At 44.9% G+C, this 144,179-nt stretch overlaps 1 protein-coding gene and 2 long non-coding RNA genes across 13 annotated transcripts in view; 2 read left to right on the top strand and 1 right to left on the bottom strand.

Annotated features, from left to right (window-relative positions):
* Positions 1–2,245, top strand: part of LOC137853138 (uncharacterized) — a 2,431-nt gene extending 186 nt beyond the window's left edge. Inside the window, exons 1-2 of the long non-coding RNA XR_011094274.1 lie at positions 1–1,486; positions 1,575–2,245. The exon at positions 1–1,486 is cut by the window's left edge and continues 186 nt beyond it. This is a non-coding gene — a long non-coding RNA (uncharacterized lncRNA). The remainder of the gene's footprint in view (positions 1,487–1,574) is intronic.
* Positions 2,246–44,282: 42,037 nt separating this feature from the next.
* Positions 44,283–58,935, top strand: LOC137853134 (uncharacterized). The gene is made up of 4 exons (XR_011094268.1): positions 44,283–44,621; positions 44,776–44,909; positions 47,630–51,302; positions 54,042–58,935. It is a non-coding gene; the product is annotated as an uncharacterized lncRNA (long non-coding RNA).
* On the bottom strand, positions 58,664–136,338 carry TSC22D1 (TSC22 domain family member 1). Of its 11 annotated transcripts, XR_011094241.1 has the most exons (5): positions 135,745–136,336; positions 132,395–135,225; positions 104,520–104,615; positions 101,961–102,152; positions 100,150–100,993 (listed from the first exon to the last, which is right to left on the bottom strand). XR_011094241.1 is itself a non-coding variant. In XM_068675119.1 (4 exons), exons 2-4 carry the CDS (start codon positions 135,190–135,192, stop codon positions 59,859–59,861), a joined length of 3,123 nt encoding a protein of 1,040 aa, XP_068531220.1. In that variant the 5' UTR covers positions 135,193–135,225; positions 135,745–136,196; the 3' UTR covers positions 58,664–59,858. The 11 variants fall into 11 exon arrangements, 7 of the variants coding, with proteins under 7 accessions (XP_068531220.1, XP_068531217.1, XP_068531234.1 ...); XM_068675119.1 differs by lacking the exons at positions 100,150–100,993; positions 101,961–102,152; positions 104,520–104,615 and adding exons at positions 58,664–60,131; positions 60,931–60,982 and having other exon boundaries at positions 135,745–136,196; XR_011094230.1 differs by lacking the exon at positions 104,520–104,615 and having other exon boundaries at positions 101,961–102,221; positions 135,745–136,338.
* Between the last annotated feature and the right edge of the window lie 7,841 nt (positions 136,339–144,179).

Here is a 144,179-nt window from a genome sequence, read left to right as displayed (position 1 = left end):
GATCTCTCTTGCTCAACCCTCACCTTGAGCCTTTTTCTGCTAATCCCTATCACTGCTTTTCATATGTTATCTGAAACCAACGGCTAAAGCCTCAATAAGTTTTCAAGAACATCTGTTTGTTAATTCTCTGGGTTTTGACCTTACATGGAAAACGCTAAGCTGCCTTTCAGCCATTGTTGTTTCTGCCCAACAGTACTGTCCCTCTTTAAAACTTGCTAATTACATTAGCTGCCTCTCAGCTGTTACATGGGCAGCAGCCAGGAAAGGGATAGTGACAGAAGTGATTACCAAGAAGCAAGACTCTCTAAACGCACTGTCATACATAATCCTGCCACGCCAATGGGAACAGACTGAGCAGCCTTGGGGGTCCTTTTCTTCCCTTTTGTAACCCTGGGCATACCCTGTCAGCCAGCTAACAGAGATTACAGCAGGTTTACTGCTACAAATTCAGGACATAAGCTCAAACAAATGCCTCCTCACTGAGCTGTCTGTATGCCAGAGGCAGGACCTGCACGTGTCGGGCAGGAGGGGAGGTGCACGGCTCAGCATATGCATCTCATGGGGTACCCAGAGCATCCTTCTCCTTTGCACCACTTCAGAAACATCTCCCACAAGCCCAGGTTGCCCAAAGCCTCATCCAGCCTGGCCTTAAGCACCTCCAGGGATGGGGCAGCCACAGCTTCTCTGGGCAGCCTGTGCCAGGGCCTCACCACCCTCACAGTGAAGAATCTCCTCCTAACAGCTGATCTAAATCTCCCCTCTTGTACTTTAAAACCATTCCCCCCTGTCCTACCATTATCTGCCAGAGTAAAAAGCTGCTCTCCATTTTTTTTCACGAGCCCTTTTTTTCCACGCAGCACTCCAGGTGGGGCCTCATGAGGGCAGAGCAGAGGGGCACAATCCCCTCCCTGCCCTGCTGCCCACCCCTCTGGGGGTGCAGCCCAGGACGCAGTTGGCCTGCTGGGCTACAGGCACACACAGGCTACAGGCTGGCTGCTGCCCGGCTTTTTGGCCACCACAACCCCAAATCCCTCTCCTCAGGGCTGCTCTCAGTGAGCTCTTCTCCCAGTCTGTGCTCATGGCTGGGATTGCCCCAGCCCAGGTGCAGCACCTTGCACTTGGCTTTGTTGAACCTCATTAAGTTCACATGGGTCCACTATTTCTAGCTTTTTAGCTCTCTTTCCACCTTACCTGCTTGAATTTTCTGGTGACTTTATTACCAGGAGCAGAATTGCAAAGAGATGCCACTGCTGTTATTTCAAAGCCTGCCTGCTGACACAGGATGCAGTGTGCACCCTTGGGGTCCAGCTGAGCAGTGCTTCTTCTGGACCGACAGGTAGCCCAGCCCTTCACAACACCCGTGTGAGCCAGCTCGGTTTCCCTGGCACGCTTTGAACCCACACTTGCTGCTACCCACCCTGTGCAGCCCCGAGGAGCCCTGGCTGAAGCCAGAAGGCTTTGGCTGCCCTGCCAGCACAACCTTACGGTAAGGTTACATAGCAGAAATGTTACCAATCAGATCCACGGCACGAGATCTGACCAGTTCTTGTTGCAATGTCCTTATCTTGTTGCAGGTGTCCTTATCTTTTCAGGTCAACAACACTTGAACCGTGCATGTCCCACCCACAGTTCATTGTGGGCTCTTTCAGCAGCCCAGGCTCTGCACAGGGAGCTCACCAACAGACACAAGCTCCTTCTGCCACTGCCCTGAGCACAAGCCACATCCAGTCCAGCAGTCTTATCACCTCGTTAGCATGCTGGCACCGTGCCCGGGCGAGTAACATCTGCTGGAGCTAACGAGCTCTGCACACCTCTCCGCCCAGCCACACCTGAGCTGGGTTCGGGGTGCCCTTAGGTGACACGGCAGGGTGGTGAGGAATGAGAATCTGGGTCAAAAAGCCTGGCTCCCGAAGTGTGCTGAGCTGTCCAGTGGATTTTGTCTTCCATATCCCAGACCTGTAAAAGGAGAGGACTTGCAGGCATAAATGAAGATGTCCTTGGCTCAATTCAGCTGTAGGCCCAGGTGTTCCTTGGCTCTGGTCTCATCAACCAGCCCTCTTGGAAACTCAGAAACATCTTAGATGGCACTAAATGCTCATATTTGTGCAACTGAGTGAAGCCACAGATCCCTGTTAGCTACAACAGGAGCTCAGATACCTGGCTGGCATGTGGACACATTTTTCCATTTAAAATGAAAAGATAAAGGCAGAGAAATCGGGACAATACCTCCCTCACCCAGTGGTTATTATTGCTTTCCAGAGAAGCCACACCTTATCAATCCAGCGTGTAAACCATCCTGTCAGGAACACAATAACTGGGTTGTGCTCTGAGTCATCAACAGGGCATGGTTATCCCAGGAAAGGCACAGACCTGAGGAACCCTTGGCCACGGGGCTGTTTGGGTGAAGGCCAGGATGCTATTATTTCATGAGCAAAGGTTCTCCAAATTTCCTGCAGATTCTTAGAGAGTTAAAACAAGACAGAAACAATAATAACAACCTCTGAACAAAAAAAAACTGGGTTTATGGAAAGGAAAAAATGGAATACATATAATTAGAACTGTTAAAAATGTTCAAGCGAAGTGAACCCCATGTCCACAAAATGAGGAGGTTACCAAATGTTTGCTGATGCATTGGAAAAGTTCCCGTTTCAAGTGAGAAATTTTGCACTCTAAATAGTTTTCCAGATATTTGTTCTTCAGAGCCAAGTGACAAAAGCAGGAAAAGAAAGGATGAAGAAGAAATAACAGAGGTAAGAAATGGTTTGCGTTTTCAAACACACAGATTAATCTACAGTCAAAACCAACCAATTCGTTTTTAAACCCAGAAGACTTTCATAGCAAAAGATACATGTAAGAAATGTTCCGCCTTACTGTAGCCAGAAGAACTACGGAGAATAAAAGAGGTTCTGTCGGGTGTCAGAGTTTATAGGCCCACAGGAAGAAGATAATATGGAAAACTTTATCAGAATATCAGCTGGGCAGTTATGCAGCTCTGTTTCACTGGTGGCCATAAACTGATAATATAGATCAGTTCTGATATAAACAAGGGAAGTTAGCCTCAATATATTCCTTGTACTTAAAATGTGCATTGACCTGCTGAAGGAATAATGGTCAAATCAACTCTCTACAATTTGCATCACGACTGGAATAAAACAGTGTGCAGCTGAAGTGGAAGAGTGGGATTCTGTATAGGTTTGTTTGCACCAACAGAGCAACTGTGTCCTAAATGTATGGGGAAAATAATGTAGAACTATCTACAGGCAAAAAATGGGAGGGAAATGCAAAAGCATACAAATCAGGGGAAGGCTAGTCTGGAAAAAGAGAAAGGAAAGTTTGCTTATTAGCTCCTCTCAGGTACTTATACAAATAGGTAAGGTCCCCTCTGAGCTTCCTCTTCTCCAGGCTGAGCAGCCCCAGCTCTCAGTCTCTCCTCAGAAATCCTCAGATGCTCCAGACCCTCATCTCTGTGGCTGGGCTCATGCCAATATCCCCCCCCCAGAAGCTCTGATCTGGGTTCCTGCCCCCACCAGACCAAGTGCTGGGAAGGCTGGGGCCCAGGCTTCTCCCTCTACCACCCTGAGCAGGTCTTGGGCTTCTCTGGAGCCCTGGGATAGGCCTTGGAAGGAAACAGGAGAACATGAGGAGAAGCTTGTTAGGGGTGGGTATTTTTCTATACCCCTATCTGCTCGAAAGAGCCTGCAAAATCCCCACAGAAAACACAGACTCTGGAGTCTCGGCTCAACGCTGTGGCATGGAGAAATGTAGTGGTGCAAATTGCTGCACTAATTGAAAATGTCTCTTGGGGAATATAGGTCAACAGAACATAATCTGTCTCGCAGTTTGGCCAGCACACAGAAGTTCATACCTCCAGCAAACACTGCCATATGAGGTGCAGGGACTGTGCATGGTTAAAACCGAGGATTATATTGCATCCAAAAAGGGCAGGAGCAGTGCAAACAGTCAGAGTTAATCGTCGGAGCCAGCCTCTCGCCCACCTCCTGTGCTTTCTCCCCAGAAAACAGGATGCCTTTCTTGTCTGCCAGTCGCTGTTCCCGGCACGAGCTGATGAGGCGTCTCTTTCTCCCCTAGTCGGTAAAAAATGGGCGGCTGTCTTCCAGGAAAGGCACAAATCTTCTTTGACAAGCAGCGATATTAACAGGGATTAGGGAATGCAAGAGCTACTGCAATAACTGTCCGAAGGATGCAGCCTGGGCTGCCCAGCCCTGGAAGCATTTGAATCACAGTGAGAGGCTAGACTGAGGAAGGGGCTGCATTTTCAACCCACCTCACTTTTAAAAGAGCATCAGGGAGATTTGCCAGCAATTTGTTTGCAGGATGAGAAGTGATAGATTGTTAACTCTTTGGTAGCAGCTGCTGCTTGAGCATCACGATCGCATCACTTAATGTGAAAGTTTCTGTCTCTTGAAGTCATGTCTGCGTTGGCATAGTTACAAGATCTTACTAAAAGAGCTGGGAAAATAAAAGTGTTTAGCTTTTGTGAGCAGCACAGTCATTTCTCTGGCTGCCACGTAATGTAGATCAGCTCTTGAAAACTGGCAGCTTAGGTGCCACTTTGGCCCTGGCATCACGGGTCTCAGCACAGGGTGAAAAAAACCTGCACGTGTGATGGTGATCCTCTGGGTCTTTCAACGTGCCACCCATCGATGTGACATGCTGAGCTACGGAAACAGCAACACACGGAGCTACACGCTGGCTCTCGGCGGTGTTTGAAGCTGGTTACACCCAGCCATTGATTTCAGGCAATTTCAAGTGAAGGATTTCTTCCTCGTCCATCGTCAAATAAAAAGGAGGACAGGGAGAGGACACTTGGACAGGAAAAGGGATGATTCAAAGCGCCCATCAACCTCAGTTGGCTCTGATTACTAGGTGTCTGCTATCCTGTATCAACAGCGTGTGGACAGCCATTAAGTGCATGTGTAAATAATCACAGCCACTGAGCCCCTCATGGATTCTAGCGAGAAAAAATGCCTGTGCAAAACTGCCACAGGATGTGCCTTATTCTCTGGTCTGTATTCATTATTCCCTTGTTTAAAATTTTCATTTACGTAATCAGAAACAATGCCGGGAGATCTCGGCCAGCAGCCGCACACCCTAACTAACCAGGAAGAAAAGCCAAAGCAAATATTCCTGGGTTCTGCAGCACACAGTACACACTGGGTAATTACCCACCCAAAATATTCAGAGAATAACAAGTACAGTATTAAAAAAAAAAAAGAGAGAGAGAGAGAGAGAATCAGGATTGGCCCATGAGCAATCCAGCGGCCAAATCTGGAAATAACAAATTATGATTTTGAATGAACCGTGCACATGGAGGGGTGATGGGTGCCAGAGCAGAACACCCTTTCCGCTGGCGCTTGGTGAGTGCCATGCCCCATTCAGCACAGCCTGCAATTCAGGGAACTTCAAAAACCCAGTGCTGGGGATGGCAGCTGCCCTTAAAACCCCGAGCCGTCACCCTGAGAACAGCTTCTGGGCCTGTGCCAGCCAAGCTGTGCTGGACCCGCTCCCGTATGTGTGCGGACTCACTTCCTTCGCTGCAGTACATCTGGTCCCTCCTTGGTGTGCTAATATAAATAAGGTCACTTGCACAAGCACGCCCTGTTTATCTTCCTCGCTGCAACCAGCTCTCACCCTCCCCAAATATGATCGCTATGTCCTCGCTCGCATGCCCTGCTCTGATGTCCCCGCTCCGGTTGTCACCCTCCTCCTGGCCGGAGCAACGTCGAGGCTGCCTCGCAATCAACACGAGTCCCCAGAAGTGGTCCTGCAGTCGGTGACAAATAAGATGTCATGATGGCTTGAAGGCTTAAGAGAGAGCAAGGGTCAAATGGATTATTCTCCTCATATAGCTCGCAGGTTTTCTGTTAAGAAAATCCCCTTCCAGTTATCAGCAAAGCAGGTCACAGAGATCACAGAGGCGGATTCTTCTCCAGCCAGCACTTCCCAGCTCCTCCCTCTGCCTCTGCCCCCCACCAGACCCCACCAGGAAAAAATCCTGTGAGTTTGTGTAGCTTACTCCAAAGCAGGTTACCCTTTATAATACTGATATCATTTAAATAAAGGATGTTAAATGTGTTCTTCCATGGTCTCAGGGCACAAGTTCTAAATAATGTGGCCTGAACAACTCTCTCATGTGAGCAGATGTACGTGTCTCTGATTTACCTCTGAGAAAAGAGAGGTGCAGAGAGATCACCTGCTTTCCAGGGCCCTGTGCTTTAACTAACATAGTAGCCTACTAATGGAAAAACTGATCTTAAAAATAGATAAATAGACAGATAGACAGGCAGACAGGTAGGTAGAATCACCTATATCCTATTATTTCAATGCATCTCAGCACTGAGATCTCAACATTCACATACAGAATGTTCCTTGCTTATTCTTCCATTTTCAAATGGTCTTCTCTGCACTGTAATTACTTTACATTACTGTTGCTCCGGAAGAAAATGTTTTACCTACAGTAAAAAAGTGGAAAAGACTTAAAACTGAAATGACTTTTTAGCATTTCTTTATTAAATTTAATTAAATTTATTAAATCCCAGATACCTGTGCCAAAGCCAGTGCTGTTGACACAAGTGGAAGTTCCCAGCAGACAGACTTGCTTAGTCCATATAGCACTTGGTCTGCCCAGGGTAGAGAGGCATATCTAACAGAGAGCACTGTGTTAATTTGCATTTAACACTCAAGACTATCCGATCAGGCATCCTGTAGAAAAGAAGAAGGAGAATAAAAACTAACATGACAGGAGATCATTTTTCCTGAGGCAGGCATGAATCTAATATCACACATCAATCAGAGGCTACTAACTGGCCAGATCTGCACTCATAATATTTACATTGATATAATTGAAGAAATCTTTCAGCTTGGCTTAAGACTTTTAACAGTCCTGTGAGGTGCAGACTTTGTTTTACCTACAAAGCATCTGGTGAGGAAAATGTCGGAAAGAGATTTTGCTCTTCTGTTTTGCTTTTACAGTGCTCCATTGGTCCCTGCTTCACTCTAATATACCGAGAAAAACACGTTGCTCTCTGGCATAACTGTTTCTCAATTTTTCTCTTCCATTAGCGGCTTTGAACTCAAGACATCCATGGTTATTCCTGATTTTATCATCTTGCACAGGGCCATGACTTGACCCTAGTCACTGAGGGAAACACATCCTTTGAAACAAGAGTGTGGAAATATAAATACTGGTTCCAGACATGTTTAACATCTTCATTAGCAATCTGGACACAGACAACGTGAAATGGGGGGAGTGGATGACTCACCAAGGAGGCTGTGCTGACATCCAGAGGGACTTTGATATGCTGGAAAGGTGGGCTGCCAAGAACATCCCGAAGGTCAACACGGAGAAGTGCAGAGCCCTGCGCCTGGGGAGGAAAAACCCCAGGCACCAGGACAGGCTGGGGGCACCCAGCTGGGAAGCAGCTCTACAGCAAAGGACCTGGGGGTCCTGGTGGACACCAAGCTCAACGTGAGCCAGCAACGAACCCTTTCTGCTAAGAAGGCTGATGGTATTCTAGCCCAGATGACTTCTAGAGGTCCCTGTCAACAGGGACCCTTCTTTGATTCTGTGAAACTCCTGAAATGGGTGGAATTGACCATGTTCAAAATGTGAATAGGAAATGACAGATCACGGTTCTGCAACTTACAGTAAAAGAAAACAACAGAAAAGTTGTTTTCTTAAAAAGAAAACAACAGAAAAGTTTCTGTTTTTTTTTTTTCAAAGGTGTCCTCCTTAATCTCTTTTGATATGTGCTCCCTTGTCTCAGTCCAGAAGGCGTGCTTCATGTGCATGTGTGTGGCAGGAGGGGAATGCCCAGCATTTGTATTTTTATTGTCTAGGAGACTTAGTCTCTAGATTGAGTTTAGTCCAAGACACATTTAACCATCCACCCTATGTGCCTATGAGATCATTTTTCTACACATAAAATTTGTAAGTGAAGATTTTCTTATGCTTACACAGCTTATTTCTATGATTATTTGCTAAACATTGAGAACTTCATTGGCACAAAACAGGACCCAGAATGAAGACATATCAAACCCTGAAGCCATTCTTCATGTGAAATATACCCCAAATGGCTATTCTGGCTGAAAACACAGAGTTAGGAGTTTCAAAACCACTTCCCTTCCTTGGAGTTCTAAGCATATTCATGACATTTCTGGCAAAAGAGCTTAAACAACCATTCACAGAAATTTGTGCTGCATTCATCTCAAAAGCTTTCCTTTTAGCCCATGCAAAACCAGTTTTTCAGTGCAAAATATACGTTTCAGCAAGATTAAGATTGTTTATACAAGATTTTTAAATGCAAATTCAGGAGAAATAGTAACGAAAAAACATCACTTTTTTAAGTTGATAGTTACAATGTTGATTCTTCATGAAGCAACCCACTTCTTCCCACACAACATCCTTGTCTCTAAATTGGAGAGACATGGATTTGATGGATGGACCACCTGGTGGGTAAGGAATTGTCTGGAAGGTTGCACTCAAAGAGTTGCGGTCAATGGCTCAATAACCAGGTGGAGATCAGTGACAAGTGGTGTTCCTCAGGGGCCAGTATTGGGATCGGTGTTGTTTAATATCTTCGCTGGCGACATGGACAGTGGGATCGAGTGCACCCTCAGTGAGTTTGCTGATGGCACCAAGCTGAGTGGTGCGGTTGACACACTGGAGGGAAGGCATACCATCCAGAGGGACATGGGCAGGCTGGAGAAGTGGGCCCACGTGAATCCAATGAGGTTCAACAAGGCCAAGTGCAAGGTGCTGCACCTCGGCTTGGAACAATCCCAAGCATAAACACAGGCTGGGCAGAGAATGGATTGAGAGTAGCCCTGAGAAGGAGCTGAGGGTGTTGGTTGATGAGAAGCTCACCATGAGCCTGCAATGCGTGCTTGCAGCCCAGAAACCAGACGTATCCTGGGCTGCATCAAGGGAAGTGTGGCCAGCAGGGTGAGGGAGGTGATTGTCCCCCTCTGCTCTGCTCTCATGAGACCCCACCTGGGGCACTGCGTTCAGCTCTGGGGCCTCCAGCACAAGAAGGACAGGGACATATTAGAGCAAGTCCAGAGGAGGACCGTGAGGATTATCAGAGAGCTGGAGCCTCTCTCAACCTCTCCTATGAAGACGGGCTGAGGGAGCTGGGAGTTGTTCATCCTGGAGAAGAGGAGTGGTGGTTTTACTCAGGTGGACAGCCGAGTTCCACCATGGTTGCTCTCTCATTCCCCTTCCTCTTTGAGGAAGGAGAGAAAATATGACACAAAGGGCTCAAGGGTTGAGATAAGGATGGGGAGATCACTCAATTGTCATAATGGGCAAAACAGACTCAGAGTAGGGAGATAGTAAGATTTTTTTTGTCTATTACTAATAAGATTGAGAAGTGAGAAGCAAAGGAAAGAAACCAAAAATGCTTTCCCCCAATCTGCCCTCTTCCATTTCCTCCCCCCAAGCAGCGCAGGGGAATGGGGCTGTGGTCAGTCCCTGACATTCCGTCTCTGCCACTCCTTCATGGTCCCTCCCTGCCCCTGCTCCCTGTGGGGTCCCTCCCACAGGATTCTGGCACCCCCAGCCCCCTGCTCCTGCGTGGGCTCCTCTCCACGGGCTGCAGCTCCGGCCCGGGGCCTGCTCCTGCGGGGGCTCTCCATGGGCCGCAGCCTCCTCCAGGCCACATCCACCTGCTCCACCGGGGGCTCCTCCACCCATGGGGGGGCTGCAGCGTGGAGATCTGCTCCATGTGGGACCCATGGGCTGCAGGGGGACAGCCTGCTCCACCAGGGGCCTCTCCACGGGCTGCAGGGGAACTGCTGCTGCCTGCCTGCAGCACCTCCTGCCCTCCTGCTGCACTGGCCTGGGGGCTGCAGGGCTGCTTCTCACTCCTCTCTCTCTCCAAGCTGCTGTGTAGTAGCAATGTTTTTTCCCCCTTTCTTAAATCTGCTCTCACAGAGGTGCAAACAACATCGCGTATTGTCTTGGCTCTGGTCAGCAGCAGGGTGGTCTTTAAGGTCCCTTCCAACCAAACCATTATATGATTCTATAATAACTAATGAAACTTTACAACTAATTTTGGTATTAAATGGTATTTAGTATATACCACAGTATATACTAATACCACAGTGGCAATGGAGCCACTCCCTGTCATTCTGCTTCCTTGTCTCTCCCAAACCAAGGGTGGATGGAGACTGGATGCTGTCTCAGGTTCAGAGGATGCTATGCTTTCATTCTCTCACACTCCTTGTACAAAGGAGGATTTGTATCGCTGTCCTTCATGCATCTAAAAGATGTCGGTATCTGTGTTATATGTCTGCTCCCCTCAGAATCAGAAGGAGGAAACTGGCACGTGTGAAAAGTAATTCATCTCATCCTAGGTAGGTTTGTGCCCAAAATAGGTCAGATGAATCATGCCTTCAAAGTGCCATGCGCTTCTGACCACAGAAAGAGCCTGGATGACTAAATGTTTAATGTTAGCTGAGATGGATCCTGTCCTCAGCATCTTTCTGTTATACCATTGCCTTGCCTAGTCCCCTGTTGCTCACAGCACATTATCCTCCTGAATGATCTTTCATCTCACTTCCCTTCTCATACAAGTGGCAAGGTCCAGAGAAATGGTATCTTTCTCCCAGCAACTCAGAAGCAATTTCCCAGCCTGCACCTTCTTCTGAGATATCTCACTGGCGTGGTATTTCATGAAGCATCTACCAGAAATCATTTGTGAAAGCTCTGGCTTATATTTCACATCTCTCCTCCAAACTCACCTCTAGCAGGATGCATGCACTGTAGCTTTCCTCCTGCTAATAGCTAAGTGGGTGGTCTGTTGGGAATCATTAAAATTCTTGCTCTTCTGCATTAACTACCCCCCCTTAAAAAATAAAAATAAAAATTCTAGGAGTGAAACCTGCTATTATCCTAGCACCAATATACCAGTGCTGACAGAACCATGGACTGGAGCCCCTCAAGACTGCAGCGTGGGTTAACAGAACGGTTTACAATAGCTTTCTGACACTTAGTGAATGGCAGCATAAATTACAGTGCAGAAATAGATCAACAAGCTAAAGTGGCTTTACTTCTTTGAACAGCTCTTACAGGCACCAATGCTCCCCTACGGATTTAAAAGAGTCTTTTCTTCTTACTCCTCCACCTTCCTCATTTTAAGCAGGCAGCAGTGAATGGAAAAGCACATTGTGAAACACCATTGCCTCTTTATCAGGTTACAGCACTAGAGAAAAGAAAAGATGAAAATCCAAGTGAAAATCACTCCTGTTTCCAGTCTCACCCTGCCCTGGAGTCCCCCTAATAGCTGAAAGGGATTAGGATCTTAAATGACTTGCTGACAAAACCACTGTACAATAGGACCAGTTGGCAACATTGGAAGGAGATGTTCAGCTTTGTTTTCCTTCAGCTTCATAGAGGGTCTGACTAAAATACAACTATTCTGTTAGCCCATAAATAAATGCAAAGCCTGATCAAGTTGCAGAAGTCCCCAGCATAAAGTTGAGGCTTTTAAGGGGATGGTTTTTGGAAGCAGCTCTTCCCATGTGGGAACAGTGTGGGGATGCAAATACCTGCTTTGGCAGGAGGACGTGAGACAATTAGGGCTTGTTAATCTGAGGTGCTGAGTGCCCACAGATCTCTTGGAAATCCATGGGAGCTGGGAAAAATCTTTGCCTCTTGGAGGAAGAAACGTGCTCCTGCAAGAGTCTGAGAACTTACAGAGAAGTGACTATATAAAAGAATTAAAAAATAAATAAAAATTTTAAAAAATAAATAAAGCTCCAGTATTATGAATGTCATCATATTGCTGCAGCACCTAGGCATGCTGGCTGGCTTCGGGGCATGGCTGAAGCAGCTGGTAGGACTCCCACATAAAAATGAGCTTCCAGGGACAAGTGTGAAGCTGAAATACTGACGAAAGCAGTAGGAAGAAAGGCAAGACAACCAGAGCATGAAAAGCTGCACCACTATCCTCGTATTCTGGCACTGACTTTGCTCAGGATGAGGAGAGAACATGTTCAAAGAGAAGGAAGCCAACTCCATTTAGTATGTCAGAGGAGGAATGAAGAAAGTACAGGAGAGGGCTGAAACTGTCTGTCTATCAGTCTTCAAGAGTAAAAAATGTGAGGAAGTTCCCCAGAATATCCATGAACGTCAGCAGTTTTTGCTCAGCACAGCCTGGATCAAAGCACTAAAAAGAAGGCTTTGCTCCTGCTGCCAGTTGCACTTCTGCTGCAAATTGGAAAGCTAAGGCCAGCTCCATGGGAGGAATAATCTGTACAAGCCAAGGATCAACATCCATTTGTAGATTTCCTTGCCACATGGATGGTAAAAACCATCTGGACTCACATTTGCTACATCCGTAGGACAGGCATCCAGGTCAAAGCAAGTTGTTTCCAGGATATTTTTCTAATTGAGAAAGGGAGGGAGATGCCTCCGGGGAAAAGCCATCACATCCTAAGATATATTTGTAAGCTCAGCCAAATGAACCTTGCTCTTCATGGATGACAAGGGGAATCTGACTTTGCCACCTGAAGAGTGGTGTGATGAATCTCAGTTATAGTGCCTTCAACACCTTCTTGCCACCACTGCTGAACCTATTAATTGTAGTTGTTGTTATTCCTGTGTTTTGGAAATCACAACCCAAACAGATGAGATTCCCAACATCAGCAGCTTCCCTGCAGAACCAGACACCTGCTGCTATGCTCAGATCCATCCAGGACCAAAACCTTAAATTTCTGCCTTACCTCTGGCAACCTGGCACTTCTTTTCGTGGTTAACCTGGTGCATGTGCTGTCCTAGATGAGGAGGCCCAACCCCAGCATTAAAGAAGAAAGGTGTTTACATGTGATGCTGCCTCAGCTTGCCCCTTCCTCTCCTGGAGAGAGTGGCAATAAGGATTGTTTTTCAGGTTTCACTGGCAGAGTAAATGCGTGCCTTCAACTCTTATCCACAGCTCAGAAGGGGGCCTTAAATATGTATTGCAAACACACACACATCACCCGAGACTTCAAGCTGCTCTGGTTTGTGTCTCATTAAGCTACGAGGTGATAACAACTGTGAAATCCACAGCAACCTGACACAGCTGGAGTCAGTGGGTACTTGAGAGATGCTGTTGCCTGTGGCCTTATGTTACCTGCACAGAAACATTAGGTTAAAATAAACAGAAGAGGACGAAAGCATCGTTACCAGGCAGGCGCTGAGCAGAGAGTGCCTTTTCCCTGTGATAATTTGCTCTGCAGTTTTCAGGTTTGTTACTCAGTTTGAGGTCATGTTATTTCAGTGTCTTTTCCCTCAGAATAAATATGGTATGAAAATTCTCCTAATGGACCCCCGTAGACAGAAATTCACTCCAGGATGTGGAAGCAGCTGGTAAACACTGACAAGCTATAATATCCACATGACAAGCCTCGATACCCGCTCACGCCCCATTAGCAACACCGCCAGGCTCGCTCCAAGCTTTGACAGCAGGGGAGAAGGATCCTGGGGAGCCAACGTCATGAGAAGAAGACCCTGCCATGTGCCTGGGTACACCCACTGGTGTGGATCAGGGCTGGGGGAGACCTGCTGGGTCTTCCCAGCACCATTCAGAAGCTAACCCAGCACTGGGCATTCAGAGAGAGCAAAGGAGAAGAGAGAAGCAGTACCTGAGACTGATGCTGGTGTGGTAAACTGCAAGAATAGGTCAAGCTGTCAGCTGTTATTAACTCTGGCAAAAAAACATATCTTCCAGTTCAACCTCAATTAATTCATATAGCATTTGTTTGAGGGCCCTCGTGTTACACTGTGGAATTACTGGGCCCGGCTTCAGCCTCGCTAACCCGCCTGCCTCTCCTCCTGCATGGTTTAAATGTCAGTTATATTTTTGTGGTTGACTGCTTGCTGAAAGGATGAAGGAATAAGTGTTTGTGCTAACTGATCTACATGAAGATGCCTCATTAAGCAGAAATGGACATGGGACGATACAATTTTGATGCTGTCTTGGCTTACTTTTGGAAACGTATTTTCTGTTAAAGTGGTGAGAAACATGAAACCCTAAGTTTGCTCCATTTGTCCCCATTTTGCCACCTTTGCTTTAGATCTCCCTTCGCCTGGGATCCTACAGCACCGATGTGAGGAGGCCCAAGCTCAGTTGTTGGTGCTGTCAGGGAAGAGGCTTGATGTGGCTTTGAGGTACCCAGCAGTTATTACACAGCTTTGTGCTGTCGTTGGGGAGAATTGCTTCAGACCTCTCTTGTTGGAGCCATTTGATTTCATATATATGATTAAACATTAATTGGAAGACTGATTGGCTAATCTTATATTTAGGAAAACTGGGGTGAGAAACAGAGGGCTGGGCTGGGATGAGAAACTGGGGGAACATGGATCCAGCCGTACACTTGGGCACAACTCATTTCTATAAAGAGCAAATTTCTAGCAATAACCCTCACTTTTCCCTGCCAACCAGGGAAGGAAAACCCAGGTCTGTAGGTCCTCATCACAGACTTCGGCCAGAATCCTGCTGATAACAAATGGATAACGAGACTTTGGATGGACAGTTGTCTAGATCCACAGGTCAGCACTATGCTGAGGTCTGTAATTCCTGTTTGAAACCACACAGGAAGGAGACCTCAACCTGGGTCAACCAATACCAACAGAACTGCTGAGGTATCCAGCTTGTCTGGACATACAGATGGATATAATAACGCCTTGACATGTGTGGATGATGAAGACCTGCACCCATTGTTCCTAATATACAATCAGCAACACAAGTGAGGCTCAAGAGTGAACGTCTCAGAAAGAATGGTTTCAGCAGGACCTCTGTGCCAGTAAGCACTGACAGGATCCCTTCCTATTCTCATTTTCATGGGGTATGTGCCTCCAGTCTCCTCTGAAAATGGGCATACGCACACGTCTTTCACAGCCCACACAAATGACCACATTTCAGTTCTTCCAGGCCAAGAAATGGAGAAAGTTCAAGGGGTCTAGAGCCTTCCCTGAGAAGGAAAATAAGATATCTTCAGCACTTCTGATATATGTATATATATACCCTCCCTCATCCAGGCAAAGCACACATTGACTTGCAAGAGAAGGAAAGGGAAAAGCCTCCAGGAAATAGAAAATGGTTTCCAAGTCTTTCCCTTGTTCATTTTTACAGACTCTGGCTTCCTTCTGGGGAAAAGAATGTCCTTTTTAAATGTGCCTGACCTTGGGCTCCCTTCCTACAAACATTTATTCAGGGAGGTACTTTGTTGTTATTTATTCTCAACTAACAACTGGAGAAGGAGTATCCCAGAAGCCTGGTGGCCACAGGCATTGCTGCTCCCTGCCGTATTTCTCCTGTCCCTGGCTAACAGCAAATTGCCACAAAACCTCTATTTTGGGTTAGCTAGAGTAAAAGCAGAAAAAAAAATGTGCAACTCACAAATATTTTATTTTGGCCCACTCTGAAGGCATTACCAGTGTATGTCTCTGGCTGCATCTCCTCCTCATAGACTGAACAAGACCATTTATGTTGCCTGACACCAAAGCCATCCTGTACAGAAGAGCCCATGGCATCCTCTAAAATTTTCATGCTGCCCTGTCTAGGCATTGTCCAGAAAGCCTGCATAATTCATGCCCCATTCCCTGGACCAGTCCAACAGCATAGACTGTCATGCTCCAATATCCGGAGCAGTCCATGGCTTTGTTTAATTTCCCATCCTGTCCCAGCTTGCAAGATCCAAGGCACAACCTGCTCCTAACTGAAGGGAATCCAAAGCTCCATACAGCTGAAGGAGCCAGGAAGATTTTCCTCAAGGGACTGTGGCCATGCTCTTCAGCTGGAAATGGGGGTCCTCGGCGCTTTGGATGCTCGGGCTCAGAGCAGAGCCTTACAGCTGATGCACTTTTCACACTTGGAGCTCAACATGTGGCTGCACATGTTTGTGGCTAAGAATGTGCTTTTTCTGAAATGAAACTGGAATCAATAACCAATCAAGCCAGTGTGTGCTTCTGTGGAACAGCTTAAAATAGCATTTTTCTTTTTCTTTCTTAGCAACTGCTCGCAATAAGCTCAACATTTCATTTCTTCCACAGCCCTGAAAAGAGCTCTGAGATCACATCACCGCAGTCACAAATATTCCACATCATATAAAGCCAGAGAAGTACGGGGAACTGAAAGGCAGCAGACCACACTATGCAATAGGAAAAAAAAAAAAAAAAAAAAGAAAAAAAAGGAAAAAAACACACTTGTACCCATAGTGCAGCAGTACCCGAGCACTTCAAAACCAAGGAATATGTAAATTAAGGTTGTTTGTAGAATATCACTTCACCTTCCTCTGCACATATGCATCCTGAAAGAGCTTTTAATTATAAGAATTGCATGCTAATTTTTACCACCATACCTCTCTCCCCGCTCCCAATCCTTGAGTAACGAACAGCTATTCAATATCTTTTTTTTTTTTTTTCTCCAGCACATGGTCTCATGCTTCATTTTTATTGCTTGCTGCTCAAACCCTGACCTGGAGTCAGAAGTCTCCATGGATCATGTAGGGATGGATTTTTTTATAGATGTTAGTCGCCTGGCCAAATTTGGGTAGGTTTTCCAAAGGAGGCGAAGAGGTCGGGTGCGTGACACTAGCTCACTGACCCTAGTTCCCTGCTCCAGAGTGCAAAGGAGTCCTCAAGGAAAGGCAGCAGCCGCTTTCCCTGAGGACAACAAAACTCATTTTTCTTCTGAGACAAGTGCAAGATAAGCCCAACGGCGGGTCCTGGGAAGGTCCAGCCCTGATGGGTCAGGTAGATCCGGATCTGAGCGTGTACCCTGTGGCTTCTTACCCACCATGGCCAACTGTGCATTCAGCTGGTAAGACCATGTAAAATTCTGTTTTGATGAAGTGGTGCTGGTGTGCTTATGGCTGTTCTTGGAAAATTGCCTCTCAGTACTGCCTGCACATGCAGGCTCTAACACTCGCATTGGGGTAGGCTGCAAGGTTTGAAAGAGCAGGAAAAATGTGCACTGAAACACAAATTTATTTAACAGCACTGGCTGTTTTTGAAACTGTATGAAAATAAATTGCTTTCATTTTGCTCAGGAGCAAGAGCCTGGTTTTAAGTAGTTGCCCTCATTAACCCTTTGCTTTATAACATGTGACTGCATCAACATTCAATAACCTTCCTTTGGGAAGGGGAAAAAAAAAAGAAGAAGAAAAGAAACCCAGTCACACTGGTTGGATGGACCATCAAATAGATATTTGATGGATGAAGCGCAGAAATGGAAATGCCATCTGCATTTCCAGCATTCCCCAAATGATCGGCCCACTGGGAAATTGCAAGGGAGGAGAATTTGATATTCTCTGTGTGTCTGCTATTCACCGTTACGCACCAAATTTTGCAGGAGATCAATACTCTTTTAACAATTCTGCCACAGATGCCAGAGCTCATTAGTGGGAGGTGAATAACCATGGAGGTCAGAAATCCTATTTTACTTGTCTGTCTGAAGGATTTTGGTCTCTTATCGCCTTAGCTGAGGATTTCATGACCAGATTTTGCAGTCCACATTGAGCTCTTACTCAGGTAAAATTTCCTTATCTAAATGAGAGTCTTCCCTGATTTGACTCAGTAGAAGCCTCAGAGTCCTTTCATCATGAGTTATTACAATTTTGTGTTGAATAAAATGTACAGGACCGCAAACCAACCAGATCATAGCTACAGATGTCACTATTTTGATGTGAGACCTGCTTATTCTGATCATCCAGAATTCCTCTTATCCTTAAATGTCCTCTCCCCCTTGAAACAACATCAAGAACAACGAAACATACAGTCACATTAAAAAATGAAAATAAAAATTGAGTGAAACTGAATTCTACGCATGCATTCTTCCCTTGGAATTCAAACTATTTTCCTGTGGTTATACAGATTTCTCCCCTCTGCCCCTTGCAAATGCAGATTTCACAAAACTCATGTCATTTTGGCTTGCATCTTTGGTCCAGCTCTCAAGAGAAAATATGTTTCAGAAGCCAGTGTGGTCCCAGAAGGGCTATGAATAGGATTTTTCTCAAAAGCTGGTAGTAAAATACGATACTCCCCCCTTCACTTCAGTGCTCACGTGCCCTTTAGCTCTTGGGTTTTAGGTGAGCTTTGAGAGAAGTTCATGGGACATTAAAGCCAATAACCGTTACACTAATTAGTCAACCCCAATCTGTTTGCTTGAGACAGCCGGGCTGCTTGGGTGCAATCCTGCCAGATGCTGAGTTCACTGCGATGTAACCAAAGCCATTGAGGTGACTGGGCTCCAAAAGGTCCAAAATTCTTCATTCCAAGCAGAAATACTCAACGCTGCATGAAGCAAAGCTCATGAGACCTCTCCTGCAGCAGGTGCCACCGCTTTTCCCATGCAGAGGTGGGTAAAGCAAAACACTGCTTTCACCAATTCAGCCAAGGCACCCGCACAGGGCTGTGTCTATTCCTTAGTTAATCTGTTTGAAACTGTCGTTTAATCCCACCATAGGGTTCCCGAATGCGACAGCTTGCAACAGAGGTGACAGGAGGATATTACTGCAACATGTCGACGTTTTGCAATGGCTGGGAGCATTCCCTCCTCCTGGTCCTGGAGGAATGGCTTTTTCCCATGGATGCATTTTTTGGATTTATTTTTAAATTTATTAAACACAATAAAATTATAATTTGTATTTATGGAGTTTTGTACAATGGAGTGGGTTTCGTTTTCCAAATTTACAATGCTTTTCTGTCGCTGTAAACAATCAGGCTTCCCAGACTTCCCTAAAAAACAGAAAATGGAAGCTTTTGAGGAACCTGGCTGCAAAATTACCCATCATTAGTTTCTCCAGAAGTTCACACTGGCCATATGCACATGTTTTGGGTCTGTAAACACAACATGTGAATGCTGGGATTGCGTGACAAAAATCTCTTCAAGAGACAATCAGACTGATCTAGTTTCATAATTATTAGTAAGATGCTTAAATAAAATAAAATAGTGTTGTGATTTCATGGGGAATCCTCTGAGAAAGCCATCTGTACATGTAAACAGAATGATCCAAAACATTCATTTTAGACAGTAAGCCATGCAAAACCTTCCCTCTAACACACACATTTGCTTTATGTGAGTGGCATGTTTTACTCACAGAGGCCAGCAAACAATCAGAAAATACAACTGCTTGGTATTTTTGCTGCTTTTAATTAAAGGGAATGAGAAAGGGTAGAAAGTAAGGGACAGATTTTCAAGGGTGCGTGTGGCAAAATGGCTCTGTGACATTATTTATGATTTTGGGCATTTCCATCCAGATGCATTTTAAAATACTTTTGAATCCTGGGGTACAGTTTGCAAGTCCTATGACTTAAAGTTCTCTCCAGAAACCAAATTTCGCTTTCCGAGTTTCATAAATTTAATACTTCTTTTTAATTTAGATAGGGAGTTTTCAAATGCTTCTGGAGGATTTAAGAGGACAGGTTCCAGGGAAAACTGGGAGGCTGTGTTAACCTAAAAATCTTACATTTTGAAAAGCTCCCTCCCAGCTAAACAATTCTACATACTAAGGGCTTTTTTTTCCGGACCACTACAAATCTCTTCTTGGGCTTCAAAACCTTCCAGAGGGTTTTACTTGATAACAGACTTTTCAAATATCAGAAGCTTCTCTAAAGTCTTGAAGACGTGTGTTTTCACAAGACCTGCATATGACAGAGTGTTTTGGTAGAGTGTTTTTGCTGAGGCTGGGATTCATTTAATTTAATTTTAGCCATCTAGAAGCCGGGTCACCTGGTGTGCTGATCACCAGGGCTCCCTTGTCTGGCTTCACTGGAGAAAGAAATAAGCAGCTATGGTGTTGCCCCACCTCCTGCGGATGTGTAGCTCGGGATGGGACCTATTCCTTTCAGCTATCCTTACCTACCTCTTTTTCTCACTTCACCGTAGGGAGAACCCAACTGATCTGGTGGGATGCTTGGCTCTCAGATGCCTGCTGTTGGCACTGATGGAGTTCATCCTGAGAATACCTGAGCTGTGTGATTTGGAAGGCATTAAACATGATGCTGTGAGTTTGTGTCACCGAGCTTCCCAAAGGAGTGGGCAGTTCCCAGAAGTGTACCCCATAAACAAAACATTAAATCTGTGCCCACAGCCTGATTTTGTTGTTTTCTGTGCAGAAGTGGTTTCACGACCTTCTATTCAAGAGCACTGTGCTCATAGCTATCAACTCACGAAGACCATTTGTCCACCATATAACCTGGCGTAGGAAGAAACTTGCTTGAGTCAAAATCTGAAGCTCCACATAGTATCCACAGCGAGGCAAAGCTCCGATAATGAGCTTCTGGAACAATTTGCTCCATCCACAACTGTGCTCGCTCAAATACAAGGCACACGTACGAAAGCCTGAGAAACAGGCAGGTTCTGCATTGGCAGGTGGGTACTTAAGTGTCTGACACATTTAGTCTGATTCATCCAGGAGTGAATTTGTCATTGTTGGGGCAAGACCAAATCGACTGTAGGAGTTTTATCATATGCTCACAACATCTTTTATTTTCATCAGTTGCAGCTTGGCGTGCCACAAATTAATGTGCTCATGCGTTAGGTCAGGGTTTTTTCTCTGCAGGCTATTTTAACATCACCCAAAAATGGTGCATTTTAGGAAACAGAAATCAGTATAAAAACTCCATTTATATTTGCGTCAGTGCAGCACATTCACATCTTTCGGAAAAGTCTTTGGTTGCCAAAACTTTGAGGAAAGGACTGTGACCTTCTGCTGTTTCCCATGCTTGTTGTCTAAATTAAACTTGTTGTGAATCATGTTTACAACACCCAACTTGCTTGCCTCGGACCTCTAACAGACAAAGGCTTTCAGCCCCTAATGTGCGTTTCCAGATTCACCAGAGCTCACTGCCACTGTTTTCGTCACTTCCTGTACATGGAAAATGCAAAGGCCAAATTTAGAAATGGATCACAAGTCTCCGGTCAGTTTGTTTCCAAGAAGGCTGATGAAATCTGCTTTGTTATTTAGCTTAAACCTGTCTTCCCAAGCATTATCTTCCTGGAGACTCTCAGACCCGTTTCCAGCCCCTAAGCTGTTAACTCCTGCAGCGTTAGGACAAAAAGAAAAAGCAAACTTTTCCTGGGGGCCGAGGGGCAGATGCGAGGTTGTAGATGTCATTTGACAGCACAAGCCCTATGTATGTGAAACCAAACAGGGCTCTTCTGTGTATTTAAATCTAGAAGAAAAAAAAAAAAAATGCAAAGCAAGATATACTTATTAGCATGATAAGATAAAGAGTCTGAAAGAGTCACTGCCCTGCACATTGTGCATTAATTTATGCATCCTCCTTGCTTACTATTGCAACCTTAAAATTACTGACACCATTATTGGATCAAAGAGGTTTCATTTCTTTAATATTTGGTCAAAAGCCCACTCAGCTGCTTTTGAGTTGGCAAATATGAAATCAACACATGCTTCAGATTACAAGGGCAACCACTCGTTTAAAACAGGTTTAACACCAGTGTGCGTGTAGAAAACAAATGGGGCAAAAGGGAAAAGGAACAGTCTGATAATGTCAGGTTTTCTGGAGAAGTAGGAGCTGTGGTTATATACTTAGGTATTGCTGTGGTTAGCAAAGCCCTGGAGATGCTCTTTCAATCAGGAAATACAAGGTACAAACAGCCGCTGTCCTGGAGGGCATCAGTCTGTGCATCAAGAAAAGAAGAAATAAAAAGTTTGGGGAGGCACAAGGAAGGTTTCATAAATCCTATTATTTAAATCGTGTTTTTAAGCCTTATTTTAAATTTTTATTCTACTGGAGATTTAATTAATATTATTATTCTTTTTTTATTATTATTATTATTGTTTCTAAATCTTATTTTCAACTCCATGCTCTGCCTTGCTCTGAGGAAGGTCTGGCATCCCCTACGGCCAGGCACACACACTGACCCATTCCCAACCAAGCCCGGGTGCTTGGCAGTGCTTAAATGAGGGCAAGGAGAAGGATGGGCAGGGAGCACACTGCAGAGGATCCTGCTCAGCGCCAGGAAGAGCTGTGTCCTGAAGGAAAGGCGTCCCCTGGGCACCTCCAGCACAGCATCCTCCTGGTCGCTGTGAGATAACCTCGCTTCCCCAGCCCTTCATGTCAGGCTGTGCCTCCTATTTTTGAACTGACGTTACCCGGGCTTAATCCACTTAGCCTGTGAGCACCTTCATCTGCTTCCCGCAAGCAGCGCGCGAGGCTGCGAGATCCTCCCGGCTGCACTCCCCCTCTGCCCCGCTCGGAGCCTGTATTTATAAAGAGGTGGATTAGGAACATTACAAGGCAGGTCACTGGGTGTCAAGCTGCTCTTTCAGGGCTTAAAGTCCGAGGCTCGCTGAAGCTGGAGAGCTCTCCATCCTTGTGATAACAGTCCGGATGACTCTCGCATTGTGCTTGCAATTTGTAAATGGGGCAGCATTAGAGGGAGCATTAGAGACACTGCTGCTGTAAACAAAGCAATGGGAGGCTGTCGAAGTGCTTTACCTTAATTTCACACAGGGGAAAAAATAAAAAAAGGAGTATTTTTAAGTGCAACTCATAGCTGTTGCAAATCCACTTTGCTCCACTGCTGTCATTGAACATCAGATGATCTACACCCACCACAGTCCCCAGCCTGTAATCCCCTCTGAGCCGGCCAGCCCCAAGAGCAATTATTTTGGCTGTCTTCTGATTGGTGGAGAGAAATGATATGCTCACCGTGTGGTCACCTCACAGGAAGCATGGCCAAATGCCTACTGCCCCTATAGTGCCTCTGGGTCCCACTTGGTGATGTCTCAATGCTTGAGACCATGCATGATACATGGGGCAAGGTCAAAAGAAATTCGGACCAAGCGCTGGCTGCAGACCGTGAGGTGTGTTTGGGTTGGGCCCGTGTCTTTTAGGAGGTGCTCCACCTCAAAGCAGGGCTTTGTAAAGGCTTGTAAATCAGGAGCATGCGTTCCCCACTGGTGTGCTGCAGGGATCGGCGAGAGGGCAAATCCCGAGTGCTTCGTCATCGTGCTGAGCTCTAATCCCATCAGCATCTCCGGCCACTCCATCAATCCGATTAAAACATAGCTGAAAGTCATAACACAGCTGGCTTGCCCACGGGGAGCGAGCCCTGGTCATTCAGGCCCAGCACCAGGCTGCTTGCAAGCAGCCCCCAGGCTTTTTTTTGGGGGTGGGGGAAGCGGTCAGAGGTGCAGACAGGGAAGCCCACATTCAGCATCACCGTGGAGATGGAGATGTAGGGGCTGTGCTTTTATCCCCCTCCCATCCTTTCACAGCCCCTGTGCTTTTAATGGATGAGGTAATTGTAGCAGTGCTGTCAGGGCACTTCATGTTCACACCAAAACAGTTCCAGGGCCACACACAGGCTTCACCAGCATATCTCAGATGAGGTGGACTGGATTTGGCCCTCAGGACAACTCCAAGTGGCCTACTGCCATTTGGTGGCTAAGTAGGTGTTGACCTCCATGGTGTTCACAAGGGAAGGCCCCTGCTTTTGCACAAAAGCACGTAAAGACAAAGCCAGGTGAGCCAAAAAACACCTCTGCATGACTCCATGAGGTTACCTGCACACTCTATATAAAAGCACAGTGTTTTGGCAATAGGAATGGTTATTTTTTTTATTTTTTGTGTTGGTTTATTTTTTGTATTTTCTAGGTCTGTCCAAAGCCTTACTGTCCTTTCCACTGCGCTTGTCTCCAGAAATCAGTCTACACTTCCCAGTCATTTATATTTTTTCTTATATTTACTTTCCCAACAAGTAACAGCTCCTAAAAAAACATAGGAAATAAAGCTGGGAGCCTTCTCAAGATGTCATCTACACCACAGCTTCCTCCAAAAATGGCCAGACTCTACAGTTATCCACGTGCACTCGTCACCCCCTCATGAAGATAGCAGCAGTCTAGTGCTTTGAGGACAGGGCTGCCTCTGCAGTATGTACGGTGACACCCACACCAGTTTGGGAAAATTACTCACGTCCCTCTTTTCCTATTTTATTTATGGAGAAATACAGCACTAAAGAGCATAACTGAAAGGAGAGTTTTCCACAGGCCTGTGAACAAGCCTGGAGAAGTCACTTGCAGGGATAAAATCTCTCTGTGAATATATTCCATGGGTGGATTCAAAAGTTATATTAAAGAGATGCTCAATGTGTGATAGAGAAGATGAATCATTCCATCCAGATTCCAGATGTAATATTCACTGTAATTTCTCATTTATCTGAACTTTCCTCGTGCCTTCCTTTTTCTCACCTTCTCCTTTAGTTTAAGAGACTTTTCACTGTGTAAAATACTCTTTTACAGCTCTGCCCCATGCGTGGAGCAGGTGATCCAAGCGCATAGCGGCGGGCGTGCAGCTGAGGTTAGCCCCCGTGCAGACCCACACCCATGTCTTGTGTATTGGGAAAAACAGCACAAATGTGTTTGATTTGTAACTTTACAAGGACTTTCTTGTTGAGGTTTAAGTTCCTTTTATTAGCAGACTTAAGAGGAAGGCACCATTAACACATAACAAAGGAGGCAGCATTAAACTATTGCCATAACAGCAATGTTTTAAAAAACCCACTACTTAGAGGTTTACAAGGTTCCTTTGACAGATTATTGCAGAAGCCACAAAATGGAAACAGAGGAGGGAACTTCTCAGCCACATTGTGCCTTTCCACATGCTTTCAGCCCTATTCGGAGGGACATTCCTGGTCTAAACACAACTGTAACCTCGCTTAAACAATTTCCTTGGCTTGAGGCCACACAGGGGTTTCCCTGCAGCAGGAGAATCCCCTGGCCAGATTTAAGACCCCACTGTGCTATCGGAGCAACTCAGGAGAGCCTTCGCAGTAAAACTGAAGGAATTATTCAACAGCTGAAGCAAGCACTTTTCCTCTCCCAGGTAGCCTTGTGTCAGACAAGACTCTCTGTTCAGCCTGCTTTCTGCAGTTTTCTTTTATTTTTTCCATGTTGTATTTTTTTTTCTAGGTATTTTGAATGAAGGGTACCCTGGCCCTGAACATCCTCCAAGGAAAACATCACAGTATTTCAACACAAGATGTCTAAATAAAATGCTATATCTTTCCGAACACTTTCATATTTGCTCTTTTTTTGTCAAAACTATAAAAGAAATTGAATTTCAAATTCTTCCCCCAGAGCTACCTTTAAACGAATTCTCCGTCAGAGAGTTTTCCTAGATCTGCTTATCCGATTCAATCTATGCACGCTCCTAGACCACCATATGATAAGGACATTAGTAAAAGCTTTAAGTATGTATTATTTCAAGACATTTGCTTATAAAGTGGCGACAGTCTGTATTAGCAGCCTTTCTTCTCTGTGAACTCTGTCTGAGCTGCAGAGGAAGGAAAGGGATGGCTGGTCCCAGAGAAGGGACACAGCTGAGCATCCTTTGGTGGTTCCCCTCCTCTGGTTCCTGCCATGCACCAACATGGGTCCCCAACCCTGCACCTGGTGAGGGACCTGTCCTCACTGGGCTTTCCTTGCCCTTGTCCACCAGCTGAAAAATCCAGCATCCTCCTTGAGCAATGCCTGAGGGTCCCCTCCCTGCTTGTCCAGTGCTGGAGATGGGGGGGAAGCCACGGAGTGGAGGAGATGGGCAAGCATTCATCAGGCAAAAAATCATTGCTCTGAGCCAGAGTCTCTGTGGGCAAGCCAGCTTTCAGGTCTATTAAACTGATTTCTTCCTTCACCACCTGTGTTTTCCCATTTTTTAGGAGCCGCCTTAGCCTTCATGCAGCATGACTACATACGGTGCTTTTGATGCTCTCATAGATTCCACTCCTCAAACCTCGCTCCATGATCTCACCTCTCCGCTGTCTCCTCTTCGCCTGATCTCTGTCTGACACAGAAAGCATCTCTTTCCCAGCCCTCAGCCGTGCTTGCCTTTCCATACATATCCTTACCAGCCTCTTCATACTTTCCAAACCCACCCTCAGTTGCCCAGCGAGACCCCCGTGTGGGCAGGTCACCACCCTCAAGGGCACCGGGTGCAACAAGACAATTTGGGTGGCCACTTGTCATCTCATGCTACTTTTGAAGGTGTTCCGTGATGGTGCTGCATGGTCCCACCACCCCATACCCCCAAAGAAAACCCAAGTAGGACTCCCAATCTACCCAACTGGTAGAAATCCCAAGGCACACGTGTTCCTCCCAGAAGCAGGGTATTACCGGCCCCGGCCCCGTGCACAGGAAAGGACTGCAACGCACCACTTCTCACCGGAGGGAAGGCTGCCTGGAACATGAGCTCATGTTTTCCTAAAATAACCAGGACCCATGTGCTTAAACTTAACACCTGAGGCAAAGCAAGAGTCACCGTTAACACTGTGCAGCCTTCAAAACAGCCCTCGCGCGCGGCACGGCGCGAGCCAGAAGCGCCGAGCGGCCAGCAGCTGCCCGGGGGTGACTAATGCCCCGCTGCTAAAAACAACTTCAAGGGGTTTTCCATGAGCAAACCTCATTACAGGTAGAGCATTGACTTTTCACCTGCTAAACACAAGAACTCCACTGTAATGCCCACACTGCCGGAATTTTTTTTACCGACGCATGCCACAGCTGGTAAAGGAAACCTAGCTCTTTCATAAACAATGGCAGCATCTGATCCTTGTTAACACCATTCCCAAATGCCAAAAAAAATCACCCCTCCAGTAGATTATGCGGGAGTGTGGAAATGAGGGTTAAGGATGTGTTGTAGACATGGCAGAGAAGACTGGAACGTGAAGTAAGATGCGTGCGTGGACATGAATGCCTAAATTCCAGAGAAAAGGTGTAGAAAATAGGGTGCTGATACGGCTGCTCCAAGAAGCATGGTGTTACATCAGAATATCCTGTCAAAAACACACAGCACTCTCCAGCTTCACAGAAACCCAGCAAAATTCCCCAGAGCATCATTTCAGCAAGAAACCAGTAAGAACAGCCACTGGTTCTCTTGGATTTAGCAGAGCATTTGTCCCTTTGGATTCACAGGACCTTGCTGCTCCTCTTCTCGGGCTCCCAGGCCTCCATTTCATTGCTTCTTCTTCAGCGACTAAAAGCCACATCTCCAGGAAACGGAAAGAACACGCAGCTCAGGTCATAGAGGGGAGAAATGTACAGTGTAAATTTCTGAACTTGTTCAATTAATGTCTTGTATAATCAGGCTCCAGATCTCCGTTTTCTTACATATTTGTGGTCTGCAGTTAAGCTAAGCAGTTGAACTCTGTAATCCACCATCTGAGACATGACATATTGGTTGCCAGCCCTCACTGTCCCTGGAAGGTTGATTCATCTTGTAAATCATTTGGGCTTCCAGATGACATATACACTGATTTCATTTTACTTACTTTATTTTAAGACCAAGCAACCCACAGATGGGTGTGTCATAGTGCCTTCCCAATCGTGCTCCTAGGAACAATACTATCCTTGCACAAGTGTTAATGAAAAGTAAAGAGAGAGATTTGCAATTGAAATGAGACTACCTTGAGGAGTTGCCAAAATATCTATGAATAAATTCCCCCATTAGCAATGTTATACTGGCAGCTGAATTTTGTGGGAAACATATACATGCCTCTTTCTGTTTTAGGAGATCCACCTTTCCATATCAGTATTTCCTATCATAACTTCTGTTACAATATCCAAATGCTGTCCTGTGCAGCCACTATCATGAGGACTCTACCATGGATCTCCTCCAAGGAGGCTTTGCTCAAGTCAAGCTGCTGTGCAGGCTATGAGCAAATGGTAGAAGATGAGGGACTGGCAGTGCAAGAGGAATGAATTGGTACAGGGCAGCTCACGGTGACCCTTGTCCTTGAGAAGACAGCCAAGCTTTGAAGACACTCCATATCTCTGTCCTGAGGACTCTGCAGCTGTTGAATGGGAAATGGATTGTCTGAAAAAAAAAAAAGGAACATAAGGCTTCTAAAATGTTTTTTATTTCAGAGAAGGGTCAAAAAGTCCAGCATGGCAAAGAGGCAGGATTTCAACACCTTGAAACAATTAATTCTAGTGTTCCCAAGAGATGAGAGACTGCCTTCCACTTATTTCTAATTAATTTACAAATTAGCCCACTGGCCCATAAAGCGCATCATGCACTAATTGAGCCCAGCTGCTTTATGGGAAAAGTCACAATGAAATCTGTAGATCACAGGTACCAAAAGGAAACGTCCTACCAGGACGTTATTCAACTCCTGACTCAGTGCTCATTGGCCCTGGATGTTGTTAAAGCAAAGAACACGCTCAGTCACAAAGAATTAAGCATTTACATCAGATCCTGAGGATATCCAAAGTTATAATCAATAGGAAAAAGAGGCAGTGCCATTAGTGCCAGTGGTTACCTGGGATTTGCATCTCATGTTGATGGAGAGCCACAGTCGAGGCTTTTCCCACAGCTGGAGCACTCGTAAGATCCTCTCCCATGTGGTTTCTAAGGTGTAAGCTCGCCCTGAGCTGGCACGATTACCCGTCTCTCCTCACTGAGGAACAGCTTATATTCATGAAACCTGTAGGCTATTTGTGAGACCTCCTCTCCTCTGCTTCAGGTGGCAGAGATCAGAGGCGTTCAGGAGGTGCTGGAGGCAGGAGAGTGGACAGAGAGGGAGGGAGGCAGAGATTTGCACAGCCGAGAAGTGCACTGGTTGCATAAGCCTTGTATCCATGGGAAATCACACTGAAACCTTGTTGGAAGAAATATAAACACATAGCTTTTTAGGACTAAAGTCGTTTATGCAGAAATTTCCCCCATGGTCAGGCTATTTCATAATTATCCACGCTGGGATGTCTTGCATTTTCCTTTGAAGCATCTGGTTCTGGGCATGTCACCATTAGTCTGATCTAGCAGTTCCTATCCTTATATAATAACAAGCCGTTTCATGACTATTTCACACAAAATGTCTCTCTTTTTTTTTTTTTTGCCCACTAAATGACCTGGAACTAGAACACAAACATTCTGTTTGCACAGTTTTACATAACATTTGCCATAGTTTTCACACAACGCTATTAAAGACTAATTTGTTTCTGTTCCCAGGCTGATGGAAAGCAGTTCTTTTGGTAGCTCTATTGCGTCAGTGTTCTTTGAAAATGTAAATAAAGATACTGAGATAAGACCCGTCCAACTACACGGCCCTTTTTCTCTTTATGTTTACCAGATACTTCAAGCTAAATAAAGCTATTCTTTGCACTTGATCTGCCCCAGAACATGCTCGACTAATTGATAATCAAATTTCCTTTGATATCATGATCCCTCGCCAACATATTATTGCCACAAGCAGCATCTAAGAGGATCCACAGCAACATTTTTCAAGAAGGCATTCTGAAAAATGACTTATTCTCCCAAGTACCACTTTGAAAAGCAACTTAGCTCCTTAGGGATGGGATTTTCAGGGAGATTTAGATTCTTGATCATTTAAAGGCCAGCTTGGAAAAAAAATGAGTTTCTACTTAGCAGACCTTTCAATAGCACTGCATTGGCTGCTCCTATTGATCTTGATGGAAGTGAATCACCTGTTGAAATCTGGCAATCTCACCAAGCACTCATCTTCACCTTTAGGGGTATAAAACAGCTTTGCAATCTGATTTAAGGATGATTTTCTCAACAGGCTTCACATCTTTCTCACTGGGTAAAATATAGGAGTGTTTTCTCCACTTGGTTCCCTTTGGGTTGGTGACTTGGAGGTCATTTTGCACGACAAGGATTCCTCAGTTTCCTGAATTTTCAATAGACAGTTGTACTAAAAATGACTATTTTGCAAAACTGCCCTTTGTCTCTTTGGAAAAGATGGAGATATACCCCACTTAACATGCATACTAACCTCTGCGTGTGCCCGATTTTGAAACGGTAGGGAAATTAGTCAACCAAGCACCTCTGATGCTGCAGGTACAGGATGGATCCAACCCCGTATTGGGCTGGACACCTTGGCTACACTGACGTGTATCCCCAAAGTATTTAAATAAGCCTAGCAGTACGGATTCCTGAACTCAACTCATCAAATGACAGAGCCATGAAGCAGGCATGGTGGCAGAAATTGCCTACGGATAAATGGAAAAAGGCATTGGCAATTTCTGTCTTCGCCTTTGTCTCTGCCTGCTTTGCTAGCTTCTTCCCTCCTGGGCTTTATTTCACCAGATGTTACATAAGGATCTTCCAGTCTCTGAAGATGGGAAATCCCTCCCTATTAGACATAAACGATGCTGTTGCTGTTTAAACAACTGCTATAGTTCTTGAAGATTTGTACGTAAAATCCCAAGTAAACAGTGCCAAGAAACGCTAAGTGTGAAAATATGTGAGGATAAATGCAAGAAATGCAGGGGAAATGGTTAAGAATCGTGTCAGATTTTTATGAAGGCAGATCACAAGGCATACAACACAAAGTTACGTGGGTAAAGTAGCCTTCAGAAGGCCACGTGAGCTATCTGCTGTTTATAGCACAATGTGAAACAGCAAAGCCACATTTCAAAGGGAACGCTGTATAAAGCAAATTGACTACTTGCCCAGTCAATCTTTCTTCTGACATTTCTTGTTTCCCTCTGCCCTCTTCCCCTCACCCCATGAATTTTGATAAGCCTAAAGAAATGACAATTTGGCATAGCTACCTCACGCCGGACCCCAGAATTCCTACCAAAAACACAAAGACCAGCCAGATAAGAAAAAGAGAATATCAGTCACCGGTACAAGAACAAGGCCTCCTTCAAGGTGAGAGGGTATTTCAGGAGCCACAGAAATGCCCCATAAACAGCTTTGCATCGTACCCACCGTGGCGACAGGTTTCTGGAGGCAGAGAAGCCCAGAGGGGCTTTTTGATGCAAACCTCCCCTTGAAATTGTGGAGTGTTTGGACCTCATGAGGAGCTCAGCAGTGCCAAGGTTATCTGAGAGCTGCTCTGTCCAGCTCCAGCACAGGTATGCCGAGTGGGAAAGGGAAAGCCCCTCCGTAGAGCCAAGGACTTGTCAAGGGGATTGACTATTCTCTTCCCACCGTGTCCCCACCTGGAGTGGGTAAAAATCCTGCCAAGGGTCTGGCAGCAGAATTCGCTCCTTGCCTTGGGAAGCTGAGGCAGGGAACCCCCCACTGCTCCCTTCCTCTGTTATTTGGAAGCTCAGGAGGATGAGGGCAGGGGTCTCAGCCACCCCTTCCCAAAAATCACCAGGCTCCCCAGGGAGGAAAGCATCTCCCACCAGCGCGGTAACCCGGCCAGCGATCATCCTCACCCAGCTTTATCGGGACATTTAATAAACAGCCCAACAGCCGCTTGATGGTATCAGCTGGGACAAAAGTACTGGACATTTTGAGTGGGATTTAACAACGTCTGTGGCCTCCAACAATTCGTTATTTCTTTAGCACATGCGGAGCCTGACCCCGCGCACATTCTTCAAATCCCTTTGCTCTCTTCCCCTTCTTTTCCTGCTCCCAGAAAGGCCACAGGATGGAAAAAAAAAATTATATCCAAGGGGAACTAGTATTAAATTATAAGTAGCAACAACCAGGCACTTCATCAGCATGAACACAGTATTCATAAATCTTTATCACCAGCAATTTTTTTACATATCTGGAATCCACTATGCTGCAAATTAGTCCCATTTGTCCACTCAGTGCTAATGCCATTAAATTCAACCTCATTTGCCAAGCACGTGAGGCCAGAAATCCCTGGACTTGTTAATTTTTTCAGATGAAAAAAAATAAATAAAGAAAAATCATCTTGGTTCCTAAGCTAAATTTTTATGGAAAGAGATTGTATTGTAGCTAGAAACTACACCCTTGTAACTCAAAGGAAAATTAAGACCAGACCACCCTTTGTTTGGGTTGGCGCTGGTGGGCACTTTAACACCTGTGTTATTTTCTTATGCTCCGAGAACAGCCGCTCATTCCTTTCCACTCCAACCCAATATTTTTCACCTCTGCCTCTGCCTGTGTTTGCCACAGAAATTTCAGCGTGGCCGGGGTGACTGAATATACAATTTCTCTCAGTTTCCCAGAGACTGCTCTGAAAAGAGGGGGTCCTTTTCTTTTCCCTAGAAAGGTAACTTTGAGCACAGGCGAAATGTTCTGAAAGCTTGGCAATGCTGGCAAGAAAAAAAAACAGTTTTCCTGAAGCTCATTATTTTCTTTCCCTATTTCTACCAGTCCTGGCACCACTTAATGGTTTGCAATTAATGGTTCCCCAATGAAATGTGACTTCTAATTTTAATTTTCCATTTTTGAAATTACTTCAGAAAAAATCTATCTTAGTTGACTGTGGCTGTTAAAAAGTTCAGGTCTTCACCAAAGGGTCACTGCAGGAAAAGATGAATATGAAATGGTTACAGAGCTGGTTAGAGCATAAGCAGTGGTGTGCATATCTGAGATGGGAAATACAAGATGAAACTACATGCTGAAACTGCACAGAAGACAAGAAAAAGATAAAAGAAAAAGTGCACTCTCTCCCTTCTATTCTGCATCCTGTTTGGTGAGGAAACCTCTGTAGGGTCAAGCAGGATGCCTTAAAATGGATATTGGTCACAGATGCTGTGCAGCCAGGAGGCTGAGCCTTGGTAACGAAGCATTTCCCAGCCTCCTGTTGTGTTTAAAAGGGAAGGCAGCCGTCACAGGTGACCGAGGATGCCATCAGGTCGGTGAGATGTGTAACACAGGCAAGAAATCTCCTCTTGAAAAGCAAACGTTCTTCCCTAGGGGTTTGGCCAGCTCCAGCAACCAGAGTTGAGACACCCTGCTGCCCACTGCCAGCCTTGGCTTGTTCCCAGCTCTTGGGCACCTCTCAAACACAATGCAGGTTCATGCCATACCCAGCAAAGCCCCTCCCTGTGCCCCTCCCCAGGTGAGGCCAAGCATTGCCCATCCTTCTCCAGGATCATTTTTTTATCAGGTAATTCATGCAAAGTACAACCCATGGGGAGGATCATCCTGAGATTTGGGGCATTTAGTGGAAAACCTCAGCGTGCGCACCACGTAGCCCGTAACTTCTTCCCACAACAACCCAAACCCATCCATCCGCCAGCTCCCTGTGCCCCAGGGATGCTGGTCCCCAACACCAGCACCAGCAGGGCTGGGTGACCCTGGTAGAGCACAGACAGCCCAGCCTGGCTGCTGCTCACACCACCCCGGGGCCCTCTGCTTTGCGGCACATTTCCCTGCTGACACCAGGGCTGCGCTCCAAGGGCCGTGTCTTTGGTAAGTATTTTTGCAGCAATAAAGCAGCATTTTCACTGGGCAAAGCTGCACTTTAATAGTAAGTGGAGAGGACTGTTAAAAGCTGCAGCAGGCCCCGTTTGGCGCCAGACATTTCTTTTTTTCTTTTTCTTTTTCTTTTTTTTTTTCTTTCCTCCTCCATGTGTACCACATATGCAAGTACAGCTGAGAAGCTGACATAGAAATTTAAAGAAAAAAGAAATGGAGAGAGAGAGAAACCTCTGAAGCTGTCCTGAGAAGGATGTTCTGGGCTTTTTAACTCTGCTTTTGCAAGAGCTGCAGAGACCCCAGAGATCCCTCATGTCTGCACTTTTGTATTCCCTCCTTGCAGGTCATTAATAATACAGGCAACTGCGATGGGGGTGTAGGGGTGAGAGCTTCCTCTCCTTGTGGCCTCCTTCTCCGCAGCCCAGATGCTGTTTGGTGTTTTGGTCCTCTGCCTCCATGGCAGACAGCACATGGGCAGGTGGATCCCAAAAACGCCAGCCACTCTTTGCATGGGTTTGCATCACCATGGTGGGTTTGGGACAGCAGAGTTGGTCTCCAATGGGTCTCTCATCCCAGCACCTCCTACAGCCCCTCCACTTCCATAAGCCCAGGGACACCACCTGCTCTTACCCTCAAGAGTTCCTCCTAGCAGAGAGCAGGGCAGGAGGTGGCCCAGGGCCCAAACCCACCTCCAGGCTGGATTTTATGACCCAGGTACAGCCACAGACGTGACAGGGAAGTCACTCTCATGAGCTCCTTGAATCTCAGCTGAAGAATTTATCGCCCTTGGGTTCACGGGTGGCATTTGGATGGGCTTGCCTGTGTCCTTTGCTCCCTGCTGCTTATGGGCAATACTAAATAGCTTTTCTTCATACAGCCGTGTGAAATCTGACATGAAATAATCTCTACACAAGCACAAACATTCCTCAGACTCCTTCCTTTTAGGACCTGAAGCCCCCTATATCCTCACCACTTTGTTTTGTAACCAAAAATAAGTTATTTAACCAGAAAATATGAGGAATACATAGATCCAGGAGGAATAAAAGTGTATTTATACATGTAGTTCTTTATTTTAGTTCTCTTGTCACCCTGGAGAACTCTTTGAGATTAGGTGAGATCCTTGCAGGTATCCAAAATCCTCCTTTTGAAACCTCTGGCTTCCTCATCAAGTCTCCATGTGCCTGCCCTAACTCACTTTGCACTAATGATCATGCAGCTAATGATTTTCACTCTTGTTTGCTGTGCCCTCCAGCTTTACAACTCCTCTAGCGTGGCCTTGCAAGTATTTGGTTCCAGTGTTCAGCACTATCACACGGCCAGACACTAACTTGGAAAATCAGACAAAGCAAGGGCAGCTTTAATATTTCCACCTCCATTTGACAGCTAAGCCCAGAGAAATCATGGGGAGACCTTAGCATGCCACTTGAAAGGACACAAACCATAGCATGAAAAGCCTTTTGTAAAAAAAAAAAAAAAAAAAGCCACCAAGGATGCCTCCTTCCCCTGTGGAAACCCTGATCTCCCATTTCCAAACGAGGAGCAGGTGAGAAAAGGAGATTCACGGCAAGGAGTAGATCTGAGGAGTGATGGATTTAGGCAGTGAGCTGTGACAGGGAAAAGTATTTTTCACAGGTTAACCTATTACCTACTGAAAAACATCATTTTTCATCCTTTTTGACCTTTGCTTACATTTCAGCAGAACAATGATGCAGGAGATGATTCTCCTGCAGAGAATGAGTTTTCTTCATACAAATGCCGTGCCATAATAAACTCTCCGCTTTATGGCATTTAAGTTATTTTTTTCTATGGGGAAAGTTAGGCAAAATATTAAAAAACCTACAACAGTGAATCTCATTTTCATAGCTTTTAGGAGTCTTCCTTGAGCAGAATTCACTATAGCATCTTATAGGGTAGACGAAGGTAAAAAAAGATTGTTTTGCTATTGAATCCTTTAGGACATCTTCTGCCAAACCTCTTGAACACGATTAGACTTTAGGAGACCCAAATGTGGCCAGGTTTAGGTGTGCTGCCCAAAACGATGCCCTAGGATCACTCCAGGGCTGTTACCGTGTGTCTGCCAGACAATGGAGCTGATGTGAATTCACCGTTAATTGGAGAGCGGGGCTTGGCGTGCGCCAGACTAAGTGATTTACTCCCAAAGTGCTGTTATTATGGCTGCAGCCTGCGTCTGGTTGCCAGGAGACCGTCCTTATCGATGATTCGAGTTTTCTCCTGATAGCAGGGTAAGTGGAGAGCACCTTTATTTTTCTCTCAGCAGTTGTCAGGAGAGACTAGTTTATAAGAACCGCTGCAAAGGGAAGAAGCGTCGCTCCACGGCCAGGCACTGGTTGAGCTGGCACGTTGGGTTAGGCAGGAGGGGTACGTTATCCCAAAGGACCAAAAACTATTTTAGAAAATGGTATTTCAGCCCCATTGTTCTGCCAGGGGAAGAGGGGGAAAAAAACTTTCCCATCGAGCGGGAAGGCGTATCTGACAACGAGCATATCTAACAAGCAACAAATGCTAAGGAGAAGGTCTCTGTAATGTTTCATTAAAACCACAGACACATTACCGATGTGGACTTCGGGCTGCAACTCATTAGTAAATGAATTCTATCTGTGACAGCCTTGTCAAACCCGAGCTTTACTGATTACATTTGGCTTTTAGGCAGTAATCCCCGGGGAAAGTGATTTATTTCAGCACTTGATGAGTTACTCCATAGATGGTAGCGATAATGACATTATCTTGACATAGGTTAGCATTTATAGGCCTCTTGGAAGGAGCGAGTGTTCAAGGGGGATTTAAACGAGGACAGGAGGCAAGCCAGGTACATTGGTGCAAGAATATTTAGAAATGCTTGGGGAGCACGGCCCACCTGTAGTAGCAAAGTGTTTTACAAAGCTGGGCTCTGCTTTACACCTTTATGGGCCAAAGCAGAGGTGGACAGATTGGAGATGCCATCACCAGAACAACCCAGAAGTCCCAGCAGAAGAAGCCAGAATAACTCCTTGAAGTCCAGATATGAATCCTGCTGAAGGAATTCATGCTTCAGCCTCACACACCTGCTGGGATAATTCAGACGTGGTGGCCCAGACGCTGAATGCCCTTCTCACCCAGCACGACATGGGATGGGAAGACCCCAGGTTCTTCCAGTTTGAGCTATGAAGGTGCTCTCTGTGGTGCAGGGGACAAAGTTTGAGCCTAGGCTGTTTGGAAACCCTTCCATTTGAGAAGTCTTTAACCAGAAAAATTGAACTTGGATCCACAGATGCTTGACAACCCCTTAGCAGATCCCAAGTGTGCCTATGAAGGTTTCTGTCATCATCCACCTGGCCTAGCAAGGCTCCTTCTGCTCAAGGAAAAACAGAGTGAGCCACCTTGGGTCTGCCACGGCCATAAAACTGAAGCATTAGTGCATGTGAGGACTGATGCACTCACAATCCCTAAGACAACATCACGCTCTCGATTCATCCTTGCAGAAAACAGAGCAAAAACTCACTCTGCGGCAGCAGCATCTGCAGGCCCTTGTGCAAATTCAGGTGATAGTTTTATGTCTGCTGAAATTGTTCTGTCAATTTTCACCTGAGAATATGTCTCTCAAAGGGCAGTGAACATGCACCGTGTCATACTGATCCAGCGTTGCCCGAGCTGGAGCAGTGAAAGAGAGAACAGCTTATCTTTTTCAGTAATTAACTCTAATCTGAGAAGACGTAGGTGAGTAATTGCAAAAATCAAGGCTATTACACTCCCAAGTAGTAAAATGTAATTTGCTTTTTTTTCAGTTCCAGTGTTCGGTTGGACCACTAAGTTGCTTCTGTTGCAAATCAGAAGTGTAACATGATTAAATATCAAATATGCTGTTACTGTTTTTAAGGTAATTGCGCCTTTTAATATCCCAAGCAACATCACACCAAGCGGGTTTGAGATAGAACACGAGAAATTCAATTACAATTTTTAGGGAGGCACCTAAACCCCAGGCAGCAAACGACTGGATTTCAGAAAATCGCATTTTGTTGTTTAGGGAAAGAGGAGTAGGATAATACATGTCCCGAGAGACAGCACACGAGCAAGGCCCTGCTGGGCACCAGCTCCTGCGCTCCCAGGAAGGCGGTCTAGAGAGCAGCTCAGCCTGCGAAGTAGTCGAAAGTGCCCTGTGTGAATTAAAATGAAAACTATAAGGCTAAATGAAGTGAATTGTTTAGCTATAAGGCCAAATTAATGAATAGTGCAGAGAATAATACTTTTCACCATGTAGCCGTATTAATATTAATTTCCGCACACACTGGCGAGACTCGAAAACAACGCAGGCCGGAGCCACTGGCAATACGTGTCTGCTGTGCTATTCCCAGCCCGCCTGTGCTGAGGACAATGCAAAATACGATTTTATTAAGCTTTCCTTCTAATTTCATGGCACTCAGCGGTGTTTGTGACTGCGCACAATGGGAGGCACCAGGCCAGAGCCTGCGCTGGCACAAGCGGGGCTTGTTCCATTGACCCCAGCAGAGCCGCGCTGATTTACACCAGCTGAAATCCGACCCCTAACTTCTGCCTCGGAAGGATTAAGCCATAATTACTTCTTTATGGTTGACCCACGGCATGGGGATATCCCAGCATCGCCAACCGCAGGGTACCCATCTCTCGGCTGCAGTAAACGTCCCCCATCATGCCAACCCCACCACAGCGGCTTGGCAAAAAGTGCAAGTTGTGCACCAGGCTGATGGGCAGTCTGGTTTAGCCAAAAAAAGGTTATATGGCAGGAATTTGGGAGCTGCAGCGTGCTCCTGGAGCTTCCCAATGCACACCCTGGTGGGGGACAGCTTTCATGCCCAGCTCCACCAGACAGTGGCCCCCAAAACCCAGCTGGGAACATGCCCCGTAGGGAAGAGGGGTTTGACCCCTCTGAGGGGTTGTGATCCTCCTGCTCAAGGGGTCGTCCCTTGTGCTGGCTGTGCTGGAGGAGGGCCCTTGCCTGCCTAGCAGCTCCATGAGCATGTTTTGTTCATCATTCCCTAAATTTTTCCAAAGCTATGAGCAAGAGGGAGGCAGGGAGCACTTTCCAGGGGACGCTTTAACCCCCACGTCCTGCTGCGCAGAGATTGCTGCCCTATGGTTAGAGAGACTTGATGCAGGCCCTCTGAGGACATCAGAAAGCAAATCATTTGGGGCTTTAGAGGTTAAAGCACAGACACCTCGGATTGCTTCCGTCTGCCAGCATCGAGCAGCGGCCTGCCCAGTTCCCAGCATGATCCATTGCCCATGGGAAGCGCTGCTGAATGAGGACACGTCGCCACGCTGTCCTGCACTCACTGCAGCTTGACAAATGCTTATAAGCAGCATCTTACATAGAGCCCATTGTAGGGATCGTGCCTCAAGGCTGTGTCCTTTCTTTCCGAGCAGAAGAGGCTGAAAGCATGCATGGAAACTATTTCTCGCTGGGCACATTGGTGCAGAGAAATCCTACAGCCAGAGAAATCCTACAGCCCCGTGCTTTTCAGCCTGGACACCTTCACTTACACTTCTCTCACCCTTCTGGCTTTTGAGACTATTAAAACAGTTTAGAGCACCTACTGGTGAGCAATTTGCAGTAGAGGGTATTTTTCTGGCCCCCGGTTAAACAGACCCCTGGTGAAGTTGCTGTAGAGCAGGACTCGAGGACACACAACACAAAATGCACAGCATTTCCCCCTGCACAATCCACAACAAGGCAGCGTGCTTGGGAAATCCCACTTCTGGCAAAGTGAATGGCCAACTTGCTTCAACAGCGTTAAGATTTTGTCTTGATATTTCTTTTTCTATAAATAAATAGCAGTCTGTGATGTGAAGAAGAGTGGTGGCCGGGCTTGTTTAGCAGAGCACAGCTGGCTACGCCACGATGCCTGCCTTCCACGTAGGCACAAAGCAATGGCTTGGGTGTCATTATTTTAAAGTCTCCTGTTGCTTAGCTGTACCTACACGGAGCTGTTTCCACCATGGCCCTTCACTTGAAGACTTGCTGAAACGCAGCTGTTACCCCCAAGGTATATATCCTTACATCTCTGAAGAGAATACGCCGGTTCATTAATTTTGTCATTTCATCTGGGAAGGATCAAATCTGGAAACTTTTTTTTTTCCGTGTTCTCCTTAACTCAGTAATTACACTGCCTGTGAGAAAACAGAACAGAAAGGAAATTGCTTCTAAAGGACACGGTAATAAACGTGTCCTGTATATATCACTTTTGGTGGGTTGTGTTTATTATTAACCTGGAGAAGCCTCGAGCCCAGACGTGGGAGCACGGCAGGCGGGTTTCCCTGGGAGCACAGCCCCAGACAGCACTTTATTGCCCCGTGTCTGTGCCACACGAACCAGCCCCTGTGGCAGACCTCATTAGCCCAGCCAGGGAGCTGGGAAGCCTACTGCTGCCCACATTTCTCTGCAAGGAGCTCCCTGACGTTTTCCCCTTTGCTAATTTCCACTAATGGATGATCCGACTAATTTTAATTAAACCGCTATATACTGGGAATAACTCCTCCGGCTTCACGTTAATGCCAGCTAATAGAGAAAATCTGCCTTGCAGAGCCTCATCCTTGGAAGTTGTCGGCTTCGGTTGTTCAGCTGAACTCCAGCACCTGGGGAGATCAACCTTAGGACGTTGGCTTGACGTTGAGTCTCGTGCCAGGACCGGTGCCAGTGGGTCTGATGCCAGTGGGTGCGAAATTCTTAGGAAAAGTCTCATCAATTTCCGTGTAATCAAGATTTCACCTTTATCTCTAATGCCTGTCTGCATTCAGGCCAGATTTGCTTTCCTGCTTTTGATCACTCCCAAGGTGTGAATAAAATTAAATCTGTTAAACAAGTAGCTGCTTAACCTGGGTTTACTGCTGCTTTGCATAAGTGGAGTGCCTAAAAGCAGCTAGCAGGTAGGATATGTAGTTAAACATGGAAAAAGCTTGCCCAGACTTTTCTAAAGAAGTGGCTTGGGCACTCAGCCGTGTGTTGGGGTTTCTTTGTTTTTAACAAAACCTGCAGTAGCACTGCTTAGAGGTGTGAAAGTGGGGCGGCTGCACCTGAGACCCCCTGGATTTGGAAGTGAGGGGGAAACAACCTCTCCATCATGTGTGCTGGGACCCCATGCCATTCCCTGGAGCCATCCCAGGACATGGGAACACCACTGATGTAGGTAGGATGCTGAGATCACCTGGTTTGAAGTCCACTGGGTGAAGAAAATGATGTTCTGGTGGTGGCCAGTTTAGTTTTCCGTGGCCAGTCCTGGGACGAACCAAAGCAAGCACACACATAATTCACAGCTCCTTCCCTGTGCCATGAGGCACACTTCTAAGGGCACATCTTTTGAAAGAAGCACTTTGACCCTTGTATTTTCAGGAAATTAAAAAGGTGGAATCCTCCCCCCCCCCAGAAAAAAAAAATGTTTTTTGCTTAATTTAAGATAACAAGCCCCATCAAGATAGCAGTTGTTCTCCTGTTTGAGTACTGCCTCTGCTCATTATGTGTGTGTATATTATCGTTATCAGTAATCTCCTCGGAGCTTTACAATGGCTCAAAATTATGACATTCCCTGCTCCCAGAGCTTGCTATATCAAACACAAACAAGTTATCAGGAAGAGCTGTAACTACAGAGCCGCTGATCCGAGCCAACCTTTGATCTGTGGCTGGAGATGGGATGAAACAAAAGGTGGCTTGTCAGGTTGTCAGGACCCTGAGTTTAATACGATTCATCAGACAAACCGGGTATTTCGGCTGGGGCACAATCAATGCATATTCTTTCGAGGATGCTAGGAGTTTTTCCTTGGTTTGGGATTTTTTTCCCCACACATGGCATTGGTTTGAAAGCATTTAAGTGGTGATTATCCCTTATTTTCCTACTTTATTGGCAACGGTGAAATGTGGGGATAAACAGAATATATGCAACGGTGCAAAAAGAATAAAAACACATTTCTGAGTTAAGAAAATGAGCTGTGGAGCAAAGACCACAGTGTGATTACACAAGCTTATTCACTGATGGAAATAAGTGCTGTGGCAGGCAATTATTTCCAGATCTTACCATGCAAGAAAGGCAAACTGTTTGCTGGATAGCATTCATGAGGGTCAGATGATGGAGGGAAAGGCCAGGAAGACAAGAAGGAAAGCTTTCACATCCCTTTTTGCAAGCTGTCACATGAAAGAAATGCCTGCAGTAACACTCACTGAATGTGAACAGGGGGATGTTTGCAAACTGCCAGAACGTCCCTCACAGGGGCAGAGGGAGAAGAAAATGATCATTAAGCGAAACAATAAGAGAATTGTTGCCATTTCATGTTATTTTCGTCGTCCGGAGCTGAGCGAAGAGAAACAAGCCGTGCTTGTCCGGTCCGTGCTCTGCCAAGAGGAGCCTGATGCCATTAGAGGGGCTGCATGGACTTCTCGTGCTGAGGCCATAAAGGTCTGGGCCCCATCCCCACCACAACATCACCTGGGCTCCTTCAGAAGCCACGCTGGTCCCAGCAGCACCTGTGTGTGTACGTGTGCCTGTAGACTCCTGCCAAGCCACGATTTCAGCCATTTGCTATTTAGCCCTGTCAGCAGCTCGGTGGCCTTAGGACCCCTCGGTAGATGAAGGGTGAAGATCGGCCCAGAGGTGCCCCTCTCTCCCTTTGACTCCATGGAGGACCTACAGCTCGTGTTCTCCCACCAAAGACCCGTGAGGGAGGTGTTCAAAGCCATGTGGGGTGGCTCTGGGCCTGCAGACGTGTCTACAGCTGTCTCAAGGCTCGGCCTGTGGGCCTAGCAGCTCCTGAGCTGCTCAGGATGAGGTGACCCTGCAGAGATCTCCTCAGGATCATGGCCATCCAGGCATAAATAAGAAAGTGTGCAGTGCCCTCGGCTGCTCCGCAGCTTCATAAATGGCCTGGGGAAAGGGTGAGGGGTGAGGAGGCAGAACCTGCTGCTGATAAGAGATTATCTGAGGGCAAGGACACGCTGTGGGAACTGCAGGAGGCCAAGTGGTCAGTGAAAGGGCTGACATGCAACAGATAACTGCAAAATTGGGGTTTGGGTGGGTGGGGAGTCCTAGTTCACGTGGGCTCTATGCAGGCCGATGCTGGTCAAGAAGCAGGTCCTGTGTTTGGTGTCCACCAAAGCATGAGCTCAGGGCTCAGCAGCAGCCACAGAAGCAAAGTCAGATGCTAGGAGCCTACAGGAAAGGAGCCCAGAGGCTGGCAGATTGGTTTTTAAAGCCCTTAGCAATAGGTTTATTGCCTGCTCGTGGGGCCCTGGAATAAGCAGTGCCCATCAGAGGGTGGTAACATGTGCCACGAGATGGGCGAGATGAAATAAAATAGCATATAACATAGCATAACGTAACGTAACAGAACATAGCATAACATAAATAGCCAGGGATATTATAATAAAAATAAATACCCCAGCCCCTGGGGGACACCTCCAGGCGTGCTCCCCTGTGGCAGGAGCAGGCAGGGTGTCTCAGCTGGATACCTCCTCCCTGGCACCTGCTTTGAAAGGGAGGGAAAAAACTGTTTGTTCTCTGCAAAGTGTGCATCTGCCCCAGCGAAACCTGCAGAGGAAGTGTCAGACCCCACCCTGGGAAAAAAAAAAAAAAAAAAAAAAAGAAAAGCGTATGAGTGTGTCTGTCTTTCTGTATATTTACATTTACACACACCCCTACATCTGTTTTTCTCCCGCTGGTCATTGAGGCAGTGGGCAAGGCGGAGGAGCTCACAAGGACAAGCATCTGGGTGCTGTCCCCTGGGGACTACTCGAGCAAAGCCCCCCAGCAGCAGGGTTTTCCCCCAGAAACCTTTGGCCACCATCTAGCTTCCCTGTTGCATCGCCCTCACGGCTCCGGGGATGACCTGAAATGCTCCTCTAAAAGGAAATACACTGCGGCTCTTGATGTTTTCCAGCCCGTGGCGTTTGTTTTCCTTCCACAAAATGCAAGTCAAAAAATCCAGATGCTGTAAGCCCATTTAAAATGCAGTGTTTCTGCATCCCACCGCCGTCCTGATAACACAAACGGAGGGTGCTTTTGTTCTTTTGTTTTTCCTTTTCTTTTTACATTGACTTTAAATGGAGTGAATCTGTTTTTCTCCTTTGCTCCTGCCTCTTGCCGATGTGCAAAGCAGCGTTTCTGCTCCGAGCGCCTGGGACTAATAGCGGGAGTCATCCCCAGCGCCACAAAGGTTTCCTTTTGTCACCTTTGTGTCTCCTCTCCCTGATGCCCCGTTGGGTCAAAGGGGGCTGCTGAATGTCACCCCCATGCCGTGGTCCAGGGATGCAGCGGGGACCTGCCCCGGGACCCCCATCCCTGGGGGGGAAAGGGGGGGAGACGAAGTGGGGGCTGTCAGAAGGAGCTAGCATCACCCTAAGGAAAAATGGAAAAAAAGGGGAAAAAAGGGAAGCCAGACTAGGGATTCTGCCACTCTTTAGACACAGGGGGAAAGGAGGCAGCCTCTTACATAGCCTTTAAGTCCAACGGGTATCAGTTTATGAAAGCCGCTAGCTCAGTCCTGGCAACATCTGCATTTAGAGAACGTTTGTGATTTGTTTTTATTTCTGTGGAGTTTTAACTGTTATACTAATTAGATTAATTCATCATTTATATTATTCCTTAATTAATATTAATTCGTAATTAATAATAATTCTTAATATTTAATAAAGCATTGCAAACTTTAAATATATACTTAACAATACCAGAAAGAATTAGTAGTTAATTCTTCCTTATTGTTTTTGTTCTTCAACCTGCTCTGTGAGTACCGTGCTGGTGGTACACATGAAAATGAAACTCGGCAGTCCGAAATGGCCGTAAATTTCTGAAACTTCTCCTTTCTGCCTTCCTCCCCAGCTTCAGCACCCTGCCTTGCCCTGCTTCGTGGTGCGGACTTGAAATAAACTGAATAGAGGTTGCAACATCTTAGCGAATTCCACATGAATATATTCCTGGCGCAGGCTGAAGAAAGAATAAAATTAATGGGATGTGAGGGAGGGAGGGAGGGAGGAGGGTTTAACAATTTCGCTGTTTGCTGGAAGTAGGAGTCGGCAGGAGGTGCCTGTATCAATAGTGAGTGAGGCAGCTCAGCAAGAGGAAAAAAAATGAAAATAAAAAAAAATAGAAACCTCCTGGGAGAGAAACTCTATTGAACCATTGAAGCTTTCAGATCTCGGAGCATCCCCTATTGTATTTACAGCTCCTCTGTGACTAAACACTATTTTCCAATTACTATATTGTTGGTTTTTTGCTTTTTTTTTTCAGTTGGGCTCCTTATCCTTTCTTTGAAGCAACGTGACCGCATAGTAAACTGTTTTTGAGGAGTGTTTGCTGCTTGAGGTTAGAAGTTGAAACCACAGAGTTCCTTATCTTGTCTTTCTGCCTCTGTTTTTAAATGAGCTAGCAGGGCAGAAGAGCGCTAACAACCGAAATGTTCTTTTTGCCCTCTCCCCACCCATATTTTCAAGGCCACAGGAGGAGAAGTCCCCGGCAGGACCCAGCTGCTGGTTTTGCTGCCCGCAGACCAGGTACGTGCTTCTGAGGGGTGGGCAGGGAGGGGAGAGCAACCACCAGCCTAACATAGCTCCCCCGAAACCTGCGCTGGTTGCTTAGCAAAAAGCTCCAGAAAACAAACAAAACAAAACAACAAAAAAGCTAATTTTGGTACCTTTCCATCCCAAGCTTCAACCATGTGGAAGCTTTAACTGCAGTGGGCCTCTGCTCCTGGGCTGCTGCAGGAGGGTCTCTGCCACTGCCTCCATCTGAGACAGCTCTTGGAGCCCCCACAGAAGTCCAAGACCTTTGGATGGATGCAGGTGACAAAAATTTGCTCCTGTGGTTTGATTTTAGTTTGCATGCTTCCTGGCACGTTTGGGAGAAGATGCTTCTAACTGGGGTGAGCTTGGCCAGCTTTCCAGGCTGCACCATGTTGGTACCTACAGACCTTCCCAACTAGCTCAGGCTTTCAAAATCACATTTTGCAGCACATTTTGAAGACGTTTGTCTCCCATGCAGACCTGTAGTGGTGCTGGATACATCCCAACATCATGGTTTTATAGCAGGACAAGTGTGCTGGCATAAATCCTTTTGCAAGGATGTCCCCTTTCTACCTCCCAGAGTTGCATGGGCTCAACAAAGCTGGGTTCTGTGCTTAGTCCCGATTTTTAACAACAGCTGTACTTGGCCTTCTGTGGGTTTTTCGTCTTTTTTGACTCTTTTTAGAAAGAAATCACTGGCACACAGACACATAGGTAGCCTCGTTTCCTAGAACTCATAGCTAGGTTTTGGGGAGGGAACTGACACAGTTTTTCCAGCTGTGAGCGATGCCTCCAGTGGATTGATTTCTGCACAAAAACACTTGTGGTATTGAACCCCGAGTGGTGTTTGCCATTTGCACTCAGCTGTCGGCGAGTTACATGGGAATTTCACATGGGAAACAGAATTACTTTCATTATCTCGAGGCCCATCTCGAAAACACAGCACTGATAATTACCTCTGTTTAGTTCTGGCTCTCAGAAAATCAGACTTCGCTCTCGAGCAAAACAGCCGGGGGGGCTGTGTTTAGGCAAACGCTTCCTGCCTGTGGAAAACCTTTCCGAAGCAGTGCCGGCCAGCTTCACCTGGGGCCCTTGCCCTCACAAATGGCCATGCTGTGGGGTCTGCAGCCACCTTGGGACCCCAGCCACCTTCACCAGCACGTCCTGGGTCTGTGTGCGGGGATGAGGGGCACGAAGGTCATGGTCTGGGTGGTGAAGCCTCCTGAGATGACACTGGCTGACCCCGGTGTTTTGCAGGACAAGTCAGCACCTAGTTCTTGTAAACTTCTTGACTTCTGTGGGTGACTTCTCACAACCACCTGGCCTGCCAAAAGCTTTAAGCCTGAGTCTAACCTGATTGATTTTTCCCCTGCAGTTTCAGGGCATTGCTCCTCATCTGGAGCAATTCCCTCCCTTCGTTTCTGTCAGCACCTGTCATTACCTCTCCCATCCTCCCCCCCGCTCACTTATTCCCATGAAGAGCCCTTTGTGACCCCAGAAGCTACACGTGTCAGCCTTCTGTGTGTTTGAGCTAGTTTCTGTATGCCTCTCCTGAATACCAAAGGTCAAAAACACAAGCTGTGTTGCTCTACAACCTCATTAACCCCACAGATTTCGCTAGCAAACTGTCTCTGCATGTTTGCAAGCAATCATCTTGTTTCCCTCAGGTTTTCTCTGCGGGGCATCCTGGCGTGCAGCATCCCTGCTTAAGCTCTCGGGCACTTTTTTTGGGTCCATGCAATCCAGATCTGGGCAGAGATGTCTCCTCTCTGCTGGACATCAAGGAGATTTCGGGAGGATGACTGGCTCAGCTGTAGCTAATTGATAAATATCTGCAGCTAAAGCCCATACACCCCACTCAGGGTTAAAATGGGGCAGGTTGGGGAATCCAGTGGCTTCCCTCCTTCCTTTATTTATTCATTTATTATTAATTTGCTAATCCAGCTATCACACGAAGGGAGGGATCGACAGCTCTTACAGCATGTCCTGAGCCACGGGCTGGGGAACATCTTTCCCCCAGATGCTCACGGAGGGCACAGCACACGCGGGGACTGCCGGAGCCAGACCCGCTCCTCTCTCAGCTTGCCTCGGGTTTGCCTGACGCCTGGCTGGAGGCTGGGAGCACCCCTGGATGTGTCCTTCTCCCCGTGACCCTTCTCGCCTCCTTCACAGACCCTTTTTTTTGTTTCCTGTGATGAATTCTCCTTGCTCTGCCTGCGGAAAGTAGCTGGAACGGTTTCGTTCCTGTGGTGCTTTTCTCCCTCTTCATCCCTCTCAGCAGGCTCGGAGCTATTCAAATCCCCTCTATTTTCTTCCTTTCCAGCGTAGCTTCCTCCAGTCTCAGCTTTTTGGCTGATGCTGGGCTTGAAATCTGCCTTTCCTCCTCCCAGCGCTTCCTCCTGCGGTAACCCTCTGTGAGCCACGGGCTCGCTTTCTGTGACCCCCTCCTTGCTCCATGGCAAAGCCACGTGTGAGGAGTCCCACGACGAAGAGATTTCAGGGCACCCTGCAGGCTGTGAGGGCTCCATCCAGCAGATCAATGAGGTGGACAGGCTCCCAGCATCCTGGCATGCAGCAGGATGGCAGGATCAGGCCCCGAGGGACAGCATCAACCCCCTGTGGCATCGACCCCTCCTGATGGAGCCACCATGGGCTTTGGCACCCTTGGTTTTGAGGGCATAAATGCCATCTCCTCCTCTTGGGGACCGTCCCAGCCTGACCTGGGATTGGCAGCAACTCAACTTCTGTATCAGCAGAGAGGGTTGTATATTCATAATTAAAATAAGGTGAGAAAATTTATCAAAGAGGGATGGGATGGGGCTCTTACCAGCCTGCCCAGCTGCAACAGGAAAGTTCATTTTCCCTCTTGCATCAACTTCAACCACAGCAGTTGGCTGGCCTGGCAGCCCTTTTGGTTTTCCTTTTTGCCCAGGAAATGTATTAACCAAAAATACATTCTTGCTCATGTAGATGACTTTTTTTTTTTAATGTTAAACAAGCCAGCTGCAAGAGTCACCCTTGTTGGACCTCCAATCTCTTCCTAAAAAAAAAACAAAAAAAAAAACAAGTGGCTCCCAGCCCTGCTCCAGGAGCAGCCCATGGAGATCCCATCCTCCACGGCACACCTTCAGAAAAACACCCCAACCCGTTTCAAAGGTGAGGAGCAGCATTTCCCAACGCCTACCATTAAGTTCTCCTGAATCCCCTTCCAGATGCCCTGTGTGAGGACCTGCTCACGGGGCAACAACCCAGAGAAAAGCGCCCTCCAGAAATGCTCTTTCCTACCTTCACCTCACTTTTTACCTGCCTTATATTCCTTCTGTGGCGTTTCATTAGTACCGTACATTACATAAGAATATTGTGCCGGTTTGTTTTCTTATCCTGTTTCATTTTAAAACTATTAAAACCATCTGCCACTTGGTAAACACTAACATGTTTTCTGTTCCAGATCAAAGTGTCTCCTGTCTGTGTTGTAGTGGAAGTTTGACATTATTTTTTTATTTTTTTTTACAAGACGGGCAGGAGACTCTTTGATCGGGTGCCAAACTGTTTCCCTACAACAAACAGGCAACACTCTGAGCTAGAAACGATAAGATGTTATTATGCACTGTGATGATTTCATGACATGTCAGCAGTGATGTTTTTTTTTTAAAAAAAAAAAAATCCCTAAATAACATTTAAAATATCATCGTGAAAATCCAGACTTTTTTTTAATGAAAAATTTATGAATTGAAAGCGTGCCTTTTATATTTTCCCTCTACGTGACTGTGACTTCTTGTTAGCATTTTGACCATTTTGTCGTAATCCTTTTCAACAAATCGGTTTCTTCTGTCAAGAACGCTGCATTGAAAAAATTCTGACGGAGCCGACTTAAAAAGCTTTTTCCTGAAAGCCTTTTTACACACGCAAGATTATTGTCCCTGTCAGAGAACAAAAGGATCACCTGCTGGCTTTTTTGTCACGGCTAAATAAATTAATTGCTCCAGGATTATTCCCTCAGAGTTCCCCAAACACGGCGCTTCCCACCAGCCCTCGTACACATGTTCTCCTTTGATGCCACGACGTGTTCCCTCCGCAGAGAGCCCACAGCTTCGCAGTAACACAAGCACTGAGCTGTGTTCTCAAGCTGCACGCTGAGAAAAGAGACATGCACGTTGTCGTTTCTGTCTTAATTTGCATGCTGACAAGGAAAAGGGCTCTCCCGTAGCCTGGTGCATCTCTTCTGGCCCTCTGAGCAGCACCCGTCTTCAAACCTGCGAACTTTCTCACCCTAAAAGAGGTGGCAAGGAACAGACACTTCACATCCAGGTCTCCTTTCCTCCCCTGATGGGAGGTCGCCGTCCCCAGAAGGACTCTCAGCACCCACACGGCACAGGCTGCTCAAGAAACACTGAGCCCGAGCTCGTTTTCTCCCTCTTTAAGCAGGCTGTGTGGAAACAAAAGCCACAGTATTGTACACTTCGCCGTTTCAACTCAATGGCAGTATTTTAATACACAATAAATCATTATTGAGGGGAAAAAGTCAGAACTGCAGACCGGGAGGCTAGACGTGTGGGTTGGGTGTTGCAAACCAACCTAAATGAATTCACGTCGGATGTCTCATTCCCTGGGGCCCCCCCAGAATTCACCACTTCCACGCTTTTCTTCCCCAAAGACCGCGTTCAGAAGTGCACTAGGCAAAGTTCACTTATTTTGGAGAGCTGAGAATTCAGCATTTTGTCCCCTCTGAAAAGAGGACCTGCTTTCCACAGGTTGGTTGTTGTTACTGCTTGTCTTCAGCACCTCTTCCCCTTCCTCTCCCTCTCCAGGCAAAACTCAGAGCACTTCCTACTGCCTGTGATGCATAAATACCCCACAGGGTTATTAATTAGCTCCTGCCCTTTCCCCAAACCCCTGCGTGCAGGATGACCCAGGAGACCACACAGCCCGATGTGCCCAAGGGCTTCCCTCTTCACCAAGAGAGGGAAATGGCTGGGAAGAGAGATTCACAAGTCCCGAAGAACCCGTCTCTTCCCCAATGAAAATATTTTGAAGCTGTGGCCTAAAGAGAACAGCACGTCAGAAGTGCCTACCAACAGACCTTGCTCTGGTACAGAGAGAGTGGATCAGGTCAGAACAAGACATGGAGCTGCTAGAGCAGGTCCAGAGGAAGGCCGCGAAGATGATGGAGGGGCTGGAGCTCCTCTCCTGTGGAGAGAGGCGGAGGGAGTTGGGGTCTTCTGGGAGACCTTATAGAGGCCTTCCAATATATAAACATGGGCTTGTGAGGAAGATGAAGAAAGACCAGTAACCAGGACTTGTAATGACAGGGCAAGGGGCAATGGTTTTAAATGAAAGAGGGTAGATTCAGATTGTATATAAGGGAGAAATTCTTCACTGTGAGGGTGGTGAGGCCCTGGCACAGGCTGCCCAGAGAAGCTGTGGCTGCCCCATCCCTGGAGGTGCTCAAGGCCAGGCTGGATGGGGCTTTGGGCAACCTGGGCTGGTGGGAGGTGTCCCTGCCCATGGCAGGGGGGTGGGACTGGGTGGGCTTTGAGGTCCCTTCCAACCCAGGCCACTCTATCAGCAGAGTTCATGTGCCATTTGGAGAAGTACAATTTAGCCTTCAGTAGCACCAAGGCCACCCCACGTTCCTCAGCTCCCATCTAGGAGCTCCTAACCCTGACTGGCTTCCAAAACCAGGGAGGATCAGGCATGGTCAAGGTGTTACAGCCATGGCAGAAATAATACAGGCAAAATACAGCACCAGGAGGCCAGCAGGTCTCTGCCCTGCACTCTTCCAAGGTGGCCAACAGTGTCTGCTCTGAGACACAGCAGGGATCACCTGAATCCAGCCCCGTCCAGGCATCTTACAGGCTTCATAAACCCCCCAGCTGGCTAGGTAGCCGTGATCCTTAATAGCAGCATTTAACAGTGTTCCTGTTACCATGCTGAAGTACACCACACAGCAATAGCCTGGGTCCCGAATGTGCCATTTGCCACATCTATTCTAAGAACAGCTTTCCAGACGATGTTCAAGCCTTTCCAGGAACCAAAGGCATCTCCACGAGGACCGGGCTATTATCCCACTGCTCCTCTTTGAAGTGCCTTGCCTCCATTAAGCAAACAGTGGAGGAAAAGCTTCCTATTTACCTGCTCCAGCACAGCCCTTTGTTTTAGCCCGGCCGGGCTGCATCTGTCAGAGCAGCAACGTGCAGCATATTCTTCCTCTCTATTTGCATGGTTTGAAGAAGCAGGCTGCCTACACAGGCATTTTCCAGATGGAGCAGTCCCATGTGGGTACAGACCTTTACTAGCAGTTGCCAGACTTACCACGGTACATGAGAAATGCCTACGTGTAATTACAGGGTTGGGTTGTTTTGCTTAATCATCCTGCTGATGGTAGAATACAGCTGCCCGAGGGATTGTCCTCTTGGAAACCTCCCTCAGCACACATTTTGGGACACTCAGGAGGAACCATATCTCCCGGCAGGCTCACGACAGGTAGCAGCTTTATGGGGGAGGAAAAGGTCTATTTCTTCAACTAATAGCTCTTGTTTTATTCAACACGCTCCCGTGGAGTTCTGCAAAGGCCACAGCACACGGAGGGGACTGGGGATGGGATTGTTCCTGGAGCCGGTTATTGCTGTTGGAAATGGCTGCTGCCGTTTTTCCATCTCCTTGATTTAGCCGGTGGGTTTCCAAAGAACAAAAAAATAAATAAAAATCAGTGCATTCTCTTGACCCATTGCTGCAAAACTCAACCTGAGATATAGAAAAACCTGTGGTCAGCAGGCTCTCACTCCGATCTACCCTCGCCCTTGGTGGCACAGTAGGAAGTCACCAAGGATTGTATGGTCACCATCCTGCTGGGCACAGAGGGACACCAGCCTGAGCATGGCCTGAGAGAGCCCCCTCTCTAACGAAGCCATCTGATATAGAGCAGTTGATGCTGTTCAATGCCCACACTGCAGACGCTAAAATAAAAGCAGTCCAGAGAGCCTTTGGGGGTGAATGAACTGATGCCATTGCTTCAGAAACAAAAGCAGAGTCTAACCTTGTGAGGTTGGGTACAATTGTGACACACCAGGTTGAAGTTGTTCCTCCCTACCTGTTTGCACAGCTAAAAGCAAGCAGATAATTTTATTTTCCAATTTTCTGGGGAAAAAGTTACAACCTTTATTCCTTCCTTAAGGAAGAGATTGAATTTCTTTTTATGATCCTGAGCAATGCGATCATTTACTCATTTACTGAGTCTACAAAAGCAATTCGTGTTTCAGCTCGATTATTTGCATATAATGAGTCACGGGACAAAACACCGTGGGTACAAAAATGTTCCTTAATAGAGAAATTGGTAAAACACGGTGAAGATTAAGGACCTGACATAACCTTAAACATCGCAAAACTGTCGCACATCAAGAAAAAAAAGCCTTCGGCCCCATTTTGTGAAGAGGGAAGGCCAGTCCTGGATTTCTGTTTAATCTTAATTAACTCTCCGCAGGATCAGGGGACACAACAGCACTGGCAGCTTGTGCTACTGTCAGAGCACGGGGGCAGAAACTTTGTTCCAACACAGTTTCAGTGCTCTCAAAGCATCCAGAAACTACGTAAATCAGGCCTTGATGTGTCGTTTCATCTTAAGAAATAATTTGGAATTTTTTTCTTTTATTTCTTTTTGGGTTTCTGGCTCCGTGCATTGCAGCTCATTGATATTTTCGGCTCTTTTCCTCGGAAACCAAAGGCTGGAAGCTGACTCATTGTTAATAGAAGGTAAAAGCCTCTTGGAGGCAACACAATTTCAGGAGCTGAGACCTTAATGGGAACACCAAATGCATCTGGCATTATGATAAGGTCATCAAAAATTAGCAACACCGAAGGTGCGTCCTGGGTGCCCTAACATAGATCAAAGCTGATATATATAAAACTGCATTTTGTGACGGTTCAGACCAAAAGTAAGGGTTATTTTCTTATTCACTCCTTTTAGGCAGAAACCGATGTCTGTGAGGGTCCCACGCAATGTCTCCAAAGGGTGGGCAGCTTTCATTTGAGCCTTGCCTTGGCTGGCTCTGCCTCCCAGCCCTGCCAGGATTGCACTCTCATCAGAGAGAGAGAAGGTAAAGCTGTGCACAGAAATGAAAGTGACCCATTTAATGATCTCTCCTCTAATGACTTGCCCACAAAAGCAAATAAAATAAATGCTAATAAGGGATGCCAGTGCCCAAAGCCCTCTCCAGATCAGGAAGAGGGAGATCACTTCTTTTATGTAATGGAATGAGCTGGAGACAGCGGTGAAGCAGGGGAGAGGAGATCTGTGGAGGACACCACGTTAGCCACGAGAGTCTACCCAGAATGTCAAGGGTGGGGAGCAAGGGACAGACAATACACACCAGAGAGGAAAAGCAACACCTGAGGCAACACACGTGGGCTGTCAGCACTGATCACCACCACTGCTGGGCTCCAGGGGTACCGCTACACTAAGGAGTGAACTCTCTCTTCCTCCCAAACTGGACTGGGGTAAAATTTTCATGACCAAAGCCACCAAAAATCACCATCTACAGAAGTGCCCTCTCCTTCTGCAGGGTGTTCTTTGTTTATTTTGGTTTGGTGGTTTGGGTTTTTTGTGTTTGTTTTGCATTGCTCTATCTCCCCAGTTAATTCAGATGCTTGCCTTAAATTTATTTTGAGAAAAAGAGAAGGATGCAACCATCCTGCAGACAACTTCATTTAGCACCCTGCTAATTTCCACCTCCATCGTGGAAGCACCAGTGCTGTTCCCACCACCTCCAAGGCTGGGCATAGCACCTCAAGCAAGAGGATGGACGAGAGCAGCACCAAGGCCAGCCAAAAATGTGGACAAAGCCACTTTCCCTGGGCTACCCAAAAACTCCCTCAGACCACCAAGGCCACCAACAGCCTGTAGAAATCCAGAGCTGGAGTAAACACACCGCTCGCCCATGGCTTTTCCAACGAGGGTATTGGCATCCAACAGGTCACATCAGAATATGGTCACTCCCACAGTCTTCCAGCATCCTTGATCTACCTGAGCAGCCCCAGCCCTGACTTCTGTGTAACCCATCCTAGGGTGGAGTTGCCTCTGTTCCCTACGTGCCCTGGCAATACAGCTACTGCTCTTCCTCGGAAATCCGGAGTGCCTTCATTTATGGCACTTAAGGAGTAAACAGGAGTCATTGCCTCCTGAGAAGAGGCTGTCTTGGCTCGATCCTTCACACAAACCCATAAAAAAGGGGAGCTGGTGTTCATTAAGAACACGACTGAACCTGATTCACCACCGTTCCTAACAGGATTTGAAGCCTGTGGAGATGGGGAGAAGGGCTAGGTGACATTTTCCTACACCACCTATCAGTATCTACATTTCTCTCCTCATCTCAGTACTTTTGTATTGCCCTGATCCCCATTTCTTTTTTCTCCCAGGCAAGTGTTCAACCTCCTTCCCCACCAACCAAAGAAAGACCAAAGAAAGCCGCCCCCCAGGGCAGCAAAGCCTGCAGCGAGCTGCGAGAGCTCCTGCTGCCCACCTCTGCTTTTCGCTTCTCTTCTGGTTTGGGGTTTTTTGTCAGCAGCACCTTTTCTAAAAAGGAGCCCACACAAACCTCCCTCCTGACTGCTTTCACTTGCGAGCCTTAGAAACAGCCCTTAGAAACACTCTGAAGGAGGCCATGAAAGCTCTCCTCAGCCTCCTTTAGGGCTTTTGTCAACAAGGCCGTGATGTGGGCCTGGGGACCGGCCTGACACAGCTCGGGGGACACATTTATCTCCAGGGCACGACTCCGAACAGCCCCCCATGAGACACAGGAACTCGCTGCAAGCCTCTGTAGGCCACCACCACGGGGTCAGTGCCCCAGGAGCAGGGACAAGGCCACGGATGAGGGAGACGAGGGGACGAGGCCATGGACAAGGCCTGTGGACGAGGCAGGGAGCAGAGCCCCCACAGGCTGTGGCCAGTTTCACGGAGCTCACTCACGAGTTTAAGCTCATATCTAATTGAATTGCAGATGGCTTTTCTGATGGCTATCTGGGAGCAAAGCTTTGATTAAAGCGGCAGCGGAGAGGCAGAACAGGCTTGTTGTTCCCAGTAATAAAACTAATGGAAGGAGGAACGACCACTTACTGCAGGCTCCACGGGGAGCATAAAGCAGGCAGATACTTTAAACACGATTTTATTTTTATTATGACTTTTTTTTTCTTTTGATTTTTGAGATTCGACAGCTCAGCACAAACCCCCAGCTTCCAGCTCCTAGAGATACAGAACACACGGAGGGCTGGAAAGCAGCTGACCGTCACTGAAAGGCTCCACGAACAAACTCACCCCCGTCCCTTCCCGTACTCCTTGATGAACAACAGATCCACTTTCTGTTCCGAAGGCCAGATACGCTCGTTGCTCTTTATTTTGTTTTTAGAGGCTGGCAATTTCTCTGCTCCATCCTTTTGTCGCTTCCAAGAATCAGGTGGCTCGGCCCTGAGGTTGCACACGCTAGATCTCAGCCTCTTGAGATCTTCTGGTGCCTTCAGAGCTCTGAAGAGGGAGAAGTTCAGAAGAGCTCCCAGCCCACCCAAACTAGAAAACTAAACTGAAGCGTTATGGGTTGCTGTTTTTGTTGTTTTTTCTTTTCCCCCTCATGACGACTTGAACCACATCCAATGCACATTACCACATACGCATCGCTGAAAAACCACCCCCACCCAACGCAGCTGAAGAATCAAAGCTGAACTTCGAGCTGACCTACAAACCTGGCTCAGCTCAGGAACACGGTGTCAGAGGACTGCACTCCCCTTCCACAGCTGGCTGTGCACAAACCGAAGCCACACTAGGTCCTGGGGGCCTCTCGGCCACGTCCTGCTTCAACTTTCTCTCTCGCCTCTTGGCCTTGCACAACTCTCCCGGGGGCACCTCGAACAACAACAACAACAACCTGGGGCTGAGTTTCAAGGAAAGTCCTTGGAGGTTTGCTGGTTTTCCCTTTTGAACTGCTGCCCTTTTCCGATGTATTTACAATGTAAGGAAGTCAGTTTATTCACGGTTTGGCTTTTAACTTCATTGTTGAGCTTGGCCTTGCTCCTGTTGGAAATTGGACCCTGATTCAGGAGGGCAGCTGCCAGTGTCTGCTGGAAACTCCTTGCCACGGGAGTTTCAAACATGTTGCTTGTTGGCCCAGCTCAGCACAAAGTAAATGCAGGAGGAAGAGCCCTGCTTACTCATCGCAGGAAAAGAGGCAAGCGTTTTGCAGAGTAGCCTCAAACACACATCGCAAACTCCTGAGCTTGTTCCAGGCTTCCCAGGAGCTCCCTCCAGCAGCCGGCCAGGGCTCAGTTTCGCACATCTGAAGTTACACTGTCCAGCGGGGACGGATTTGGGCCAACTGCCAGCCCCCAGCCTCGGCCTTGCGATTTGTTTCAGGTCCACCCCAGCAGAAACCTCTCCAGAAAGTTAAAACGCGTCATCCCAAAGAGAAAAGCAAGAAATATTTCAACATCTCAGATGCCAACTGCTACTACTCACGAGGCTCCGTTAAGCCAAGCGAGCTCGAGTACTGCTATTCTACCCCACAAAGAATAAAGATATATATATATTTTGTCTTAAACTCAATATACGCACCGTGGAGCTACAGAATTCAAGGGTGGCGATTCCCAAACAGCCTCGCTGGGCTCCTTCTCCAGCTGAAAGAGGGGAAGCCGCCTTCCAGGCACTGATTTATTCCATTAGGATTGGGGAGAGGCATCTCTGAGACCCCACACTTACTGCGCTGATGCTGGGAGGTTTCGTCTGGATGCTCTTGGGATGGTTTTCAGACACATAATGGAAGCCTATTTCTCTTCCCCAGCTATTTACAAAGCCCTCATTTTGGACAACCTGCACTTGCCTTAGAATTATTTGCCAATCTCTTTCTTTTTTTTTTTTTAAAGCAATTAGGGAAAAATAGCAAGTTGTGCTCGGCGATAATTCGCTTACCTCAGTTCATCATGTTGCTGTTAAAAATAAAGCAAGCGTGCGGCTAAATGTCAAGAAGGTAAATGACAAACAGTTTGAATATAGCCTGAAGAGCTACTGAGCGGCAGATAGGCAGAGATTAGGAAGCCTGACAGATTACATTTAATTTGATTCTCGCTGTGGATGAAAGCCCGAGCATTTCAGAATTCTTACCAAAAAATAAATATATATTAAAAAAAAAAAAAAACAATTATCTAGTGGGAAGAGAAAAAGGGTACTCTTGGCTATTGGAGCCATTTGATTTAAAGTGCTCTGAAAAATGATTTGTTATAGAACAAAAGCAAAAATCAAAACAATTCATTCCACAAGCATTACAGCACAACAGGCTGAGAAGCCCTCCCTTTGTTTTGGGCTCAAGTGAAATTTTGGTCAATTTTGGGCTGTTTCACAGAGGGAGCCTTCAGTTTTGACAGAGGGGTTGCTAAAATAACCTCGGCAACCAAGTTTCTCTGCCTAACTTTAGCAGTTTCATAAACAGCTCCAAAAGCTGGCTCCATGGTTTTAAAGCGATTAAAACAGCGCTTCACCAAGGAATAGATGACAAGATTTGCCAACGCTGAAGCGCAGCGTGCTAAAATTATCGACGTATTACCTAACCCAAAGCCTTCAAACTCCCAGACGCTGCCTTAAAGAACAGTTTGGAAAACAATCCTGGATTTAGGACATGCTCGGGCTGTTCTCTAAACAAAGAAGAAGAAATCAATCCAGAGGTCAATCTCGTTTTTAAACATAAAACAATGCTCGGCAAATTCGGGTGAGCGAAGTGGGTGAAAAAGCTTATCTGCATGTTAACATTGGCTTTTTAGACACTCAACATTACGGCCTGGAAGTGCTAAAGAGACATTCAGAATATAAAGGCAACTGGAGACAATTAAGCCACTTACAAAGCACCAAAATTAGCATTCCTTTTGTCAGGCCCAGATAATTCAAGTGCTGTTCTGCCACAAAGGCTATCATCAATTTCTAATTTTAGCTTAATCCATTAAAAAAAAAAAAAAAAAAAAAAAGCATCTAGCTTTTCTCTCAGTTGTTTCCTCATTAAGGATACTTTTAAATTATATACTGAAACCTCGAGAATGCAAACTACAAATTACAGTTCACATTCCCACAGGGACATAGGCACTTGCTTTGATATACTAATCCCAGCAAGGGTATCTGACGCAGCTCCCTGTGCCCTAACACAGCCCAGCAGAGCCTGAACCGCTGCGTGATCTGAGCCCAAAAGCAAGATTTAGTTCTCAATCACAGAAAGAAAGTCTCTCCTGCCTTTGAGCCCACAGCCTTTTTGTTTCCTCTGCTACACATTTATCCACAGTAATGTTGTTCCCAAGGAAATGTACATCTCCTGGTACTCACCAGTATTCACTACATGCTACCCTGCAAAAGACTCCGTACCAACTTTGCAATTACCCTTCACATTTCAAGCCAAATTCCTGCACTCAGTTTTTAGGATGGTGCTTTCCATGACAAAATACTGTCCTACCAGTCTGTAAAGGACTAATAATTTCGTACTTCAGCAAATGCCCAGGATCCACTGTAAAGCTGCAAAGCCCTTTGCTACCCCAGTTGCAGGCTGCAGTCTTGCTGTTACCTACAAGCCTTCGCCAGTAGCTTTGTAGGTTTTGGTTCACTTCTATTTTAATCATGATTACTGAAGAGGAAATAAGCATTTTTTCCAAGCTGAAAGTGCTTTTTATCTCCATGAAGAACTTGGAAATTCTCCTCCACAATCCCACAAGGCACAATTAACACCAAGTTTGCACAATTTCAACTTGCAGAAAAACAATCGAGGTAAGAGCTGTGGGTGTGAAAGCGAGGTATTCGTGGCCATCCAACGTTTCACCCCGGTCTAAGCACCAAAAGCTTCAGAGAGCATCTTGCTGCGGCTCGCTGCTGGGTTCATGCTCCTGCTCTTCAAGGTACAAAAAGCACCCGGTGGTGCTCCTGGCACTTCCACACCACTTCCTCATCTCTCCGCTCAGGCAGAGCCCAGTTGCAACATGCTGAAGTGACCGCAGCTGACATGATTACAATATGCAAACAGTGATTTATCAACATTGTATGCTTTATTGAAAGTTGACAAGTGCAACAGTTAAATACATTGACGTGTTACAACTGTTTAGAGAACATGCACAAAAACATATGCATACTACTATACAGATCATATGCAAAAATCCATACTGGGAAATCCAATTTTTTTTTTCTTTTTTTTAAATTCTTTGCTAGCAGGGTTTGATAATTTTTGGAGTGGTTTTTCCTGTCTTAAACCAAACTACAATGAACAAAGATTTACTTCAAGATAATCAGCAGCCAGGGAACTTCAGAAGTTACACAAACAGCATAAACCTGCCAAATTCTGAACAGTTGCGTAGGTGCATTCTTATTTATGTAGCATTAAAAAAAAAAAAAAAGACTTTCCAAACTTTTTCAGATCAGCCAATGAAACAACTAAACTTCAATCTGTACAACCTAAATAGTTACAGTTTTTCTATTTTACAAAGTAATTACACTAAATACACAAATGTACAGTAGGCAAATAACCTTCATTGTAATTATCCTATGACCCAACTGTGTGTCACCTACCTGCCTTCTATATATAATACAGCTTTATGCACCTGTCCACTGCTGCAGAAAACGGTGCAAGTATTTGCACTTAAGGTTTCAGGTGACAATTAAGTGTTAAACACTGAGTTTACCTTTCTCCCTCTTCCTCTCAGATCCTATGCACCAGTCCTCACTTTGGAACCCCGGTGCTCTCTGGGGATCGAGCCATCGCCTTTCGTTTTTTAAACTCCAGTCTATTTCTTCACACGTTCCAAGCTTGAAAAGCACTTGTATCGGTAGCATCACTGGATGAGTGGAAGATTTAAAAACAAACCAAAAAAAAAACAAAACAAAAAATATTCAGGCGTGCAGCTTCGTTCTTCAGCCATCTGCAGAAGCTGCTCCAGTCCCCAGTGTACTTGTGCTAATTCTCTGGAAGAAGTTTATTTTATTAAACCAACCTAAGAACAAAGACTCCTTCAAGCCAAAGGGGGAAGGGAGGGAAGAGAGGGAGAGATGAGCGCGTAACATGGCGGTGGGCGGGCGGGAAGCCTCTCGTAGTGATGCGTGCAGGGCACCGAGTCCTCAGTCCGGGCTGCGACGCGTGCCGAAATGGATGTCGGGCGGATTCCCGCTACAGTCCTCCTCGCTCCGGGCAGTCCAAGGGCCGGCGGTCACGACGGCGACGCCACTGGCGGCTACGCTGAAGGCCCCGATCCCTGTGAGGCCGGCTGGGCGGGCTGCTGCTGCTGCTGCTGCGTCGTCGTCCCTTGGGACTGCGAGGAGGACGGCGGGGACCCCGTCTGCAGCTGCGCCTGGAACTGGGCGAGCTGCTCGGGGCTGGCCAGCGTCTTCAGCAGCGTGTTCTCCTGCTCCAGCTGCGAGTTCTTCTCGATCAGCTCCTTGATCTGCTCCTTCAGCACCTCCACCTCCTCGCGCACGGCGTACATCAGGTGGCTCTTCACCAGGTCCTGAGGGGCGACACCGGGGGGGGGGGAGGAAAGGGGGGACATCAGGGCACGGCCAAACACGTGCGCCGGGTGGCGCGCCGCAAGCCACGCCCCCTCCCCCTAAGCCACGCCCCCTCCCGTGAGGCCACGCCCCCCGCCGCGCCGGCTGCAGCCAGTTCTGGGCGCAGGTTGCCGCATTTCCCTCCCCTGCCGCCGGCCGGCCGCGGCCGCGGGTGACGTCAGGGCGCGGCGCGGCCAATGAGCGGCCGAGTTATTTATAGCCGGTTGTTAAAGGCTCGCACTTTGCCTAGCAACAGCCGGCCGGCAGAGCCCTCCCGGGAGAGCCGCGGCTCCGGCTCCGGCACCGCTCCGCCAACAAAGGGAGCGGGCGGCGGGCACCGGGCACGGCACGGCACGGGACGGGACCCCCACGCCGGGAACTGCCGGGCCCCAGCCCCCCCGGGCTGCCCCGGCCGCCTACGAGGGGCTGTGCCTGTTTGTAGGGCGCGGGATGCGCCGAGGAAAGCAACGAAATCGATTAAAAAATGAATTAGAAAGCAGGGGGAAAAATGGGAATAGGGCAAAATGCTGCGTGCTGCCCCAATGCACCGGCACCCAGCCGTCATGAGCTGTGCTGAGAAGCAGCCCCGTGGTGAACCCTGATGGGCAAAGCCCCCAGCCCCAGACCCCGGACACGAGACCCCAAAACACGAAACCCCAAAACCATGAAACCCCAAAACACAAAACCCTAAAAACACAAAACCCCAAAAGCTAAGGGGTCCCCTGCCCGGCCCCGCAAGCCTCCCGGCGCCGTACGTACCATCGCTTGCTCGATCTTGTTGTCGATCGCTACCACGCTTGCACCAGAGGAGCTGCGAGAAAAAGGAGGAAAAAAAAAGAGAAAAAAAAACCACCATAAAAATCAAAATAAGGACCGGAGGGCTTAGGGGCGGCCGGATCCCTCCCGAGCCCCGGCGGGATGCTGGGGCTGCAGCGCTGCGAGCGGGGCGGCCGCCCCCGGGCTGCCCCCCCCGGGCACGGCGGGGGGACGGCGCTGGGCTGGGGGCGGCGGCCCCGCTCCCCGCTCCCCGCTCCCTGTCCCGGTCCTAATCCCAATCCCGATCCAGGTCCTGATCCCGATCCTAATCCCGATCCCGACAGGGGCAGGCGGGCAGCGGTGCGGCTGTGCGCGGACAAAGGATGCGGCTCCAGGGGTCGTGCCGCCCCCCTTTTACCCCTCACCCCAAATAAAATCCCCCCTGCGTGTCTCTTTACCTACTGTCGAGCCTCAGGGAGGAGCTGTCGGTGCCCAGCAGGGACGAGAGGAAGGAGATGGAGAAATGCCGCAGCTGATAGACCCCGAGATCCATCGCCACCGCTCTACAACATCGGGCGCTCATGCGAGCGCGGCCGGGAGCGCTCCCCGCGACAGAGCCCACGGGGATGATGAAGGGGACGCGGGGGGGACGCGAAGGGGCGAGGAGCTGGGGGTTACCGGGGGGGGGGGGCCGGGGTTGGCCGGCGCCGGGCGAGCCGCGGGGCGAGCTGCGGGGCCGCGCCGCACAAAACCCGGCCATCCCGGCCCCCCCCAGCTTTTATGCGCCGCCGCCGCCGCTGATTGGCTGCGCCGCCGCCAGGCCACGCCCCCTCCTGCATCTCATTAAGGGAGCCCCCCCTCCCTCCCTCTCCCCCCAGCCCCCCCCCCTCCCCTCCCTGCTCTGAGCACCCCCCCCCCCCCCCCCGCACACCCCAAATTGGTGGGCACAGGGAGGGGGGGGGGGTACGGACCCCGCATCCCCCCCATCGCTTTAAAATGAGATCTAAAGGGGTGTGTGGGGGGGGTCTTGGGACCACCCCCCCTCAATCAAAGCTGCCCCCTCCCTATTAAAAAATTTCGGTAGGAAATGGTGCAATTCAGCAAAAGCAACTTAAAAACGCGGGGAAGCGGCTGGCGGGCAGGAGCCCGGCCCCGTTGCCTCGCCGACACCGCCACCTGCCGGCCCCCTGGCTGTGTGCGTGTGTGTATAGGGGGGGGACCCCAAATCCATCCCAAATCCGCCCCAAATCCACCCTAAATCCGCCCCAAAACGCAGCCCCTAAAGCACGGAACCCGCCCGGCCCCACACGTGGCCGGGGCAGGGGGGAAGCCCTTTAGGGCTAAGGAGAGCGGCCGCATCCCTCTCAGCTCCCTGCTTCACCCGAAAAGGCACCAGCAGGGAAACCACCTCACGCCCCCTGTACCCCACACACCCGGCATTAATAAATACCCACGAATAACAGACAGGATCCCAAGTCCGATCCCCGCTCGGGTCCTTAACCCTATTCCCCCTATTCCCCCACCAACTTCAGCGTGGGCTTTCGGCGAATTCCTCCGCTTGTTTTTAGCCACCCACGAGCCCAACAGAAAGCTGTAGGGCTGCGTGTTGTGCACGCTCTGCTCTGCCCACCCTATAACATAAATCTCCAGGAGGGGCTCAGTAGGGTGACTGCGGTGTCACCGAGCGGGGTGCTATAGGGCCAAGCAAGCAGCGTGCAGAGATACAGGAGATGCTTACACCAAAATGCACACCAGAGCCGGCAAGTTTTGTGCGAGCTTCGGCTTTGGTGGTGTTGGAGATCTGAAACGCCGCTTCTCCCATTAAATAATTTCCTCTTGTCTCAATTTAATCCCGCTAAGCACTCCTCTTTGAAGTGCTTCTCAGCTTAAGCACATAATGAGGTAAGCTGCAGCACAGAATCCTTTTGTCTCCACGCGAGCCTGCTTCTGTGTGCTTGTTAAAAAAAAAATACCTCTTTATCTATCAAGCACCTCGCCAAGGTGGGTTTCCTTCAGGTGCCAGCCCGGGATGCCCCGCACAAGCATCTCCCGGAGCTGAAATCAATCTCATCTTTGGGCCGGGCCCCCAACTCAAAGCTAGAGGTATCCTAGAGGTATCCTATAGGTACCGACGGCTATTTTCCCAGCATCAAACTTCTGTGAAACTGCTCAGATCCTAACAAGCTGAAGAAACAACTCCGGCTGCAGCTGAAACCAAGGGCTGAAGGGTTATTGATTTCAAAAGACAGAAGTGTAAGTTAAAAACACAATCTCCAGCCTTAAACCTGTAGTTCTGGTCTTTAAGGACACCAATTTTTAATGCTGACAACAGATGAGGTCTGCATCGAGTACCTGGATATTAGGACGCACAGAGAGGATCGCCTCTTACCAGTCAGCAAGCTCTCCACAGGGAAATCCGAGCCATCTTTAACCAGTTGTGATGTTTGGGACATTTCTTTCCTCAGATCATCCCTAGCTGACTACCCAGTGATGCTGTCGGGATGAAGGCCCCTGCTCCGCACACATCTGTGGGGTTGGGTTTCCGAGTCCCCTCTGGGAGTCGAGCAAGGTTGATCATAGCTCAAAGCCCGAAATGGCATCCAGATGCTGCACCACCTAAATTTAAGGACTTGCACGTTTGCAAGTCCGGGAACCAGAGGCTTCCCAGATTGCATAATCCAAGCTTAAAATGACAAAGCGTAAAATATTGGCCTTAATTAAAAAAATCCTCCTCGTACGGTGTCCCGTAAACTGCTCTTAACCAAAGACTGAGCAGGAAGAGATCCCCCAAATGTGTCAGTGCCCTCAAAGTTTTAAATGAGACCCGGGAATTGGTTTGTATTTCACACACACACCCCCAAAAAATTGCACACAACCTTGCTTTGTGCGCTGTTGCTATCCCCGGGATGGCAGGGGAGAAAAACATTTAGTGCCATAAAACAGCCTACGTGGAAAAGCGACAAAATGTCACCGTTTTAGGTCTCACCACCCCAAGCACGGAGCCAAAATCCATTTTTCCTTTCTGTGAAATCACTTAAATCATCCTAGATTTAACTCATAAAAAGAGCATTCAGCTCCCTGCTCTTACGTGCAGCTTTCATGTGCCGTGCTCTTCTCAAAGCCGAGGAGAACACCTCAGAGTAAAAGCCACTTACGTTAAAATTTAATCCCACTCGTTCTCCTGACTGCACGAGAGGGGATTTTTCAAGCATCTACTCCAAAATTAAACAAAGAAGGGAAGAATGAGAGTCACTGGAGCATCTCGAGTCACACCTAGCATCACAAAAGAAACACAGCGAGGACGGGACGCGGTTTGGCACGCCGACACGGCAAGCATTTGGGACGCCCGAGCACCCCTGCCCCATAGGGCTGACGCCAGAACGGTGGCACACACACACACCCCACCTCACACAGCACAGCGCTGGGATTTCATCATCAAATTAAAAAAAATGGCTGAGTTAATAATTTAACCACACGAGAAATTATTCAGCATAGCAGCAGGCGCGTACTTCTCACCAACTAGTGCTTCTCCTCTCTTTTTCCTTTTCAATTCGATGCCTGAAAAACAAGCCTGTATTTCAGACAGACGCCTATCACAGCAGGAGGCCCAGCTCGCAGGTGTGTGCCTTACACCTTCTCGGGGCCAGAGCTGGTTTTAGGGGCACTTACAGCTTCTCCTGCAACGTGACCCGATTCAGCAGGGTTACTGCACGCCGCAGGGCATCCCAAAGCCTCCCTGCCTTACCAACCACCACGCAAGGCACCCCTCAGAGCACTTCCATGGGAAATGCATTGAAACTTGCCTTGCTCAGGGAAGAAATCATAATAAAGCCACGCAGATGTGATGCTTGGTGTAAAGACTACGAACGGAGGTGTTCTTGAAAACAGCTGAAGAGGTATTTCGATCCGATCTGACGTTGCCTCAAGGCTCTGGAAGATGCGCTACCTACTTGAGCACAGCTTTTATTTCCCGTAGCCCTGCCACACTGCACACCAGAGAGCAGCCAGCGCAGACGTGCAAGCTCAGCACATTTTGAGCACATCCCCCGAGCACCTTCCAGGCCAGAGCCTGCAAGTGGCTGGCAGAGCTCCACGTCATTTAAAGAAAGAAAAAAAAAAGAAGCCAAAAGACCTTGTTCTCCTTGGAGCAGGGTCCAGCCCTCCCCAGCACCCTGCTACCACTCCAAAGGAGCTTTAGGGTTCCTGTAGGGCTTTCTGTGAAGCCCTACATTTAGCCACCCTTGAGCCAGCTGCTGCCAGCAGAAGATGTCCCCTTACCTTAATCTTCTCACGCGGGGATTACAGCACGGTATTTCAGAGCTGCTCCACACAAGGGTAATCACCTTGATGGGGAGCTCGCCGAGTTTATGAATGGTGCCCTGGTTACGAAGCGGGCCAGCCCATTCCCTCAGACTGATGGTGGTTTCCTGGTGGATACCTGCCTAAAATACGTTTCATGAGCTGTTCCGAGAGCCTTCTGTACAGAGCAAGACCTGAAGTCACTTACGGGCTGCACCAGGAACACGACACTTCTTGAGAACTCTTACCTAATCCTCCAGAAACCGCTGTCACCAAGTTGACACCTGGAGCCTCTACAGCTGAAGACAAAAACCCCACAAACCCCAACCCCGAGCGATTCCAGCAGCAGCACGTGAGATGAGTAACCCGTTTAGGAACGCACGGGAGCCCCAAACAGCTCCCAGGGACATTTCCTCATTCCCAGGTGAGGTGTTAGCCCAGGTGCCCAGCAGCAGCTGCACCGAGCTTCCACCCCACAACCCATTTGGGAAGGAAAAAGGGTCTCTGCGGCCACCCTGGGCTTGAAGTCCCTCCTCGGGGAAGCCAGGGAAGCAGGGTAGCAGTGGCCCAGCAGGCAAGGGACAGGTGACCTCTTGCAGAAACACCCACGGGCAGCCTGCCATCACGCAGTCATCGCCTGCCCTAACCCGGTACAGAGCAGGGGAATTCCTCCGGCTCTTTTCGGCTGCTAGAGGCCCTGGGCAGGAGGAGGTGCCATCAGTCAGTTTAATCATTATAACCAAAAACAGCGGTATGTGAAGGTTTGAGTCACAGGTGGTGCTGCTGAGCCGGGCCCCTGCCTTCACTCAGGTTGCCCAACGCTGTTCCTCAGCCCGGTTTCTGTAGCGCTGAGCATTATCAAGCTGGCTGCTGATAAACCCAAGCGGGCAGAAAACCACCACTGAATCGGCTGAGATATCAGAGGAATTTACTTGTACTGATGGACTGAGGTGTTACTGTACCCGAAGCAACCCTTGAAAGGACTGGGACCTGTTTAAGTGGAGGAGCAGTTACCTCTAAAGGAGAAAATGCTGGGTGCTGTCAATTTTTTTATTTCACTTATCAGAGCACATCTGTTTAGTATGTTAATAATGAATTAAAGCCTACCTTTTAAAAATAGCAGGGAGTCTAGCCCACAAATACAGGATGGGCTTTCTAGCCCTTGGTATCATCAGATGGCCCAGCACCAGAGTGACCCAAATGCCCTTCATTAAGCTCCACTTTAACCAAGCTGAAAGTATCTGAGTCCAGATCTTCTGACTTTTTGTTTTCCTTCCCCTTTCCCATACCCAGGTCATCTCCATTTCCAACCACGTTTCAAGAAGAAGTAGAGGACACCCCAGCACTGTTCTTTCAGTACCAGGATGGAGAGGCGTTGACATGCTCCAGATCCCGAGTGGACACAACTGCCTGCCTGCAGCCTTGACTACGAAGGAAGCAGGAGCTCACACACACCCATATTGTCCCTATTTCCAGCTGCCCAGGAGCATGTAGGAATTTGGGGTCACTTTTCCAAAGCACTGTGGAAGAGCTCAAGTGCCTAGAAACTAAATGTTGGACTTCATTTGTTTAATCACAAATGGTTTGGGTTGGAAGGGGCCTTAAAGACCACCCAGTTCCCTCCCCCCTGCCATGGGCAGGGACACCTCCCACTACATCAGGTTGCTGAAAGCCCCATCCAGCCCTGGTGGGGATTTCTGGCGGCTAAGCTTACAATGAAAAAGTGTAAAATATTTAACTCTATTCAAAGTAAAAACCCTTCTCAGCCCCCTGTAAACTGCCATTCACCAAGGACTGCATGTGAGAGGGGATGAACACCAACTGTGTGGTAGCATCCTGAGAGTCTGAAATGAGACATCTGACCTGGGATTCATCCTTCTTTCCTACAGAAGGCTGCACGCAGCTTCACTCGCCCTCTAAAGACACCGTGTCTTCTTTGGACTTGGCCTATGTGTTCAGTAGGGTCAGCTTGGGAAGGGAAATATAACCATATGCACTATAGGCTGCAAAAGTAGTTCAGTTTCTCCTTCACTTGTAACCCCTGGTGACGCGACGGTCATTCAATCTTAATTTAGAGAAGAGCAGCCAGAGCAAAACCAGCATCTCTGCAAGAGACACCGAAGGAAACACAAACAAACGAGAAGCAAACAGGAAGCAGCCTGCCGAAAACGCGCAGCAGAGAGCACCCGAACTCTCAGAATAAAGCTAACATGCAAATCGTGTCTCTGAGCAGAGCTGCCGCATCACGCTGCCGTGTGTAGCAGTACAGTGAGTGACAGCAAAACACCGTGACAACGCCAGAAGCTGACAGAGGAACATCACACACCTCGGCTCCATTGCACATTTTCACTACTATGCTGTGTAGTTTTTGTTTTTAAGGGTGTGGTGTAACAAAAGCACCCATTCAGAGACTCGAAGCTATGAGGAACATGCCCCGTGTTTCCTCCCACAGCAGCCTATTTGTCTCCTGTGCACAGAGCGATAACTAAGCAGCATCCAAAGTAGGGCATTTTCCCCCCTCTATCGCATATTTTAAATCAGCTCGGTAAAATAACTCTTCCCATTCACCAAATTACAGGGTATTTCTTCTACACACTAGGGGAAACAGATCAAAGTGAAGCGTGCATTGCACATTTCCCTGTTTGTGTGGGAAATTAGGTTAATAAATGCAGCTTGCAGAAGACCTAGTTGTATTTCATCCCCTTTCCAAGCATTCAGCAAGGCTGAACAACTGCACTTTGAGTGTGTCGAGGTGGGAGATGCTACATCCTAGTTCTGAAACACACCTGAACACACACAATGTTGTCTGATAACATGATTCAAACCATGTCCAAATACTCATTTTGGGTTTAGCAGTACCTCACCTAAGTTTCCGAATGACTGCAGTGATGTGTTTTTGAGGAAAAAAAACATGAATGGAAAATGTTTTATAATAGGGATTGCTTTAAATATTGCAGTGAAGACTTTTCAAGACACGTAGACTTTTGGTGAATGAGTAAACCACTCTGCGTGACACAGTGCTCTCAACTGGAATTATACTCGTAGCTTGAAACAGCCTGAAATGGTTTTAACAAGTGCCAAGTACTTGGGTTTAGGAGAAGCATTTAAGCACTTGCTCAAACAAAATAGTTTAAGAAATCCTTATAACAACAACACAGAGAGACAAGTGAAGCAAGCATCGAAAGATTTCAACTTTTTAAATACCTCTTCTTTAGGTGCTGCTCCAGTTCCAAGAAGAACACTTTCATGGTCACTCCGTCAGAGCCCCGCTTCTGGAGAAACGTCACTTTCATTGATGTATCTGTGTAGTACCTGCTGACCAGTTCCCCCAGATAGAGCCTGAAGAAATACCTGTCAATCCCTGGCAGCCCCGAGCTCCGCAGCACTTTCAGGAACCACAAAGCACTGCCTGTTAAAGATTATCCCTCGCTCCCATTCAAAGTTTGTGGAGTTTAGTGGTGGTTGGTGGCGATCAACAAAAACAAGAAGGGCAAATGGTGACGACACCGCGGATCTCGGGATCACGTGGCTTTGTGTTACATAAAGCTTCAAGAGAGATTACCATCTTCACGATTAGGTTTTCACATCTCAAGCAAACGCATCTGCTTTCGGCAGTGCCGGCTCCTCTAATTCGGACTGCCCCCGCTTTTTGTGAAGCAGGGGATCGCTGCTAACAGGTAGCTAATTGTGCTCACGGCCAGCCAAGCTGTACTACTCCAATCAGTCCCAGCACTTAATGACAGCTGTAATTAGACACAGAACCAATGGGTTAGCCCCCCAGAATTTACACAGGCAAATCCTGCCCCTGCCTGCTATCATCACAAGGACTGGCGGCGAGTTACAGATGTGATTGATTCGTTTGAGCCTTCCCCTTCAGGCCAGGTTAAGACAACTCATCCGTCCTCCCGAGCCCTGTATCAATTCAAAGTTCCCCTGAATGCTGTCTATTCCTCTATTCCTCCTCACAAACACAAAAACTATATCAGAAAGAAAAGCAGGGAAGGCACAGGGCAGCAGAAAACCAACCCCAACTGTCTGAGCTGACAAGTCGAGCATCACATGAGGGGAGTATTTTGGCTAGGAGTCAGAAAGGAAGCAGGCAGACAAAAATAACACAATTTTGGGCAGGGGGGGAATAGCTGCCCACTCCCAGAGCCAAGAGGGAGTTCAGATAATTTAGGCTTGTATCCTGCTGGTATCACCACCTTATCACTTGTCCTACAGCCCCCTTGGCATCCTGTACACTCCACAGCTGACCGTAGGATTGCCAGCAGTGGTGGTTGGGCTTGGCTGAGCCAACACCCAATGGCTTCAGATTTTAAGCTGTCCTTCCCACAAACCTCTTTAACACCCTTTTTGCCATCTGTGCTGCCTGTGCTCCCCTCTCTAAAGCTGCACCACTGACATCAGCATGGAGACAGCCTTCCTCCTTAGCTGCTGTGCATGCAGCCATCACAGATGTCCTGCAGGGTGCTTGAACCAACAAATACACGAGCCTGTTGGCATGGGAAAGGACAAAAGCTGATGTTAACCTTTTACTTGGACAGTCTCTGCTTCCTCCCTTCCTATTCCACGATGATCCCTGTACAGGAGCTCCATCGAGGCAGCTGACAACGAGGTCCAGTAAGCGTGCACATCTCGCCTACAGCAGCACAGCTCCAGCACTGCTCTGACTCAAATCTGGGATTCCTTTGTAGTCAGAAGGATGATTAAATGATAGATTATGTGGGGGAAAAAATAAATCAATTTTCCAGAGACCAATCTTTAAGCACTAAATATAATTTCTGAAAGATAAATAACCATATGTACTATCAACTCATGCCCACACACAAATTAAAAGATACTGTAAAAAAAAAAGTTTTCCATCCTCCTCCTCACAAGCTTATGCCAAAATCCTTGTAATTTGCTCTGATTATTAAAGAAGCCATGACAAAGCCAGTCTGACAAAGAAAGGTGAATATATTTATATATATGCACGTATGATGCAGGGCTACTGGATACATTCAGCTGCTCTGTCTGGCAGAGAAGCAAGTCTGCTGCTGGACGCACAAGGAGAAGCTCCCATCTCCAGTAACACTGCGCCTTTCCTCATGCCTCAGCCCCAGTTCTGGCAGCAAATTCACAGTAAAAGCAGGCTTTAACACTCGCAGGCTTTATTTAAAACTAATTCTCCAGCTATTATACGTAGAGCTGTTTCCATACCACTGACCCAAAAGTGCGTATTCATAGCTGCGATGCATCACCTTGTTATTTGGGGTGTTTGTGCCCCAGAGGAGTTTTTATCAGTTCAATTTGCCACCTTCAAGAAAAACAGCGAAGGATTTGCTGTGTCAGTTACTAGGCTGAGACCAAATTAAATTTTAAAACACAACCACTTCAGGGCCAGGTATGCCGATAACCGCGCGATTTTTCTCGCAAGCGTGCCCACAAATGCGCCTGTTCTGGTTACAAGGCGTCCAAGTAATTAAAAATATTGCTCAGTTATGTGTAGGTCAACAACTTGCAGGTAATAGAAACCACAGTGAAATTGTAAGTCAGCTGGATGAACCAAGTGATGGAACATTTTTACTGCTTTGAAAAATAGCCTCTAGCTGCAACTGAAAAAAAAAAAAAGAAAAAAGCCTGAAGTACAAGGATCTGCTTTCTGCTGCTGTCACATTCGAGAACTCAGCACCGAGCTCTGCTTTCCTTCCTTTGTCCTGAACCATTCTGGCTGTTATGTAAAGTGACAGATTGCGCACAGATGAATTATCACCGTGGGTACACTAGGATGTCAGATATAGATAAGTTTTAGCATTTAATGAAACAAAAAAAAAAAAAAAACAAGATTTAATGCATCATCGCATCAGGGTACCTCGCTTCCCCCACACACACCCCGATAGCTGGGATGCCCCCAAAGGGGAAGGGGGGAGAGCACTGCGAGACGTTCAACTTGCTGTACTCCCCAACAGCTTTGTTTTTAAAAAGAAAATAAAAAAAATGCAGAAATGCACCAGCTTAGATTCAAGCTAAGTGAATTAACCTGGCGCCCAGCCAAGAACATTTACCGTGTGTGTCAGTCTGAATGAAGTTCAGCTCCCGAGCACGTCACGGCCCGCCGGGGGAGCTGCCCTACCTCTGCGGAGTAAACGCTTGGCAGGTTCGCTTTCCACGGGCTGGGGAGGACTTCGGAGACAGCTTGAATAATCTCAGCTTTTAACACAGGGGGAAATAAAGCAAAAAATAAGAGGCAAGCCAATCTTTAGATGACAGACAAAAAACCCCGTGAGTTTCAAACTCACACGTCTGCAATCCTTCATATATTTCAGCGTTAAAATTACTAGAACAGATCTAAGACTGATTTAAGACACTGATACAACAACAACCTCCAAAGACTACAACTTTGTAAGTTAAAACCCACTAAATTTATACAAATCCACAGTGCTTACTGTTAGGGGAGATGCTCCAGGCACCCTTTGCATCGTAACTTATGTATTTTTTATGCTTTGTTCCCACCAGCACGCACACACCTTGATCAATCTTTATGGTGCACTTGGCAAGGAGCGTTTCGCAAGGCTGCTCAGCAGAGACGGCAGCACACGAAAACAAACCCGATCTCAGAAAATATTCATTAGAACTCAGCAGTGAAGCAATGCGTGCTGAAATATCAAAGGAAGTGAAACCGACAAGAAGAGGCGGAAAAAAAAACTACCAGAAGCTGTACACAGACACCGTAATGAAAGCCAAAGCACTGGAGTGAAAGACAAGTGTGCAGATGCCAGGCCTGGGAAGTGCCTCATCCCAAACGCTATGGCAGCAGAAGACACGGCTGGATCTTTGCAGTCTTCGTATTTTAGGCTGATGTTATAAGTTTTTCTTCTCTAGTTGCAGATTACTTCAGCTCACCATGAAGCAACTAAAAAAAAAGCATCTTTAGCTATCAACATCACAGCTGTGCATCTTTGGAATATTGTTTGAAATCCTTCCCAATTACCACCAAGCAATACAGAAGGCGAGCTTTAAGCTTTTCAGTGAAAACCGAGCATTACAATCACTCATCATTAACCTGCTGTTCTATTTTGCTTTATAATTTCATCAGAAATACCCATCTAGCCCAGGAAGTGGGCTACAGGACAACCTAAAAAAGGCAGGCAGGCAAGTTTAACGCTCCTGTGGCATCCTCCTACCTGTCAGCCTGCAGCTTAGGGAGCTCCTGCACAAGAAGAGATCCCTTAGTGCTTAACTCTTGAGAGAATATTCTTCTAACAGCTGGTTTAGTTGGTTTCTTTTAAAGAAATGACTCACATCACACAGCTGAGACTTTGTAAAACTCTGGCTAGTTAATTCTGGTGAGGCAGTTTTGAAGCATCAACCGCCCTGGCTGATAAACAGAGATGAATTTGAACCTCTGGAGCAGATCCAGGAGGGATTTCTTATTTAAAGAGATTTGGAAGACACCACAAGCACGACAGAGCAGCTGCAGGGAGCCAGTCTGCTCCAAGGACCACAGTGAGCAATGCGAGTGAACACTTTACCTGCCACTAAAGGGAAACCACTGAGCTCCCAGCATTGCATCACAGACCAGAAGAAAAGGTCTCTAAGTGCATTTGGAGTGGAAATGTGTCGGTGTGGCTGATTTATGGCTTTTTGTACTGTGGAGAGGAGTAAAACCAGAGGTGTCCAGGAAGACGAGCCTCATCTCTCTTCAGCTTCTCCAGATGAGATGTCTTTCCCCTGGCCATGCTATGCTATCCTCTTCTAAAAAGCACCGTTCCCTTCCTTTGCTCTAGCACCTGTGAAATCCAAACGAGCAGAATGTGATTAAGAAGGAGCCTGATTAACACGGACTGACACAGCACAGCAACAGCGGCTCAGCACTTTCTGCTGCAAGGGATTGTCAATTTATTTCCCATGAACACAAAACAAACAAGGAAGGGTTCCTGGGTACCAGCTAGACTGGCGGGGAAGGCATCCTCCCCCAGCACTCCTATACATTTGGATCTTAAAAAGACTTCAGAGAACGATGAAGCTGCAAGTCGTACATGTGTTTTGCACAGCAACCCTTCCCACAAATAACTCCCATGGTGGCTACAAACCTCCCTAAAACACGCTGATTTCCGTGAAGGTATCTCCAAGATCCCCTATAAAGAGATTTCACAGGACAACAGCAGCAACAACACAACACCCCAGGCAGCAAAGTCAATACCTTGCCATTTGGAGCCACTGACATACAGCAAGTTTCTTCTCCCCATGACTAAGCCCCAGTAGTTCGTGTGTCACCAATACCCTACCCCTAAGCATTTGTTATTTCAGCAGGCATCAGGAGACAGCACTAATACCGTAGTTTCTTATTTTTACATTTAATTCTTACGCAGCTCTTACCCTGTATTTATTTGGGTATTTTTGGAAATCGAACACATTCAGCACTGTTTGTTTCACAAGGACTAAAAGCCACAACCTTCAATGTTCTCATCTGGCTACGTAACAACAGCAAGCTGTTCTGAAATGAGCTGCTTCTGACAAAGCATTTTCTTCCAACACCTTCTGCCTGTGTATTTATTTCTTCCCTTATCAGTACGGAGCACAGAACTGAAGAAAGTCCAGATGTACCAAAACGCCCCTCTTTTAAACCCGAGATTGTGACTTTGGCTCCGTAGCCAGCAATTATCAATCCTTTTCTTGAAAGGAATTGCTCAAATCGGGTAAGTAAGAGCTCTGGAGGTTATTCTGGGAAGCTAAATGCGTAAAGGTTTGAAAGGGTATTACTGTATCTCAGAGGATGAGAGATTATTTTTACATACACTGTTATTAACGAGACAGAGCTGAAAGGACGTGTTTATAATGAAATCAAATATTAAGTAACAGAATCACAAGAACACCACCTAACTGCAGACCTGGGGACAAGAAAAAACGTGTCAGTGAATTAAAGACAGACATAACAATGAGAGGGAAAGAAGAAAATAGAAATAAAACGGCAAGTGGAAGCAGGGAAAGAACAGGGAGGAAAAGTAGCCAGAGAAAACAGCAAGGAGAACAAGGCATTAAAGACAGCAGGGTCAGGAACTGCATGTGGGAGTGAAGAGGATAAAGGAATTACGAGCTAAAAATATCCAAAAGAAAGGTAATGGCAGATGTTATTTTTTGGTACGTTTAATACAACATCTGAAAAATAGAAAACATTTCTGGAAACTCCGGATTTTTCGGGGAAAGGCAAAACATCGGAAGGGAAGGATTAAGAAACTAAATCTACGGTAAGTGGTTGCTAAAGCCCTGCAATTTCCCTTGGCAGGCCAGCGCTTCGATTCGTCACCCCGTGCCATGACACCGCTGTCTCACGATGACAGCTTTTGGAAGAGGCGGAAATAATGAAAATGGAAGCGTCCAACTCTTTTCTCTGTATAAAGAAGCAAAAAAATCCAGCCTGTTGTGGCTCTTTCCTTAGTTCATGCTCTAAATGCAGTGGATTAGAGAAACACTTCAAGCTAAGGTACCTGAAGTGTAACAGCTGTGTTAGCCAGGATCTTTGAATCACTCAGCTCACCCCACAGGGCAGGGTGAACGTGGCAGTGCTAGGGGAGCTCACCCCAAAACAGCTCACACAGCTCCGACCACGCTGCCTGCACGTCACCACCATGCTCCAAACCCTCTCTCCCCACGCTATTCCTGCTGCCAGGAGCACTGCAGCAGCAGCCCTGGGCTCCACTGCTCCAGCTGCTGCCCTTCAGTGGAGGCGAGTTAAACAGCGAGGCAATGAAATAAAGTAAATTGAAGTAAATGAAGTAAAATGAAGTACAAAGCCTGCCCACACCTGCCTTTGCACCATCACAACTCATTCAGTCACAGCAAGATCAGGGATTTTCAAGAGAACGGCTCTGTGTGAGCTCCAAGTAATGCAGCATCATTTTCCTTCCACAGGGAGGGAGGGAATGAGCAGGCGTTGGAGTGGAGTTGGAGCTCGCTTACTGACATATTCACATTTCTTTCTGAGTTAATAATGGCCAACGCTCCATACTGCTCAACAAAAACACCCAAAGAGGCAAGGATTATAGGTTCTAACTGCGCTCCGCAAGTCTGTGCTTTTGGCTTCTGAATATCAATTTATCAAGTTATAAGAACCGAGAGCTCCTGTTTCCAAGACGCCTGAAACAAAATCGAAATGTATTACTTTCTCCTTCAGCGAGCAGTTCAATATCCCATTAAACATCCGTGGTGAGCCCTGTTGGTGCGTACATACGGACGGACCCGAGTCCAAGGATGCAATCTGCTCAGGCATTCGTGTCAACAGGCTGACAGAAGCTGGACTCCGTGTTTCACTGAGACACAAACACAGCTAACAAGACAAGTTAAATTACATTCTCCTCCTCTCGCCCCAGTAATGTATTCCACTATTGTATTTCACAACGGGCTCCGATGAATTGCTGCAAGAAGTTCTCCTACTTCATCCTGCCCACACAGCCCTGCCTTCTCCTTTGCGTTGCACCTGATGGAAAAAGTAATCTGCCGAAGGTTACCTGCTGTATAGCACGTGGACAATACAAAAGCAACGGCAGAAATGAGGGGCTGATGGAGGAGAAAGAGGGAATATATTAACATTAATCGTTCTTGGCTAGCTTCCCCTTCCTCACACGTACACACACCAACCATGCTATCAGGGTAAAGTCCTCCAGAGCACACTAGACACGAAGCACTAGCACCAGAAAGAAAGCATGGATGATTTTCTGTCTGTTTATGTGTAAGGAGGATTCAGGGACGGGTCAGGAAGAAAAAGAAAAGCAGATAAGGAAGGAAATATTCAGGACATTCTCCCAGCTAATCTTCTTCTAACGACACCCGCCACTGCAGGGGGATTGCCCTGTCCCAGCCTGCAGCTGTGTGCAAAGTCTGATTAAAGATTCACTGCGTGCTGCCAGGCAGAGGGTATGCTCGGTAAATATTGGTATCAACAGGCTGGTATTTACCTGTGTCAGAAGATCAGAACAGTTGAACCACATTCCAAAGAAGATAAGCAGGCAAACGGGCAGAAAAACACAGCCAAAACGGGAAAAAAAAAAAAAGAAACAAAGTTATAGTCAAAGCTCTAATATTAAAGAGAAACATAACAGCAAGCACAATTAACATGAAGCTTGTTGAATACTTGAGGGTTATTTGACAAGTGACTGAATCATCTGTGCCTAGGAACAAAGAGGTATTGGCACTGACATTATCCAATGATTTTACTCAAAAAAGTATAGATGTCAGATCTGTCAGCTGGGATACCGTTCAGTCCATTTGGAGGAACCCTTCCAGAGAAGCCTGTTGTTAAAAGGGGACAAAAAAAAAAAAAAAAAAAAGGTCTACTTGCAATGTTATAAATCTGTGTAATGTGTGTCGAGGTATTTCCCAAAGCTTCCCTTAGCATAGGCAAGGTTTGCTGTCTAGAGGGCAGAACCCAGCCTAAGGCACTTTGTCCCTACCTCTCTCTCCACTAGAGAGAAGCAGCCCAACAAAATTAATCTCCCTGCACCAAAGTTAGCTTTTAGGAATATCTTTCCTTCCTATAAAGCAGATTTGTCAGTGTCCAGCGTAATCCAAACTCTTAAAGAACTTAACAGACAAAAACAGCACCAAAAAAATCAGTTCAATGCACTGAGTGAGAACTCTGGTAGGCAAAAGCCATTAACAGCTCTCCAGAAGGTACCTACAGATGGTGCCCTTTCTGGGAAGGAATCGCAGCTTCTCTGCTCCTGTGCTTTGTTCTCCTGGTTTCCAGTCCATCCAGTTCTTTCCCACAACCTTTTCCACCCTTTCCCCTTCATTTAGGGGACTGCAACATACTGAATTTTCTAGGTCTTTTTCCCACCCCAGAAGACACATTCGGCAATCACCTTACAAGCATAAGGGACACAAAAGACAAAGAGCTGAGGGTGAAAGCAAGGGATACCAAGTTCATCTGAGCCACTGACGTCAACAAAGAACATAGGAAAAAATATTTTTTTGATCTGTCTGGTACCTTTAAAAAAGCCACAGGTAACAGGTAAAAAGAAAACCCATTACTTGTTATCCTACATTGCAGACTAACCCTAAAACCAATTTAGGTTCTGATCTTTTATGCTCAGCTCAGCAGCTGTCTCAGCAGTTCCAAAAAGTGCTCACTTTTTTTCTTTTTTTTTTTTTTTTTTTAAAGGCAACAGTAAGTACTGGAATGGAAAGATTCTGATTTTTAAAGATCTGGACCTTTGCTATATTGCAGAGCAAAAGCTACTTGAAGAATCTGGAACCTTGCAGACTTCATTCTGTTCCATCACTTGTCTCAATTATTTCCCTGACAACCTGAATTAAGAGGAAATCAGAGAGCTTTCAGTCTCAAGTTGCTGTTCATGTGTTCAGGAGAGCTTTTACTGGAATTAAACACTATTCCACCAAACACATCCTCACTTTTTTTTTTTTTTTTTTTTTTTTTTTTTAAGTGTGACTGCTCGTGCTGACTTGAGCCTCCCTGCATTTACCGCTCAGGTTGCTGCTTTTCTCCTTCAAGGCCCATATTATGTAACAGCTCAGCTGCCTCCAAAATTATGTATCGCCATACAAAAAGCGTGAAAAAAATACCTAATTTTTGCTATGCACTCCTCTAAATATATATAAAAAACAACTTTATTTTTATTCTTTACCTCTGCATCAGCTTGATCGTGTAGCAAGACAAAATTGTCACTGATACCAGCAGACACAAAATAACTCGAGCTTTGAAAATAAACTACCCTTTGACCACATGCATAGTGTTTGAGGCAAACCGAGGAGGTAACACGCATATTTTTATGCTTCCCCACAGCATGCAGTGCACAAAACTGGGAATCAGCAATGCACAGGGCTTATGCAACCAGAAAGTCCCCAGCCTCGCTGCAGCACAGCTCAGTGCTGGCCACACCAAGCCTGCCCCTGAAGGCCTCCTTCCAGGGTGCAATTAATGTCTACAGTCACGCTAGGGCAGCAAAGGCTCCTTGTTTCCAGCTGGGAACTCGAACAAGACAGAAAGGTGTAAGTAGAGATAACACAATTCACCTATTTTTCCCCCAAGCATCACATAACTTGGGAGCATTATTCAACTGCAACAATAATTAGGACTGCCTAATTAAGAGCAGCATACCTAAGAGAATTCTGCTGAAATATGCTACATTACTGATAGCACAGCCTTGGCTAAAAATGACCCAGTCCTGATGTTGAAGCTTTTTCTGCCTTTCTCTTAGCTACCTCTTTCTGCTTCCCTCCTGGGCTTGCAGAGGGACATCCACTCCTCCCAGTGGTGACTTCTCACTGGGGGCCTAGCTCTGAGTGACTTCAAGGTTAAAAGCTAAGTGTAAATGAAATTTAAAACTGAAAGTCCTGAAGCTGGGCTCTGAGGAATCGTTCCACAGAAAGGCGAAACAATCGCCGTCATACACACAAGCAAAACGGACAGATTTGGTGTGGAGAAAAAGCAGCGTTAATGCCATTAGCTACTTCCTCCGGGTCCCTGGATAGAAGCCCAGGTGTAAGGCCACCTGAATGCTCCGGCATCCCGAGCTGGATGCCCCATGCTGGACCCTGCACCCCTGCAGGTGACAGGGGCACGTCCCTCCCCGCTGCCACCCTCAGGGCACGCAGCCACGGCTGACTGCTGGCAGACACCGTCCTGGCGATCAGATGCTCCTCGGTCTTCATCCTGTTTCTATTAAAACACATCATTTAAGCGCAAAGCCGGAATCGCTGGCTCAGGAGGTTGATAAAGCTGCTTGGGGTTTGGGTTTATTTTCCGCCTCAGCTCCGCGGCCCAACCCCGCCACCTGGCGGCCGCGGCCGGGGGAGCCGGGGCCGCCAGGGAGCGCTCCGGGACCGGCCTCGCCTGGTGCCTGGCGCCCCTCCGCGGCCAGCCCCCGCCAGGTGGGAGGCACACAAATACATATTGAGATATAGATTTTATATATTTATAAATACGCCTTAGCGGAAAGTAAGGGGATGGGCGAGGCGAGGGGCAAGCCCCTGAGGTGTTTCTGGTCACCTCAGAGCTCGCTGCGCCCAGCCCCTGGCGCTGCCGCCAGCCCCTCAGTGCCGCCTCATACAGCCCACTGAAGCTGGCTTGGTAGCTGAGGGAAAACACACACACACAGAATATCCCAGTGGAAAAGTGGCAGGAGAAAACATGAGGAGTGTTTAAGTGCCCATAGTGGTGCCCCCCTCACGTTCAGCCCCTCTCAGGGAGGCGCTGAGAAATGGGGTGTGGGTGGCTGTAGGGCTCAGGTACACTTTCAGGGCTGTGAAAGAGCTCAGGGAGCAGAAATGTGGTGGCTTTTGGAGTAAATGTTTAAGGAGGAGCCCCCACAAACGTCCCTCTAGCTTTCAGGGCAGGAAGGCACAGCAGCTTCGAGCCCTAGGGGCTGACTTGCACAGAGGCACAAGGAGAATGGTAAGAAACGGGCTGGGAGCTCACAAAGTTTTTCTTGGGTGAGTTGAGCAAAGGTAACGAAACGCTTTCTTCCCTCAGTCCTCTGATCCGTGACACGCAAGAAAGCAAGATACTGGTGCTGATAAAAGGAAAAAGGAGCATTTCATTTTATGGAGGCATAACTGAGTACAAGACACCTCGTTCTCCCCTTTCAAAACACTGAAGTGACAACATTTAAAACTAATGTCCTTTCTAGACTAAAGTAACCCTTATATTAACTAACCTCCTCCAAATGTATTACTTCCCACTGCTAGGAGGTCATCAGCTTACCCACAACAAAGCACATGCCCACGGTGTTGCAGCTTCAGTGAGAAATGACCCTTACCTTTGAGCCAGATTCACAAGATACCACAAAAATAACAACTCCTTGTTTTAACAGAGGATGCCAAAGGGTCACTGTGCTCCCACCCCCCCCCAGCAAATCTGAATTTGTCCGCTGGCAGTTACCTCTGAGCAAACATTAAGGCTGCAAGACGTCATGCATCAGGACCCTGAATTCCTGCCACTATTCCCAGGGACGGAGCAACTCCGAGCTGAACCCAGCTTGAGAAAATACAAGCACAGGTACGTCCACACATAGGGCTGGTATGTCAGAACAGCCAGATTTTAGGGAGTCTTCATTTCCGAGAGCGTTTACTGCTAAAATACCAGAATGCACTTTTACAGACAGATTTTCTTTCTTAAAAAAAGATTTCCTTACAAAAAACAACAGTATTTCTTTTAAAGAAGCACTCCAACATGCAATCATTTTCACCATGTCGGTATCTATTCAGTGTTCTCCCTTTACAAACACCAAAATGCTTGCGGGTATTGGTCTACCCCCCTCTTTTTTCTTTCTCCCCCATTTGTTTGTTTTAATAGAGCATCAGCCAACATGGCAAAGACTTACTCTTCAACTGCCAAAAGCATCACTTGTGCAAAAGTGATGTCAGCACGGCTTTGTTGGGAAGCTGGCCTTCCCTCCGAAGAGGCAGAACACACACATTGTCAGGTCAAGCAGTAATGGCAACTATTGTTGGTTTACTCAGCCCAGCAGCGTGACAGCTCGTAAGACAAGGCAGCATCATTAAAGATGATCTGGGATCACCTCGAGCTCAATCACTCTGCTCCCTTCTGGAGATCCATACGCTCAGGAATCTGATTCACAAAATCCAAGTGACTGAGGACATCGCAGAGGTAACAATACACAAAAAGATCAAACCATGACCTGTTGGGGCTCCTGCACCCCCTTCTAAGCTCTCTCTCCTCTACATGCACAGAACATGGTGTTCTGCAGAAAGCACTGCCCACAGGACTTTGAACTCAATGGAAAACAGGCATTTTATAAAATCTACACTTCCAAATTTAGTAATTAACTGTCAGAATTTGACACAGGAATGTCAAATCTTTTGTTATTGTACACCAAGCTAGAGTTTTGTCTACTATTGTAGTTCCAATACTGCACGTAGACTCCACAAGTTTTCTGGTCAAGACTATTTCTAATTTTAATTATTAAATCATTTCTTTATTCAATTCTTTCAATGAATTGCCTTAGCTTCCCTAATTACTCAAGTAGCTGAGTTCTCTGCTACCATCTACTTTGGATGAAATTACAAGAACACTCTGAAAAAAGACCTCAACTGGGATACACAAGGAACACGTGGGCCACAGGAAACAGGAATACTGAAGTACAACTATTCTTAATTGACCAAATAAATGCCTTTTGCTGGAGGCTTGACACGTCAGAGAACTGAAGTTTATACCTTCAAGGCATGGGAGCAAGTAATGACGTGGCAGACCAATTTAAAAGACAATCACGGAAATTAGCTGAAATGTAGGCCTCAGAAACCACTAAGCCAAGTACAATGTAGCACACAGCAGTCTGGTACTACCAACCTGAATTAATTCAGCAAGAAGAGACAAAACTCAAAATTCAAAACTCAAGACTCACTACTGCCCCAGCAAGACCACCACAAGGCTCAAGAGCACTCAACAGAAGACTGGTGCAGACTTCACAAAGACCTTGCAACTGAGATCAGCAAAAGCCGCGCTCTTGTGATCACCTTCCAGGAGCTAAAGCAGAGTAAGTGATTTTCTGAAATAGCAGAAAGAAAAATAAAACATTAGATGAACTTGCAACTGGTTCCCGAAATATTCTAACTCCAGGATATGAGAAGCAGGAGGCTGTATGGCCCATGAAAAACAGTTCCAGGAGTACAGCAGACAACTCCTCACAACATACCTTATATTAAGTTATATTTTAAGAATTACATCACCTATTTGGCTTCTGCACCCCTGGTTGGAAGCCAAGCCACAACCGCAGCTCTCCAACAGCAGTAGCCTTCAGTATATGGCACACAGTTCCTTATACCAGCTGAAGCTCAGGCTAGCCCAAAAAACAAAAGCACAAACAACTCTTCTCCCTTCCTGGTTGTTTTTTAAGGAGGAAAGCCACATTCCCTCGTTCTTCCATGGGTGAGGGCACATAAGGCAACAGCTGAAGAGAACAAGAAGCTCAGCCCATGAAACCTTTTCAGATGGGTACAAATTGAACCTGAACTGCAGACAAAAATCGAAGTGAAAGATGACAGTGAAAGGAGCACCAAACACATCCATCCCACAGAAGTTACTTGGCTGTGCTGTATGGTCCCAGGTGACGCCCTGCTCAGGTGCCTTGCATATGCAAATGCAAACACATTCCAGCTCCGAACCACCCAGAAACCCCAAAAACTGAAGACAATATATCACCCTATCACCATCACGTTAATAAGGTCCAATTAGATTCGTAGGAACAATCGCCACGAACAGTTTCTGGGGTACAGGCAGCGTTAAAAGAAGGCTATGTTCAAACTGGTAAGAGATCTTATCAAAAAAAGCAACCCCAAGAAAATGAACCAAAACGTTAATGCTCTAAAGACTGCTGTAGACTTAAGACTAAATAGAATCCATTCAAAAAAAAAGTCTGATTAGCAGGTAACTGTAGGTAAGATTAAGAAAAACAAGGCAGACACAGATAAGATTGCTTTGGTCTTAACTTTACGTTCAAAGCCTGCCCATAAATCTGCATGAATTTCATACAGTCGTAAAAGCAGCCATTTTACCATCACAAGACTTGCACAGTCCAACTGTGGTCCCATAATTTGGGACCACTTTGTTCATATTCTGCAACTAGATGAACCACTGCTTCAGTCCAAATGTTCAGATTAAGGCTGCCTGAATTCAGCCACCATTAACAGTTTGTTCGAGTGCGAAGATGTGTGTTTAATGAAGGTACTCAGAATATTTACTACATATTTAACCCAGAAGGTACTGCTTTCTACAGTCACTTCTGGAACCTGAAAGGAAAATAAAGCAGAAAAGGAGAACAAACACTGAAAATTAAGAGATATATGGATCAGTGATTACTAATACATATAAAGACAAAGCACAGAAGGAGGCAGGGTAGATGAGATGCTACATTAAGAGTACAAGACAAATCCCCAGCTAATTTATAGCCTTGTATCACCCCATTTATCATTATTCTCCAATTGCCTATGTTAAGCAACAGCAACTAAGTATTTTTGAAGTACATTAAGATCCAGTTACTGTTTGAATGCCAAATACTCTTGCCTGCACTTACAGACAACAGTAACCACGTGCTTAACTGAAGTCTTTTTCCATAGTTTCTGTGAGTTAGAGAAGATTGATGTTTCCACAGCTTCTTGATGTTTCCACAGTTTCGGTAACCTGATGGTCAGAAAAGTTATGATGGAAGGATTTTTTTTTTTAATGCCAGAAATTGTACTCCAGACTGAACTCTAACAGCAAGGTTAAAGACATGCTAGAAATGTTTGCAATACATGTTTGCAGAGGTTAAGAATAGCCCAAAGATAAGCAGTTGCCTAAACTTGGCAGTTATGAACTGGGACTCGACACAGGCACAAAACATTCTTGTGATGCTCAGACTCATTTGTTCTCAAACACGAACTGTCCCGGCTCCAAAGCCACACAAAAGTTTAATGAGGTGACAATCCCGTGTTGTAACAAAGTTTTGAGAGATTCAGGTCACTGAGAAAAAAAAAAAAAGTCACTTGACACAACAGGAACTCACTGAAGAGACTGAGATAACAGGTGCTGGGAGCTGGGTTTTTCCCCCCCCATCATGACCAAAATCCCCCCCAGACATTAAAACAGAAGGCACATACACAATTTTTCTGATACCAGGTATATTTGACACTTGAGGCTTGGGAAGGATTTGAAAACCTCTGATTAACCCCTTCTTTTTCAGGGCAGGCACCCCTCTCAATTTCTTTTCCCAAAGCTCTTTGGGGGCCAGAATCACCACAAAGCAGCCTTACCTTTGTGTGTAAACTGAATTAAAACCACGTTTGGAGGGGATGGCTTGGTAGGGTACAAAGAGTAGCAGTGCACGTAACATCGGACACAGTGGTACCTGCTTTTCATCAACGTGACTGGCACACTGAATCCATCTTCATTAAAAGCACACAATTTCGCAGAGCATTTGTGGGAAATACCGACTTTTACAACTTTAGCTTTTATTTTAAATCCCTAACGCTATCTATACCATTTCTCCTGAAGCTATTGTAATCCTACAGCTACTGGAAAAAAAACATTAAGTCATAGAACCGATTAAAGAATTATCTCTGCCCATAAAAATCCAATTTATTTACAGTAAAACATGCAGTTTTATTTGACATTTACCTTTCAAATGTAAAGTACACTTAAATCTAGGCTGTACTAGTACAAGCAAGCCTTCTTTCAACTTAAAATTTGATCTGAAACCTTCCATAAACACCTTGAACATAGACACAAGCAATAATTTGAGTAATTGTACCTGCCTGCTCTTTATTCATTTTATCACCACATAGTTTAACATCTAAAGGTCCATTTAGTTCAAATGTTCCCATATTAGAAAGCTGTACTGAATCATTTTTCAGTCAACTCTAATTAAATGGGGACTCCTCCCTAGAATTGGTGACCACTTTCTGAGAGCACACCAGGCACAATTAGCTGGACAGTCTGCACCTAGGTTAGTCAGATGCAATAAAATCTTTTCATTTTTCCTTTCTTTCTTTATATATTCCTTGGAGGAAGTATCCAGGTTTCCATCACTTTTAAAGGAAACCCACAAAACAAAACCGGGCTTTTCTGAAAAACCAAAAATGATCTCTGAAAACAAAGAGGATTCTTTATTCGGCAGGACAGTCCAGTCCTGTTTTGCATCAATATATGAGTCCATTACATCATCATTACATTGCACAATCACCAAGAAAATTGAGCTTCCAGATATCTGGCATACACAGACAACAATCTGGGTATTTCCTCACCGTGTGCAAGAGACAAAAGTTAAATGATCAAAATTTCAGAGGTTTTACCCCCAAAACTGTCTCATGCAGCTAGAAGAACTGAAGGCGTCATTCTCCTCTGAAAGAGCTTCATCTCAGAGTTAAGTTACCTGTGGATACCACCACTACAGACAGCAGTTTAGTTACTGGAAATAAAGTGTATTTTGTGTAAACTAGACAGGCTGACTCTCAAATAGATATATAAATAGATAGATATAAACATATATGTTTATATATATAAATAGCTATAATCCTTATAAATGATATAATCCTTATATTATAATCCTTATAGATTAGCTAATAAAAATGCCTACAGAAAACACCAGAATTCAAAAAATAGACAGAAAAGTTGGAAAGACAAAGCTGTAAAAACATTCAAAATACATCAATACGAGGAAACCACCAACACAAGATATTTAAAATTATGTTTCCAGGAAAAAAAAATCTCGAAGTTTCATTCTTTTCTTACGCTAAAGAACAGAAGAGAGCATCTCACTCAGCTTCCCCCCCACCCTCTATCGTGGGATACAAGTTTCATGTTTTCGTCTAGATAATTACTACTTTAATCTTTCTGAATATTCTCACCCATTTCCAGCTGAAATTGATTCATTTATTAACTTAAGATGGAAGGATTTGGGCTTCGAGTCATTAAGTATTTCAGAAATATAGGCTAGCCTATCTATAATTAGCGTTCCTGATGATTTAAGCACGGTCTGATGATTACTAAATTCATCATCTTTAAATAAACACTTCTGACTCAGCAACAGTAGAATAGAGACATTTTCATCAACTAATTTAGCTTAAGACTTTTTGGCAGGCAAGAATAGGAAAAGAACTGATAGCTTTTTATATAAGATCAGCGAAGGCAGGAATAGGCACGCAAGTATGTTAGTTAGCAAGGAACAGGGAAAATATTATCATGGAAAGGAATCCAGAATCATCGCAGACAATTGTTCCCAAACGCCGATGTTTTGCATTTTAAAGTGAGTAATCAGCAAGCAGACACTACACAGACAAAAAAAAAAAGTCCTTATCTAAATATTCAGGTAAGGGATCTACCCCTTTTTTTATTACAATTAAATGCCAACATGCCTTAGAAGTCAAGTTGGATCTTGTAGAAGCTAACACAATGTACAATGGAAAATACTTATTTTGGTACTTAGTGGTCAAAGAGGATGAGGCTAATGACTCCTGAATTAAAGATTTAATCCTATAATGGAACCACAGTGCTCAGTTGCTGCGGATGAGCAGGATTCATCTCAGCAAGTCACCTGCTAAGTCAGGAAACAATATAAAATTTAAAGTGCCATGTATCCGTGTGGGAAGAACGGGTAGAACAAAGGCTCAAAGGGCACGTACCCAGGAAGGTCCTCAGCAAATAGCCAAAAAAAATCAGTTCAGTAGTTCCGAACTGGGACGTTCCCACACCTCTCAGAGATCCATCCCATATAAAGGCCAGATGGAGAACTCCACAAGACAGCTGAAGCACAAGATCATCTTATTTACAACACACTGTGCCTCACAAGGCCAAACACCACGCTTTCTAAACACTCACAGAGAGGTTTTCCCAAGATGTGTGTGAACCTTCCCCTCGGTGTATCGATACCACGCACGCACCCCGATAACTGCAGCAGAAGACGAGCCACTTCGCATATCAAGCCCCAAAGTCTGTTTTGTCTACAGCCTCCTTGGAAACTCGGTTTGCACAACACATTCTTTCCAAGAGACTCCTCCGCTGAAATAAATGTATTTTTTTCTTTTATTAAAGATAAGGCAGCTCACTTTCAGTTTCTAACTTTCAATTCTTTTTTTCCCGTCTAAAACACAGATGGCCCTTCCATTTCTACACGACACGCGAACACACGCTGCCACCCTACAGATTTTACCTGGAAGCAGTTCTTCCCCAATTCAGGATCTCCTCAGCTCTAGTGTGTCCTATTGATTTCTTTATTCCACACTAAGATATCAGAGACCTTTAACTCTCTTTTCTAGTGTTACATCAGTCTTCAGCTCCTAGGCTGCATACCATTCCTCAAATAGCACGAGCCATTCACTTTTTGCTTGCTTGTTTTTTTACCAGTGCATACACACGAAGCAAACACCATTCCCCACGTTTCTACAGCAGTTTGCCCAAAACAGTCGAGGTTAAAATGTTGCTTTAGTGCCTATCTTAAGCTTCTCCAGAGGACTCTGCTTTAAAAAGGACTTTTTGAAGGTGACAAGTGCACCTGCACCAGGTAGGAGGATATAGCAGCCTACAACAACAACCTATTTACACGGTCCCTGTGACATTTTCGAACAGCCTTGCAGCAAAACATGCGAGGCTCCACGCAGCACAACAGCGTCCAACATTTTTTCACGGTACCTTTCCACTTTTCCTGGTTTTTGTCTGACGTTGCTATTTCCTCCAGCCAAATAGGTGGCTGAGCGAATTCACCAGAGCAAAACGTTTGAGGAGCTGTCAACTTGTGTGAGATGAAACAATATTGCTACGAATAGTTTAAGGACTTAGGCCTTATGAATAGAGGCTTTTGTTCAGATCAAGCTTTCGATGCCATTAGGGTGCTACTTAGTACAGGTTGGATATGATTTGCAACCTGCACTCCATTAGAATAGAAGACTAGCCCAGAAACTGCAGGCACTGCATGCTGCTCCTGGCTGATTTCTGTATTTTTCCACAGGGTTAAGTGTGCAGAAAGAAGTCTTCAAGGCCAAATTTGGGACCCTGAATTTTGTCTAAGCAATTTAGAAAACGAGTTTAATAATAACAAGCTTTAATAACAACAACCAAGTGACAACATGGTACCAAACAGACCCCATTAACAGTTTGAAAAGCCGCACAGAGGTCTAGCAGGGGAACGATGCTGCCGAACACAGCACGCCCATCTCAAGTGTTATTCTAAACCAGTTTTTAACATATATAATTTATAACTTTGTTTTCCAAATGGTGTCGCCTCTGACTTTCTAAAAGCCACACTATCTGCAAATCCTTGCCTTAAAATCGTTTTCCACTGTCCTACTTGTGTAATATTTAATGCTACCACGTTCTCTCCTCTCTATGCTTTTTACCAGCACAGTCTGGTTGAAAATCTGTCAGTACCTTCTGAAGGGGTCTCGGACATTCAGTCTGAGGTTTAAAAGATGAGAGACACTGAGCATCTCCTCCTAGGAGCTGCTGACTCCAGCAGCTTGACCCCAGCTGCTGGCACTCAGAGCCCCGTGCGCACACAGGAGGCAGCCCCGTGCCCAAGAAACCAATTAACAACAGTTTAACGAGAAGACAGGCCCGATGGCACTGATCAAGGTACTGCATGGCCAGACATACAGTCCAGCCACCCACTTTCTCCCTTTAAATTCCCCAGCTGCTCCTTCCCCCCAAAAAAAATCACCCCGATCCATCCTTTCCCCACCTTCGGTCCACTTCCAGCTTGCACACCCAAAGCCATTCCCTGAGCATTTATCAAAGCCCCGAAAATACCATTTCGAAGCTGAAGGCATTTGGAAAATCATCGTGCTCGCTGCTTGCCTCGAGCTGGTGGCGGCGGTAGATTAGAAAACACAGGCACATCATTTATCAGATCGAGTTGTTGCTCTGAAGTGTCAGGTGCTTGCTCATGTGTAATCCCAATAAGCGTTTTCCAACGGTTATCAGGACACTTAAGCAACACCAAAAGCACCACACAGCTTGTTGACCATATCCCATTATATTTGCTTTATAAACACTCAGGGCTGTTAATGTTATTGCTAAGCAACTGGGCCGTCTGCCGGGCACTATTTGCCGAGCGCTGTCTATCAGCAAACAAATGATTTTGAGCTGCTTTAATTCCCAACAGAATTACACGTGTAGCTAACGCCAGGCAGATGTTTGGGTTTTTGAAGCTTTTGAGAAATTAGCTAAATTTGATGACAAAAACAACTCGTTCACCACTAGTGTTTAAAACGATTGGGACTATCAAAAGATGGAAAAATATGGGAGGTTTGGGTTGTACGGGAGACGACAGCTGAAGTTTTAATTCAGCAGCTCTGCAAAGTGGGTGAAACCAAACTGAAGACGTTACCTGGAATTTGCCAAGTAGGCATTTCATGCCTAGGATGCGAGACATCTCTCCCTTTCCTCACTGCTATAGCAGCTGCAAAGATGCAAATCTGTTCATGCACAAAGGAAAAAAAGTTACTTAGAAAATGGAAGAGGAACAGACGAAGAGGAAGCAGGGCAGCGCTTCTCGTGTTGCAGCTGAGAGGCTGTTCCCTTCCATCACCTCCCACTTACTACTTTCTCCAGTAACCCTACTTCTGTCCTGCCCTACCAATGCCTGGAGTGATGGCTCTTCCTGATCCCTCTTCATTTCCATGTTTTGTTCTGAAAAGCAGAGATTTTTACCTTTTTTACATAGATTATAACTTCAGTGTTTCCAAATGATTCAGTCCCCACGATGTACTTAACAGCTGGCGATTCAGCTGCTATTACTGAATTACTCTAATGCTCCTTCCCCGAGTTTCACTGATCTGCAAGAAACTCTACCAAAATTCACATTCTGGGAGCCAGGAGCTTGGCCAGACAAGCCGAAGGAGGCAGCACCCTCAACATCTGCAGGGGCAAGCGAGCCGAGCTCTCGCAGTGCTTACACAGGGAGCAAAGTCTTCACGGTCAAATTTTAGCCCTGAAGATCAGCCGTGGCAAACAAGCTGCGTTCTTGTCACCGCGATGATAGATTGAAACCCTGTCGGTCACAGCAAGGGAAAGGTCAAAGAGACACTAAGAGTCAGTGTAGCGTTTGAAATGCCCCATTTTTCTGTGCAGAAGCATGAATGGTGCGAGCAGCCACACGCTGGCTGAGCAGCACCGGGAGGAGCTCACATGTTCCCGTTGTTGTCAGGTCGGAGCAGTGGGTAATTTTAGCCCTACTCCCTGAAAGAGGCCTTTAAAATAGACAGATGAATGATAGGGATCTGGAGCAGTGGGTGAGACTGCAGAAATTCTGATTACCCAGCGTCTGGAATTGAATGCTCCGCTAGCGGGAGATTAACCCAAATATTAGTTAGGCAGGTTTTCTAAGCGCGGAGCTTCACAAAGTCTAGGGCCGCCCACACAGCCATATGCCAAGCTCCTATCGGGCGTTCCCGATGCAAGCTGTCTGCTTTTTCGGTTGGATCTTCCCCCCATCACGAAGGATTCATCACCTGCCGGGGTTTTGGGGAAGCTGTGGCCCCGCTGTTGGCAGCCTGGAGCTCAACAGGCGCAAAGACTCTGGCACAAGAGGATATAAAACAGAGGCCGTGCAAGAGGATATGCAGCAGATTTAAGCCGCTTTTGCACAAACACTGACCTGTTAGCATCGTTTCTGGGGCGGTTTTAGGGCCGAGAAGATCTCTTTTGGGTTGAACATGGGAGAGGAAGCTCTAGTTCACTGGTAAAGTCAGCACTGTAACAGCTGAGGTGGGAGGAGGAAGGTGGCGAGCAAGATGCCATACCCAGCAAGTGGAAGTGGGCAGCCAAACAGTATTACTACTTCTTAGAAAAGGGGAAAAAAAGTTTTAAAATCCTAAAATATATGGTTAACAGCAAGAATCACAGCTAGGCAGAGTAAGGCTGAGAAGAAAGGACAACTCCCTACTCCTCCAGCCTTACAAATGTCCTCTGGAACACTGCATGTTGAGTTTTAAGAAGCTCCCAGGAGAATTAATCCCATACTTGCAAGAGTTTTGTGAAATACACACATTTTGTATTATTAAGACAGCACCTGGAGCCATACAGGGCTAGAGCCTGCTAACAACGCGCTACAAATCAAGGCTGTATTTCCACAGGTGAAAACATCAAGTATTACAAAAACTGCTTTCACTTACTCTGAACTTTTCCAGGGAGAGTGGGGGAATACAGGAGGAAATGATACAAGGCAGACAAGATCTTTTTAATCACACTAAGCATGCTCACTGAGATCAGCAGCCACAGGTTTGGGAATCATCATTAAAAAAAGCAGATTTTTCAATAATAACAGTAGGGAGGGAAGCAACGCAGATGCCATCAGTGTCAGTTGAGAATTACTCACACGCTGATGAGGCTCAGGGCTAATTTCGGTATTAGAAAGCAATCATGTCAAATTTGTCCTGGTTTAATTCCATTACCGAAGCAGTATTCAATTTGGTCCGACTCGTCGAGAGCTGGCACATCCACTTAGGGCAGAACTGGGATATGCCAGTAACAGCAACGAAAAGAAGCCCTTCAAGAAGGTACCTGAATATATACAGAGCAGTTATGCACAGCCTGAAGTTCTCTGAATTAAACAGTACAGCAAGAGTTAGGAGAACTTCATCGGTTTCAGTGCTGGCGGTCAGAGAAACATGAACTTAAAACCCCCTAGTGAAACCCATCATGGTTTCACTGCTCAGAGATGACTAACGCAACACGGCCAAGCATCCCATACACCCCTGTCAACTTTTTAATGATTTCTGTGTGCAGCTTCTCCTTCCACATAAAATCAGAAGTACAGTGCTTAGTCCAAAGTGCACATATAATGCAAAAACAGAAGCCTTTAAGGCTCACGGACCATTTCCTAGTCTCACTTACACTTTCAGTCTCGTTTTAAAAGGCGACGAAAGAGATGACCTCAGTAAATTGCGGTTCCTTTATTGCAACGACTGATTTGCTAGGAAGTTTTCTTTGGTCTGCCTCATGTCAAATAAACTCTAGAAAAAGAACTGGGGGAGAACAAAAAGCTCCAGCCTCGGCTGCGTTCGTGCAATTAAAAAGTTACAGCCAGGCCGTGTAAGATGTTCCCCCAGTAATGTCTCCGCAGAGGCAGAAAGCATGTATTTCTGCATGCTAAGCACCATCTGCAAGCAATAAGCTTCCCTATCTTCCCCTGGCCTCCAGGAACGTGAATAATAACCTTTCACACAGAAGATACACAGCGAGGGAGGGGAAGATAAGCCCAGCGTACTTGTGTTTACCCTACCGAGTCCTGCACAATCCTTACAGAGTTCTTGGGAAAAGCCTCTCTGGGAAACCTGTCTCGCCTCTCCTTGCGCACGTCCCGGCTTCATCTCTCTTTTCTGACACACTGAAACACAGAAGGGTTTTGGTGTGAAACAGAAGATGAACGAGGAAGAGAGGAGAGCCCTGAATCTCCAGCTGGCATGTCAGCACATCCTTCCTCCAAGCCAGCGATGCCGGAGAAGCACGTGCTCAGAGGCAGCAGGTACCCCGTAATTTAGGCATCCAACACAAGCCAGCTCTGCCTACCAGAAATACCAACACGCCCTCCACGAGCCCATCAGCTGGGAGAGGACGAAGTGAGACGGGTTCCTAAAAAAGGCAAGGCACCACGAGTTGGTGGCGGCAGACAGAGCCCGTTAATCCCCAGGGAAGGAGCACGATGCCCGTGAGAAGACTCAGCAGATGCGATGCGAGAGGTGTAGCTGCTCCCATGCCCTCCCCACCAACAGGAAATTAAAGCGGTGTTAACGAATCCTCTTGAGCTCTGAGACGAAGGAGAGATCCTTTTATGAAAATCTTTTTATAGATGGCTTCAGGACTCAAAAGCATCTCCTCAAAATAGACGTCTGGAATCGAGGCTCTTGTAAATACAATAAAAAAAATAGGAGAGGCACTTCAGCATTCAAATCCACTTCTAAAGCAAAAGTGCCTCAATATTTTCACTTTTTTTCCCCTCCAGTGGGATCTTCGGTCTTATATACTGCTGTGGCTGTGACTGAGAAACACTCAGTTCAATATATTTGAACTTTAGAAACTGCTAAAACAATTAAGTTGCAGGTTAGATAACTCATTTCATTACCAATGCACGCAGGCACAATTCAACATCCCTCAAGTCCTAGCCCACTTTATTCCAAGTTTTCCCGAGCTACCACTCAGGTACTAGGCCACTAAGGGAAGTTTTGTGTTGCTTTGCAACCACAGAAAACCTCATGTATAAAAAGAAACGTACAAACACGTGTTCTAAACCAAGCTCACCCACTTCTCGATATTCATTAACAGCAGCATTTAATCTCTGAAGTTGGTGAGGGATCTGCTTTTCATCACTGCAGCCGTTACCATGAGCACGCAGATTCAGCACTTCTACGTGTATTTAAGCGTCACCATTTGAGATGGATGCACAACTGCAAGACAGCAGCCCCCACAAAGGGGTTAAAAATCCACACTGCTGACATGAGCCATCTCTTTCACTTAAACGCAAGCCAGTGGCCACCAAAACCACGTTAAGGCTTGATTTAAAAATGAAAGAATTAAGTGACTTAATGCCTTGTTAAGCAGTCTGCGCTTGGTATTTAAACCTCGACAGGGCAAGAGCATTCAGGTCAAGTCAAAAAAGCAGCACGCAGGAGTGACAGATGGCCAAAAAAAAGCTTCCTGCAGCCGTGCCTAATGACAAAGGGGTACCACTGCTGCAGGAACAGACCATCAGGGTCAACGTCAGTGCAAAGTCTTTAAGGGCGAGGGACGTGGAGCATAGTTACAGTGTGAAATGCTGGAAAAAATATTCTAAAGGTCTCATCTATTTAATGATGAGGTGCTGGTTTTGATGGAGTTTCAAGTCCGAAGGAAGAAATTTAAGTTGAATTCTCAATGCTGCTTACAAAAGGGATATCCTGCACCAGCACTACAAGTGTAGCTTGGACACAAAACATACCTGATGCTCCAACATGCCCTCACAGGAGCCTGAAGTCGATATAAATTCACGCTTAGCTTATTGAACACTTCAAAAGTGTACACAGAGGAAAGGTTTTGAAGCTGTAGAGAGCAGCCGTCTCTCCCACAACGTCCTTGCTTTAAAAATAGTCACCCACAGCCTTCCCCACAAACCGAGGGGTAACTCCAGCAGGAATCCTCCTAGAATATTAGTTGATTTAGTGTGAGCTTCTCTTGGATCTAGCTTTCATTTTAAAGGCCAGTAGGAGCATCTAGTGCTCTGAAGCAGCCCTTTAAGACATCAACTCTTTGAGACATCCTAAGTTGAAGACTTCACCGCTTTTCTTCCACCCTTCAATGTGTCTCACACACCACACACTATCATCTCCAAAACTCTTCTTCAGTGTGAAAACAGAACACACAATAGTGTTACTCAACAACAGATCCCTTTGTAACCTGCTACATAGACATCAGCATACATTTCCACACACAGCCCTGCGTAATATTCACGGATCAAAGACAGATTGTTTTGTCTTATTCTATAGATAAGAGCATAAAATTTTACATAAAACACTAGAAACGTGTGTTTAATTCCTTTACCTGTTTGGATATTTTAATTTGGCAAAAGTAAACTCATCGCTAAAGGCGTCACAATCGGCACAGTAAAGAAACATATGTCTTAACTTGGAAACGTTTAGCTAAAAATTCTTCTTTAAAGGAGTACGAAAGTACTACTAACAGGCAAAAAAAATAAAAGCGTAATAAACAGTCAAACTAGGTAATAAGGGGACAGGGCTTACAAGCAGAAGGTCTTCACTAACAGAGCTCTACAACATTCACTAATCCTAACTAGTCCTTTTTCAAAAGCTCAGCTATGGGGAAAAACGTAAAATCCGCAATATTTGAAGATAATTACTCTTAGTCACGTTAAAAGAAATGTTATGTCTTACTTTATGTTATACCTCTCTAACACCACCTTAATGGGATTTTTGTCTTAATGAATCTCTGTATACAAACCTGCCATCCCATCTGACCCCAGCCAGAACCGAAAGGGAACAATTTTCAACTTTGGGCACAAGGAAAGGCAGCGTTAGCTGCGGGACAGATAAAAACCCTTGCCTTACAAACCACGTACTTAAATATTTGTAATGAAACACCACCCATAGGATTCATTTAATAAGCAAGGAACCCTCCTTTTTGGCACCAAGTAAAAAAGGGAAAAATGACATCCTAGAGTACTTCATACGAACTTAGTATAACCGTAAATTTGAGGGGGAGAGGTAAGAACAGCATCCACAATATAGTCACTAATTCTAGGGGAAAAAGTAAATTCCTGAATTTTGAGACACACTGAGGGATTTTGGTGTGTTTTTTGTTTTTTTTTTAGTATCATAACTATTGCATTTTATAAGTCATTGATTATACCAAAAATGACAAATTTTCTGGAGTTATCCAATAGCTGAAGATTCACCGAGAAGCATGGGGAGTTCAGTAGTTAAAGAAAAACCTCCTCATTAGGAAGGAGGAATTGCAAAAGAAACAAGGGGCACAGGCAGTTTTATTTTAATTCATTTTAGCTAGGGCTGAAGAAAGTTCCTTGGGGCCAGAAGATGACACGTCAGTCAAACTGAGGGACTACTCACTGAACCAAGGCCTGGCACACGTGCGGCTCTCAAGCATCTTCAGTTTGAAATTTTGGGCTCTGTGCACAGAAACGTGCAAATTGAACAAACACAAACAGCTTGTCGAGTCACAGCATCTTGCATCTATTTCAGCATTTATAGAGAAATCCTCCTCTCTGCCTTAAAGTACGCCACGTTGGCTGGTTTTGAAACAGCAGGCACTCCACGAGGGAAAAAACAGATGGCAGCTCAGGGGAATGAAATGTGGCAACGCAAACCATTCACTGCTCGAGTGTACAAGCAAGTAGAGATCCTAGATTTATCTCACTGATCTACATATGGTGTTCAAGCTCCAAAAAAAATAGTTTAACTTAAAGCAAAGTCATCAGGAATGGGCAGGAGCACAGCCCTTCTATCATTATTACGTTGCCACAGGGTTTATAATGAAAAGAAGTCTCTTAAGGAGAGAAAGTTAATCTGAAAGAGTAGCTTGAGTCCAACTAGAGGCAGGAATCTGGGTGTTGAGGTTACCTGGACAGGCAAACAAAAGGCCCTGCAGCTGCACAAGCGCCACGCTGGAAGCACAAGGGGATACTCGAGTCCTCCAAGCAATTTTCTCCAAAAACACAACAGGGGGAGGCAGTTTGTTTCCTTGATTTTTTTTTTTGAGCATTTATTCTCTGGACAAGTGTAGCGTTACTGTTCAGCATTCCTATTCGCAGAATTCATTTAATAAAAAAAAAAAAAAAAAGAAAATTCTCAACTAGTTAAAGGAAGTAACTCAACACTTGTTTAGAGTACGCTTAATAAGGGGGATAGATGGAAAAGGTCTGCCAAGTGCAAGTATAGAAGAAGATAGCTAAAAATAATTGCATTAAATTTAGCATTAACACAGAACATACTTAAAAGGTATCATTAATATAAACATAAAATGAATAGAAATGTCAGGACAGAACACAGCTCGTGGAACACTCCTCGGTACGCTCCAAAAAAGCAGTTCCCCAAAATACTCAAGAACGAGTACAAGTTTGTTCCATGGCAGTCTTCATTTTGATGTCCCTATCAAAATTTTTTTAACCTATTTCTAACCTCAACCAGATCCAACAGAGGGCTACAGCTTCTGAAGGTACACAAGTTCTAAAAAGTTGCCTAAAAATAAATAAGTAAGTCCAGAAGCCCTTCTAACTTATGCCTACTTTCTCCTTAAAAAATGCAGCACTGGGTCTATAGTTTTAGACACCACTGGGTCACAAGCAATCAGTGACAAAGGGCTAATGAAGCTACAAATCAGAGCTCACACTTCAGACACCACAAAACCAAACCACACAAGCAACAGCCTTACAGGAACCCAGACTTTGCTAGTTTCAAGCTTTTTTTTTTTTCCTCTCTCCCTGCCCTGCTGTAAGCAACAAGTGCTGCAAGTGATTTTCTGCCTGACAAGGGAGAGCTCCTACATTAGTTGACTGCTTATTTCAATTCCTGTGCTGTTCCGCTACCCAGCTTAGCCAAAATTTCTCTAAAATGACCCAAAAGCATCCCGTCCTTACACAGCAGCTTGCGCTGAAGTTATCTGTTCAGTTGTTCTCATGCCCTTCAGTCTGGTTTCATCTCTATCTTTTAGACATTCAAACAAGATTTTGCAAATTACTTTTCCTGCTTTCTCGTCTAATGCGAAGTACTACCACAGATCAAGAAGATATTTTAAAAGGTGTTTCAAGTTTCACTGTTGTGTGCAGTTCTACCCACAAGAGCAGCAGCAGGTGTGTAAAAACCCCCATGAATCACGTCAGACGTATTCAACTCATGGCTTATGCATTTGGGGTAACTTCCAGTTTCTTAGAGATTTGTATTTCACACCCAAATGCCACTTCACTTTATTTCACACTCAGCTGAACTTCCTAACCTTTCACAATGCCCTCCCTCCCTGCCAGGGTAGACAGCTGTGACAGCACAAGGACTGAGGACAGAATTCAACTCCTACCTCAAGGAGCTGAGATTTCCTGACTGTATCCCCTTAGCCCCCTTAAGCTTTGGAAAAATAGGTGATCCCTTATTTGTCAGGGATGTGTAATTTCTGTAATATTACGCATCCAAAGAGCCTTCCCATTCTTTCTGCAGCCCCGTGCAACAAGTCCATTACAGATTATTTTACCTTGCATTTTAAATATTTTCCTAGTAATAAGAAGCTAAATGTTTGCAAACTGCTAGGCTGCAAACTGATAGAAATGAAACAACAGAGGTCAGTTTGACAGAGCATTAATTTCATATTTCACTCAAAACTGGTGGAAGTGATCAAGAAAGTACCACTGCCAGGGGTGAAAGTAACTAACTTAATATGGTCTTCAAAACCTTTTTTTTTTTTTTTTTTTTCCTCTAAATAGTTGTTTTGTAATGCCTTCCATGCCATTCAGATGATCCAGCTTCTTCAGCAGCCAAACCCAGTAATCCCTGAAACAACCCATCAACTCACCTCGCTTTGCTGGTAACAACCTGAATCATTTATGGGCCTGGCTGAGGAGCTGCACAGCTGCCAGTTCTTCATGAAGTCCATGCAAGAAACAAAACTGGAACGGTTCAACTGTTTGTTAGCACTGCTGTCAGAGAACGCCTTTCTCCAATTAAAAAAAAAAAAAAAAAACACTTTCTTTTTCGATTAATCCCCAAACCACATGCATTCTTTCAGCAATCAGTAACATGTTTGACAATCCAAGGTATCTACCTGCTTTCCTCAAAGAGTAAAGAGGCTGAAAAAATAATTTTGTCATTTCTACTCAATCAAATCTCAGCATCCTGCAGACAGGGATGCAGAAATGAAGTGGGAAGCCTCTCCCAACTTACGGTACACTACTGCTGATGGAACCAGTCTTTGACTTTCAGAAGTTCATTGCAAACTGCTGATAGTCTTGTAATCCACCCTCCTTCACCATAAAATAAAAGGGAAAAACACCCCAGAATCTATGCTGTTTATAGAAGGACCACACTTTTGGTGCTTCTTTTTAAAAAAAATACTCTGAACTGACAAAGCATCTCAAAAAAAAAAAAATAGGTTTAGTTCTGGCAGAAGTATTCAGCAAGGTTTTCCCCGAAATTTCTCAAACTCTGTAAGAGACTCCATCACCTTCAAAACATCCCATAGCAGAGAAGGTTGCAACACAAGCCACAGAGGGTGGAGAGAAGGCGTGAAGAAAGCACATCTTTCAGGTTAAACAAGCTAGCTTTTCTTGGACAGGAGAAAAGACGTCAGCAGCCAGGATTTTATGGACTGGATATGAAACAGTTAGGAGGGGCTGGCATCTGGTAAAGGAGATGTAAAGAATTACAGACAGTGAGTTACGTAGCTCTAATGCTCAAGGAATTTTAAAGGGAGCAGAAAGGAAAAACAGGAACAAGCTTGTCCTGCACAATTATTAGTATATGGGATTCAAAACCTAAAATCCCTAAAATCATCCCATACTTTTCCGTGTTTCCTGATATTCTGGAGACAATCAGAAGAGACTCACTCAATACTCATACAGTTACGTTAAGTACAATATAAACAAGAAGAAAATGGTTTTAGACATCTTTATTATTTAATAACACAAAGGCAGGAATTATTGCTCTGAAGATGTATCAAGAATCCAGGATTCCAGCTGCAAAACCCAGAGAGCACCGTAATAGCAGGCTAACAATGCTGATACACAAGTATCAAAACACTGACTTTATAAAAGCAACAGTCTTTTTGTGTCCTTTTTTTTTTTTTTTTTTTAAATTGTTACTATGGAGAGGAGGGGGACAAGTGAAGTCACTTTGGGTTTCCCTTCACTTTGGGCAGCAAGTGAGACAGTAACATTAGAAAGCTCTCAGTGCCCCTGATATTTCACTGTAAGCATTTAGTGTTCAGAAGCATTTCATGGTCTTAAATTTACCTTCTACAGAACACAATGACCAAGAACTGTGGGTGATGTAAGTGCACCTCCTAGGGAAGGCACACAATGTTATCAGACCTTAAACAGACCAGAAATTAGAAAAGCACAGGTATTTTTCAACTAACAGCGCCGCTGGCACAGCTCTCAAGCCACAGATGTTAGTATTTATTTCTAAGACTCACAGATCTTCAGCTTCTAGCTTCCAGATTACTCCTGTTAAGCACACAATTCACCTCCAGAGGTCTGTACCTGTAACAGCTACTCGGAGTCACCATAAACATATGCACACATTTCCACTTTTTTTAATGAAAACCATCGAATTTGATACATTAAACTGATTTCTTTAAACTCCGAAGTGTTACTGTGGTTGCATAGTTTAACACACGCATCAGTTTTCTCAAAATACCACGTTATAAATTTAGCATTTTACTTGATAACCCCAGAAGAAGCAAGGCAAAGGAGTCTGATATTCGTGGCAAAAAGAGTCGTAAAGCCATCCACCAGAGCCAAATTTCAAGAAGGCCAATGCAAATGGCTCACTGCATAAGTATGCACTTAAACAGCACCATCTGAACAATTATTTTTAGAAAGCACCAAGGCTGCAATGCATTCCAGCATAATAAGAAGTCACAACTGCCATGAAGCGGTAGCCCCGGGGCTACGTTAAGACAGTTCGACCATTTAAATATGCTGGTGAATTTAATGAAATTCTAGGCATTAGTTAAAAACAATGCTTTCACGGTGACTGATTCCAGAAATTAGCTGGATTCAAGCACGAGCGTCTACTTTCCTCCGAGGGCCAGAAGCAGAAACCAGGAAAATCAAAGTGCTCTTCACCTACTGCCAGAGGGGCCGCTTCACCCTCCTGCCACCCCTCCTCGCTCTCAGCTTCAGAGCAAAGCTTCCCCCTCCCCTAATCTGAGCGTTCAAAGTCAGGCTTATTGTTCAAAAGCCATTTCCTATAGTGAAAAGGAACAGAAGTACGCGGGCATGCGTGTGTTTGTCGCTCCTGCCAAACATAAGGTTTTTATTTGGGATCTTGCAAGACATTTAATTTAAGTTCGGCTGCAGAATCCCCTTAGGGAAGACAATTAGAGCTTTCTGCTTTCTAACAAATAACTTTTCAATCTCCAATAATTTTTAAAGAAAAAAAAAATATGTTTTTCTACTTCCACAGCTCTCAGCACTCCCAATGTACCTTTTATCTACAGAAAACCACAGGAAACCTCAAAAGATGCAGTACTTTTCAAAATGTCATTGACATTTTTGGCTTTTTTTTTTTTTAAAGTAAAATTGAAGAGGTGGAAAGCCTAATTAAACATCATTTCCATAATTTCCATAAGAATCTTCATTATATGCTTTATAATCATTTGAATAGGCTAGAAGTCGAAAAGGCTTTACAAATATGTCAGTCCAAACCACAGCAGAACCCTGTTTCCCAGACTCACGTGGCATCTCCTATGTCCAATAATCACATTATCGGACCTGTAAACTCTTACACTTGGATTTATTGATTTCATCTTCATCAGATAGCAAGGTGCCAGGTTTAGGTTTTTATAAAAAAACAGCTTTATGACATCGTAACAACAGGACTATAGGAGGCCAACCAAGTTTCCTAAGGAATCCCGTGTTAGAAGTAATTCTCTGCCTACGCTTCCATATCTAGGGTGGCTCTGTGTGATGGAAAAAGGAGTCATTTCTTTCCCAATCCCATTTTTGCCAGGAGATCCTGTTTAAGGAAGGCCAAGATCCAAACCCAGTCATCTTCCAGCAACATAAATGGTTCTCAAGATCTTCTGCTGAAGGCTTGTGACGCGGTATAAAGGTTAGAAGGTGTCCTGAAGCGATTTGGAGGGAATGAAGAGGGAGAGAAGAGTCACAAGATGCACCAAAGTAATAATGCACGTAACATAGTTCCAAACGACTTCACTCAGCATCAAAGAGGAACTGGTAAAATCTCCTTAGAATTACACTGCCACTTCTCAGGTGACACCTTTTGCTAAAAAAAAAATCTAAAAGGAAATTGGGAATCAATTTCCTGTGTCAGCAATGCCATCGCTGGAGAAAAAGAAAGGTCTGACTTGGGGCTGCTGACGTTTGCGAGGAAGAGGCTGTTGCTCTGCACAGCGTGAAGCGAGGAAGGCAGAATTTACCTGAACTGATTGCCCCTATCTGGGCCTTAGGAATTGCTGATTGATCAGCAGCACATCCCCTTCCTTTCTCAGAGCATTGCAGTCAATTCCCTTCGCATGGGCAAAGAAACGGGACAAACCCAGCAGCCGGACTCCTCTGAAGGCAGAACACATTTACACATTGAGGTTCAGACCTGGGGAAGGCTGTCACTGCTGGGAACCCACCTGCTGGCCTCTGCCTTTACTGCACAGCCAAAGCTAACTAACATTGGTGAAAGAGACAGGGAGGAGATGAAAATGATGTGGCTACGGGCCTCGTACAATCAATCACTGGCTTTACCTAGGCCCTAGCCACCAATTTCTTCTCGACTTAGCTTCTTGTATAGAAAAGGGTCAGACGCAGAGTGCCATGAGAGCCTCAAAGAGCTCCAGTGCAAATACGACCCCGTGAACAGGAAGCTTATGCAGAGGTATAAAAACATTCTTCCCGAGTACCCAGGATATTTTTTCTCCTCTCTCTCTCCCCCACGTTTTTCGTTAAGCTGCTCACACTTCCTCTCTCTCAGCCTAGAGAAGTGGAAGACAACATCAACAAAAAAAAAAGCATAGAGAAACAGCATAAAGTCCATCCTTCACACCTGAGTGGATGGCGGTTCAAAGGGGCCCTACCTACCTGCAACCCTGTTGTTTGCTTCAAGAACTCTGTTTGCCCAAGGAAAAAGAGACGAGCAAATCCTGGAAGCAGATCCTTCCCCAAAGGAAGTTTCTTTCTGAGTCTGCAACCTGGAGCTTTTGCTTGAGACTCAGTCCTCTGAGCGGGTTCTTTCTTCAAACTTTCACACTGGTTCTGTACTTTTGTGGGCAGCTGGAAAAAGAATGAAGCCGTAGGCTGAGGCAGGGACTCCAGACTTCCAGGGTAGGGAGGCAGAAAAGACTGGAGGGGAAGGAAAAGTGCTAGTTGGTAACTTCTTGGCAAATGATCTGCATTCCCTCATTTTCGGCCACACAGAGACATACACATAGAGTCACTGCAATAGGGGAGGATGACAAGAGATGAGTACTAGACATGCAGTTTTTTCATGCTCTGATGCCAAAAAAAAAATAACCCAAGGTGTTGAACTGTGAACTTTCAAGACTGTTAAGACATCTACCAATAGATGAGATCAATAAGATGTTTTGTCCAGAAAGTTCTCTCAGTTTGTTACAAGGAGATGTAGGTGGGGAAAAAAATGTGACTTTAATTTCTGGGGGGGGAAAAAAAAAAAATCCAAATTTCTCCTCTGTTCACTCTGAAGAGAATTAAAAATGGCATCTAGCGCAATGCAGTGAACATCTCCCCATGGTCATAGACAGGAAGTCTCTTTAAGAAGAAATTATACTTACCTGAACGTTTCCCTTACCAAGGGCTCCCTAACCCCACTTCCAGCTCCTCTGGAAGAGGCCTTTTTCCAATCTCACGTTCTCTGTCCTTTTCTCTATCCTTTTGCAAAATCAGATTGATCAAAGGCTGACAGCAGTTTAACTAGATGCCCTAGGAGTTATTTTTGTTATTATTTTAATACAAACTATCAATGCACAAGAGCAGAAATTTTCCTCTTCATAAATTCTCGAGACTGACAGGCTCCAGTGAAGTTTTATCAGTAGCAAGGAGCCAGCATCCAACAGAGCAGCACAGAATGGGACTTAAAGCACAACTCTATGTAGAGTTGTGTACCCGTTTACTGGCTGTTACCCACTGCAGCAACTTCTGCACAACAGCAGCAGGCTGGTATTTGCACATGGGCAGCTGTTGATCCACGTACCTCAGCTGAGATGTTAGCATTTTATCAGCAGGGCTTTCAGGACAGCAGGTAAAGCACAGCCCAACAGTTAACCAAGAAGATGCATTTCATGCAATTTCTCCTATAATTAATTTGGGGGCAGTTTTGGTGGCTTTTTCCCTCCACTCTCTTCTTTGGACCCTACACCTAACAAAAACACTTTGAATAGTTTGGTATCTTGAGTGCCCTTCAATTATAAGCTTTCCCATCCTTCCTTCGTGCTGCTCCAGGTCACAAAGAGAAGCTGGAATGAAACCTAAGTTTCATCATCCACATCACTGCAATAATCTATTGTTAGAAAGGCACCTTTAACTTTTGCTGTTAGGGTAAAACAGGAATGCTTCATATGTTTTTTTAAACAGATGATGGAGAGCCATCAACAACAGGACCCGATATCCTGCACTCACTGAAACAGAGAAATCAGCAAGTCAGTTCCAAAGAAACTCCCTGGGCATGCAAAAAGATGCTCTGCCTCTTGATTCCTGAGGACAAACAAACACAGTGATACTACTTCAATTTAAGGTATGAGGTTTTGCTCTAAATAGTCTATTTTATAGCTAATCCTTTTTTTTCCCTCTATCCTTTAGAAGAACTTCATGACATCTGCTTAGGTATGTTCATCCAAACAACATGAGACCAAGGTGTGTTCCTGTACTTTTCAATCTGGCAAAATACTGGCTTTTTGATTTAGTATCAACTCAAAAGGTTAGAGAGTCAGGTTGAGTCTTTCATCTTGCACGCCTGTTTCTGTGTAAAAGGGTCTCTCTGTATGCCAAGAACTGAGCAAAACATACATAAATGTAACTGGCCATTAGATGTCTCCAGGATGATCTTTATGTTCTCCACTTCCAGTAAGGTAGATGATACAAGATAAAAACAAAAGACAATTATAATAAACAGGATGGGTTCAAGGAAAGAATTTCTACTGTTAGCTACTTGCTGGCTAAAAAACGATCACAAGAGGACAGTACAATTAGAAGCACATATCTTCTCAGGTACCTTTGTGATTATAAAGTTCTTTCTTATTAAATAATTTGCAAATACTCTTGACTCTGCAACTTTTCAAGTTGCCAGTACATGCTACGTACTTGACAATACCTATCACACAGCTACAATGCCACACACAGCATTCCTGGCTTAATTTCAGGTGGTAGGTGTTGAAGCCTAGAACACCACCAACACTTCCTGAATTGATGTTCTATTACACTGAGCTGGAAAAGAATATATCAGAGTAAATCAACCCAGATGAAGCAGCGTGACCCAGCTTAGTATAGATTGCTTTCAAACTGCGATTTGTCTAGCGTCTCTGTGATATTAAGAAAAGGTTGCCTTCGAGACGTCCTATTCAATAGGAAAGATCCTATTCACTGGAAAAAAATTACTCCAGATCATACTGCCCATTATGAAATCACCTATTCAGGCTTCAGGGGGTGTGGAGAAGAAGATTACTTGGTCATATTCTATTCACGTAGCAGTTCTGTAGAGGAGACAAAGATCCAACACAAAACCTGAGGAAAAAAAGCATCTATGAGAACTTGGAGCACTGGTGTTTTCCTCACAAAAACAGAAATAGATACGCAGCAAAACAGTTTGGGAGATCATTCTGAAACACGTTGTTAGGAATAACTTATTTTTAAGTTCCTTTCTTTGCATCAAGGTCATAGTATTTCTCCTTTTTAAAAGGAATGGGAGAACCCTTTATTTCTACTTTTTACCCTTTCATATATCTTTCTTCCCTTGTAGACTTGTTTTGAACACTGAAGAACAAGAAAAATTGGTCATACTTGTGTTCTAGCTATGAAAAATACCAGCCTGATTTCTATATGCAGATCCATATTTCAGGCTGAAACAACTGAAAACTCCTTTGTTCTTCTAAGATTTAGAGGAGCAGAAAGACCTGAAACAGGTCATCCAAAAGTACCTGAGTTCCTCTTATGGGAATTTTTAGAGAGGATTATCTTTTCTTTTCTTTTTTTTGCCTCTTCAGAAGTGATTCCTGCTACAGAGACTGGGTGTTCGGCCAGCTTAGGGAATTGAACAGACAATAGCTCTTCTCTCAGTCACTGTACTGTAGTTTGCTGAATTACCTCAAGTGCAGGCTGTGATGGGATCAGTCCAGTTGGAGCAGGGACAAATTCTGGCTGTGATGACAAGAACTGCACATGTAGATGATCTTCCAATAAGGATGAGGTCAGGAAGGCCCTGGTACCTCTGCTTCTGAGCATACAGCAGACATTAAGGAATCTTACAATAAATGTTTCATCTCCTTTGTGGGAAGGAAGGGATCAATGCAGTGTCTTTGTCTTTCCATAGCGACCTGACAGTCAATAGAGATGCTGGGAGCAAAGCTCCCTTTAGTGTTTTTTTCTACATCCTCTACACAGCAGGTTTCACTGCCACTAAGTGGATCAAGAGACAGTGAAGACTGATCCCCATTTTTCTGCAGTGTGGTTCTGCTCCATAGCCAGTAAAGAAAAATCTAAATACCTGAGTAAGTTCTGTGGAAGACCATCTGCAAAATAAGCAAAAAACTGAATCTGTGCATTTGGTAAGTGGTACGGAATACAGAAAAGGAAAAAAAAAATGTTGCTGCTTGTAATACTGCAGCTCCAACCACTACAGGATCCAAGTAGGAACAAAAAGCAAACTGCTGCATCTGATTCACAATCCCTGCAGCTAGCTTAACTATTTCTCACCCTCAAACTGAAGCCTTATAGGATCATGCAATTATTTTAAAGTGCTGCTGGCCATACGGAGTATTTGCAGCTACAAAACCAAAACTTCCTAGGTTGAGAAGCATCTGTTGCCCTGCTGCCATTCACTGGTTTAGTCCTACCTCTAGAAACGTGCAGGCTGAAAACCCACTGCAGGATCTATGCAGCAGCATCTGGTTGAACTGCTATTCAAAATAAACGTTACAAGAACAACAAATTTTAGCAAAGCACCTTTCTCCTGGAAGTCAGCACCAATATGTCATGGATACTGAAGAATCAACAATAGTGATGTAAAGCTAACTGCTTACATTCCAAGCAACTGACCCAAAACGTTTCCCAAAACTTGATGTATTTTGGTTTCAGGGAGTGGGAGAGGAGCAGGGAACTGAGGGGACGGAAAAGGAGACATCGAACATTGCAATAGCCACATCAGGAAACATTATCAAATCTCAAGAAAGAGAAAAGGCAGTAAAGCTATAGATCAAAGTATTAATTTAAAGAATTAAGCGTCATGCAAGCCATCACTAAAAGCTAAACTTGCAGGCAATTGGGATGGCAGGAATCTTGACTTGCTGAATTTCAAAGTGTCTTTTAAAGCATCTGGCCTCTTTCCAGAAGTATTTTGTGCTCAGTTTAACAGCCTACTACACACCTTTGCAGGCCGTAGCGCTATCTAGATTATCGTGCAAGGACTTAGGACCTACCACGTGGGTACTGCTCACTGAAAGACCTTTCCTATTTCCCGGTTAGGAGTGGTAGGAAACTTCGGAATTGTGTCCTGCTGAATTTGGAGAAGCCGAAGTTGTATAAAGCTGCCACAGAACGATACATTTGAGAAATACAGACAGTACTTCTTCAAGCTTATATAGCAGCAGGAAAACACTAAGGGTATAAAACTCAAGAATTGGTTGATTATAGAAAAATATTGCCTTGTAAGAGAAAGTTCCATTAATTTTAATAGATGCATCCATTTTATTAAATTAAATAAATGGGTACTTGTTAAGCAATGTTATTTTCATTTTAAGAACACTTAATATTCTTTCAGTGTAAACAGTTTATCAGCATGCTTTGTTTCTTGTCAACTTTGTACGCCAAGTGCTGTTGATAGCAAACCTTTTATGGCCTAATTAAAACACATTTTAAATCAGATTAACAGACTTTACTGGCAGTAACTAATTTTTGCCAGAAAGACAGACCTTCATTCAGCCTTTGGGAAACCTTACGCTCCGAACAAGAGGCAGAGTCCATGAGCTGATATGCAGTGCTTTTAAGAAATAACATCTTTTATGATGCCAGGTTGTTCAGCTTTTTCTCCCTTAAAAGAAGCCAACAATAGTGACAAAGGTTGCAGTACTCCCAGTACGTACACCTTGAATTTAGTTGAAGAAGTTACACAAAACCAGCAGTTTCTTAATATTAAGAGGCTTTGTGCTTTCCTTTCCAGCTCTAAATAGATGTTTACTTGATTGAATTTGATTCCGTGTACCCGCAATTAGCTTCTATACATTTCTTACAGAATTTTAAGCTTTTTTTTTAAAAAGAGATTTTTCTCATTGAGTTCTCAATCTTCACGCAATTCCTGCAGTTCTCTGCTGAGGGTCTATCTGTAGAAACTAGAAGTTGAAATACTACACACGAGTGATGTTAGAAATGACCCCAATACAGCTCAAGACTGGATTCCAGTGGTGGGTTTTGGTGGGTTTCTATTGTTGTCTTTCCTCCCCAAACTCAATTTTCAGGTGAAAACAGCTCGAAGCTTTTCTACGTACGTTCTAACCCTTGCTCATCTCTACAAACTCTCCACTGATGCCTATGGTATCCGGAGAACTCAAATACAGCAAAAATAACCCTTTCATACAAGTATTTGCTCAAACATAGAGAGATTTAACGGGCTTATGTTAGTAAGTCACAGCACAGATGAACTGGAAAAAATGAAACCCAGACAAATTTGTGTTTTTTGTTTGTTTGTTTTGTTTTTTGGTTTTTTTTTTTTTGGAAGTCCTCCGTTTTAACAAGTTCTACTTGGGAAAGTACTCAAAATGCACATTTCAGAATTCAACCCTTACCATGTTTCTTTCCGCATCAAATATTAATTTCAACACCTTTCATATTCAAATACATTACTAATTCTTGTCCTTCCAAATTTAGCATGTAATTTGACCAACAGGCTTGACCATTGTCTCAGCCATAGGAGCTCTATGGCCAAAACTGGACTGTCTCCTACAAACTTACTCTTCCTGCTGAGGCACAAACTGATGTTATGAAGCTATTGTAGCTTAGAACTACAGTACATTTTTGACTATTTTTGCCTGCTGAGTAGTAACAGTACATGAAAAATGCATTCTAGGTTATCTCGTACTGCTACCCCCACACAAAAAACACTTTCTGACTTTCTAAGTTTGCTGACTTATTAGTTTTCCTTACTGGACCACTGCCCCAAGTTCACCCATATTTTAGCATCGCATTAAAATTGCAGGACTCTTCCCAAATATGACTTGAAGTAAGACCGCCACAAGTTTTATAGCCAAACACTCAGAAGTCAGCTGAGGTTAAGGACACCTGAAATGTTATTTGGCTCTGCTTAAGTAGAGCTGAGATCGTGCTGAGCTCCCCTGTATCTTTTCTCCATGCGAGCACCTTCACACCTACCTGCTTTGACCAGCCAGAGCTCCCAGCTTTTGCACTAGACACAATTAACTTTGGCAGTGCCTCTTCACGGGCATACCAGTGTGCAATGTTTGACTGTCAGTCTGTATCTGTTGAAATATTAGCACTTGGTTTAGGTTGCATGAAAGGAAAAACACAGCATCAAGTCATACATAACAATAAGAGAGAGATGAATACACATGCACCAAGATCTGTTTCTAGCCCAGACTTATGGCTTGCACACAATTATTCAGAACAGGGAAAGAGACACCATGCATCCATACCAGATAGAAACTTACCCCACAAACTGATCTGGGGTGTTTAACCATACCCTGAATCTCACAGGACCCTCTTTCTTTTATTTAAAGACTTCATTGGCAAAAATATAACCGCAATCCAGGACAGATAAAAAGAGCCTCCCACACAGTCAGGCAAATATGCAATAGAGTAAGAACCCTTTTGATAGAAAACACTATTTGAATCACTACTGAACACCTCTATATATGATCCATACATACAACATGCAAAGCTGATTTTGAAAGCAAGCTTGACAGCTATATACAGCAGAAGCTCTTGACATGACGGGTTTTTTAGCATGAAATCAGTTGCCTGATCTGTGCAAAAAAATAAAAATCACCATTTCCTCAAAATAGCTGTTATATTTAATAAAATGCTTCTGCCTCTAAGTTCCTAAGATCATCTCTCCTATAAAAGACCAGCGAGGCTCCTTTCCTTCCCTTCCATCACATTTTCTTTTTAAGGCAAGATTCTAAAATTAGTTTGCAGCAGGACCAGAGAGAGGTCTGCGTTACAGTTATCAGATCTTAGCCGCACGGTATCTGTGAACAAACTGGTATATTTTCATCTGAGGGGCTTCCTAGACACCAAAGAAAAATAAAAGCCAAAAATCTCACAAGCATTATTTCTACACACAGGAAAGGTTGCGAACAATCTATCTTACACACTCCCAAATTATTGTTTAACTAGAACTCCATCTTCTAGTCAACCAAAAATACAAGGAGGAAAGCAGAGAACACATGACAGAGCCTGACACAGCCAGCTTAAGGAAAACTGCAACGCTGATGCCTAATAAAGTAAAAGTCATTGTTTGCATGCGCTCAAAATCCCTTCTCTAGATGCTGTAAAATTGAACACTACACAGAATTCAACTGAGGCTGCATTAAGTGCAGTTACTCTTCCAAGTAGCTGTTTCCCCAAGTTTTAAGCAATTCTTTGTCATAGTTTAATAGCTACACAAGTGAAATCCCTATAAGCATTTCGCGAACTGGACTGGAGCCTTATACAGCATAACTGCTTTTTTCCTCTCCTCCCTTTTTGGCTGGGCAAGCATTACGCTGAGTATCTTTCACGCAAGCAGTTCTATAGATCAGCATCAAGTAACTCTCTGTTCCTTTATTTCTTCAGTATTTTTATTGTAGACTTCAGTCCAAAGGAAAAATTCTTCGGACAGAACTGCCAAGTTCATATTTCATGATGCAGCTTACTGCAACACTCTGCTTTTCCTACCTCTGGCAACCTTTCACATGTCCTGTGTTGTGTTTGTTTTTTTTCTTCCAAGTCATCAGGGAATTGCCTTTTACCAGTCAAGTTCTTGCAGCCCAGCTTATAAAACACAGCCTGCGTATGTATTTAAGCAGCCTGCATGACAGAAGAATCATTGATGGTACCCAGTAAAACACGTTCTAGTCATACTTGCAGAGGCAACTGCACCACTTTGTTGGAGAGAAGCTGTAGGAAGTCTTTCGGTGAGCACTCAGCGGCATGTTGCAATGCACCATTAAAACATTCTTCATGAACTGAACACCACTTGAAGAAATACTGAATTTTCAAGCCTGTGCTAAGCACGCATTTGCTTTTCAATCAATGAATCTTGATATTATGACTCGACATTTTGCTTCATCGGTTCTTCTCGTATATTTTAAGTATGTAGTTGGAAAAAAAGGGTGTGTTAGGAAAAACTAAACAAAAGCACTAACAAAGTATTGATAGCCTGTCACTACCACAAGCAGTAAGAATGTCTTCATACTTACTGCAATTTGTAACAAAAAAAAAAAATGTAGTGAAACACATTCTGTATTCAACAAAATAGCAAGGGGATGATTCCCATCTCCAAAGTGGGGAAAGAGAGAACTGGGAGATGCAGAAAAGAGAGGTGGGGAGGGCAATAGTCCACAACTGCAACAGAACCACTTAAACACCCTTTAGCAGCATGTACATTGGCAGGTAATCGTCAAAGAGCAAGTAATTTAAACATGACAACCCCAGCCTGCAAGGAATCATTAAAATGGATCTCTCCGATTTTTGAGCTCTACAAAACCTAAAGCTGCTTCACTTCAAAGTAACATTGATTATACACTAAAAGAGTACAGAAACATATGATGACTCTTACCCCCACTTATGGAGCTGCGGTTAAAGAAACTGTAATCTGTAAGTATTCTAAAAGGAAAGTCAAGAGAGTAAGAATAAATGTCTTAAAATCCTTTTCACTGCAGAAAAGCATTGTCTTCTTTTCCCATACGCTCCCAAGCATGCATTAACACAACACTGAAGACCTACCATAACAAATGGCCATCTGAGCAGCGCCCTAAAGACTAATATAAACCAAAACTAAGCCTATTTAGCAGCCAGCAATCAGGAACGTTAATATCATCTGACTCCCCTGCTTTCAACCTACCATAACTAAATTTTTTTACTACTTTCTGTTAATTTGGAGCATAAATGTATAGCGTAAATAGTCTGAGGTAACAAGCATGACACTACAGACAGCAATATCAGTTTTGAGTAATCCCCATGGACTAGACGTAAAGTACACCATTAAACAGGAGGAACCTAAGTCACTGTGAGGAAGACAAGTTTGCCAATCCACTTCCAAACTGCAGCTAACTTTAAATACAAAAAGCATTTTCTCCTTTAAGAAAAGCAGGCTCACAGCTGTTTGAGCTTTAAACCCTTGCACATATTTGATTAGAATTACTCGTTTTATTTAGCACATGGCTAAACATGACTAGAAGGTGATTTAGTTCACACAGGCAGTTTCAAACCCCATGAACTTGCAAATTACTAGTTACCACCCTCAAATGGTCTGAAGGGATAAACCATTCCAGATTCCGCAGGATTACTGCCCGTGTCGTCCTACCACGATTTTGACAGGGTCATTAAAAAAAAGGACGGAGTGTTTCTGCTGCATCTTCCCTACGAGACAGCTTTTAAATCCAGCTTGACACCTCCCCTGTTGGAGCAGCGAGGCAGAGCATCCTGAGCTCGCAGAGCAGCAGCACCGTGTCTTCTTCGGGCAGCCACTAAAAGGGAAATTGCAGCAGGAGAGGAAGAGGAAAAGCAAGAACTTAAATTATCAGGGGCGAAGGGAAGGGAAGAGCAGCATGGCAATAGGAAAGGGATAACTGCAGTGCCAGAGTAAAAGGGATTTCGGATGGGAAGTCCTAGAAGGGCTACCTATGCATGTTTTAATTCTAATACTCATGGAATATATTGCTTGTTTCTCAAATAACAAACAAAATCACCTGGGGAGGGGGGAAAACAGATAGATGGAAGTCAAATCTTTTAGCTTTGCTTCCTACATCCCACACTCCCCTGTAGCAGAGCCACTGGCTCAACTTCCCTGACTTGAATGCTACAAGAGCCAACCTAACTTTCTGCATTTATTAAGCCCTTTGCAGGACCAGAGGCCACGTTATGGCTATAACACTTAGGCTTGAACATTAACCTGAATATTGCATCAGCTATGCTATTTTGAAGCACAATTCAGCTTTTCTTTCATGACCTGATGCAAGCCTCGATGTTTTGGTTTCCAAAAAAAACGTTCAAGTGTAGTTTGTTCAACACTGTCCTACTTGCCAAATATTTCAGAGCCATTCTAATTTCACGCAGCAACATCAACTAGCAGCAAGGTTTATTAAAAGCAGTGACTGCTGTGCTTGACAAGAGAGCAGCTAATATTAAATTTATCCTTCTAAATACACTAAGAAGTTCTGTCAGCTTTGTTTAACTTCCATTTTACTACGTTAGGCTGCATGAATGATGGTATCAATGAAAAGAAGAATTCATCGTGAAAAGAATTTGGGAGTCTCAGGACTGAAGTTTAAGAGATTCCTCATCCATAACACTGGTATCTCAAAAAGGCATAACGGAAAACCAGGCTTATCATTTGTGAAACTCCTTCTGTCACAGTGCTATCATGAGACCCCAAAACACAGGGCCTGGTTCAGTTACCTGCTCTCTCCTGTTTTAATATTTAGTATTCAGGCATTTTCTAAAAGCTTCCCAGAAGCTCATGAAGAGGTGGTCAGGCTCTAGGCAGGGTGTATGAAGAGGCATGCAGTTGCCAACTCCTCCACCTTTGTTTTGCCTTGAGTTACCTGCCAAAGGCATTTAGCAATTTAACAAACAGGCAAAGAAATAGTTTGAACAAGGACTCAACAGCATATTCCATTTTCTTGGCTCCAATACACCCACTCTGGTCTGCTCACTGGCCAAAGCGAAACCACAAAAAAACTAACAAGTTCTGAATTACTGGTGTAACTGAAGTCTGAGCATGTCATTTGCACCCAGTTATGCCACATTCTCTGCAAGTGCAGGAGATACAAAAGGAGGAAAGCGATGAACAGAGGCTTCTGATGCTAGAATATCTGAAATCAGTAGGTCTAAAATACCCTATTTTAGGGTCTAGTGGTCACCCTAGGGCTTACCTAGATGAATTCAGCAAGTCCAAAGGATCTGCCTCTCTGCTCCTGACTCTCACGTACCTAGCTGCAGCTTCCTCTGGGAGGAATCTCAGTGTCTGCACGGGCTGACAACTGTCCAGAAACTTGCAGGCTGCTGCCTGAAGCAGCAGGGTAACAGCATACCGCAAAGGGAAAAAAAACAGAATTGGCACACAGACAGAGCCAGGCCAACAGGTTCCCCTTCAACACTGTCATACTTTACAGAGCTTGACTTCAGGCTTCTGTTCTCTCCTCTGTAAGCATCAGGGAAAAGGAATTTGGAATGCAAAAAAAAAAATAAAACCAAGGCTCTTCTTCCCCACCCCGCCCCCAGCTGCCTCCCCCAAAAAGTCAGCATAAAAACCCGTTAGAAATCCCAAGGCACTGAGCTCAGGACAGCTTTGCTGACTGTGCTGTGGATTCCAGGGCTGAAGGAGCCAGAAGGGGGGCATGACATGGCTCGAAGGATACAAAGGGTCAAACAGGCAAGCATCAGAGAAATAGAATAAACTCTAGGTTTCCTCATGGTCCTTCAAGAGAGCTTGGTTTACAGAAAGCTAGATGCTTTCTCTCTCAAGCTAGGAACAGTCAACTCAATTACCAATAACAGCCAATGCCAGCACCATGCACTTCTCAGAGAAAATACTGCATTTTTTCACACCTACTGAATTTATCACAGGATCACCAAATAGTCGAGATTGGAAGGGATGGCACAGCAGGGTCAGCTAGCAGGAAGAAATAATAAGCTGCAAAGTGAACAATAAGCTGCAAGACACTGCAGGGTACTATTCCTGACATGGAAATAAGTAGGGCTGGGAGACAGCCACTTCTCCCCACCTTCCCCTCCTCCCGCCCACTGAAGATGTGCATTCATCTTGTATTTACAGGTACAACCCCACTCACAGCAGAGCACCACCTGCCACAAGGCCATTTGTATAAGGGAACTCTATTTAACGTATCATTCGGACACCTCATTATCAAATGGGTAAACTTTCTTGTTTATAGATGTGTCACAACTTGGTATTTCCCAATTGAGGGGAAGCCTTTTTCTATTTGTTGAGAACCCCTTCCAGGCAATATGCTGTACCTTAACTGATGGGAAAAGGCTATTGTTGATTCTTAATTAAAAATCCACGTACGGCAAAACCAGGGCATCACACAAAAAGCCTGCACCTTACAGCTTTAATTTCAAGGGTGTAAAATGTATAGCGAAAACTAACTCCTTCTCCAGGTAATACAAACCTGAAGCTTATCAGTAACTTTAATTGATAACTACTTGTTTTGAAGCTAGAGAGCCAAGAGACAGCTCCAGACAGTGTCTGAACCTTTTTATCTATCAGTGTGACTTAACCCAGGAAACACCAGAAGACGTGAGAAGAGTGAGCTGAAGCTTCAAAGAGCCAGCTCCATAAAGAGCAAAGATAGTGAGAAATATTCATGGACACTATTTTTTATTGATTTCAGGTGAATTTCATCAGGATGGCTCAGGATGCCTTACTTTTAATGAGTACATGCCATGACTACTAAATAAACTAAAAGAGAACAGGAAGCAAGTAAGGTAACCCCTCTTGAAGCACGACTATTAATAATAATGCATCATGCTCAAGTGTCGTGTTTTTAATTACTATCAACTCAAACCCATAAGCAGAATTAAATGAGTTACACAAATATTACTAAATCGCTCCTCCCTAGATGTTAAGTAAACATTTAGAGTCACTCGGGACCCTTTAAAAGACAGTGATTTATTTAAACTGGGCCAACGACTGAAATTAGCATGAGCATTTTATGTTATGTTTTCATATCATGTATCATCACGCTTTAAGCGTACATCAAAGATTTGGAGACAATGCCGTGAAGTCTGTTTTAGCTTCTATAAACTAATAGCCACATCAATGACAGAGAAAACACGATACTGTAAACACAGAAGAACTGTAATATGACTCGTGAATAATCCCACTGACTTCAATGAAAGCTCTTTACATGTATGATTTAAGCTAAAGCTACATTACTAAAATCTTCATTTTTAACACAAGCTTTTTATATCCGTAACTGTTAACTAAATGTAGAGTGAATAGTAATGAGAAACTACTCATAAAAGAGTCAAAATTGTGAAAAAAAATGAGGAGCCTCGAGGGAAAGACATCCAAATTCCTGTTTCTGTGGTTCACTGGTGCAAAAGGTAAGCAAGGGGTTTAAAGAACAAATATAATCAACTCAGTGTTAAATTATAGCAATTCACATTCTCTCCCTTTCCGTTAATGTTCCCTTAGTCAAAAGCAAAACCATAAATAAGCAGTTGCAGTACCAAATCTCAATGAATTAGCTACGAGTGAATTCCAGTAGAAAATTCTTCCGTGGCTACATCACTCTTCCTTTTCCTCCGTAGAAAAATGGGTTCCACATAACTAGAAATAATAAGCATTTGTCAGAGTCCTTGAAATTCCTCCTGCCTAGACACAGCACAGAAATAACCATCCTATCATAAACCCCAAATATGCGAACAATCCTCTTCCCGAATTTACGCAGGATTGCAAGAACGATCAAGGATCAATTAAAAAGTTCAGCCACAGATTTGTTTGTTGATCTCCTTTTCCAACCCAGGCTTTCGTGCGTTAAACCTCAGGTGCTGGGATTTTAATTAAGTAGGGTTTTTTACATAGCTAATTATTTGAATCAATTATATTAAACTTGAAAGGACAAAAACTGTTAGCGCAAACAAAGAATTTAACAGCTTGTTTTGATGCTGGAACATGATGTAAGGCTCTTTTGTGCAGCAACTGAAAAGCTTAAATAATATGGGAGATCAGATGGTCCAAACCAAAACAGAAAACGCTGTACACAATAACCTGAATCAGGTTCAACAGTCCTTAGAACAGCTCGTGTTTTCCACATAAGTTTCAAACAATCCCCAAAAAATTTGCATTTCAGCCCCACACCCTGAGTAACACATGTACTAATTCAATCACTGAAATTCTACTTCTACACTTCTCCATCTGATTACTCCTAAAGCTTCTGAACTTCACCAGTCTATTCTTTAAATTAAGTCACATACTTGCAGAAGTAGCAAGTTTTCCAGCACAGCCATGTAATATAGAATTGCTTCTATTTCCCTTTACATTCCTGGAGGGCACCAACATCAGAAATCACTGTTTTCAAAGTTCTTTACACAGTAAGAATTATGCTCTGAGCTGATCTGGCTTCCTTATTTTTTCCTCTTAGCTCTGTCTCCATCCTCATTCTACTGACATATCCATCTTTTTTCCTTAAAAGAGCTTCTGCATCATTCTGATACATAGCTTTTAAAAAATACCTAAGCCATACCATTTAACCAAACCAAAACATTTAAAGACCCAGATTCTAGAAACTGTGATCATCATTTCCTTCCCGTAGTCTGAAGCCTACAACAGCACAATCGTTTCCCAAATGTAAACAGTTGTGACAATTCTTCTCAAAGGCAGAACAGAGCCAACACTTTTCAACAACTTACATCTGAGAAGTGTATCCGGAGCAACTTGCCTTAAGTCCTCACCCAGCAGGAATAGTACCCCATCGGTCTCCAGTACTGCGTGCTTCCAGCAGTGCTATCTGATGAAATTGTAACTGACTGTGCAAAAGGACTTGCTGCAAAAGCCACCTATTAAAGTTATTGGCACTGGGTTATTAGCCTAATGAGGTGTATGAACTTATCCAGCCCAGCAGACAGCGTCCTACAGAATCACTGGGCCACAGGTGGCAGCAACTGATCCTGTGCTGTAAGAAGTACTTGAAATATTTTGGCCCATTATTACTCTTGGACGTCTTCTGACTTCTCCTAGGATGTTTTACAGAGATAAGCAAACTTGTACTAGACAAAAAGGGGTCACGTACAGTTTCTTGAGAGTAAAGTCACATGCAAGTTCATAAGTTTCTTGCATCCTTCTCCCCAGTCCTTCGCACCTGGTTTATCTCGCAGGAATGTCTCGTGTTCACATCTGTCACTCTTCCTGGAGATGTAAGCAAGTCATAAGCACCAACCTAAGAATTATGGTCATTTATTTCTATTTAAATTCATAGAACAGAATCATAGAATCATTTAGGCTGGAAAAGACCTCCATGATCATCACATCCAACTGTTAACCTAGCACTGCCAAGTCCACCACTAAGCCTCACATCCCCTTCAATGAAGTTTTTCCTAATATCTAACCTAAACCTCCCCTGGAGCAAATTGAGGCCATTTCCTCTTGTCCTGTTTGTTGCTTGGGAGAAGACACCAAGCCCTACCTCGCTGCATCCTCCTTTGAGGCAGTTGTAGAGAACAATGAGGTCTCCCCCGGCCTCCTTTTCTCCAGGCTAAAGAAGCCCAGCTCCTTGCAGGACTTGTTCTCGAGACCCTTCACCACCTTCACTTCCATTGTCCTGAGAAGATATTCAAAACTCTAGAATTACCTGCACCACTTTACCATTCCCATAACTGTATTTTACATCACCTACAGAACATGATGTAAATTTTGAGACTAATTTTCTTCCTCCTGCTGGAGGAAGAAATAAATTTCCTGAGCAGTAAGCTGCAAATAGAATACTTGGTTAACAACTTTAGTTAGCATTCATAAATTTTTGAATATGTTATTGAAAAGTTAGTATGTAATACTTTTAAGGTAAGAATGCTTTTTAATTTTAAGCCACACATATTATTTCCCTTCACCACTACCCAATGCTGCAGCTAGCAGGGAACATTTCAAATGTTTTGGTTTTGATACTTAGAAAATGTTACAATAATTTACTGGCTTTAGTAACTGGGATTATTTTTTTTTAAGCTTTTTTTTTTAAAAAAAGTTTTCAACTTTTTATATTTAAAACAAGATCATTATCATTGAGCTTCCAGTATTTCTAAATTTATTACTCATTTTACTGCTGACGTGCAAAGTAACTGCATTGTTTTTGTATAACCCACACCCTACTGCATTAAAATTGAATCAAGCACCTTCTCCAAACACCAAATACAACTCCTGAGAAGTCTGCAAACTCCTCCTGTTTATGAAGAAGGATTCCTGGGAGAGGTATAATCCAATACAATCCTAATATGCAGCAGAGAGACACAATAGGAAGAGGGAATGGCAGACTTAAGGGCTCTTCTTAACCCAGGTTCTGACTCAAGACCTCACCACAATAGTACTCCCTTAGGGAGCACATTCAGGCCTCGTTCAGGCACAAATGCATTAAGCAGAACATTATTTGCCCAGAACGACTGCTGAATGGATTAAAATAAATACAACACAATGGAAAGAAAGCTATTTTCAATGTAGCTAGGTGTTCTAAATAAAGTCATAAAAAGCTTAAGTAGATTACTTGTCTCCTCTAGGGTTTAGTGACCTCTGACATCTTGCTGATCTGCAGAGCATCTGATAACACCAGCAGCTCTAGAAATTTGCAACTCCTGAAAAACATGTTTCAGAAGTTATTAGAGAAGTCCAATTCCTTCTCGGTGCTACTGGCTAGAATAAAGTGTAACAAGGACATCTGTATCTTCCTGCATGGAACAGCAGAGCTGCATTTGAGAGAAGCAGCACCATAATGAGGAAGCGCTTCGATGAAGCTGTATCAGATCTCACAGATTCTCAAAATGACTATTAATGCTATAGTTCCAACAATAACCATGCAGTTCTGAATCCAGTGGAGCTGTCCTGTCCTTTTTTTTTTTTTTTTTACTGCGAAGACAGTTCTCAGCAGCTTTGGTACCAGCACTCACCTGACAGAACTGGGAAGGGAAGCATTTCACATCTTTTATTCAGAGACCTTCTCAGGCAGCAGTAAAATTAAGAACCTGGTAATTTTTAATGCTTGCTACTCATTTATTCATTAGCAACAGCTAATGGAGTTGTTCACAGAAGCTTTAAGAGTGGATATCATAAGAAAAGGCTTCTCTCCTCCTGTGGGGGAACGTATAACTACCAAGGATGTCTTGGGTAGGAGCAAGAAAGGAGGCTGCTAACGGATTCCCCTCCTCCTGCTGTGTGGCAGGGGACAAATGGCATGGCTCAGCTCTATCACATAACCACCAAACACATTTATGTAAAGATGAATTTGCCTGGAAAGGCCTAGAGCGTATGCTGATAAGGCAACCAAGCATTTGCAAAACATGCACGTAGGGAAAACAGAAACATGCAACTGCTGAAGCGTGTTTCTTTTGACCCTACAGGTGCAGCTACCCCTCCACTTCAGCGTAGTTAGGCACCCCACATGCCCTCCTGTAACAGAGTTATTTTTGTGTAGCCTGTAAGAACTGTTTCTACAAAGAGACTCTTCACAGGGTTTTAAACTTCATAGTAGCTTTGTGAAGTAGGCAAACAATTTCAAAATGTTAGCAAACTCAACATCAGAAGCTGCCTTATGAAACCAAGTTTAACACGTAAAGCATTTTTCTTCTTCTTTTACAGGGCTCTTGGATGTTTGCCAATGGGGCTCTAATGTCAGTGCTGTAGCATCCAAAGGGCTATTTTAAGCCATTGCTGTGCTGACCATTACATTTTTCAAGCACGAGAACAGCTTCCTGAAAAATAACGATTGTGAATGAATGTTTTTGTTGTTAATGGCACTGTAAATATCTTGCTTTGTGCTTATGTGACATCTTAATTTGAGCTAGGTTTTGAAAGAACATGGTAGGAATTACACCTTTCCCTGCCTCTCAACTTCTGTTATTCCTTGAAGCGACACATCTTGGCTTTCCAGCTTTTAGCAGCCCATGTGATCGATTGTGATCACTCACACATCTATAAACAGGTTGGGGTATGGCCTACTTCTGTACCTCTTTTTCCATTTGACTCCATCAGTTTCCTCTCCGGCCCTCATACTTCAAAACCGTTTTCAACAGAAGTTTAAAAACAAGGGTGAAGAAGTATCTTGTCTTCAACAAATGCCAGCACCAGGTACTTCAGATGCTGCTGCAGAAGGAAGCTATGAGTAACCTGTCTCAGAAAATAATACATTTACTTGTACATTTACTGGTACCAGATCTTGATTTAAACTAGTGTTCACTTATAACCTAAAATACAAAATAAGTATGTGTGTTATAGCTTTAGGCTCCTTCTGAGTCATTGCCTCAACCAGCAGCCAGATGGAGGTTTACCATTCAGCTTTAGAGATTTGTGTTTCTTGTTTTAGGTATTACTTTGCCATTTTATTTTGAACTCGTTCTAATCCCAGTAGATCATACTTAGTCATTAAAAAAAATGCAACACGAACCGAGTTCTACAGTGTCCTAGTAAAGGCTACAGCAACACCACAGGTCTTAACTTTAACTCAGTTTTTGTTTTCAAAGGTTCAGAGCAAGCAAGCCTACTCTAAGAGGAGAGGACAAAGGACTCCTGGTTAAATAAGAGTGACTCTAGTCACCAAGAGTGACTAGTTTCAGTTTTCAGAAAAGCCAAGATGCAAGACGCTGCCTTAATGTCCATGTTTCATGGACCATGCCTGTGCAATCTTACTTTAACCCACTAACGTACTTTTAGACAAAACCTGCCTAGCTTTTGAGGAACTGCATTTCAACCCATTACTTCCCCATCTGAGATTTAAAACAACCTTTGTTAGTACCCAAGGACAGTCTCACAGGAATTGGTCACATTCCCTGACAGACACTGTAATTAAATAGTATTTAGCCAGGGCTAGATTTGCTTTCATGAAGAAAAAAGGCTGCTTACTTTTACCAGCAATTATGTTTGGGGCATTTCTTTTGTGGTCACTTTAGGCAGACCAGACTACCTATGGTAATTACTTTTTCTAACTCTTATTTCTGAAACGAAACGTTCCCAGAATTTTTTTAATCGCCCCTCTTCATTAGAGGCAGATGACATATGCCAGTGGCTGTAAACAAACAACTGATAAGCACAAGTCAAAATATCCAGTGTTTGCCAGTTACACTGAAAGTATCCTGCACAGGGACAAATAATTTCATTACATCTTAGGATAAAGTGTATTAAGAAGTTAAAATTATATTTGGCATAAAAAGCACTACAGAAAAAATCCTATTAAGCTACAAAATAACTTCAGTGCAAGTATATCCTGACATACAGACTGCTAATTTTCTAACTGAAAATGCAGATATTTTGGAGAAAAATTAATCAGAAGTTATTTTTACTATTTCTTTGCCATCTTGACATTCCCATGAAGAGAAAAGTTCATGAAATATGATTTTCCATTACACTTACATTCTAAGACGGGTGTTCAGGAAAGCAAAAGTTCTTAGTACAACTGGCACAATTGAAGAAGTTCCAGCAAGAAAAGATCTACGTACACATAATACAATTCACTACAGAAGATTAAAACTTGTATTTGAACATTTCTGAACACAGACCTCGGTGTCAAGCTGTCCATGCCAAATTGTGCAAAACTACACCGCAATATTATCAGACAAACGCAACGTGCTTGACTGTCCCTTTTTAGGAAGGCAATTTTAAAGAGTACCTATAATTTCAGTGAATTATAGGTATTTTTGAAAACCAAAGTGAAGTAAGAAACAAAAGATATTTGGAAATTTGAATAACTGCCCGTGTCTTACATTGATCTTCAGTCTATACCTGAATATACACAGGCCATTTGACAGAGATATCCCAATATCCAGTGTATTTATTGCTGTACATTTTAAGAATGAAGGTATATAAATATAGATAATACACTACGTATATATATATATAGTTGTACTACTACTACTATATATTATACAAACACACACACTACAATAAATACTCATATTTTTATGTTCCTGAAATATCGAGGGTAGTTTAGACTACCTTATTCCAGCCTCCAAACAAGAAGGATCTCCTAAAAATAATTTTAAAAACATAATAAATAGATTTATTTTACATTTCTTCAATTAAAAGTTACCAAGATGGAAGGTTGCATGGATTTCTTAAACATTGTTTAGTTTAGTAAGCCTCAACATAGTCTATGTGAAAACACATACGAGCAGTTACAGGAGAATTTCAATGTCCCTTTAAAAATTCTTTGGAGCGCTGTTTGTGACACCTTCAGAGAAAACACTTTCATCCAATAGCTTCACAGGCACTAAAATTCCATGTTTAAAGTATTTTAAGCGTTTTGACAGTAAATATGCACATTAAAGATTCTCGGCGAGCAGATTCTCACAGCCAGACAAATGCAAAGAAGATAACTGCTGCTAGCCACAACTGTCTGCTGGAACAATGTTAATATTTATTTTCCCCACTTCCACAGATCTCAGTATTCTTCAGAAGCCGAAAATATCCTCATGCAAGTCATCAGCTGCCATTTACATGTTAATTTCCAGTGAAATAAAAAGACTGCTCAATTACATCGCTGTGCCCCAGCGCAAGCAAGCGGCACTAAGAATACACACATCCCCAGAGAAACCTCCGAGAAACCCCAGAGAAGAGGCCAACCCATGCTTTCATGACAAAATGGTGACTCAGGTTTTGGTGCAGCAGCCTTGCAGAGCCTCCTTCGTTCCTACCAGGATGCACATCCACAGGAATATACAGATTACTGTCTTGCCTCGCTGCTGTTTTTCCATAAAACACTGAAAAGTTGTCAAATTTTGCATGTTTTGAAGGAGTGCTATCTTAAAATCATTTCAGAAATAGCACAGAAATCAGACAGCAAGTCTTTTAGGATCACCATATCCCTGCTCTTCGTTATAAGGCAGGGAAAGCAGAACCCCAACTCCTGCCTAGGCCCTTTGGCTACCGTCCCTCCCTCCTCTAAGAGGCTGCATTGCCAGCAACTGCATACGCTTGGCTTGAACACACGCAGGCCTGACACCATTTCACGCCGACTGAAATCCCTTTCCCCTCTAAGAAGAGACAGAAGCAAACCAAAAAACCACCATCATAAACATTTCACACCTCTTTTACTCCCTCCTCTCTCTCCAATGAAATCCACGCTCGGCAACTCCTCCTTTACAAGCCGGCACGGAGCTGGAAAAAGCCCTAAAAACTTGGAAAGAAAGAAAAGAGCGTGGAAGCACATGCACATCCTGCCCCATTCCCTGGGCACTGATGAGTAACTTGCCATTTCACCTAATTTAGGATATTAGGCCTACTAAAGAAACCCTTGGCAGCACAACGCGCTGATCCATTCTTAACATAATAACCTCATTCAATAGATTAAAGAGGTGCGTTTATACCTTAAATTCATTTGAGTGGTACGGTAAATTATTTAACAAGTGCTTAAAATATTAACTCATGGTTCATTTTATTTTTATTTTCACTTGGTCTTATTTTTGTATGGATGCAAGAAGTGAAACACCAACAGCAGCAACTGCTCACCAGAAGTTTTTGTGGGTTTTTTCCTTTAAAAGAGGTTTATATATTCTCATACACATAGAAATAGACACACATATGTGTTCAGATAAGCAGCATTCAGAATTTTCAGTCCCAAAAAAATGAATCAAAAAAAAAGTTCTAACATTTCAAGTTAAGGTCAGGTCAAGATTTTCACTAAACAGCTTGCAGCATAAGCCATAATGCCGAATATAAACTAATTACTACTGCAGAATCCTTCCTTGCTGGATTTCAGAGATGCTCAGAGTTCGTGAGGATCCAAGTGACATCAAGGGACAGCGACAATTAATACCTCCTTAAATTAATGGTACTACCAACCAACTTCCTCAGAGAAATAAGAGCCTTTTCACGATACACCAGCACGTTATGAGACTGTTGTGTACACACACATCCAATAAAGCTACCCAGCTGAAAACAATCTCTCAGGAAAATCGACAGAAGCTCATTTTTTGCCTAAACTGATCCCAATTCAGTTGCGATACATGCCAAACAAGTCATGTATAATTTAAACCCTGCCTGAGAAGTTTTTGTTTCATCTTCTTTGAAGAGAGAGATTTCTAAACCGCGGTCACAAGAGCAGTCCAAACAACCATACATGAGTTATTGGGCTTTATCACACTCTTTATTGGCTGTAAGAGCTCTAAATATTTAGAAACACGAGCTTAGCATGGTTAAGTTTTGAACTGATCTCTTGCATGTAAGTTATGACCGCCAGCAATCATCTCTCTTCCATCCAAACACAACTGTGACAGAGCTGGGTGAAGGGAAGGTCAGGGGAAGCTTAAAAGCGTCAAAGTTCTCCCTCATCTTGACAGGGATTTCATCCCTCTCCAGTGCATGGGGAGTTCAAAGTCGCTGGAAGCACATTAAAAGGTATTTCTATAGCATGCATTTGTTTACAGCGATGTAATGGAAAAAGCCATTCCTAAACCAAGCACAAAACTCACCACAGGTACCAAGCTGCACAGCATAACACCAAACGACCAGGCTGCTGACTAGGCACATCAGCACTGATAATGTTTGGTACCAAAAACGAGCACTGCCAGTGACCAAAGACAATTGATTATAGATTAAAAAAATCAATACTTGCAAAAAAAAAAACAATAAGCTACACATAGTTTGCACCTTCAGATCTTATAGGAATGAAGCAAGCGTAAGGCTCAGGATACAGAAATGAGCACATACTAACAGCACCTTATCCACATAACTCACCTTTCAGAGCTACATTATATATTTTTACTAAGGAGCTATTATTTAAGGCATAAAAACACTAAAACTATTGCTGAATGTCCATCTGCATTTTAAGTCCTGTCCCTAACACTTAGCGCAGCACTTTCACGCTGTTGCTTAAGCAACTGCTGCAGAAGTCCAAATCTGCATTACAAGTGAAGAAACCAGAGTCCTGAGAAGTTGCTGCTGGACATCCACGCTAATTTAAACCCCAACAACAGAAAGAAGGCTGGACAACTCGCACACAAGCTCAAACAATCTGCCTGGCCAAGCGGTTTAGCACATTTAACAGCACGCTCGAAAACTCCCTCCAAACAACTTCCAGTCGGTATCAGATTTCCAGTTCCTTACTAGAAATAGCAGCTCCATCTTTTTAACAGATCCATTCCTATCTTTTAGTTAAGCCTAAACCTCCAGGAGATCTTCCTGTGGCTCTTTTTGCAAATTCTAAGTGTAATTTTCCGATATGGATGAGAATATGATGAATATAGAACAGATAGCCAAGACATCCCTCATTTAATTAAAATAAATATGAAGCAGTTTTCTGAGAATTTCCCTGAGAAAAACAAACATCAACGGTACCCACATTTGTTGTGCTTCGTGGATTACAGTCAGCTTCTCAGAAAGTGTTAAATTCCTAATCTCTGGTGATAATAAAAACCTCAAACTGCTCTACTTCCTACTTTATTCTTCTAATGCACTTTCCGAATCCTGCACCACTGCAGCCTGTACAATACCTGTAACCCCCAGCAAGGAAGGTTAAAACAGAGAGCAGTTTGTTTAGGTAACAGCTCTACGCTGGACAAAGAAAAATCACTCCGACTCTTCTGGACTATTGCTGGCCCTGAACTGCAAGAAAAAAAAATACAAACATGGATGAGAACTTCAAGCTTGAATGCCTGCAATATTTAGCCATACATCCTGACTGTCAGAGGTACTCAATACATGAAGTCTCATCAGCAGCATGCACCTCATAGCAGTTCAATGAACACTTAAAGAAAAAACATGTTAAAATCCCATAAAGGCACACACCGGGCTAAGTGAATTACTAACTGCCCAGTAAAAGGTTAAATTACCGATAGCATTAAAACAGCTTAGATGAAGTCAAAACCATGACGTTAAAGGCTGTGGAGTAGGGAAAAAAAAATCGTGAGTCACATCTGAAATACAAAAATTGAAAGTGTTTGCTCAGAGAAAAATGGTAAGTAAGTCTAAAGAGTCCCACTACCTCATCAAGTGTTTGTGAGTTAGGATGCAAGTATAAATATTTCCATAAAATTGAAGGGGTTCAGCTCTTAAAGCACAATGCTGTGTTTCAGCTGTGATGAGTCATTCTTAATCTCTGCACAGCACCAAAGTGAGAAACCCTCATTCAGTAGGTACCAACAAGTCGTTTAGTTTAGTCCACAAGGTAGCTAACGACGATAAAACAGCTTGAATATCACGGCAAGAATCTCACATTTGCGTGTATAGGATCGTTAGGGTTGACAGGCAATCTCTGCCCGTCAAACACCAGGAACTGCTCGATCTCTCTCAGTGAAGTCTGGCTTCAATAGAAGATGGAGACTTCTGCACAGGGCTGCACCACAAAGCAAATCCTGCTTCAAACACTGCTAATTCACACCAGGTGTTTGGAAGCTTGCACCAAAATGTGCTGATAAGGGTTTCTACCCCACAACTGACTACAGCACAAGTAGTATCTTTGTTAGCTAATTCCCCAGTGCAGACCAAGAGTTAAATTTCTGTAAGACAGCAAAACCGTAAGGACAAGATGCCCTGGTTTGATGCCATATAGTAATTACACTGTGTTTCCATCATTCAATTCATAACTCTGTAAGTGTTTTAGAACAGGCTATAATAAACCGAGGGATATCTCCAGTCACTCAAGAGGTCTTTCCATCTTACCTTTCAGTTACGGTTTCTTGTACAGTCACACTGACAATGAACTAGTTCCTTATTTACAGTGATTGTTACCATGAAATAATTTACTTAATAATCTTGCCCATGATTTGTGCTCTGTAACGCGTGCTTTTGCTTAATATCATTGCTTTTGGTGGCCCTAGTGCGGTAAATGACAGGTAGAGACCCATTTTTAAGCAGTTATCAGTATTTGTTCACCTAAATACATATTACACACACAGCACATTTCATTCTCATAAATTAATCAAGAAGAGAAGAGAACGAGGGCATAAAAATCAATGAGAACAAAGACACAGCATTCTTTTTCAATTCTTATGGTTTACCTACACTGAACTGCAGACCCAGATCACAAACTATTCCAAAAAAGTCATGCCAAGAACATTATTATAGCTCTCTCCATAGCATAGGCGTGCTATCCACGTGTCTTTTTACTTGTGTTTAAGCAAGCTACATTTTAACGTCTCCCTCCCACCCCCATTCATGTGATTTTGCTTACCAGGGAGCATCACAGGCATTGCTCTGCTGTGGCATTACCTAGGCCATGGCGACTGGTGGAGGTTGAACCACTTCACTCCCCGTACAGGCTGACTGGCAGATCCCAATTTCCAGTTCAGCCTGTCACTTAAGGAATGCAAATCCTGAGAAAGCAACGAGTGCTTTTCAGCACTGAACACTTCACCTTTTGTTCGTTGGTTTTCACACCCGCAGATATTTAGCCTGCTTATACACTGCCGATCCCAAAGAGCAGCCAAAACCATAGTGCTAATGAACATTTGCTGGAAATCCCATTAAAACCCGTCTGCTCTTCCTGTCTTTAAAGGACACAACACCCAGCATGCAGAAAACACATCCCCAAAAGGCAGACACCAGGAAGAGGTCCATCCAAACAGATACCAAAACTTTTTGCCTGCATTGAGTTCACCCTTACTGCAACTCCACGGTGCTGGCAGAGCAGCTGCTGTCATTACCCAGGGAGAAGAACTGTGCTAACTATCCCAAAATGTGGTTTGGGATAACCACAGCCCCAGTGGCACAGAACCCAGCTGACGAGTTACAGTGAACCAAGGCTGCTGCAGACACAGGGGAGCAGCACCCTTGTGCCTACAGCTGGCCAGCAGACACAAGAGGTGCAGACCCTGAATTCCTCCTCCTTCGTTTGAGCAGAGAAACAACCAAGTCAATTCTGCCAGTGCTAGGGCATTTTATTCCCTCAGATGAAAAAAGAAGCTGAACTTGCCAGCACCACACAGCAGTAACTGCATTTTCTTCGCCAAAGTACTCTTCGCTCGCGCAATCTGTCATTAACAAGGAGGGTAACGGGTTTGTTTTTTTTCCAAGTTCCATAAATAGCCAAATTGAAAATATGAACAGACTTTTTAAAAAGTCAATATCCAGGAATTCGAGTGGTGTCATTTTTAAATGACACAACTCTAAAGCAAGCTTAGCCTATGGATAATGGAAGACGGTGACACTGCCACCAGGCTGCACCTAAAAAAATAATGACCATAAATCCGTGCTGAGCCACCATAAATGCTTTGTTATGAAGCGTCTCCTAAAGGTTACCTTCCTCCTTTTGCTCAATATGCAGAAGCAATCTTCACAGCAAATGAAGAAGTCCACATAAACTCTAAACAGCATGCAAAAAAGCAGTTATTGCATTAAAAATAACATTTAATCGAAACTTCCACTTGTGCTTCAGTATGTTCATTCACGCTGCCTACCAACAGCTTCAGCAAGAACCCAACTGCATCTGTGAAAACCTGACCAACCTTCCTACTTGTGGATATGAAACCTCATCCAGTTTCCAGAGTGTACTCTCCCTTTACAAACCACTACTAGTTACTACTACTAGAGTCTTAAAATTCAGTTCACAGGTCTTCCAATTCTCATGTTCAGCTTTAAAATCGCAGTTTCTCCACGGATTTAGCAGGCCAGAACAGATACGGTATACAGAAAGCATCTCCTCCAAGAATGCCTTTTGCTGTCTGTTCTGCTGGTAAAGATGTCTTCTACTAAAAAATTCTCTTAGAAAGAGAATTACAGGAGAGATTGTCAGCTAATAAAGAATACTTCAAATATCTATGCCAATTTTATGCGTTTATCATCTCTTCCTCCTTCCTCTTTTGCTCCACTGCTAGATGAAATGCACAAGCAGGTGAAAACAACTTGCATCAGATGAAAGAATGAAAGCAACTCCACAGGAAACGTCAAGGACAGGGAGACAGTTATTAGTTCTCTCATCTTTCATTCATAAAAACTGCTTTTGAGTAATGGGTACTCAAATTCAGTTTCTGAAATTAATTTACAATAGCCCTTAGAAATGGTATAAATGCATTCATTTCTAGTTTTTGTTTAAATTACTGCTGAATTGGAAGATTTATATCCATCTGTGCGAATTCTTACTGCAAATGCCTACAACATAATAAAGCATTGTCTATAAAGATGTAAAATTGATATATTTTGCAACACTAAGTATAAATACTCAAAAGAACTTGCTGCAATATAAATATGTTTTCAATACTTAAAGATTACAGAAGCATCGAAATAAAAAATCCTCTTCTACAGTTCCAGAGATGAAATACTGAGCTGAAAAGACCAATGTCTAAAATGGAGAGAATTCAGTAACAGAACTGAATACATTGAGGTAACCACTGCAAATTTAAGGGAGTAACTCTGTGAGAATCGTATATTAAAATGGGCTCATACCATGGTTCAAACTAATCAAAACAAGATATAACATCCAAAAAACTGGTTGGCATTTTTGTGGCTTGAAATATCAGAAGAGAAGTCTACCAATATGTAAACATCTGTGGCATACCTGACAGGCTGAAGAAATATTAGTCAGAAGAATTTATTATTATAAACACAGAACCTGACTGCATTATTTGTATCCTCTTTATTAAAGTTTGTAAATTAATTTTCCATACGACATTCTGCCAAGGAGATCATTTTTAATATCTCTTCGAGTCACACCGGTGATTAAAAAACCTGATCCATACCGGGGAAATAAAGGTTGCTGTTTTCAAAGCAGATACGCCCCACGCTGCCTTTATTTAAAAAGGCCATGCCCTGATAGCAGGCATCAAAAGAACTGCAAACAGCATCCTAAAAACGAGAGCTGAAGGCTTAAAGATACCGGGATGTCTTTAAGCACAACTATAGGCAGGTTTAACGAAAGCTGGGAGTTAATCTAAACGAGGTATTACATAGGTCAGATGTTTCTTCAAAGGCACACTACATGGAATTTTACAGCTTCTTCACTGGCCCAATTATGTCAGAGCCTGCCTGCTTTCCTCCCTACCTTCTCCCTTGGCAGGTTTAGAACCACTAGGGATGTATTGATATAATTTTAAATGAGATGTATGGGTGCACGAGGGAGAGGGAGCAACCAGGATTTTATATGCACACACTTACAGGTATTTATTTATAGTATATCTCCTCCTTTAATGTTTACATACGCTTACAACACACTACCCATCTACCTCCTGTAAAATAGGGAATAATCTGACAAACAGGCAAAAAAAAAACCTCTCAAGAGTACTCTAGTTAAAGACATTCAATAACCAGAGAAGTAAATGAGGAGCCAGAGGGTAACAGCACGTCCTGCGCTACCTGTAGGGAGTGACAAGCTCTGAGCTCCAGACCAGAAGAAATTCCACGGTCAAGACAATTCAGTGCTTGCTCTGAGCCTCCCTGGAGCAGAAGCAGAAGCCATCTCACCAAATTTCCAGTTTTACAGGCAGAAGCTCCACCAGAAGTTACCCAAGCAAACTGATCACCGCTGCCATGCAGAACACACAATTATTTTTGGTCTCCGTTTAACAGAGTCATATCCTGCTCTGTGTAAAGCATCTGAATGATTTTCCAACTGCAGCTGAACAAAAGTATAGGCTACCTGGAGATGACAGATAGAACAAAGACACAACGTGCATGGGAGAAGAAAGGATATGATCTTTAGCTGGCCAAATAACAGAGGAAGGAGGCATTTCTGGCTATTGTTACCCTGAGGGATTTAAACATGCTGGGAAAAGCTACCAATCATGACAAACAGCTAACATATGCTCTTAAAATCAGGGTACAATCACGTGCTAGACGTGATTTTCCAAAACACCGAGTATCAATGAGCTTAAAATTCTCTAACTTAGCTAGGATCTCCTGAAAGCTTAGGGTGTTTTTTTTCCCCCAATTGGTTGGTTAAAAAAAAAAAAAAAAAAACAGGATCAGTGTCCGAGTTTAGAAAGATCGAAGGAAGGAAAAGCAAACAAAAAGTTTGAGAAAATCACCTGCTAGTAGCTACAGTGGTGACACTGTGAGCTTGAACACCTCCATCTGTCTTCTACCACCTTCACGTATTTATCAACTAAAAAACATGATCAAAATGAACCAGTGTTGGAACTTGTCTTCCAGCACTCCTCGAAGACAAGCTGCTACTCATTATAGCTCCCTGGCATCTTAGAAAGATGTGATGAAAGCCACGAAGACAGTCAACACCTCATGATCAACATAATCAGGGACTGCTGATAGAGTTAGTATTTTCAATATTAAGCAGCCAGCCTCTCCCAGCAACCTTTTTTTTTTTTTTTTTTAAATAGAGTTTGGCCACTGATATCTCTCTTATTTCCTGCCTCCCATCCCCACCTTGTAAATATTTGGTGTTGTGTCTTTCTCTCCAAGTCTCAGCTGTTCTTTACCAGTGCTCTTTTCTGCCCTCTCCCCATTTTCAAGGTAGGTTATTTATTTTGAAGTTATCTACTTCTCCCACTAGCGTCATTTCTTCTTAGCCAAGAAGTTCCTTGGGAAACCACCACAGTCTTCCGGTCCATTTCTAAATGCGTATCACCAGAGGTCCTCGATAATTAGGAATTTCCAGACATAATGAACATTAAACAATTGCACTGTAAAACTGCTGGGAAGATCGCTTTACCCTGAGCACGCAAGGGCCTTCTGCAACTGACCCAGCTTCTTTGCACGCACCAAGAAATGAGAATATTCACAAGCACACAGCATTACGACCAAGCAGCCTTCGTTTCTTGGAAAAAAGTGGAGGTGGGAGACCGTGTAGCTTATTACTCTGCACAAAATAGGTGCACCAGACTCAAAGGCTCGTTGCCCCTCCACAGGCCTGAGCGGCTCCCACAAAGGATTACTGCTTTGAAGCAAAACCACCAAGACCAAAAGTGCCCCGAGTTCAATTTGAGGAGCCACAACAGCGTTGCTGAATCTCCCTTTTCCCACCAGACTCATTTGCCTAAAGCATCTCTTGGCTGTCAAAGAGAAGGCTTCTATATATACACACCACAGCCTCGCAACTGGTTCAACCTGAGTGAAGGCAACACTTGAAAAGAGAAGCTGAGGCAGGATGAAGTCTAGGCTTGTGGAGGAAAAGTCATCCGCCGAAGAATAAATATTAATTATTTCAGCATAATAAATAATCTAAACTACAATCACCACCAGCGTACCCACATTCCGCCGTATTCTTTTGTCTTCCTCTATACAATGGGAACATACACACTGTCACAGACTGTTAAACACAATTTACCCACGCAGTAGTTTCGGAGCATAATCAATACAAGCCACCCCCTCACGAGAAAAACAAGCGTTTTCATCTCATACCTCCACGCGCTGGGACCCGAGAAACGCGATTTTCAGACAAAAACCCCGCGCCACTTCACCTCACAGCACAGCCGGGCACAGAGCTGTGCTCGAACCCCGGGCTGCACCTTTTGAAGAAAGTTCCAGGCCTTACCTCTCATCCTCACCATCTACGAGGGGCGTCGTCAGCGGCAGCACCTTCAGCGGGAAGAGGGAAGCAGAGGGCGGCGCGCTGCTGCTGGTGCCGTCAGCGGGGGCTCCGACGCCGCTCTCGCCGCCGGCAGCTTGAGGTAAACCAACGAGGGAAGGTTCTGTGGGGCGCCTGCCGTCCTCCATTTGGCTCACGACCGACTGGGCCAGCGATTGTGCGGGGAACTGGGCAGAGCTCAGCGGTATCTGCTGCGGCACACTCTGCGCCACCGGCATCCCTATACTCGTCGGTAGCAAGGGAGGCTGGCTAACGCTCCCGTTCTGCACGGCCGGAGCCTGCGCCATGCTCTGGGGCTGTCCCAAACCTATAGAGGCAGAAGGAATGCCAGGAGGCACGGCCGAAGCAGCTTGACTCGGCGCAGGAACAGTACTAGCGGAAGGGATAGGGCTAACTGCAGGCAGCTGCTGGCCGCTCATTCCTTGCACCACCGACTCCACCGCTTGCGCCTGTGGCTGCACGGGTAGCAAAGTGTTTTGCTGAGCCATCACCATTTGCTGGGGAAGGCCCGAAGCGCCGGCCTGTAACCCCGGCTGCATTATCCCCGCCTGCACAGGCTGCACCACTTGCGAAGACGGAGGAGCAGCCGCCGACGGCATGCCGGGAGGCGGCATTTGGTTGGCAGCAGGCGCCGGCTGCACCACGGCGGCCACGCTTCCTTGCTGCCCGACACTCAGCATCTGAGCCGCTGGAGCGTGCGCCACCGGCGGGGCCGGGGCGGCAGCGGGGTGAGCTTGGACCGCAGGCTGCATGCTCTGGGCCTGGGCGACGGGAACCGGCGGCCCCGCTCCTACCGCGGAGGAACTGGGCTGCATGGCAGGCGCCGGGGGCTGGAGGATCTGCTGGTGCTGGATGTACTCCGGCATGGCCCCCGGAACAGAGTTTTGGTTCACCGGCTTGACGTGAGCTGCGGCCATCGGCGGAGGAACCGTTTGTTGCTGTTGCTGCTGCTGTCCTCCTGCGTACTGCAGCTGCTGCTGCTGCACAACCGGCAGCGTCTGCACGGGCTGCGCCGGCTGTGGGTACGGCAGCTGCTGCTGGGCCATGCCCTGCATGGCAGGCTGCTGGTGGCCCAGCGCCGGGGTCACACCGAGGATGTTAACCGGGGCCGGTTGAACCCCGGGAACAGCGGCGAGACCGGGCTGCGCAGGAGGCTGGACCCCTGGCTTCTGCTGCGGGTAGTTTACCTCTTGAGAATGCAGCTGGACTTGTGCAAGCTGGGATTGAGAAACACTCTGTGGTATACTCGCTGCTGGAATTGCCGGAGGAGCAGCGCTGCTAAAATCCATCTGCTGCGGACCCACACCTTGAAACGCTTGCTGCTGTACCACAGTAGGTGCTCCCATTTCTCCACTTCCCACACTTTCTGTATAGTGACTCAGTGTGCTTACATTGCTGCTAACAGAACTCCCACTGGTGCTCTCCCTTTCAGAAGTCACTTCGAGCGGGTTTTGTTTTATCGTCTCTACTGCTTTGTTTACTGCTACTCCTTCTGCGACTGCAGCAGTGTTTTCTTTATCATAGAACTCAGTGCATGTCCATCGACCTTTTTTGAAAGGTTCGGAACTAGAATCTAATTTTACAACTCTAAACCTTGAGGTGCCAGATGCAGGCTGCTGCTGGCTTGATCCCACTGCCATCCCTGCAGTTGGATTAGTAACATTGTTAATGACACTAGAGGAAGCACTCGTACCATTGCCAACACCACTCAAGATATTCACATTAACATTGCTGCTAGTTCCAGACAAAGCATTTACATTACCAGTACTTGTGATGTTGCTTAAATTTATAGTACCAAGCATGCTGCTTGCCACGCTAGAGCTACCACCGCCCATATTATTTAAGGTACTAGTTCCAGAAGCAGGACTTACACCTAGATTGCCAGGAGTACTCGTAGTGCGGATATTAGACGCGACAGATGCGGGGGAACCAGTGGATGATGCAGCAGAACCCGGTGCAGTTGCTATAACATTGTCAGAGCTTCCAGTTGTTGATAGTTTTCTAAACGACGGACTGGGTGGCGGTCCTCCAGAAATCGGGGCACTGCCCACCCCCGGATGCGCTGGATGATGGTGTCCGTGGTGGTGGTGGTGAAGATGATGGTGGTGGTGAACATGATGGGGGTGAACGCTTCCGTTGATCACGACGCCCTGCTGCGGGTGATGAGGCAGAGAAGGGTGCTGCTGAGGAAGATGAGGCTGGTTTGGAGAAACAGCCCCAGGAGTCTCTGCCTCCTGGAAGTTATTTAAAGTCTCTTCGGAGGAGCTCCTCTCGGGTTCTCCCAAGTCAGTGGCCCTGGATAAAGAAACATCCAAGATTTCTGAAGAGGACAGGTCTTCAGTGTGGGACTCATCCAGGTCATCGTAGCTTTCGGTGTCTTCGGCTATGCTGTTATTAGAGCTCATGCTAGCCGATATTTGAGCAGGGGTCACGCTGGTAATCTGGAAGCCACTTTTCTTCTTCATCTGAGCTCCAGCCTGCGCGAGAGGCTGTGGCTGGAGCTGAGACTGCGAGAGGAGGTTCAGGCTTTGTGGAGGAGGGGGTGTCGGCTGTGGACCCGCCGCCGCCACCGCCGATGCTGCAGGAGATGGAGGCGGCGGCTGGACCAGCAAGGGTGGCTGATAATCCTCGGCGGAGAGGGCAGCGCTCCCGCCGCCGGTACCTGGTGCAGTGGGAGCCGTAACGCAGCTGCTGCCGCTGCTACTGCTGCTGCCCCTTCTAGGAAACATCGCCGGGTGCGCCATCTTCCTAGCACTAATGTCTGCGGCTGAGTCAGGCTGGTGCATTGTATCGGGCGGATTTTAAGAGCGCGGTCCCCCGGTACGGAGAGAGACAGACAGACAGACAGACACACGCACAGTTAGCTGGGCGGCAGGGCACAGACACCGCACAGACCCCCCTATAACCCCCCCTATAACCCCCCATACCCCCACCACCACCACCCGCAGCGCAGGGGCTGAGCCGCCTCAGCACCGCCGCTCTCCTCCCCCTCTCCTCCTGCACAGGGAGGGGGCGAGCACCAGCCCTGGATATGACACTCCCCAACCCCCCCACACCCCTTTTACCCCCTCAGGACCCCCTCACACCCCCCCAAATCCCATCCCACCGCCACCAACACCACCACCACCAACCTCCCCCGGCCGGAGGGCGAGGGGAGGCGATGCCCGCCTCAGCCCGGCCGAGCCCCTTCCCCTTCCCCTCATGGAAGCCGGCAACCGGCAGAACCGCCCCTCCGGCCCTGCCTGCGGCCAGGGGAGGAAGAGGAGGAGGAGGAGGAGGAAGGCGCGGATACGTACGGGACCGGCGGCAGCGGCAGGCAGAGCCGGGCAGGGCCATCCCCGTCAGTGGCAGCCATGGAGCTGAATCATTTTGGGGAGCCGAGAGACGGCAGCGGCAGCAGCAGGAGGAGGAGGAGGAGGAGGAGGAGGGAAGAAAAGCGGCAGCCCGGCGAAGAGAGCAGGGAGGGAGCGAGGGAGGGAGGCGGGCGGGCAGCCGCTCTCCCCTCCCTCCGTGTCTGGCTGCCTCCGGGGGAGGCTCCGCTCCGCTCCCTCTTCCTTCCCCCTCCGCCTCCTCCCCCTTTATAACACCCGCTCGCCCTCCGCACAGCCCCTCTCCCCTGCCTGCTCTCCCCCGGCCCCTCGCCGAGCCCGGCGGGGAGGAGGAGGAGGAGGAGGAGGAGGAGGAGGCGCTGCGCGGGGCCGCAGGGGGTTGGGCAGCGCTGGCCCTGAGGGGAGGGCAGCCCGCAGACGGCGTAAGATGGCGGCGGCCGCGCAGGCGCGCCCGGCCCGGCAGACATAAAGCCCGGCTGGCCCGGGGACGGCGCAACTCGGCTGGGCTCGGCTCCGCTCGGCTCCCCCCGGCGGAAATTGCCGAGCGCCGCCGAGCCCCCGAGCGCCGAGGAGGGGCGTAGCGGGGCTGGGGGGATACGAAATGGCGGCCAGGTGCCGCGGTCCCGCAGCATGACTGTGCCTCACATGACCCGCCTCCCTGCCCCCTCTCCACCATCCGCGGGTTTATTCACGTTATTCATCACCTTCGTCTTCATTCTTCATCCCCTCCCTCGGTCCAGAATGTTCCTGTCGCCCTCCCTCCTCCTCCTCCTCTTCCTCCTCCTCCTGCCTCGCCCGTCCCTTTGTGCCGCCCGGGGTCCCCTCACGCCCCGAAATGGCCGCCGCCCCCCTCAGGTACCCCCATGCCCCACCGGGTGGCAGGAGGGCCCGGGGCTGCCACCGCTCCCTGAGGCGGTGTGGGCACATCGGGGTAACGTACCAAAGCACTCCTTCAAAAAATGGTCACCCTTCACAAGTACTTTTTTATCATTAAGTGAAATTGAGGTCAAGTCCACCGCAATCTCTCTCTTGCTGTTTCAGCACTGAAGACCTCGTGGCCTTCCTCAGATGTAGCAAAACTCAATGCATCCCTCAGCCATCTCCATCCCCTCGTGGCTTCAGCTCTGCCGTGTCCAAATCTTGGCTTCTCCTCAATCTGGTGCAGCTGCTGTCTGATCCCTGAAGGCACTAGGTGCTTGTGTGATGGCCGAGAGATCTTCCATAGCAACTACAAACCTGCTAGCGTGCCCTGGTGAGCATCCCGCAGGTGGGGAGGTGTCTCACTGCAACACAAGCCCAACAGATTCACACCAATTCAATTCACCAAATTCACAGCAATTTCATTGCCCCACCTCTCCTGTCATAAGAACTCTCTCCAGGAGCACTCTCAGAGCTTGCTAAATTGCTTGTCCTGCTTTCCTACAGAGGGGGAAAGGTTCACACCTTCTCGTCCATTTCTCCAGGTGGATGAAGTGTGCACCTATGCCAGGAGGGGTGCTTGTGTGTCCCATTTTCTGGCAGCACATCCTCATCTCTAGATAGAGTCTTTCATGAGCTGCTGGAGATAGCTCAGTCACCTCTTTGAAATTATTATGGTGTGTGTGGAACAATAAAATGTTTGACTGACTCGGACTAATTCTATAGCTTATTTATGAAAGCCACCACTTAGGACAATCAACAGGACACGTGGGGGAAGCAAAAAAAAAAAAAAAAAAAAAAAAGAATTTGGTGTTTACTGCAGTGAATATGTAAATATGTTGTGAAGAGTAGTAGAGCTTTAACAAGAGAATATGGGAGAGTCCAAGCTACTATATCACATAGCTGAGTCATTAGAGTTCTTGTGGGAGATGTAAATGTGAGTTCCTTGAGGCAGAGAGGAGATTTGAGTCTCCCATGTTCAGTGTGTGGTGTTTAATCACTGAGGTACTAAAAATGCTGTTTTTCTAGCTCCGTTTTGTGAAAAGGGTGAGGTTTCAAGGTCACGCACAGTGGGAGTTTCTGCTGCCTGTGCCTGAATCTCAGCCTTCCATCTTGTCTCACCCTGTTAACTAGATTATCCATCTCTCAGTCAGTGTGAGGGACAGGGGTAGCTTTGAGAAAATCCTGATTTTTGCATCCTAATTGCTTTTATATCTGGAATGCAAACGTTCAGCTCAGGTCTCTAGGTACCTGAAATGTAGACTTGCAACCCTTGCTCCTTCCATGGCTCTAGCCCACTGCCTGTATACAGACAATGCTGAGTATTGTGAAGCGATTGGCATGTAATTAAATAATGTTCTGCCTGTTACGAGAACTAGGCAAGATTATGTTTTAGAGCTGACAATCAGAACATATTGAACATGCTACCTGAACGTGTTGTGAGCCCCATACCGGAAGGCATCTTCATGTAAATCTCACAGATTTCAAGAAAGCGTCACAAAGATACCCGTGATCTGTCTACATGGAAATTGATGCAATGCTGAGGCCTTATTGATGAGATACTCATATGCCGAATGCTAAATGTGTGTAAACATTTTTGGGATGAGAGCCTGAGGTTGCAAGCCAACTTCCATTATAAATTCCTGTTCTGTCTGCTTATAACTTTCCCAGAACAATTTCCTTGAGGAATTAAGCCTTCTATGATTAGTCCCAGCACAAAGATATTTTTTTGAATGTTTGAACAAAGGCCAACTACTTTTAAAGCACATGGTCTAGGAAGAGGGATGAATCTGTTTTTAACCTTAAAAATCTCTGTATAAGTAAGTAACTCAAAAAGAATTTTGTATGCACCTAATAGGCATCAATCAGCTTGAAAAAGAATTTAAAAAGTAGTATGGTAATTGGTTAAATGTCTGGTTTAGCACACTCCAACTAAATAAATTACATCCATTTCAAGTAGTTGGTGAGATACCTGTCATCCTCTCGGGCTATACACTTCTTAGTACAGTATGTGAAACATCTTTAGATTAGCTCCACACAGTTCTTCCCCAAGGGAAACTGGAGAAAAAAAGGAAAAAATATGTAATTTAGATAAGTTGTAACTTACTTGCATAATGTGGTCACTAGTCAGTTAACAATCCAAAGGATGGTCTAGGCTACACAAAGGACGTCTGGAGTAGCCTGATTGAAATATCTTTTAAATACTGTTAATAGATATTAATGTAATCTTAGATATTTTTTTCCTTTGCTTACACCTTTTCACCAGCCATATGCTTACAGATTTTTTTCTTTCTTTGTTTCTTTTTTCAAGCCTCAGTCTCAGAATGGAATTCTCAAATTAAAGATTTTAATTCCTTTTCATATTTGTCAAGGTTGATGAAATTAAAATTAAACTGCTGAAATTGATGATTTGTTTGCTGTAAATGTTGTTACTTAGTTGTTGTTCAAAGTGGGAAAAGAACCTTCAACATATATCCAGTTTAAAACACACCAAATATTTCAAAATTGGGCAATGACAAAATTAACCATCTTCAAGTAGAGTGTGTTGGACTTTAAGGGAAATTGCTCCATAGTTATTCCAAACAAGTTCACCCCTTTTTTTTTTTAATGAACTGTATCAGTCTACTGGCTGGATACAGAGGTGCTCTGTCATTACTATCTGGATCCAGCACCTTATCCACTGTGGTCACCGCTCATGACTACAGGGCAGTCCTACAATGGCTTCATGAACTCTTGGGGTCTCGGTCAAAGACAGAAGGGTTGCCAGTATAGAGGAATCCCCTTGGATTGCATCTCATACATGCGTGCTTTCTGGACAGGCATGTACAGATGGGATTGCCAGGTAGGGTGAGCATGTGTCTGGAAGAACTCTCCATCTTAAAATCTTGTACTTCAGGTTCGTGCAAGAGAACAAGATCTTCACAGTGTAGATATTTAGAGATCTGCCTTCCAAATTTGTAGTACTTCTTCAGACAGGAAACAAACCCTATTGACATCACGGATTCTCCAGGGATTCCAGAAGAAGCAGTATTTTATTATTTTCTTTCTCTGGCTCCTTGACTATGAGACACAGTTGTATACGTTCCTCCTACTATATGCAGTAGTTTGTATTTTTGTACGCAGTAATTATAAAGCCAACAAGCATGAGTACTGTTGGTTTTTCACTCAAGACAAAGTCAGAATCAAGGGGGATCAATCTGACAGATGTTTTAAATCCCGTGTGACTGCTCATAAATATTTTTTTGAAACTTTAATGAAAAGAAATGTTTATGATATGAAGCTGCCATTGTTACTTTAGACAGAAGGCTTTTCTGTGTTCATTAATATTGCTGACTGTAGTCTCTCCGTTGATTTGCAAAGGTGTATGCAATTATTTTCTGCCTTCTTAGAGGAGTATTCATAAGAAAACTCACCTTTCAGCTCTGAAAAAGCTGTAATTCTGCTTCTGTGTTTTCTTAGAAAGTTCAAGTCAAGTCTTGATCTTCCTTTCTTGTTTTGTTTTTAGTTGGCTGGTTAGTTGGTTGATTGGGTTTACTGACTGATTCCAAAACGCCTACTGAGACATTTTTCAGTCCTTATTTTAATTCTTATGAAATACTGTCAAACCTTCTGGAAAGGGAAATTTTCTCACAAGTTTCTATTAAATGCTCGCAGAAAATGATAATTTTAGCAATCTTTAAAAAAAAAAAAAGATAGGTTTTTCTTTACATTAGTCAGTTCTACTTCAATGCCAATTTTCTCAAAATCATGTATTTCTAGATCCTCTGGAGAAGTTGTTTTAAAATATTCCAATACCTGCATTTGGGGAATGTGGCCAAGTAGGTAGTCTTTCTCTTTTTTTTCTTGGTAAGGATTGCATTCAAATTCAGAGTTTATGGAAGACTTGTAGAAACTTTTACCATCACTTTAAACTGTACAGACTATATTTATATAGACTGTGTGCATAGCAATGCAGTACAGAAGCCATGGTTAAAAGTAAACCCTCCACCATTCCTTGACAGATGCGTTATCAACCAAACCAACACCGTGGTTTTTATCAATATCATCTTCTTGTCCTTGTCCATTTTCACCTGGATTTGTAGTCAATCGATGAAATTGCGTCTTATAGCACAGCCAAGTTCTGGAAAGACTTTCTCAGGTACCTCAACCTCTGATGGTTACAGATGCAGTTCCATTGTAGTCTGAGATCATTTATTTAATTAAATGTTTCTAGAGTACAGGTCTTAGATTGTTAACTATTTGATCTTTGATTAGTCAGCCAAGTGGTATATATAATTAAGCTGAAGATCAAATAAAATGATGATCAAATCATTGAAAAATGGTCCAGTTGTTAAACAGACCCTCCTTTTTTTTACCTCTGGAAAATATGAGCAAAGTGGGAAGTCAAACAGTTTTTTTTAGATTAGCTTTAGTTTTTACTAATTAATCAGAAAGATTTTTCACAGGACTCTTAAATAGTATTGGAAACCTGAGCTCTTTTGGGTTGCAGTTCTCAGTCACAGAGACTGTGTGGAATTGTTTTCTTTTTGCAGATCCTAACCCTGATAGAGGAAAGCACTTAGGAACATACTTTGTTTAAGAACAAACTTTTCTCCATTGATTACACTAGGAATTCTGCGGTGCATAAAAGTTCTGCAATTTATGTGTCATCTTCTTCAATGGTCAGGGTGAGTGTGTCCATTCTGATGAGGCAGAAATCTTTAAAATTTTAGACTGAGTAAATAAATAGATTTCTGGATTTATTTTTATTTTTTTTCCTGAACCACCAGCCTTGTCTGATACAGAATTCTTTGCAAAAGCAGACTGTGCAGCTAGCTAGTTTTTAACACATCCACATAATTTTTGTCCCTATATAATAATACGGGAACTGGAGGCAAATAGTCTGTCCCAGTTGTAAAGGGTACAGAGAAGTTCTTCTTGAACCCATTCAATTTTCTGAATCTTGTGTATCTTAATTTTCATCTCCCTTTTTTACTGTGTCAACAGTATTTCTTCCCATCTAAAACATATTCTGTGGAAGCAAATATTTGTTTGCCAAATCTCAAATTTTCTATTGGACAGTGCCTGAGCAAACTTAAACTTTGCTTTGTATATGCCTTAGTCGTAGTATAACTGGATCGCTTACTGAAAGCAAGCACAGACTGGTCATGAGCACAGCAGAAGTAAACATAACTTTTATGAGTAGTCACTTGGTAATTTTCCCATAATTCTAATAATACAAATCACCTATTTCTCTACAGTTATTTCACTACTAAACGACATGCAAGCATGTTCACAGTAATAGGAAAGCAGTGTATAATAATTCCTCCGCTTATCTAAGGTCTTCAGGTTGCTTCCCTGTTTTATAATTGTTTGAGCATCTTCTCTTTGATTACCTCTGCATTTTAAATTGCTCTGTGTGACACTTTTGCTTCTGCACACACTCACTGGCAAGCATTGAAGAGCTGAATTAAAAGTTCTTGTAACAGAATTCAGTGAGAAACAGGTTTGGAAATTGCGATTCAAGCACCAGGAAAAATTGCCTCTTCCCATTTCAGCAGAACAAAAGATATGAAAAAAAAAAATGTCCTGACAATTTATACATTGTAGTCAGAGGCTTAACTTAAGTCATGTGAATAGTCCCTTTGACTGTTAACTTTTAGTCACTAAACCCCTAAAAACTTAACATAAAACATGTAAATATTTGTAGACTCAGAAGACAAGAAGATGAGGTATGTGCTAAGGTGTGGTCTTTTGTAGCTTTAGGATTACGTTGATCTTTAGTCCGTAACAGTGTTGAGTCCTTTTCAAGTTACTCCATACGCTGCTAGACCAGAGATTCTCCAATATTTTTGTTGAAAGATGCTAGCTTTTTGTCCTATACAAGCTTTATGAATGAGCTTGACAACCAGCCCTGCAATATTTCACTGCTTTAGGATCAAGTCACATTACCTCATTGCCAGTTTTACCGCTCATAAGGGCATTTTAACTGCTGTTAGTAAGAGGCTCAAAAATTACCCGTTTTAAATTGTATTATACAAAAAAAAAATGGTTTTCATGTTTTTGTTTGTTAAAATGTGCTTTATTTCTGCTCAGACTTAATGGCTCTGTTAGTAGTTCAGCATGGAAGCACTGATGAGAATTTGAAACGCATCAGCGTTATTTGCCATGTCTCTCTGCAAAGTGAATTTGTAGATAATAAATGAGCAGAGGCTCAAAGAGTCAAAACACACCTCTAACTGTGCTGATCGAGTAGCCTATCCTACTTAAATAAGGGGCAGTGTGTCAGTGTGCTTGTCCTGTGGGACAAGAAATAGCAATGCCTTAATTGAGGGAAACTTTAAAGACAATTCTTTTTTTTAGGTCATGAATAGGAGAAGTTAATAGGATACAAATGAAATCTACAGACATGAAGACGGGAGGTGGTATGGAAACCAGACAGGAAATAACACAGGGACTTAATATTTCCAGAAAAAAAGAAAAAAAAAAAGTGCAATTGCTTAGTTTACACATTTAGTAAATATGAAATTAAATGTGATTTTGTAATATAAAATGGATGCAAAGAAACATTTTTAATGACCTTTTGATGACATTTGCAAAGATGCTACTGCTGGTATACCTAGGAATTGTAATAATTTAAAGATATTCTGGTACCAGAAGCGTGCTGAAAAAACAGTAATAGTCCAGAGAAATGAAAAAAAAATAAAATGATGTTTGAGTCAAATGAGTTTCAGTCTGGGGATAATGTGTGTTTGTTTTGCAAGTGTCTGCAGGTCGAGGCATTAAACCACAAGATAATAATCTCTGGCTGTTGAAAGGAGAGGGGAGATATGTTGAAGCAAGAAGATATTTCAGACCCAGATTCAGTTCCCTCCACCCCCCTGCCAGTGAAGTACCCAACTTAGAAGTGTTGCTGTAAAATTTCTGGTGGGGAACACGAACCTTCACCTGCAACTTCTACGTCCTCTGGAGCTGCTCATTTTTATCCATTGACTGCTGGGAGAGCCCAGGGTTATTATTAGGTGTTTAATATATGTGTCTCAGTAGGGACTAGGTTAAGATGGGAGGTATGTGAGCCAACGGCATGAGAAAAAGAATATTTTATTTGAACATCAGGACAAACAATTTTGAACGTACAAGGGACATTAACAGTGAAATATAGCCTGTGAGAATGTGACAGAAAATCGATTACAGGGACACTCAAAATCAGACAATAAAATACTTTAATAAGTGCCTGTAGAGAGTAATCCTACTGACCAAGAGAGGTCTCATATCATCTGTAAGATTATTCGTACCATTAAAATATATAATACTATTATCTGGGAAAGAAAAATAATCTATCATTTAAGACTCTTACCTGATACTAGGATTACAGTGACAGGTGAGTATCCAGTGCAGGAAATAATGCATAATATAATTTCCCTGCATAATAATAGTGGGGAATAAAATCACATTCTTTGTACACACACACACATGTACACGTATATATTTATACATTATATATA

The sequence above is a fragment of the Anas acuta genome, chromosome 1 (assembly GCF_963932015.1).
Source record: "Anas acuta chromosome 1, bAnaAcu1.1, whole genome shotgun sequence".
In the NCBI taxonomy this organism is placed as follows: domain Eukaryota; kingdom Metazoa; phylum Chordata; class Aves; order Anseriformes; family Anatidae; genus Anas; species Anas acuta.
Note: the sequence above shows the minus strand (reverse complement) of the source record. Positions and strands in the feature narration are given on the sequence as shown.

What these genes read in the sequence shown, in the direction of transcription:
- TSC22D1 (XM_068675116.1), bottom strand. Translation starts at nt 135,234, where the DNA reads ATGCACCAGCCTGACTCAGCCGCAGACATTAGTGCTAGGAAGATGGCG. An exon ending in GTAGATGGTGAGGATGAGAG is followed by an intron (nt 60,983 to 132,394) that starts GTAAGGCCTGGA and finishes TTTTTCTCGCAG; the next exon opens with CTCCTCTGGTGCAAGCGTGG. An exon ending in ACAAGATCGAGCAAGCGATG is followed by an intron (nt 60,132 to 60,930) that starts GTACGTACGGCG and finishes GTCGCCCCTCAG; the next exon opens with GACCTGGTGAAGAGCCACCT.